Here is a 133525-nt window from a genome sequence, read left to right on the forward strand (position 1 = left end):
TAAGATAACACCATTTGATTTTATAGTCGTAATAGGGTTGGGACAATAGTGAAATGAAAATGTAAATTACAAGTTAATGTAAAAAATATCAATCTAATAATGGCACCTTATAAAATAAGCTTAAAATATTACTTAAAAATTAGTTTTAATTGATTTATCTTGGTATTGAAAAAAACTCAGACGGATGGGCAATGGTTTTATGGTTGGTGAAATTCTTTATAAATTTGGATCAGTCGGATTAAAGTCAGAAAGCGACTACAAAACGACTCCGACGGTAAACCAACTCCCCGACTCCTACCCAACTCGAAAACGGATGCCTTGTGCTACTAGGGTAGTTATACCTTAACAAGCTGCCCCAGCAGAAAGGACACTCGTGCGGGATATGTAAGATAATAAAAAAGTGAAACAATAGGGGCTAAAAAAGCGAGCATTAGATAAAAATTCCTTTACTAGACGCCATACCTCCAGTTGTTAGAGACAGGCTGGGAAATAGCACACTTCCTCTGGTCCAAAACCAGTTTATTAATTCCTTGGACTAGTTTTTTAATTCAAGAAGTGGGGGTTACTGGTCCTCGGGACCAGTTTATTAATTGCAAATCTGTTGGAGAGCAAAGTCTGGGACCAGTCCGGAGACCAGTAAATTATTTCAGACACTAAGGGGTCACTGGTCCAAAGGACAAGTTTAAAAAATATCCTTATTTCCCAGCCTGGTTAGAGAGTCCTGTTAAATATAAACAGTAGAACTCGCAGCAGACAACTCCTTCTAAAGACTTAAGCTATCCACAATCCACCTGCACCATGCCTAAAGCGAAATTTCTTTACTAGACGCCATACCTCCAGTTGTGAGCAGGCTGGGAAATAGCACACTTCCTCTGGTCCAAAACCAGTTTATTAATTGCTTGGACTAGTTTTTTAATTCAAAAAGTTAGGGTTACTGGTCCTCGGGACCAGTTTATTAATTGCAAATCTATAGGAGAACAAAGGCTGGGACCAGTCCGGAGACCAGTTAATTATTTCGGGAACTAGAGGGGTCACTGGTCCCAAGGACTAGTTTAAAAAATATCCTTATTTCCCAGCCTGGTTGTGAGAGAGTCTTTTAAATATAAACAGCAGAACTCGCAGCAGACAACTCCTTCTAAAGACTTAAGCTATCCACCTGCACCATGCCTAAAGCACCGCGCGCCACCTCCTTAAACTTAGGCACCATCTCGGGCTTAGGAGGAGGCAGTGTCTATTTATCCTTTTTTGTGGATTCAACTAGAGTTCGTTCTGGTGGAGTCACCAAATAAGTGTTTCCTTTAAAAAATATCCAAATCGGAGTGACGGGGATGAAAAGCCCCGAACACATGGTATTCCTGTCGCCATGCATTGCCAAAGCTATGCTAGAGAGACCTTGAAAAACCGGGACCAATACTCGTGCGAGGGGGGGATTCTCCCCCGCACGAGTAAAAAGATTCCGTACACCTGAGCACCAACACATGTCATATACTTATCAAGTTCAATTACCAGTCATCTGTAATCTAGCTTAATTACCAGTCGTCGGTATTCTAGCTTTATTACCAGTCGTCGGTAATCTAGCTTTATTACCAGTCGTCGGTAATCTAGCTTTATTACCAGTCGTCGGTATTCTAGCTTTATTACCAGTCGTCGGTAATCTAGCTTTATTACCAGTCGTCGGTAATCTAGCTTAATTACCAGTCGTCGGTAATCTAGCATAATTACCAGTCGTCGGTAATCTAGCTTAATTACCAGTCGTCGGTAATCTAGCTTAATTACCAGTCGTCGGTAATCTAGCTTAATTACCAGTCGTCGGTAATCTAGCTTAATTACCAGTCGTCGGTAATCTAGCTTAATTACCAGTCGTCGGTAATCTAGCTTAATTACCAGTCGTCGGTAATCTAGCTTAATTACCAGTCGTCGGTAATCTAGCTTAATTACCAGTCGTCGGTAATCTAGCTTAATTACCAGTCGTCGGTAATCTAGCTTAATTACCAGTCGTCGGTAATCTAGCTTAATTACCAGTCGTCGGTAATCTAGCTTAATTACCAGTCGTCGGTAATCTAGCTTAATTACCTGCCATCGGTAATCTAGCTTAATTACCAGTTGTCGGTAATCTAGCTTAATTACCTGCCATCGGTAATATAGCTTAATTACCTGCCATCGGTAATCTAGCTTAATTACTTGTCATCGGTAATCTAGCTTAATTACTTTTCATCGGTAATCTAGCTTAATTACCTGCCATCGGTATTCTAGCTTAATTACCTGCCATCGGTATTCTAGCTTAATTACCTGTCATCGGTTATCTGGCTTAATTACTTTTCATCGGTAATCTAGCTTAATTACCTGCCATCGGTAATCTAGCTTAATTACCTGCCATCGGTAATCTAGCTTAATTACCTGTCATCGGTATTCTAGCTTAATTACCTGCCATCGGTAATCTAGCTTAATTACCTGCCATCGGTATTCTAGCTTAATTACCTGCCATCGGTAATCTAGCTTAATTACCTGCCATTGGTAATCTAGCTTAATTACCAGTCGTCGGTAATCTAGCTTTATTACCAGTCGTCGGTAATCTAGCTTAATTACCAGTCGTCGGTAATCTAGCTTAATTACCCGTCGTTGGTAATCTAGCTTAATTACCAGTCGTCGGTAATCTAGCTTAATTACCAGTCGTCGGTAATCTAGCTTAATTACCAGTCGTCGGTAATCTAGCTTAATTACCAGTCGTCGGTAATCTAGCTTAATTACCAGTCGTCGGTAATCTAGCTTAATTACCAGTCGTCGGTAATCTAGCTTAATTACCAGTCGTCGCTGATCTAGCTTAATTACCAGTCGTCGGTAATCTAGCTTAATTACCAGTCGTCGGTAATCTAGCTTAATTACCAGTCGTCGGTAATCTAGCTTAATTACCAGTCGTCGCTGATCTAGCTTAATTACCAGTCGTTGGTAATCTAGCTTAATTACCAGTCGTCGGTAATCTAGCTTAATTACCAGTCGTCGGTAATCTAGCTTAATTACCAGTCGTCGGTAATCTAGCTTAATTACCAGTCGTCGCTGATCTAGCTTAATTACCAGTCGTTGGTAATCTAGCTTAATTACCAGTCGTCGGTAATCTAGCTTAATTACCAGTCGTCGGTAATCTAGCTTAATTACCAGTCGTCAGTAATCTAGCTTAATTTCCTGTCGTAGGTAATCTAGCTTAATTTCCAGTCGTCGGTAATCTAGCTTAATTTCCAGTCGTCGGTAATCTAGCTTAATTTCCAGTCGTCGGTAATCTAGCTTAATTTTCAGTCGTCGTTAATCTAACTTAATTTCCAGTCGTAGGTAATCTAGCTTAATTACCAGTCGTAGGTTATCTTGTTAACTTAAAATACATGTGTGGGGTCTTTTTCCAACTTAACTTGTTAGCTAACACAAGCTTAGGTTCTCTTGTTTTTTTACCACTACGAAAATTGGACCAAATAGCCTTAACCGTGCTAACATCATAAACTGACTATTATCCATGCTTAAATAACGCAGATTGGGGTAATTTTGAAAATTTAAAATTAAACATACTTAAACTTAAAATTAATCAATGAAAGCTGGAAAGCACAAATACTAAATATGAGGCTTTCGTTTAAAACCGTTTTCAAATCAAACAAACGTATAGTTATATCATGACGGCTACCACAAGATGGTTATCTGTTAAATATTTTCCCATGTTATTTCTATGGGAAAATTTCGAGGTTTTCGTCAAAATCTATGATTATTTTTATGGAAATGAAAACCACCCTTAGCAACTTTATTTTTTATAAAATAAACTATTAAATGGATCTCTTTGAAATTTTAACCACATATTCAGGGCCCGAATTGTAGTTCTGTGGAAATTTTTCAAAGCAGTTAATACGATACAAAAAAAGTTATAACCAATCAAAAAACCATCCTTATACATTAAAGTCGGTATGAAGTCTTATCTAAGAGAGCTACCGCTCTCATAGAATACTGTCCTTTATGAGGTTATTGTTATTATGGTGAAAACTTGGTTTAGCTGCTGTCTCATAGGTTGAGCCTTTCAGGCGCTCGTCTGTTTCGGAGTGGGCGGCGGCGAATTGATGTCGCGGATGTGGTGGTGGTCCTTGGGACCAGTAACCCTCGCATTAATTATTATTTTACCGGTCCCACTATAAATTAAATTTCTAAAATGGTGAGAATAAAAAGCACGTAAAGACACAAAAGTAAAAAAGCTGAAAATTCTAATTGAATTTGAATTTTTTACTGTAGGAAAAAGTAGCATATAACAATTCATAACAGTTAACTTTTATTTCTTATCACAATTTTTCAACTATTTGCCACTAAATATCAATCAACATGTCTAATGATAATTTAAGTTCTTAATCCTTTTCTGAACTATCCTTATTCCTTATTGCATTTTACATAAATTCGGTGGCAATATATTCTCGCGCTATCAGTAAGCCAGATCAAAATCTTGTAATGTGACCATACACTACTGAGCAATACAACTACTGACAACTAGTACTGGCTATGGTCTAGACTGTCGACTACAAGAGACTCATTCTAGAGTATACGCGCCGAGGATCGAGGCGCAAACTAACACGCAGCACCTCTAGCGGGCGAAATTGAAAACTCTTGGCGGGAAATTCGCGAATGGTAGATTGGCAGTTCAAAAATGGGGAGCACTACAATTATAAAATATGCCGGATTTATAGCTTTAGAAGGCTTACAAAATTATTTTAGGGATTCAACTCTTCGAAAAGCCGAAAATCTAATAAAAAGTGAACATATTTTTAACGTAAGAGAAACTTTTAAACCAAATGAAGTTAATACCGAAGTCTCTGGACACTGTATAAGGGAAACTTCTGTAACTAAAAAGGTTTATGATATTACCATCAATGTAAGTGTTCAAATTAAATATTTAATGTTTATATAGTAAGTTAATTAAATTAACTTGCAGGTGCTTCCAGACAGACACATTTTTGAGGCTAAATGTACCTGTAAGAGTGGGCTCTCTGGGAAATGTAAGCATATAGCCGCTACCGCCCTTTATTTGGAAAAAGAGAGAGACGACGCCAAAACAAACCAACCCCAAGCCTTTCTAAGACCATCAGCGCATCAAGATAAATTATATGCTAAAGGTGAAACAATTAGAAATATTTTTCCTTTCCTCCATCTCAAGAGAGAGAACCATTAGAAGAGACCAAACGTGAACTAAACAACATATGGGAAAATATTAATTGTCCACTGACAACAATTTTAAAGTATGAAGTAAGAGATGAAGAAGAAATAACGTGCAAAGATGTTTTAGAAGGGTTGGTGTCAAGCGTTGTTAGAAGCGAAGAAGAGCGTTTCATAAAATCTATGTGTCAAGAACTTGAGCGAGAGTTGAAAAGAAAATCCGTTTATCATAAGTATAAAAGTTTTCTAAATGGAAATAAAATTCGTATAATAAGAGAATTTGATTATAACACATTGGAAGAGAAAGAGGCTACTTTCTGGAAAGAAAATATTGAGAACACCTCCACTGATATTGAACAAGTATGTTTCATAACAAGACTACAGGCAAACGATAAAACCGGAACCTGGATCAAAGTTAGAAAACTTAGAATTTCAGCGACTAAAGCTCATCGAATAACGACTAGGTGTGCAGATTTTGAAAAAAACTAGCCAGTCCTTTTCTGAAAGCTAAAAATATTCAAACGGCCGGAATGATGTATGGAATCCAAATGGAAAGTAGAGCACGTAATGACTACAACGAAAAGTTTTTCCCACATTCCATTGTAGTAGTTCCTGGTGTTTTTATAATTCCATCGCAAAATTGGTTATGTTGCAGCCCCGATAGCGTTGTTCTTGGAAACCCAAACATACTTTTAGAAATAAATTGTCCAAGTAGTTTACAAGACAATTTTAAATACAGATTAAAGTTCTACTGTGTCTTACGTTGTAGTTGATGCGCATTCTTTACCAACTTTGAAAACTAGCCACGAATATTATACTCAAATCCAAGTAGCTAGGTACGTCTCTGGTTTGAGCATATGCCATTTCTTCATTTACACCCCATTACAAAGTTTGAGGATAGTTGTCGATAGGAACGATATTTTTCTTACTGAAGTCTTTCCAAAACTCGAGATGTTTTACTTTAACTACTTTATAAAAAAAACTAGTCAAGAATTTCTAAGTGCAATTTAAAAATACAGTAAAATGGTGATTAACCTTTGAGCGTACCTGAGACAAAAATTTAAATTTTTTCAAACCTAATTATTTATATAAAAGCAATTTAAACTGTAAAACGCGAGGGTTCATAAACCTTAAACACTATTTAAATTGAACAAAATATTATTTATCTTGGAACAAAACGAAGAACTTTATAAATCTTCATCCGTTGAATAATTCGTTCAACATGAATCCGCACTGAATCGATGTTGAATGTATCTTGGACTTCAGAAGCAATAAATTTAATCTTCTTGCCTTTGGAAAGGGGGACATAACTAAGGTGCAACCACTTTCTGATATGTGGGTTGCAATAGGGGGATACGGGTTCCCTAGAACTTTGGGTAGACTAGCAGAAAAATTATCGAAATCTTTCCTAAACTTTACGAAAGACAAGTATTTAGCGCGACCAAATCCCAATTTTCACATCGGACCGATCAGCGTAATCGGTGATATTCGCATTGGAAGATGTGCATTCACTGTTAAAAGATATGGAAGATTATTAGGTATAGTGGACAGTGGTGCTCTTTAAAGCCTTATCCCCCACTGATTTATATTTATCTCGGCGCAAAGCTACCTCAGCACATGCTTAAAACATCCTGAAAGTTTGGTTTTGTAGGAACTAACAGAATTGATGTAGCAGAAGGATAAAGAATTGTAGCGATTTTACTTAGGGTGGTGGAGTAAGCAAGTAGGGCTAGCATACTTCTAAACCAAGAATCGAATTAGCTACAAAGATCCTTCGGGTTCAGCTACCCTCGGTTTATCTAACGGGGTAGATCATTAATTTAAATGTACTTTAAGTCAGTTGTCTAGGGGTTTTAGTGAAGTAATAATGAAAAGGCGATATTGAGAGTTACCGATGTTAATGTTTAACATTTTAATCTTTAGTAATGATTAATTATTATCATACCTTTGACTATTTAAAAATCTGGTCATGGCCTTAACTTAACTAAGCACTTAATTCTAATAAATTACTAAATTAAAGAACGGAACAAATAAAATGGATATGATATAAAAATAACGCTAAAGCGCGCGGTAACGTTACGGTTTCCCGTACAAAACTTTATAGCTGTTATTCATCTGCATACGCGCTTTTTTATCGCTACCACGCTGTAATATGTATACATTAAGGCTACATTTTCTGCAGCTCGAAAAACACGAAAATTTCACAGCAATTCCAGAACTGCAAATTGTCTGCCGTTTCTTCATTTTCTGTTTATTAACTGTTAATTGTCTGTACTGGCAGAAATATGCAGCGCGATTCTGCAAACGCGATGCAAAAGTAGAAATAACAGCTGCTAGTTGAAAACTGTAATTTGACCACAGTTATAGACATGTTACAGGTCTGCAAAAGTGATGAAAAAGTAAAAATACCAGCTGCTAGTTTAAAACTGCAATTTGACCACATTTATAGACATGTTACAGGCCTGCAAATGTGATGGAAAAGTAGAAATCCAGCTGCCAATTTAAAACTGTAATTTGACCATATTTATAGACAGGTAACAGGTCTGCAAAAAGGATGGAAAAGTAGAAATCCAGCTGCCAATTTAAATCTGTAATTTGACCATATTTATAGACATGTTACAGGTCTGCAAAACTTATGGAAAAGTAGAAATACCAGATGCTAGTTTAAAACTGTAATTTGACTACATTTATAGACATGTTACAAGTCTGAAAAAGTGATGCAAAAGTAAAATTCCAGCTGCCAATTTAAAACTGTAATTTAACCATATTTATAGACATGTTACAAGTCTGAAAAAGTGATGGAATTGTAGAAATCCAGCTGCCAATTTAAAACTGTAATTTGACCATTTTTATAGACATGTTACAGGTCTGCAAAAGTGATGGAAAAGTTGAAATCTAGCTTAAAATTTAAAACTGTAGCTATTCCACATTATAGACATATAGCAGGTATTCAATTCAAGTAAAATGTCCTACTTTTGAATACCTGCAATATGGCTCTAAATGTGGTCAAATTGCAGTTTTAAATTAGCACCTGGATTTCTACTTTTCTATCGCTTTTGCAGACCTTTAACATGTCTATAAAAATGGTCAAATTACAGTTCTAAATTAGCAGTTGCATTTCTACTTTTCTATCACGTTTGCAGACCTGTAGCATGTCTATGAAAATGGTCAAATTACAGTTCTAAATTAGCAGCTGGATTTCTACATTTCTATCACTTTTGCAGACCTGTAACTTGTCTATAAAAACAGACAAATTACAGTTTTAAACTAGCAGCTGGTATTTCTACTTTTGCATAGCGTTTGCAGAATTGCGCTATATATTTCTGCCAGGCTAGACAGTTAACAGTTAACAAACAGAAAATGTGAAAACGGCAGTCAATTTGCAGTTCTAGAAATGCTGTGAATTTTTCCCGTTTTTTGAGCTGCAGAAAATGTAGCCTTAATGTATACATATTACAGCGTGGTAGCGATAAAAAAGCGTGTATGCAGATGAACTACAGCTTAATATTTTTCTAAGGGTATCCTCTAATTCAACTGCTTTGGAAATGTTCTAGAGATTAAACATGAGTACAAGTTGGGAATCCAAAATAAACCTCTCCAAGTCGAGACGCAATTTAGAGACTATTTTTAAATATTTTAATTAATATAATTGATATTTATTAATTTAATCGTCATTAATTTACCTTAATTCTAGTTAAATCGTTTTAAGAAACTATATTCCTAAAATCATTTTAAACATAGCTATTGTTGATGTTTGAACTCAAGCGTAAGCCTCTTTAGGAATTTTTGGAAAGTTGGTATATAAGGCGACTGATTAACAATAATAAATTAGAAAGCACGCAATTGTGTGAATCTTTGGTGGAAGCCTTGCCATTTAGAAGCTATCGTTTCTCGTAGCCTTAGGCGATCGTCGCATACACCTCAACCCTAACGACGATAGTGGAGTAGAAGCCAATGTATCTCTCTACGAACACGCTCCGATTTGTCAACTGCGAACGCGGTGACAGGCACACAAAAAGACACGTACAGTGTTATACCTCTCCGTAACGACATCGTCACTCGGAGAGGTAAAAATTTATTACTTTTACAAATTGAAAATCCAAACTTTCAGCACTACAAAGTATCTGAAACGCGCCTGCAATGACCCTGCAAAGTATCTGAAACGCGCCTGCCATGGTCCTGCAAAGTATCTGATACGAGCCTCCAATTATCCTAAAAATATCTGAAAAGCACCTCCAATTATCCTACAAAGTATCTGAAACGCGCCTGTAATTATCCTACAAACTTGGCAATTTCCGACTGTAACATGCATACAAAATATCTGGAAGGTACCTGTAATGAGCCTACAAACATCCTGATTTCTTACGGGAGTTACTATTTCCCCTCTGTTTTCTAGCTGTAAGGTAGCTCTTTTATGACTCTTAGAGTAGCTAAATTTTGTATACTGCTGTACTGAGTTTTCCAACGGAAGATATTTTTTCTGCAAAACTTCTAAAATGTTCTGCATTGCTCTCTGGAATGCATCTTAATTTTGTCTGAAGTTGAACCTTTTTCAGGTTTATTCCAGTATTATTCCAGAATATTCCAGTTTAATTGCAATATATTGCAGATTCGAAAAAAATCTACTTAACGGCAAAATGCAGCCGTAAATTTTTGTACGGGTTGGCGTCAGGGTCGGCGGCGTGCGGCATCTTGGTCCGAAACGAATGGACGAGCGGAACGTGGTGAACGTGGCGGCGGTAACGCGTATTGTTTATCGCGTTTAGTAATAAACGATTCGCGGCGAGCCGAATTGTCTTTTACGAAAGTGGCCCTCGGCCATTAATTCGCGGCGTCTTTGCGCGTAAGTTGTCCTTTTTGGCGGGCGATATAGTCCAGCGTCCAGTATTTAAAACGGTAGAGTCCGGCGAAACGTATTAAAGATCGGCGGCATAGCGTGGCGCGGTTCACGTCTTGAGGCCTCGTGGCTTGGTCAGGAACGATGGTCGGGCATAGCCTCCGGAGAGGGTCGGACAATTCTTAATGAGGAATGATCTCTTCTATTGATGGACCCGAGTTTTTTTATGGAAGTTCTCGTGAATGACCTCTCTAACGGGTCAGCCAATCATGGTGACGCTTTCTGTGGTATTCGGGACCCACGTCAGATTGACGTCACTGCCTTGGTGCCCACGTTCCCTTGGTGACCCACACCTTTGGTAATTTTCGGTCTTCGACCTCTTTTTGAATCTCGCGAACACTTCGCGCTTGTTATAAGCTTATTTACATGATATACAATTATACTACAAAAGCTATTGGCAACTCTCAACGATGTAAATAAAAATAGTTTGGGCTTATAAGGAACGCTGAAAGGACCAGTAGATAAAAACGGGAGGGCGTAACTGAGGCTTTAGAATTTGAGTAGCGTCACGAATCTCTTGGCCTAAAGAATACGCTAGCTAAAGGGTTAAAGACTCTTTCCAATGCAAACAACGACCAGCATTAAGATTGTATTGGAAAGGTCATAGGGAAATTTTTTATTGCTTTAAAGGATATTCCTATAATTAAAGGGATCTTATTGATTTCGGGAAATTAAATTTATATTGTTGTTACTGAATGTTACGTTTCCTCGAGAAAAATAGACTAATTGTAGACAACAACGCCTGGTGGGGTGCTCCAATAAAAGTGTAGCTGTAACTATAGAAACATCAGTACAAGGGGCTCTCTGGAAGTTTTTACACTACCTAAAACCCCTGTGTTGAAGTAATAGGTTCATTTTTATTATGTACAGTGGTTACCAGACTCATGTTACACCTGGTAGGTCTTCATCCATTTGCAGATTTTCTAGTTCTGTCGCGTCTTGGCAAATAACTCGCGCACCAGATTGGGGCCACGAACTTTTTGTTCGTGTCATGACCACATCCCGCACATCGTCTTCTGTAAGTTACGGAAAATCGTCGAGCTGCATATCGTTCAGTTTCTTCCTTTTGGTAGGTTTTCTCGAAAGTCCGTCTCGTTCCACTCTCTCCTTTAGTTCATTTATTTGTCCTTTTTACGCTTTCATTCTTTGGACGGTGGTTTCCCAATTTCCTTTGTGTAGCAAATCATAATGGAAGGCGTTTAGTAGTGCCGCCGCTATTCTAAGAAAACCCTTGAGGCACAACAACAGACCTGATGGTGTGCGGTGTTGCAATAGAGCAAAGACAGTTTGAAAGTGACTATTGCGCACCTCATCCGACCATCGTAGGTACGTTACCATTCTGGAACGGTTAACCTCAGAGGGTTCGACTTGTTTGCTTCCTTTGGTAGGAACGACGGCATTTGGATTTCCAAAGCTAAGTCTTCAAGTACACCATAAGAATCCCGAAATCCGCGTTCATCCAGCAAAACATCGTTTATTTTCAACAATTTCTTCAGGTCCTGTTTCGTTTTTATGGCATGGTTTATTACTCTGCGACACCTTGTTGTATCTAGCCTTCCACCCGGGTGGGGGACTACCGGGTGGTGACCGTTTACTTGCTCCCTTACTCGTGGGATTCTTATGGATAACACATCAAAAAACAACTCTAAAACTACAACACCTACGGTGCAGGGGTCTGCTCAGGGCAGAACCCACACTAATACCACTACGCTAGGACCTGTATCCAGCGATACTCGTGCCGATTTATCGGTGCGTGTGACTGGTAAGGCTTCGAAACGTTTTTATGGCATGGTTTATTACTCTGCGACACCCCGTTGTATCAAGTCTTCCACCCGGGTGGGGGACTACCGGGTGGTGACCGTTTACTTGCCCCCTTACTCGTGGGATTCTTATGGATAACACATCAAAAAACAACTCTAAAACTACAACACCTACGGTGCAGGGGTCTGCTCAGGGCAGAACCCACACTAATACCACTACGCTAGGGCCTGTATCCAGCGATACTCGTGCCGATTTATCGGTGCGTGCGACTGGTAAGGCTTCGAAACGTACCGTGCGACGTCGCCGTAAACGACAGATTGCTCGGGAAAAGGCCAAATCAGGGTCTGAAACGGTCTCCACCCCCGCTGGGGGTGCGGTGGCACGTGGCACCCAATTGAAGAGGCCTAGAAAGGAGGACTCGACTCCCTCTCCCAGCACCTTTCAGGCGGCGGCAAAAAAGGCTAAGTCCTATAGTGACGCCGCCAGCGCAGAAAAGATGGCCATTGTTAAAAAAGGCTATCCGAAGGCGGTCAAAACGGAGGAAGACGCTGGCCCAATCCAGAAGGCGATTCTAGGGGCGCTGGATGGGATACCTTCGGGGAGCCGTCTACCGCGCCTTGCGAATTTTAGCCTGACGGCCGGGGCCCTGGTTTACTCCTGTGAGGATACGTTCACTGGTCAATGGCTGAAGGGGAACTTAGCCTACTCGGTGGTGGGGTATGCGGCGCTCTCAGTAATGAGAGCTAGTGAACTCCCCAAGCCGTTTAAGGTAATGTTTTGCACTAAGGTACAGATCACCAAAGAGCCGGTGATGCTGTTCCGGCGCGTTAAAGGCCCTTAACGATGGCTTTGCCACTGAACGTTGGAAATGTATCCGGACGTACGTGGACAGGGACGTACGGTACTGGGTACTGTCCATTGATGGTTCCTCATTGGACGCTATTAAGAATGTTGGCTTCGTGGGCTTCACTGGAGTGGACAAGGGTTCCTTCAAACTCCTTCAGCACCCGGAAACCACTAAAACCACTGCAGCCGAGTCTGCGGCAGGCGGTGGGACTAGCGAGATGGGGGATCTCGCTGTGGAGCTCGCTGGTATCGGTCTATTCACAGAGGGAGAGGGGGGCTCATTCGGAAGTCTGTTCTTCCATGGATGAGTCCACCCTACTGGAAGAATCGGATGGGACCCTTCGGGGTCCAGCCGATGATTGTTCTAGTGGTCTTGAAGAAAGGGAGGATCTTGGGACTGGGAGCTTGCCTGTCGGATGGGGGGAGGTGCCACTAGCCCTCTCGGGGGACCATGGGGACGCTACGTGCGATTCAAATTAATCTGCACCATAGTAAGGCGGCCTCTGCGGTACTCTGCAGGAGGTTTGCTATAGAGGGTCTTGATTTGGCCCTCATACAAGAACCGTGGATTTGCCATGGCAAAATCCTCGGTCTTGATGCGGCGGGATCACTCATTTATGACCATACTGCTGCTAGACCTAGGGCGTGTATTCTGGTTCGGAGGGATCTTTGCTGTATCTCTCTACCGCTGTACACGCCCAAGGACACGGCGGCGTGAAGCTAATCCTGACAACGGGGCAGGTCAAGTTGACTCTCACGGCTGCCTCTGCATACTTTTCCCACGAAGCGAACTCTCTCCCGACAATTGAGGTGATCAATTTGGTCAATCAGTGTGAGAAGGGAGGGGACAAACTAATCATTGGCTGCAACGCCAATGCTCATCACATCACGTGGGACAGTTCTGACTGCAACAGGAGAGGTGATGATTTACTAGAATATTTTGTGGGTTGTAAACTCTATATTGTTAATCAAAACAAAGAACCTACTTTTGTTACTTCTAATAGAAGGGAGGTCATTGACCTCACGCTAGCCACGGAAAACCTCGTGTCTTCCGTGTCTAACTGGCATGTGTCTAATGAGCCGTCTCTGTCGGATCATAGGCACATCTGCTTTACTGTCGCGACTACCTCTGTCCCGGCGGGGACGGAGATACGCAATCCAAAACGGACCAATAGGGCCGGCTATAGGGAAGACCTAATCCTACGCTACGGAGGGGGTCACACTCCTAAACTTACTTCACCTAAGGATCTTGATAGGGCTGCTGGTGATTTGCAGTGCTCCATCATGGAGTCTTTCCACCGAAACTGTCCACTTAAGACCGTAAACCGCTCGAGGCTTGTCCCTTGGTGGAACGCGGATCTCAGCCGGCTTCGGAAATACACGCGCAGGCTCTTTAACAAAGCCAAGTGCACGGGTGACTGGACTGGATACAGGCAGTCCCTTAACACCTACAACAGGGTCATTAGAGTTGCTAAGAAGGACTCCTGGCGGAACTTCTGTGAGCAAGTCTCCAATGTCCCTGCTACGGCTAGGGTCATGAAGATTCTAGCGCACAACAGCACACATCGACTTAATACTATTAAGCTGCAGGAGGGTGTGTACACTAAGTCTGGGGCTGAGACTCTCAAGCACATGCTGGAGGTCCATTTTCCTGACTCTATTTTAATCAATCCTACAACCCTGACTCTCTCTACCCTGTCCTGCACAGGGCTAAGAGGAAAGACTGGCTTGTAGCCAGACAGGTTGTCACGATTCCCAAGCTTCGGTGGGCTGTCAACTGTTTTGAGCCCTACAAGTCTTTGTGACCCGATGGGGTCTTCCCTCTGCTTTTGCAGGAGGGCTTAGACCACATCGCCTCTCCGCTATGCAAGATCTATAGACTTTGCATTGTTCTCGGTCACATACCTCGTGACTGGAAACGCTCTAGGGTCATCTTTATTCCCAAGCCCGGGAAGGCTTCCTATCTCGAGGCGAAAGCATTTAGACCCATATGCCTGACCTCCTTCTTCCTCAAAATTCTCTAGAAGTTGGTGGACAGGTACATCAGAGACGAGGTACTTTCGGTAACTCCTCTCTCTTCTTCACAATTTGCCTACCAAAAAGGCAAATCCACTGAGACGGCCCTTCACGGCCTTACGAATTGCCTGGATAGGGCATTCGATTTTCAGGAAATTTCACTGGCTGTCTTCCTCGATATCGAGGGGGCCTTTGACAAGGTCTCTAGCTCGGTTATTACTGAAGCTGTTGAGAGATTTGGCATCAGCGCCACTCTTGGCCGCTGGATCAAGTCCATGCTTACCGACCGCGAGGTGTCGGCGTCCCTCCTTGGGGACTCTCTAGGGGTGACAACCAGCAGGGGCTGCCCTCAGGGTGGAGTGCTCTCCCCCCTGTTGTGGTGCCTGGTGGTGGACGAACTCCTGGGGAGGCTCGGGGGTGCTGGGGGCTGTTGCTGCTTCGGGTATGCGGACGATGTAGCGATAGTCTTTACCGGGAAGTTCCCGGATACTGTCACCGCGCTTATGAGATCTGCTCTCTTGTGATGTTATGTTTATCTATTAAAAAAACATTAATGTAGACCAAAGTAGACTACTGATAAGATAAGCAACATGTATATAAACTGTAACTGATAATGTTTGCCAGGCACTACTGGACTGACGATTGTATAACGCGGGTCTCTAAACTTAGACCTTTTAACCATGTAAATAATAAACTTCAGTTTTATACACCGACCTAGTCGTAATCATTGTAGTGTAGTACACAACAAATTGGCGACGGAGGCGAGATCCCATCGATAGTTCTACGTCATCAATTCATAAGAAGATATCTTGCTGTCACGAAGACTGCCCGTAGCATCATGTCATTTGCCGCACAATTCAGTCCCTTCGACGAGCAAACGGATTCGTGGACACTGTATTCGGAGAGGCTAGAGCAGTACTTCATCGCAAACGATATCAATGATGAGGCAAAGAAGAGAGCGACCTTGCTGACAGTCATTGGCTCAGCTACGTACGCAACACTCAGGAACATCGTGGGACCAGCTAAACCCACCGACAAAGATTACGGTGAATTGGTTAAAGCATTGATGGACTACTTCAACCCGGTTCCATCAGAGATAGTCGAACGGTTTAAATTCAATTCACGGGATCGTAGGCCAGGAGAGACAATAGCGAAGTACGTTTCCGAACTTCGTCGCATGAGCGAATTTTGTAATTACGGGACCACTCTGGACAACATGCTAAGAGATAGGCTCGTATGCGGGTGCAAGGGAGACTCGCTACAGAAAAGGCTATTGTCAGAAGAAAAATTAACTCTCGTCAAGGCCATGTCAATTGCCCAAGCCATGGAACAAGCAGTCCAGAACGTCAGTACAATGAGGAATCAACAAAACGGAGACTCCATAGAGATAGTGCATGCCATATCCGTACTGTCAAAGAAGAGACGTCCAACCAGAAAAGGGAAACAAGTCTCAGCCTCTAAGCAAGCCACTGAAGAAGCTCGAAATAAATGCTACCGATGTGGAGCACAAGAACATTTAGCAGCCAAATGTCCTTACGTAAACTCGACCTGTCACGCATGCGGAAAGAAAGGTCACATTTCCAGAGCCTGTTACAAGAAACAGCAAAAAGGGAACGATGCGATGAAGTACATAGAAGCTGAGGAAACGAAATCTCAAGAATCTAAAGAGTACGAAGTGTTCTTTATTCCAAACACTACAACGCAACTGGCGAGGCAAACCGAGGACGTGTTCTACATTCCCGCTCAGCGAAAGAACGAAAGATCGTCGGATCCATACAGAGTTGACTGCGCAATCAACGGAAAGCAGGTCACAATGGAGGTCGACACGGGCTCCGCGTTCTCGCTGATTTCAAGCCATGCAGCCGAAGGGGTAATTGAAACGAAACACATAACCGCCTCGGACGTTCGACTGACATCATTCTCGGGCCATAACATAGAGGTCGTTGGCGCCAGCGAAGTCAAGGTCACATATCGCTCGCACGAGGACGTACTCCCGATAGTAATATACAAGGGAAGTGGACCAACATTATGCGGAAGGTCGTGGATGTCATCTTCTCTCCCGATTATCCAAAAAGGAGTATTACCTCAGGCGAATGCAGTTCTACGAATCTCGGATCCGGTGAAGACCCTACAAGTGATCCTAGATGAACACGAAGAAGTTTTCAACATGAAGAAAAATGGATGTTTGAGAGGCGTCAAAGTTCTACTACATAGAAAGTCTACTGTGGAGCCGAAGTTCTATAAAGCGCGGTCCGTACCTTATGCCTACAAGGAAAAAGTCGACAAGGAATTGCGGCGGTTGGAAGAAACGGGAATCATATCTCCAGTACCCTTCGCCCAGTCTGCGGCACCCATAGTTCCGGTTCTGAAGCCAAACGGCAACGTTAGGATCTGTGGAGACTTCAAGGTCACGGCAAATCGGCAAATAGAAACTGAGAAATACCCTCTACCTAAAGCAGAGGACATCTTCGCCAAATTATCCGGCTGCAAAATATTTACCAGACTCGACATGAGAGACGCGTATAGTCAACTGGAACTAGAAGAATCATCCAAGGACTTGGTCGTTATCAACACGCAAAAAGGATTATTCCAATATAATTTCTTACCATATGGAATTTCATCGGCGTCTGCAATTTTCCAAAAACATATGGAAACCTTATTGCGGAATGAAGACTGCGTCACACCTTTTCAAGACGATATTCTGTTGGGAGGAATCGATGAAGCCGATCATCTGAGAAAATTAGACTCCCTACTCCGTGTCATGAAAGACGCCGGCTTGAAATTAAAGGTCCGTCCACACTACGGCTTTTTTTCGCGTCGCAAGCTACGTAACGCTCGCGCGCGCGGTACGTCGCTTCGTTTGGATCGTTTACACAACAAAAATTCGCGCCAAAGCTAAGCTCGCAAGGCCTTGCGTACCTCGCGAAAATCTTTGGCGTGTCAAAGATTTTCGCAAAGATTGCAGCCTCGCAGCCAATCAGAGGTCTCCTGGTTGGCGCAGACGCAGTGTATTCGAGATATTTTCACGAAAACAAATATTTCTCCGGTTAATAGGCCTAGTTTTTCTCGTAAATGACTGGAAATCAACAACTATTTTCGTTTTTATTTCTTTATCACCGGAAAATAAAATGCACGAGAAGAAGAGAGAAAGAGCTGGTAATTAACATCATTTAATTCCAAAACTTTAGTTATATAAAGAGCTTTATAATGATTCCCTATATGCTCAATATTGTTGACTAACCCCTTCTCAGTTTTATTATTTATTAATGTCTGAAATAAGCCCGGTTATAATATTCACCCATTGAAGCTCTCGGATATGCTGCGAAGTTTATCTAAACGAGGGCTTATTACCTTAGCGAATTTCTATAGTGTAAACGATCCGAGCGAAGCGACGTACCGCGCGCGCGAGCGTTACGTAGCTTGCGACGCGAAAAAAAGCCATAGTGTGGACTAACCTTAAGGCGTGAGAAGTGCCAGTTCGCGAAAGCCTCCATAGACTTCTTGGGACATCATTTGGACGGCCAAGGACTTCATCCATTACCGACCAAAACTGCAGCAATATCCGATGCTCCTGAACCTCAAAACGTCGAGGAACTACGCTCATTCCTGGGACTTCTAAATTATTATTCCAAATTCATACCTAATTACGCCACGAAGTTATCACCTTTATATCAACTACTTGAAAAATCTACAAAATGGAGATGGGACGATCTGGAGCGCATCACGTTCAAGAAAGCCAAGGAGTTCCTTCTTAATTCAAACTTTTTGGTACACTTTGATCCCACCAAAGAGATAAGGCTCGCGTGTGACGCGTCTCCCGTCGGCATCGGAGTTGTCCTTTCACATGTTATCGAAGGAGAAGAGCGCCCCATATCGTTTGCGTCAAGAACTATTTCAACGGCAGAGTAGAACTACTCTCAACTAGAGAAGGAAGCTTTGTCCCTAGTCTATGGCGTAACAAAATTCAGAGACTACTTGTTGGGTCGCCACTTCAAACTGATAACCGATCATCAGCCGCTGGTTAGCCTCCTGTCCGAGAGCAAGCCCATACCGCAGATGTCCGCTGCACGTATCCAAAGATGGTCATTAGTTCTATCCGCATACGACTATACGATCGAATACAAGAAAGGACAACAGCACTCAAACGCCGACGCGCTGAGTCGTTTGCCGCTTCCAGTAGATCTCGACGAAACACCCTTGCCAACTGAATACGTACTATTGATCCAGAAGTTAGATAAAAGTCCAATAACCGTCGTGGACATAAGACGCGCAACGGAGAACGACAAACCGCTTTCAAGAATTAAATCGAACGTAATCAACGGCTGGAATCAAGAAGATCGAGACTCAACCGAGGCAAAACCATATTACGCTCGTCGACAAGAATTATCAACGATGCATGATGTTCTCATGATCGGACAACGGGTCATCATTCCAAAGGAAATGAGATTGAGGATATTGGAGCTACTCCATGAAACGCATCAGGGAATCGTGCGAATGAAATCGTTGGCTCGTTCCATGTATTGGTGGCCGAAGATCGATGACGACATCACGGACTATACCAAACAGTGTGAAACCTGTCAAGCCTTAGCACCAGAACCTTCGAAAACCTTCGTACCATGGCCCAATGCTAAAACACCTTGGAGCAGGGTGCATTGCGACTTTGCCGGTCCAATAGAAAACAAGTTTCTATTAATAACCGTAGACGCATTTACAAAATGGATTGAGGTCGACGTTGTCGCCACTACATCGACTGATTGCGTAATTCGATCCCTGCGCACAAAGATGGCTCGATTTGGAATCATACGCACACTTGTCACTGATAATGCAACGTGTTTCTCAAGTCACCAATTCAAGGAGTTCACTAAAATGAATGGAATCAAACACGTCACCATAGCGCCATATCATCCACAATCTAACGGCCAAGCTGAAAGGACCGTCCGGACCGTAAAAGGCTCTCTTAAGAAACTATCAGGAGGACATGACCAAACCATCGACATTCTCAACGCTGGTTTTAAGACGTTCAACTTGGGATCGCTCGAACAGAGGATAGCTAGAATCTTGATGCGTCATAGAAGAACCCCACTAGCGTGTGGAAAATCTCCGGCGGAACTCATGTTGGGAAGAAACATAGTCACCTGCATGGACCTGAGTCATCCAAGAAATGAGCCAGACGATAATCAGAACGAAACCGATTTAAAGGCCAAGTTCCACCTTAACGAAGAAGTCTTCGTCAGAAATTATTCCAGAGGAGCTAGATGGATTCATGGTCGCATCAACAAGAAAATAGGCAATACTATGTACGAGGTTATCAGCGACGACAAAGTGATGAGAAGACATCAGAACCAAATAAGGAAAAGACAAGCCCCATCCGAAGACACGTACCGCGGAAATGAATCCGGAGATCAATCAAAGTCCTGGTACCCATCACTTCCTCCGAACATATCCGACAATGGAGATCTGTGGTTTCCAACACCCTTTCCAACGTCTACCGAAATCGCTCACGATATAGAAGCAACTGTGGAAGATGCACAAACCAACGCAACTTCCGGCCAAGCAATCATAACCAACGCAGCAGACGACACAACCTGCCAAGTCCGTCCTCGCCGTTCGCAAAGACCCCGCAAACCAGTAAATCGGCTCGGATTGTAAAAAAAAAAAAAAAAAAAAAAAAAAAAAAAGGAAGAATGTGATGTTATGTTTATCTATTAAAAAAACATTAATGTAGACCAAAGTAGACTACTGATAAGATAAGCAACATGTATATAAACTGTAACTGATAATGTTTGCCAGGCACTACTGGACTGACGATTGTATAACGCGGGTCTCTAAACTTAAACCTAAAATAATAAACTTCAGTTTTATACACCGACCTAGTCGTAATCATTGTAGTGTAGTACACAACATCTCTCTAGCGTGGAGCAATGGTGTCAGGCGGTTAACCTCACCGTTAATCCTGATAAAACTGTCCTTGTTCCTTTTACGAGGAAGAATACTAAGGATCTGTTCAATGATATCTCTTTCTTTGGCCGGGTCCTGACAAAGTCCTCCGAGGTGAAATACCTGGGGGTGACTTTTGATTGTAGACTCACATGGAAGCCGCATCTTGATCGGTGTATTAAGAAGGCCAAGATGCTCTTCTGGAGGACCAGGAGCTCTGTCGGCCAGACTTGGGGCCTCAACCCCAAGGCTGTACACTGGCTCTATACTGGGATCATCAGACCCATACTATCTTACGGGGCACTTGTCTGGTAAACAAGGGTCCGGCTTAAGACGGTGCAGGCTGCCCTGCGCAAGCTTCAAAGGCTTGCCTGCATTGGTGTTACGGGGGCCATGAGATTGACCCCAACTGCTTCCCTGGAGGTGCTCCTTGACATGCTTCCTCTTCATCTCTTCATTGAGGAGGAGGCTGTCATAGGAGCCTACAGGCTCAACATTAGTGGCTGCTGGGTTCCAAGACTTTGGGATTACAGCCATACGAAGCTCTTTCGGGAGTACGCCGCACTTGAGCCGTCGCTTACGATGTGCTCTGACAAAACCGTTACCAGTTTTGATTTCACTAAGCCATTCAGCATCCACTTCCCCAGTCGGGCAGAGTGGACTAACCTGCTGCCTCTTGGCACTGGGGGTGAAACCATTTGGTTCACCGATGGCTCCAAGACTGATTCCGGCGCTGGCGCCGGCTATTACTGTCAAACCACAAGGGTCGGCTTTTCTGCTTGCCTGGGCACCTTCGCTAGTGTGTTCCAGGCTGAAATTGCCGCGATCTGTTATTGCGCAGATTACTGTATTAACAAAGGGTATACCGGACGGACTGTGAGAATTTATTCTGACAGTCAGGCTGCCCTGAACGCTCTGAACCAGTGTCAGATTACTTCTCAACTGGTGCGTAGCTGCCTCGACCTGCTAGCGCGACTGGCATCCTGCAACAGGGTTCTGCTGTACTGGGTGCCAGGGCATAGCGGATATTATGGCAATGAGCAAGCCGATAGATTTGCGAAAAGGGGTGCGGAGGCCAAGCTCTTGGGGCCGGAGCCGGCCGTCCCCATCCCCTACAGGCACGTCAAACGGTGTCTGCATGACAGGTTGACTGTCATACAAAACCAGCTCTGGCACAGCATGGAGGGCCAGAGACAGACAAAGCTGTTTGTCGATGGTCCCTGCAGGTCTCGTGCTAGGGACCTAATTTCGCTTGGCAGATGGGATATTAGGCTGGCCACCGGTCTTTTGACCGGGCATTTTCGGCTTAATAGGCACCTCCATCTGATGGGTTTCGCCGACGACCCTCTCTGTAGGTCGTGTCAGGAGAAGGAAGAAACATCCGCTCACGTACTTTGCGAGTGCGACTACTTCGCCTGGCTTAGATTAGAATATTTTGATTCACACACCCTGGAACCCTCGAGGGTCTCCTCTCTCACGGTGGAGCGAATTCTTCGCTACGCTGCAGCTACAGGCCTATTCAAGGCCTGATTACGGGGATGCACAATATGCCTTTGGCATCGGTGCTAGGGCGCGTACCCTCCTCAACAACAATAATAATACATACATGGCCCGATGGTCTAGGGGTATGATACTCGCTTTAAGTGCGAGTGGTCCCGGGTTCAAATCTCGGACGGACCCGATTTTTGCAGAAGGAATTTAGTGACTATTTAATTGCAACTATTGACAGGGTAGTCCTATGAGTTGAGCATGATTCAGTTAAATACATGGTCCGTTGGTCTAGGGGTATGATACTCGCTTCGGGTGTGAGTGGTCACGGGTTCAATTCCCGGACGGACCCGAGTTTTTGCAGAAGTAATAAACTATTTAAACACAAATAGTTAAATTGTACCCTACGAGTTGATCATGTTATGGTTTCATACTTGGTCCGTTGGTCTAGGGGTATGATACTCGCTTCGGGTGCGAGTGGTCCCGGGTTCAAATCCCGGACTAAGCCGAGTTTTGCAGAAGTAATTTAGCGACTATTTAAATACAACTAGTTAAATTTATAGGCCTAAGAGTTAAGCATGTTTCAGTGTCATACATACCCGTTGGTCTAGGGGTATGATAGTCGCTTTGGGTACGAGTGGTCCCGGGTTCAAATCCCGGACGGACCCGAGTTTTGCAGAAGTAATTTAGTGACTATTTAAATGCAACTAGTTAAATTGTACCCTACGAGTTGAGCATGTTTCAGTTACATACATGGCCCGATGGTCTAGGGGTATGATACTCGCTTTGGGTGCGAGTGGTCCCGGGTTCAAATCCCGGACGGACCCGAGTTTTGCAGAAGTAATTTAGTGACTATTTAAATGCAACTAGTTAAATTGTACCCTACGAGTTGAGCATGTTTCAGTTACATACATGGCCCGATGGTCTAGGGGTATGATACTCGCTTTGGGTGCGAGTGGTCCCGGGTTCAAATCCTGGACGGACCCGAGTTTTGCAGAAGTAATTTAGCGACTATTTAAATACAACTAGTTAAATTACTGGCCTATGAGTTAAGGATGTTTCAGTGTCATACAGTCCCGTTGGTCTAGGGGTATGATACTCGCTTTGGGTGCGAGTAGTCCTGGGTTCATATCCCGGACGGACCCGGGTTTTGCAGAAGTAATTTAGTGACTATTTAATCGCAACTATTGACAGGGTAGTCCTATGAGTTAAGCATGTTTCAGTTACATACATGGTCCGTAGGTCTAGGGGTATGATACTCGCTTCGGGTGTGAGTGGTCCCGGGTTCAAATCACGGACAGCCCCGAGTTTTTGCAGAAGTAATTTAGAGACTATTTAAATGCAACTATTGACAGGGTAGTCCTATGAGTCGAGCATGTTTCAGCTACATACATGATCCGTTGGTCGAGGGGTATGATACTCGCTTTAAGTGAGAGTGGTCCCGGGTTCAAATCCCGGACGGACCCGATTTTTGCAGAAGGAATTCAGTGACTATTTAATCGCAACTATTAACAGGGTAGTCCTATGAGTTGAGCATGATTCCGTTACATACATGGTCCGTTGGTCTAGGGGTATGATACTCGCTTCGGGTTTGAGTGGTCCCGGGTTCAAATCCCGGACGGACCCGAGTTTTTGCAGAAGTAATTGACTATTTAAACACAAATAGTTAAATTGTACCCTACGAGTTGAGCACGTTATGGTTTCATACTTGGTCCGTGGTCTAGGGGTATGATACTCCCTTCGGGTGTGAGTGGTCCCGGGTTCAAATCCCGGACGGACCCTAGTCTTTGTAGAAGGAATTTAGTGACTATTTAATCGTAACTATTGACAGGGTAGTCCTACGAGTTGAGCATGTTTCAGTTTCATACATGGTCCGTTGGTCCAGGGGTATGATACTCGCTTTGGGTGCGAGTGGTCCCGGGTTCAAATCCCGGACGGACCCGAGTTTTTGCAGAAGTAATTGACTATTTAAACACAAATAGTTAAATTGTACCCTACGAGTTGAGCACGTTATGGTTTCATACTTAGTCCGTGGTCTAGGGGTATGATACTCCCTTCGGGTGTGAGTGGTCCCGGGTTCAAATCCCGGACGGACCCTAGTCTTTGTAGAAGGAATTTAGTGACTATTTAATCGCAACTATTGACAGGGTAGTCCTACGAGTTGAGCATGTTTCAGTTTCATACATGGTCCGTTGGTCCAGGGGTATGATACTCGCTTTGGGTGCGAGTGGTCCCGGGTTCAAATCCCGGACGGACCCGAGTTTTGCAGAAGTAATTTAGCGACTATTTAAATACAACTAGTTAAATTATAGGCCTATGAGTTAAGCATGTTTCAGTGTCATACAGTCCAGTTGGTCTAGGGGTATGATAGTCGCTTTGGGTGCGAGTGGTCCCGGGTTCAAATCCCGGACGGACCCGAGATTTGCAGAAGTAATTTAGCGACTATTTAAAAACAACTAGTTAAATTATAGGCCTATGAGTTAAGCATGTTTCAGTGTCATACAGTCCCGTTGGTCTAGGGGTATGATACTCGCTTTGGGTGCGAGTAGTCCTGGGTTCATATCCCGGACGGACCCGAGTTTTGCAGAAGTAATTTAGTGACTATTTAATCGCAACTATTGACAGGGTAGTCCTATGAGTTAAGCATGTTTCAGTTACATACATGGTCCGTTGGTCTAGGGGTATGATACTCGCTTCGGGTGTGAGCGGTCCCGGGTTCAAATCCCGGACAGCCCCGAGTTTTTGCAGAAGTAATTTAGAGACTATTTAAATGCAACTATTGACAGGGTAGTCCTATGAGTCGAGCATGTTTCAGCTACATTCATGATCCGTTGGTCGAGGGGTATGATACTCGCTTTAAGTGAGAGTGGTCCCGGGTTCAAATCCCGGACGGACCCGATTTTTGCAGAAGGAATTCAGTGACTATTTAATCGCAACTATTAACAGGGTAGTCCTACGAGTTGAGCATGATTCCGTTACATACATGGCCCGATAGTCTAGGGGTATGATACTCGCTTTAAGTGCGAGTGGTCCCGGGTTCAAATCCCGGACGGACCCGATTTTTGCAGAAGGAATTTAGTGACTATTTAATTGTAACTATTGACAGGGTAGTCCTATGAGTTGAGCATGATTCAGTTACATACATGGTCCGTTGGTCTAGGGGTAAGATACTCGCTTTGGGTGCGAGTGGTCCCGGGTTCAAATCCCGGACGGACCCTAGTCTTTGTAGAAGGAATTTAGTGACTATTTAATCGCAACTATTGACAGGGTAGTCCTACGAGTTGAGCATGTTTCAGTTACATACATGGCCCGATAGTCTAGGGGTATGATACTCGCTTTAAGTGCGAGTGGTCCCGGGTTCAAATCCCGGACGGGCCCTATTTTTGCAGAAGGAATTTAGTGACTATTTAATTGTAACTATTGACAGGGTAGTCCTATGAGTTGAGCATGATTCAGTTACATACATGGTCCGTTGGTCTAGGGGTATGATACTCGCTTTGGGTGCGAGTGGTCCCGGGTTCAAATCCCGGACGGACCCGATTTTTGCAGAAGGAATTTAGTGACTATTTAATTGCAACTATTGACAGGGTAGTCCTAAGAGTTGAGCATGATTCATTTACATACATGGTCCGTTGGTCTAGGGGTATGATACTCGCTTCGGGTGTGAGTGGTCACGGGTTCAATTCCCGGACGGACCCGAGTTTTTGCAGAAGGAATTCAGTGACTATTTAATCGCAACTATTGACAGGGTAGTCCTACGAGTTGAGCATATGTCAGTTTCATACATGGTCCGTTGGTCTAGGGGTATGATACTCGCTTTGGGTGCGAGTGGTCCCGGGTTCAAATCCCGGACGGACCCGAGTTTTTGCAGTAGTAATTGACCATTTAAACAGAAATAGTAAAATTGTAGGCCTATGAGTTTAGCATGTTTCAGTGTCATACAGTCCCGTTGGTCTAGGGGTATGATACTCGCTTTGGGTGCGAGTGGTCCTGGGTTCATTTCCCGGACGGACCCGAGTTTTTCAGAAGTAATTTAGTTACTATTTAAATGCAACTAGTTAAATTGTACCCTACGAGTTGAGCATGTTATAGTTTCATACTTGGTCCGTTGGTCTAGGGGTATGATACTCGCTTCGGGTGTGAGTGGTCCCCGGTTCAAATCCCGGACGGACCCTAGTCTTTGTAGAAGGAATTTAGTGACTATTTAATCGCAACTATTGACAGGGTAGTCCTACGAGTTGAGCATATGTCAGTTTCATACATGGTCCGTTGGTCTAGGGGTATGATACTCGCTTTGGGTGCGAGTAGTCCTGGGTTCATATCCCGGACGGACCCGAGTTTTTGCAGAAGTAATTTAGTGACTATTTAATCGCAACTATTGACAGGGTAGTCCTATGAGTTGAGCATGTTTCAGTTACATACATGATCCGTTGGTCTAGGGGTATGATACTCGCTTCGGGTGTGAGTGGTCAACGGGTTCAAATCCCGGACGGACCCGAGTTTTTGCAGAAGTAATTTAGAGACTATTTAAATGCACCTATTGACAGGGTAGTCCTATGAGTCGAGCATGTTTCAGCTACATGCATGATCCGTTGGTCGAGGGGTATGATACTCGCTTTGGGTGCGAGTGGTCCCGGTTTCAAATCCCGAACGGACCCGATTTTTGCAGAAGGAATTTAGTGACTATTTAATTGCAACTATTGACAGGGTAGTCCTATGAGTTGAGCATGATTCAGTTACATACATGGTCCGTTGGTCTAGGGGTATGATACTCGCTTTGGGTGCGAGTGGTCCCGGGTTCAAATCCCGGACGGACCCGAGTTTTACAGAAGTAATTTAGTGACTATTTAAATGCAACTAGTTAAATTGTACCCTACGAGTTGAGCATGTTTCAGTTACATACATGGCCCGATGGTCAAGGGGTATGATACTCGCTTTGGGTGGGAGTGGTCCCGGGTTCAAATCCCGGACGGACCCGAGTTTTGCAGAAGTAATTTAGCGACTATTTAAATACAACTTGTTAAATTATAGGCCTATGAGTTAAGCATGTTTCAGTGTCATACAGTCCCGTTGGTCTAGGGGTATGATACTCGCTTTGGGTGCGAGTGGTCCTGGGTTCATATCCCGGACGGACCCGAGTTTTGCAGAAGTAATTTAGTGACTATTTAAATGCAACTAGTTAAATTGTACCCTACGAGTTGAGCATGTTATAGTTTAATACTTGGTCCGTTGGTCTAGGGGTATGATACTCACTTCGGGTGTGAGTGGTCCCGGGTTCAAATCCCGGACAGCCCCGAGTTTTTGCAGAAGTAATTTAGAGACTATTTAATTGCAACTATTGACAAGGTAGTCCTATGAGTTGAGCATGATTCAGTTACATACATGGTTCGTTGGTCTAGGGGTATGATACTCGCTTCGGGTGTGAGTGGTGCCGGGTTCAAATCCCGGACGGACCCTAGTCTTTGTAGAAGGAATTTAGTGACTATTTAATCGCAACTATTGACAGGGTAGTCCTACGAGTTGAGCATGTTTCAGTTACATACATGGTCCGTTGGTCTAGGGGTATGATACTCGCTTTGGGTGCGAGTGGTCCCGGGTTCAAATCCCGGACGGACCCGATTTTTGCAGAAGGAATTTAGTGGCTATTAAATCGCAACTATTGACAGGGTAGTCCTATGATTAAAGCATGTTTCAGTTACATACATGGTCCGTTGGTCTAGGGGTATGATACTCGCTTCGGGTGTGAGTGGTCACGGGTTAAAATCCCGGACGGACCCGAGTTTTTGCAGTAGTAATTGACCATTTAAACAGAAATAGTAAAATTGTAGGCCTATGAGTTTAGCATGTTTCAGTGTGATACAGTCCCGTTGGTCTAGGGGTATGATAGTCGCTTTGGGTGCGAGTGGTCCCTGGTTCAAATCCCGGACGGACCCGAGTTTTTCAGAAGTAATTTAGTTACTATTTAAATGCATCTAGTTAAATTGTACCCTACGAGTTGAGCATGTTATAGTTTCATACTTGGTCCGTTGGTCTAGGGGTATGATACTCGCTTCGGGTGTGAGTGGTCCCGGGTTCAAATCCCAAACGGACCCTAGTCTTTGTAGAAGGAATTTAGTGACTATTTAATCGCAACTATTGACAGGGTAGTCCTACGAGTTGAGCATATGTCAGTTTCATACATGGTCCGTTGGTCTAGGGGTATGATACTCGCTTTGGGTGCGAGTAGTCCTGGGTTCATATCCCGGACGGACCCGAGTTTTTGCAGAAGTAATTTAGTGACTATTTAATCGCAACTATTGACAGGGTAGTCCTATGAGTTGAGCATGTTTCAGTTACATACATGGTCCGTTGGTCTAGGGGTATGATACTCGCTTCGGGTGTGAGTGGTCCCGGGTTCAAATCCCGAACGGACCCGAGTTTTTGCAGAAGTAATTTAGAGACTATTTAAATGCACCTATTGACAGGGTAGTCCTATGAGTCGAGCATGTTTCAGCTACATACATGATCCGTTGGTCGAGGGGTATGATACTCGCTTTGGGTGCGAGTGGTCCTGGTTTCAAATCCCGGACGGACCCGATTTTTGCAGAAGGAATTTAGTGACTATTTAATTGCAACTATTGACAGGGTAGTCCTATGAGTTGAGCATGATTCAGTTACATACATGGTCCGTTGGTCTAGGGGTATGATACTCGCTTTGGGTGCGAGTGGTCCCGGGTTCAAATCCCGGACGGACCCGAGTTTTGCAGAAGTAATTTAGCGACTATTTAAATACAACTAGTTAAATTATAGGCCTATGAGTTAAGCATGTTTCAGTGTCATACAGTCCCGTTGGTCTAGGGGTATGATACTCGCTTTGGGTGCGAGTGGTCCTGGGTTCATATCCCGGACGGACCCGAGTTTTGCAGAAGTAATTTAGTGACTATTTAAATGCAACTAGTTAAATTGTACCCTACGAGTTGAGCATGTTATAGTTTAATACTTGGTCCGTTGGTCTAGGGGTATGATACTCACTTCGGGTGTGAGTGGTCCCGGGTTCAAATCCCGGACAGCCCCGAGTTTTTGCAGAAGTAATTTAGAGACTATTTAATTGCAACTATTGACAAGGTAGTCCTATGAGTTGAGCATGATTCAGTTACATACATGGTCCGTTGGTCTAGGGGTATGATACTCGCTTCGGGTGTGAGTGGTGCCGGGTTCAAATCCCGGACGGACCCTAGTCTTTGTAGAAGGAATTTAGTGACTATTTAATCGCAACTATTGACAGGGTAGTCCTACGAGTTGAGCATGTTTCAGTTACATACATGGTCCGTTGGTCTAGGGGTATGATACTCGCTTTGGGTGCCAGTGGTCCCGGGTTCAAATCCCGGACGGACCCGATTTTGGCAGAAGGAATTTAGTGACTACTTAAACACAAATAGTTAAATTGTACCCTACGAGTTGAGCACGTTATGGTTTCATACTTGGTCCGTTGGTCTAGGGGTATGACCCTCGCTTCGGGTGTGAGTGGTCCCGGGTTCAAATCCCGGACGGACCCTGGTCTTTGTAGAAGGAATTTAGTGACTATTTAATCGCAACTATTGACAGGGTAGTCCTATGAGTCGAGCATGTTTCAGCTACATACATGATCCGTTGGTCGAGGGGTATGATACTCGCTTTGGGTGCGAGTGGTCCCGGTTTCAAATCCCGGACGGACCCGATTTTTGCAGAAGGAATTTAGTGACTATTTAATTGCAACTATTGACAGGGTAGTCCTATGAGTTGAGCATGATTCAGTTACATACATGGTCCGGTGGTCTAGGGGTATGATACTCGCTTTGGGTGCGAGTGGTCCCGGGTTCAAATCCCGGACGGACCCGAGTTTTGCAGAAGTAATTTAGAGACTATTTAAATGCACCTATTGACAGGGTAGTCCTATGAGTCGAGCATGTTTCAGCTACATACATGATCCGTTGGTCGAGGGGTATGATACTCGCTTTGGGTGCGAGTGGTCCTGGTTTCAAATCCCGGACGGACCCGATTTTTGCAGAAGGAATTTAGTGACTATTTAATTGCAACTATTGACAGGGTAGTCCTATGAGTTGAGCATGATTCAGTTACATACATGGTCCGTTGGTCTAGAGGTATGATACTCGCTTTGGGTGCGAGTGGTCCCGGGTTCAAATCCCGGACGGACCCGAGTTTTGCAGAAGTAATTTAGCGACTATTTAAATACAACTAGTTAAATTATAGGCCTTTGAGTTAAGCATGTTTCAGTGTCATACAGTCCCGTTGGTCTAGGGGTATGATACTCGCTTTGGGTGCGAGTGGTCCTGGGTTCATATCCCGGACGGACCCGAGTTTTGCAGAAGTAATTTAGTGACTATTTAAATGCAACTAGTTAAATTGTACCCTACGAGTTGAGCATGTTATAGTTTAATACTTGGTCCGTTGGTCTAGGGGTATGATACTCACTTCGGGTGTGAGTGGTCCCGGGTTCAAATCCCGGACGGACCCTAGTCTTTGTAGAAGGAATTTAGTGACTATTTAATCGCAACTATTGACAGGGTAGTCCTACGAGTTGAGCATGTTTCAGTTACATACATGGTCCGTTGGTCTAGGGGTATGATACTCGCTTTGGGTGCGAGTGGTCCCGGGTTCAAATCCCGGACGGACCCGATTTTTGCAGAAGGAATTTAGTGACTATTAAATCGCAACTATTGACAGGGTAGTCCTATGATTAAAGCATGTTTCAGTTACATACATGGTCCGTTGGTCTAGGGGTATGATACTCGCTTCGGGTGTGAGTGGTCACGGGTTAAAATCCCGGACGGACCCGAGTTTTTGCAGTAGTAATTGACCATTTAAACAGAAATAGTAAAATTGTAGGCCTATGAGTTTAGCATGTTTCAGTGTCATACAGTCCCGTTGGTCTAGGGGTATGATACTCGCTTTGGGTGCGAGTGGTCCTGGGTTCATTTCCCGGACGGACCCGAGTTTTTCAGAAGTAATTTAGTTACTATTTAAATGCAACTAGTTAAATTGTACCCTACGAGTTGAGCATGTTATAGTCTCATACTTGGTCCGTTGGTCTAGGGGTATGATACTCGCTTCGGGTGTGAGTGGTCCCGGGTTCAAATCCCGGACGGACCCTAGTCTTTGTAGAAGGAATTTAGTGACTATTTAATCGCAACTATTGACAGGGTAGTCCTATGAGTTGAGCATGTTTCAGTTACATACATGGTCCGTTGGTCTAGGGGTATGATACTCGCTTCGGGTGTGAATGGTCCCGGGTTCAAATCCCGGACGGACCCGAGTTTTTGCAGAAGTAATTTAGAGACTATTTAAATGCACCTATTGACAGGGTAGTCCTATGAGTCGAGCATGTTTCAGCTACATACATGATCCGTTGGTCGAGGGGTATGATACTCGCTTTGGGTGCGAGTGGTCCCGGTTTCAAATCCCGGACGGACCCGATTTTTGCAGAAGGAATTTAGTGACTATTTAATTGCAACTATTGACAGGGTAGTCCTATGAGTTGAGCATGATTCAGTTACATACATGGTCCGTTGGTCTAGGGGTATGATACTCGCTTTGGGTGCGAGCGGTCCCGGGTTCAAATCCCGGACGGACCCGAGTTTTGCAGAAGTAATTTAGCGACTATTTAAATACAACTAGTTAAATTATAGGCCTATGAGTTAAGCATGTTTCAGTGTCATACAGTCCCGTTGGTCTAGGGGTATGATACTCGCTTTGGGTGCGAGTGGTCCAGGGTTCATATCCCGGACGGACGCGAGTTTTGCAGAAGTAATTTAGTGACTATTTAAATGCAACTAGTTAAATTGTACCCTACGAGTTGAGCATGTTATAGTTTAATACTTGGTCCGTTGGTCTAGGGGTATGATACTCACTTCGGGTGTGAGTGGTCCCGGGTTCAAATCCCGGACAGCCCCGAGTTTTTGCAGAAGTAATTCAGAGACTATTTAATTGCAACTATTGACAAGGTAGTCCTATGAGTTGAGCATGATTCAGTTACATACATGGTCCGTTGTTCTAGGGGTATGATACTCGCTTCGGGTGTGAGTGGTGCCGGGTTCAAATCCCGGACGGACCCTAGTCTTTGTAGAAGGAATTTAGTGACTATTTAATCGCAACTATTGACAGGGTAGTCCTACGAGTTGAGCATGTTTCAGTTACATACATGGTCCGTTGGTCTAGGGGTATGATACTCGCTTTGAATGCGAGTGGTCCCGGGTTCAAATCCCGGACGGACCCGATTTTTGCAGAAGGAATTTAGTGACTACTTAAACACAAATAGTTAAATTGTACCCTGCGAGTTAAGCACGTTATGGTTTCATACTTGGTCCGTTGGTCTAGGGGTATGACCCTCGCTTCGGGTGTGAGTGGTCCCGGGGTCAAATCCCAGACGGACCCTAGTCTTTGTAGAAGGAATTTAGTGACTATTTAATCGCAACTATTGACAGGGTATTCCTACGAGTTGAGCATGTTTCAGTTTCATACATGGTCCGTTGGTCTAGGGGTATGATACTCGCTTTGGGAGCGAGTTTTCCCGGGATCAAATCCCGGACGGACCCGAGTTTTGCAGAAGTAATTTAGCGACTATTTAAATACAACTAGTTAAATTATAGGCCTATGAGTTAAGCATGTTTCAGTGTCATACAGTCCCGTTGGTCTAGGGGTATGATAGTCGCTTTGGGTACAAGTGGTCCCGGGTTCAAATCCCGGACGGACCCGAGTTTTGCAGAAGTAATTTAGTGACAATTTAAATGCAACTAGTTAAATTGTACCCTACGAGTTGAGCATGTTTCAGTTACATACATGGCCCGATGGTCTAGGGGTATGATACTCGCTTTGGGTGCGAGTGGTCCCGGGTTCAAATGCCGGACGGACCCTAGTCTTTGTAGAAGGAATTTAGTGACTATTTAATCGCAACTATTGACAGGGTAGTCCTACGAGTTGAGCATGTTTCAGTTTCATACATGGTCCGTTGGTCTAGGGGTATGATACTCGCTTTGGGTGCGAGTGGTCCCGGGATCAAATCCCGGACGGACCCGAGTTTTGCAGAAGTAATTTAGCGACTATTTAAATACAACTAGTTAATTTATAGGCCTATGAGTTAAGCATGCTTCAGTGTCATACAGTCCCGTTGGTCTAGGGGTATGATAGTCGCTTTGGGTGCGAGCGGTCCCGGGTTCAAATCCCGGACGGACCCGAGTTTTGCAGAAGTAATTTAGCGACTATTTAAATACAACTAGTTAAATTATAGGCCTATGAGTTAAGCATGTTTCAGTGTCATACAGTCCCGTTGGTCTAGGGGTATGATACTCGCTTTGGGTGCGAGTGGTCCAGGGTTCATATCCCGGACGGACGCGAGTTTTGCAGAAGTAATTTAGTGACTATTTAAATGCAACTAGTTAAATTGTACCCTACGAGTTGAGCATGTTATAGTTTAATACTTGGTCCGTTGGTCTAGGGGTATGATACTCACTTCGGGTGTGAGTGGTCCCGGGTTCAAATCCCGGACAGCCCCGAGTTTTTGCAGAAGTAATTCAGAGACTATTTAATTGCAACTATTGACAAGGTAGTCCTATGAGTTGAGCATGATTCAGTTACATACATGGTCCGTTGTTCTAGGGGTATGATACTCGCTTCGGGTGTGAGTGGTGCCGGGTTCAAATCCCGGACGGACCCTAGTCTTTGTAGAAGGAATTTAGTGACTATTTAATCGCAACTATTGACAGGGTAGTCCTACGAGTTGAGCATGTTTCAGTTACATACATGGTCCGTTGGTCTAGGGGTATGATACTCGCTTTGAATGCGAGTGGTCCCGGGTTCAAATCCCGGACGGACCCGATTTTTGCAGAAGGAATTTAGTGACTACTTAAACACAAATAGTTAAATTGTACCCTGCGAGTTGAGCACGTTATGGTTTCATACTTGGTCCGTTGGTCTAGGGGTATGACCCTCGCTTCGGGTGTGAGTGGTCCCGGGTTCAAATCCCAGACGGACCCTAGTCTTTGTAGAAGGAATTTAGTGACTATTTAATCGCAACTATTGACAGGGTATTCCTACGAGTTGAGCATGTTTCAGTTTCATACATGGTCCGTTGGTCTAGGGGTATGATACTCGCTTTGGGAGCGAGTTTTCCCGGGATCAAATCCCGGACGGACCCGAGTTTTGCAGAAGTAATTTAGCGACTATTTAAATACAACTAGTTAAATTATAGGCCTATGAGTTAAGCATGTTTCAGTGTCATACAGTCCCGTTGGTCTAGGGGTATGATAGTCGCTTTGGGTACAAGTGGTCCCGGGTTCAAATCCCGGACGGACCCGAGTTTTGCAGAAGTAATTTAGTGACAATTTAAATGCAACTAGTTAAATTGTACCCTACGAGTTGAGCATGTTTCAGTTACATACATGGCCCGATGGTCTAGGGGTATGATACTCGCTTTGGGTGCGAGTGGTCCCGGGTTCAAATGCCGGACGGACCCTAGTCTTTGTAGAAGGAATTTAGTGACTATTTAATCGCAACTATTGACAGGGTAGTCCTACGAGTTGAGCATGTTTCAGTTTCATACATGGTCCGTTGGTCTAGGGGTATGATACTCGCTTTGGGTGCGAGTGGTCCCGGGATCAAATCCCGGACGGACCCGAGTTTTGCAGAAGTAATTTAGCGACTATTTAAATACAACTAGTTAATTTATAGGCCTATGAGTTAAGCATGCTTCAGTGTCATACAGTCCCGTTGGTCTAGGGGTATGATAGTCGCTTTGGGTGCGAGCGGTCCCGGGTTCAAATCCCGGACGGACCCGAGTTTTGCAGAAGTAATTTAGCGACTATTTAAATACAACTAGTTAAATTATAGGCCTATGAGTTAAGCATGTTTCAGTGTCATACAGTCCCGTTGGTCTAGGGGTATGATACTCGCTTTGGGTGCGAGTGGTCCAGGGTTCATATCCCGGACGGACGCGAGTTTTGCAGAAGTAATTTAGTGACTATTTAAATGCAACTAGTTAAATTGTACCCTACGAGTTGAGCATGTTATAGTTTAATACTTGGTCCGTTGGTCTAGGGGTATGATACTCACTTCGGGTGTGAGTGGTCCCGGGTTCAAATCCCGGACAGCCCCGAGTTTTTGCAGAAGTAATTCAGAGACTATTTAATTGCAACTATTGACAAGGTAGTCCTATGAGTTGAGCATGATTCAGTTACATACATGGTCCGTTGTTCTAGGGGTATGATACTCGCTTCGGGTGTGAGTGGTGCCGGGTTCAAATCCCGGACGGACCCTAGTCTTTGTAGAAGGAATTTAGTGACTATTTAATCGCAACTATTGACAGGGTAGTCCTACGAGTTGAGCATGTTTCAGTTACATACATGGTCCGTTGGTCTAGGGGTATGATACTCGCTTTGAATGCGAGTGGTCCCGGGTTCAAATCCCGGACGGACCCGATTTTTGCAGAAGGAATTTAGTGACTACTTAAACACAAATAGTTAAATTGTACCCTGCGAGTTGAGCACGTTATGGTTTCATACTTGGTCCGTTGGTCTAGGGGTATGACCCTCGCTTCGGGTGTGAGTGGTCCCGGGTTCAAATCCCAGACGGACCCTAGTCTTTGTAGAAGGAATTTAGTGACTATTTAATCGCAACTATTGACAGGGTATTCCTACGAGTTGAGCATGTTTCAGTTTCATACATGGTCCGTTGGTCTAGGGGTATGATACTCGCTTTGGGAGCGAGTTTTCCCGGGATCAAATCCCGGACGGACCCGAGTTTTGCAGAAGTAATTTAGCGACTATTTAAATACAACTAGTTAAATTATAGGCCTATGATTTAAGCATGTTTCAGTGTCATACAGTCCCGTTGGTCTAGGGGTATGATAGTCGCTTTGGGTACAAGTGGTCCCGGGTTCAAATCCCGGACGGACCCGAGTTTTGCAGAAGTAATTTAGTGACAATTTAAATGCAACTAGTTAAATTGTACCCTACGAGTTGAGCATGTTTCAGTTACATACATGGCCCGATGGTCTAGGGGTATGATACTCGCTTTGGGTGCGAGTGGTCCCGGGTTCAAATGCCGGACGGACCCTAGTCTTTGTAGAAGGAATTTAGTGACTATTTAATCGCAACTATTGACAGGGTAGTCCTACGAGTTGAGCATGTTTCAGTTTCATACATGGTCCGTTGGTCTAGGGGTATGATACTCGCTTTGGGTGCGAGTGGTCCCGGGATCAAATCCCGGACGGACCCGAGTTTTGCAGAAGTAATTTAGCGACTATTTAAATACAACTAGTTAATTTATAGGCCTATGAGTTAAGCATGCTTCAGTGTCATACAGTCCCGTTGGTCTAGGGGTATGATAGTCGCTTTGGGTGCGAGTGGTCCCTGGTTCAAATCCCGGACGGACCCGAGTTTTGCAGAAGTAATGTAGTGACTATTTAAATGCAACTAGTTAAATTGTACCCTACGAGTTGAGCATGTGTCAGTTACATACATGGCCCGATGGTCTAGGGGTATGATACTCGCTTTGGGTGCGAGTGGCCCCGGGTTCAAATCCCGGACGGACCCGAGTTTTGCAGAAGTAATTTAGTGACTATTTAAAAGCAACTAGTTAAATTGTACCCTACGAGTTGAGCATGTTTCAGTTACATACATGGCCCGATGGTCTAGGGGTATGATACTCGCTTTGGGTGCGAGTGGTCCCGGGTTCAAATCCCGGACGGACCCGAGTTTTGCAGAAGTAATTTAGCGACTATTTAAATGCAACTAGTTAAATTATAGGCCTATGAGTTAAGCATGTTTCAGTGTCATACAGTCCCGTTTGTCTAGGGGTATGATACTCGCTTTGGGTGCGAGTAGTCCTGGGTTCATATCCCGGACGGACCCTAGTCTTTGTAGAAGGAATTTAGTGACTATTTAATCGCAACTATTGACAGGGTAGTCCTACGAGTTGAGCATGTTTCAGTTACATACATGGTCCGTTGGTCTAGGGGTATGATACTCGCTTTGGGTGCGAGTGGTCCCGGGTTCAAATCCCGGACGGACCCGATTTTTGCAGAAGGAATTTAGTGACTACTTAAACACAAATAGTTAAATTGTACCCTACGAGTTGAGCACGTTATGGTTTCATACTTGGTCCGTTGGTCTAGGGGTATGACCCTCGCTTCGGGTGTGAGTGGTCCCGGGTTTAAATCCCGGACGGACCCTAGTCTTTGTAGAAGGAATTTAGTGACTATTTAATCGCAACTATTGACAGGGTATTCCTACGAGTTCAGCATGTTTCAGTTTCATACATGGTCCGTTGGTCTAGGGGTATGATACTCGCTTTGGGAGCGAGTGGTCCCGGGATCAAATCCCGGACGGACCCGAGTTTTGCAGAAGTAATTTAGCGACTATTTAAATACAACTAGTTAAATTATAGGCCTATGAGTTAAGCATGTTTCAGTGTCATACAGTCCCGTTGGTCTAGGGGTATGATAGTCGCTTTGGGTACAAGTGGTCCCGGGTTCAAATCCCGGACGGACCCGAGTTTTGCAGAAGTAATTTAGTGACAATTTAAATGCAACTAGTTAAATTGTACCCTACGAGTTGAGCATGTTTCAGTTACATACATGGCCCGATGGTCTAGGGGTATGATACTCGCTTTGGGTGCGAGTGGTCCCGGGTTCAAATGCCGGACGGACCCTAGTCTTTGTAGAAGGAATTTAGTGACTATTTAATCGCAACTATTGACAGGGTAGTCCTACGAGTTGAGCATGTTTCAGTTTCATACATGGTCCGTTGGTCTAGGGGTATGATACTCGCTTTGGGTGCGAGTGGTCCCGGGATCAAATCCCGGACGGACCCGAGTTTTGCATAAGTAATTTAGTGACCATTTAAATGCAACTAGTTAAATTGTACCCTACGAGTTGAGCATGTTTCAGTTACATACATGGCCCGATGGTCTAGGGGTATGATACTCGCTTTGGTTGCGAGTGGTCCCGGGTTCAAATCCCGGACGGACCCGAGTTTTGCAGAAGAAATTTAGCGACTATTTAAATACAACTAGTTAAATTATAGGCCTATGAGTTAAGCATGTTTCAGTGTCATACAGTCCCGTTGGTCTAGGGGTATGATACTCGCTTTGGGTGCGAGTGGTCCCGGGTTCATATCCCGGACGGACCCGAGTTTTGCAGAAGTAATTTAGTGACTATTTACTCGCAACTATTGACAGGGTAGTCCTATGAGTCGAGCATGTTTCAGCTACATAGATGATCCGTTGGTCGAGGGGTATGAGACTCGCTTTAAGTGAGAGTGGTCCCGGGTTCAAATCCCGGACGGACCCGATTTTTGCAGAAGGAATTCAGTGACTATTTAATTGCAACTATTAACAGGGTAGTCCTATGAGTTGAGCATGATTCCGTTACATACATGGTCCGTTGGTCTAGGGGTATGATACTCGCTTCGGGTGTGAGTGGTCCCGGGTTCAAATCCCGGACGGACCCGAGTTTTGCAGAAGTAATTTAGTGACTATTTAAATGCAACTAGTTAAATTGTAACCTACGAGTTGAGCATGTTTCAGTTTCATACATGGTCCGTTGGTCTAGGGGTATGATACTCGCTTCGGGTGTGAGTGGTCCCGGGTTCAAATCCCGGACGGACCCTAGTCTTTGTAGAAGTAAATTAGTGACTATTTAATCGCAACTATTGACATGGTAGTCTTTGAGTCGAGCATGTTTCAGTTACATACATGGCCCGATGGTCTAGGGGTATGATACTCGCTTTGGGTGCTAGTTGTCCCGGGTTCAAATCCCGGACGGACCCGAGTTTTGCAGAAGTAATTTAGTGACTATTTAAGTGCAACTAGTTAAATTGTACCCTACGAGTTGAGCATGTTTCAGTTTTTTTTTTTTTTTTGTTGATGAGGAGGGTACGCGCCCTAGCACCGATGCCAAAGGCATATTGTGCATCCTCGTAATCAGGCCTTAAATAGGCCTGTAGCTGCAGCGTAGCGAAGAATTCGCTCCACCGTGAGAGAGGAGACCCTCGAGGGTTCCAGGGTGTGTGAATCAAAATATTCTAATCTAAGCGAGGCGAAGTAGTCGCACTCGCAAAGTACGTGGGCGGATGTTTCTTCCATCTCCTGACACGACCTACAGAGAGGGTCGTCGGCAAAACCCATCAGATGGAGGTGCCTATTAAGCCGGCAATGCCCGGTCAAAAGACCGGTGGCCAGCCTAATATCCCATCTGCCGAGCGAAATTAGGTCCCTAGCACGAGACCTGCAGGGACCATCGACAAACAACTTTGTCTGTCTCTGGCCCTCCATGCTGTGCCAGAGCTGATTTTGTATGACAGTCAACCTGTCATGCAGACACCGTTTGACGTGCCTGTAGGGGATGGGGACGGCCGGCTCCGGCCCCAAGAGCTTGGCCTCCGCACCCCTTTTCGCAAATCTATCGGCTTGCTCATTGCCATAATATCCGCTATGCCCTGGCACCCAGTACAGCAGAACCCTGTTGCAGGATGCCAGACGCGCTAGCAGGTCGAGGCAGCTACGCACCAGTTGAGAAGAAATCTGACACTGGTTCAGAGCGTTCAGGGCAGCCTGACTGTCAGAATAAATTCTCACAGTCCGTCCGGTATACCCTTTGTTAATACAGTAATCTGCGCAATAACAGATCGCGGCAATTTCAGCCTGGAACACACTAGCGAAGGTGCCCAGGCAAGCAGAAAAGCCGACCCTTGTGGTTTGACAGTAATAGCCGGCGCCAGCGCCGGAATCAGTCTTGGAGCCATCGGTGAACCAAATGGTTTCACCCCCAGTGCCAAGAGGCAGCAGGTTAGTCCACTCTGCCCGACTGGGGAAGTGGATACTGAATGGCTTAGTGAAATCAAAACTGGTAACGGTTTTGTCAGAGCACATCGTAAGCGACGGCTCAAGTGCGGCGTACTCCCGAAAGAGCTTCGTATGGCTGTAATCCCAAAGTCTTGGAACCCAACAGCCACTAATGTTGAGCCTGTAGGCTCCCATGACAGCCTCCTCCTCAATGAAGAGATGAAGAGGAAGCATGTCAAGGAGCACCTCCAGGGAAGCAGTTGGGGTCGATCTCATGGCCCCCGTAACACCAATGCAGGCAAGCCTTTGAAGCTTGCGCAGGGCAGCCTGCACCGTCTTAAGCCGGACCCTTGTCCACCAGACAAGTGCCCCGTAAGATAGTATGGGTCTGATGATCCCAGTATAGAGCCAGTGTACAGCCTTGGGGTTGAGGCCCCAAGTCTGGCCGACAGAGCTCCTGGTCCTCCAGAAGAGCATCTTGGCCTTCTTAATACACCGATCAAGATGCGGCTTCCATGTGAGTCTACAATCAAAAGTCACCCCCAGGTATTTCACCTCGGAGGACTTTGTCAGGACCTGGCCAAAGAAAGAGATATCATTGAACAGATCCTTAGTATTCTTCCTCGTAAAAGGAACAAGGACAGTTTTATCAGGATTAACGGTGAGGTTAACCGCCTGACATCATTGCTCCACGCTAGAGAGAGCAGATCTCATAAGCGCGGTAACAGTATCCGGGAACTTCCCCGTAAAGACTATCGCTACATCGTCCGCATACCCGAAGCAGCAACAGCCCCCAGCACCCCCGAGCCTCCCCAGGAGCTCGTCCACCACCAGGCACCACAACAGGGGGGAGAGCACTCCACCCTGAGGGCAGCCCCTGCTGGTAGTCACCCCTAGAGAGTCCCCAAGGAGGGACGCCGACACCTCGCGGTCGGTAAGCATGGACTTAATCCAGCGGCCAAGAGTGGCGCTGATGCCAAATCTCTCAACAGCTTCAGTAATAACCAAGCTAGAGACCTTGTCAAAGGCCCCCTCGATATCGAGGAAGACAGCCAGTGAAATTTCCTGAAACTCGAATGCCCTATCCAGGCAATTCGTAAGGCCGTGAAGGGCCGTCTCAGTGGATTTGCCTTTTTGGTAGGCAAATTGTGAAGAAGAGAGAGGAGTTACCGAAAGTACCTCGTCTCTGATGTACCTGTCCACCAACTTCTCCAGAATTTTGAGGAAGAAGGAGGTCAGGCATATGGGTCTAAATGCTTTCGCCTCGAGATAGGAAGCCTTCCCGGGCTTGGGAATAAAGATGACCCTAGAGCGTTTCCAGTCACGAGGTATGTGACCGAGAGCAATGCAAAGTCTATAGATCTTGCATAGCGGAGAGGCGATGTGGTCTAAGCCCTCCTGCAAAAGCAGAGGGAAGACCCCATCGGGTCCCGGAGACTTGTAGGGCTCAAAACAGTTGACAGCCCACCGAAGCTTGGGAATCGTGACAACCTGTCTGGCTACAAGCCAGTCTTCCCTCTTAGCCCTGTGCAGGACAGGGTAGAGAGAGTCAGGGTTTGTTGGATTAATAAAAGTAGAATCAGGAAAATGGACCTCCAGCATATGCTTGAGAGTCTCAGCCCCAGATTTAGTGTACACACCCTCCCGTAGCTTAATAGCATTAAGTCGATGTGTGCTGTCGTGCGCTAGAATCTTCATGACCCTAGCCGTGGCAGGGACATTGGAGATTTGCTCACAGAAGGTCCGCCAGGAGTCCTTCTTAGCAGCTCTAATGGCCCTGTTGTAGGCGTTAAGAGACTGCCTGTATCCAGCCCAGTCACCCGTGCGCTTGGCTTTGTTAAAGAGCCTGCGCGTGTATTTACGAAGCCGGCTGAGATCCGCGTTCCACCAAGGGACAAGCCTCGAGCGGTTGACGGTCTTAAGTGGGCAGTTCCGGTGGAACGACTCCATGATGGAGCACTGTAAATCACCAGCAGCCCGATCAAGATCCTTAGGTGAAGTAAGTTTAAGAGTGTGACCCCCTCCGTAGCGTAGGATTAGGTCTTCCCTATAGCCGGCCCAATTAGTCCGTTTTGGGTTGCGTATCTCCGTCCCCGCCGGGACAGAAGTAATCGCGACAGTAAAGCAGATGTGCCTATGATCCGACAGAGACGGTTCATTTGACACATGCCAGTTAGACACGGAAGACACGAGGTTTTCTGTGGCTAGCGTGAGGTCAATGACCTCCCTTCTATTAGAAGTAACAAAAGTAGGTTCATTGTTTTGATTAAGAATATAGAGTTTACAACCAACTAAATATTCTAGTAAATCATCACCCCTCTTGTTGCAGTCAGAGCTGCCCCACGTGATGTGATGAGCATTGGCATCGCAGCCAATGATTAGTTTGTCCCCTCTCTTTTCACATTGATTGACCAAATTGATCACCTCAATTGTCGGGAGAGAGTCCGCGTCGTGGGCAAAGTATGCGGAGGCAGCCGTGATAGTCAACTTGGCATGCCCAGTGGCCAGGACTAGATTCACGGCCGCCGTGTCCTGGGACGTGTACAGCGGTAGAGAGATACAACAAAGATCCCTCCGAACCAAAATACACGCCCTAGGTCTAGCAGCAGTTTGGTCATAGAATAGTGACCCCGCCGCGTCAAGACCGAGGATTTTGCCATGGCAAATCCACGGTTCTTGTATGAGGGCCAGATCAAGACCCTCTATAGCAAACCTCCTGCAGAGTACCGCAGAGGCCGCCTTACTATGGTGCAAGTTGATTTGAATTGCACGTAGCGTCCCCATGGTCCCTAAGAGAGGGGTTCAGAAGGGACCTAGCTACACCTCATCGGTCCCGAGAGGGCTAATGGCACCTCCCCCCCCCCCGACAGGCGAGCTCCCAGTCCCAAGATCCTCCCCCTCACCAGGACCACTAGAACGCTCATCGGCTGAACCCCGAAGGGTCCCATCCGATTCTTCCAGTAGGGTGGACTCATCCATGGAAGAACAGACTTCCGAATGAGCCACCCCCCCCTCCCCCTCTGTGCCTAGAGCGACACCAGAGAGCTCCTCCGCGAGATCCCCCATCTCGCTAGTCCCACCCCCCGCCGCAGACTCGGCTACAGTGGTTTTAGTGGTTTCCGTGTTCTGAAGGAGTTTGAAGGAACCCTTGTCCACTCCAGTATAGCCCACGAAACCAGCATTCTTAATGGCTTCCAATGAGGAGCCATCAATTAGCAGTACCCAGTACCGTACGGCCCTGTCCACGTACGTCCGGATACATTTCCAGCGTTCAGTGGCAAAACCTGCATTAAGGACCTTTAGGCGCCGAAACAGCACCGCCGGCTCCTTGGTGATCTGGTCCTTGGTGCGGAACATTACCTTAAACGGCTTAGGGAGTTCGCTAGCTCTCATTACTGAGAGCACCGCATCCCCCACCACCGAGTAGGCTAAGTTGTCCTTCAACCATTGCCCAGTGAACGAATCCTCACAGGAATATACTAGGGCCCCGGTCGTCAGGCTAAAGTTCGCAAGGCGCGGTAGAGGGCTCCCCGAAGGTATCCCATCCAGCGCCCTTAGAATCGCCTTCTGAATTGGGCCCACGTCTTCCTCCGTGATGACCGCCGTCGGATAGCCTTTTTTGACAATGGCCATCTTTTCTGAGCTGGCGGCGTCACTATAGGACTTAGCCTTTTTCGACGCCGCCTGCGAGGTACTTGGTGAGGGAGTCGAATCCTCCGCTCTGGGCCTCTTCATTGGGTTGTCACGAGCCATCGCACCCCCAGCGGCGGTGGAGACCGTTTCAGACCCCGATTTGACCTTTTGCCGAGCAATCCGTCGTTTGAGACGACGACGCAAGGTACTTTTCGAGGGCTTGCCAGACACACGCACCGATAAATCGTCACGAGTATCGCTGGATACAAGCCCTTGTGAAGTGGTATCAGTGTGGGTTCTGCCTTGAGCAGACCCCTGCACCGTAGGTTTGGTAGTGTTAGAGTTGTTTTGATTTAATTTATCCATGGGAATCCCACGAGTAAGGGGGCAAGTAAAAGGTCACCACCCGGTAGTCCCCCACCCGGGTGGAAGGCTAGATACAACGGGGTGTCGCCCGGTGCCCCGAGGGGATCGTTAGCGATACCGAAGTTTTACTTCCCCAGTACCATGCAGCCCTCGGCACGATGCCTCAACACCTTGGCTTGGGAAGGGCGCGTATCCGCTTAGCCCACACAACGTAGTGGTTAACCAGCTCTCACCACCGAGGAGGTGTGATACTCCGCATCGATGAGGACCCAAGCTAGCGTGTGTGAAGTTAAAAACGCGAGCGGGAAGCCAAAGCAAGGGGGGGAAAAAGATACACCCCATCTAGCTTGCGTCCCCAACTTCGAGAGCCATGTTTCAGTTACATACATGGCGCGATGGTCAAGGGGTATGATACTCGCTTTGGGTGGGAGTGGTCCCGGGTTCAAATCCCGGACGGACCAGAGTTTTGCAGAAGTAATTTAGCGACTATTTAAATACAACTAGTTAAATTATAGGCCTATGAGTTAAGGATGTTTCAGTGTCATACAGTCCCGTTGGTCTAGGGGTATGATACTCGCTTTGGGTGCGAGTAGTCCTGGGTTCATATCCCGGACGGACTCGAGTTTTGCAGAAGTAATTTAGTGACTATTTAATCGCAACTATTGACAGGGTAGTCCTATGAGTTGAGCATGTTTCAGTTACATACATGGTCCGTTGGTCTAGGGGTATGATACTCGCTTCGGGTGTGAGTGGTCCCGGGTTCAAATCCCGGACGGACCCGAGTTTTTGCAGAAGTAATTTAGAGACTATTTAATCGCAACTATTGACAGGGTAGTCCTATGAGTTGAGCATGTTTCAGTTACATACATGGTCCGTTGGTCTAGGGGTATGATATTCGCTTCGGGTGTGAGTGGTCCCGGGTTCAAATCCCGGACGGACCCGAGTTTTTGCAGAAGTAATTTAGCGACTATTTAAATACAACTAGTTAAATTATAGGCCTATGAGTTAAGCATGTTTCAGTGTCATACAGTCCCGTTGGTCGAGGGGTATGATACTCGCTTTGGGTGCGAGTGGTCCCGGTTTCAAATCCTGGACGGACCCGATTTTTGCAGAAGGAATTTAGTGACTATTTAATTGCAATTATTGACAGGGTAGTCCTATGAGTTGAGCATGATTCAGTTACATACATGGTCCGTTGGTCTAGGGGTATGATTCTCGCTTCGGGTGTGAGTGGTCCCGGGTTCAAATCCCGGACGGACCCTAGTCTTTGTAGAAGGAATTTAGTGACTAATTAATCGCAAGTACTGACAGGGTAGTCCTACGAGTTGAGCATGTTTCAGTTTCATACATGGTCCGTTGGTCTAGGGGTATGATACTCGCTTTGGGTGCGAGTGGCCCCGGGTTCAAATCCCGGACGGACCCGAGTTTTGCAGAAGTAATTTAGTGACTATTTAAAAGCAACTAGTTAAATTGTACCCTACGAGTTGAGCATGTTTCAGTTACATACATGGCCCGATGGTCTAGGGGTATGATACTCGCTTTGGGTGCGAGTGGTCCCGGGTTCAAATCCCGGACGGACGCGAGTTTTGCAGAAGTAATTTAGCGACTATTTAAATGCAACTAGTTAAATTATAGGCCTATGAGTTAAGCATGTTTCAGTGTCATACAGTCCCGTTTGTCTAGGGGTATGATACTCGCTTTGGGTGCGAGTAGTCCTGGGTTCATATCCCGGACGGACCCTAGTCTTTGTAGAAGGAATTTAGTGACTATTTAATCGCAACTATTGACAGGGTAGTCCTACGAGTTGAGCATGTTTCCGTTACATACATGGTCCGTTGGTCTAGGGGTATGATAATCGCTTTGGGTGCGAGTGGTCCCGGGTTCAAATCCCGGACGGACCCGATTTTTGCAGAAGGAATTAAGTGACTACTTAAACACAAATAGTTAAATTGTACCCTACGAGTTGAGCACGTTATGGTTTCATACTTGGTCCGTTGGTCTAGGGGTATGACCCTCGCTTCGGGTGTGAGTGGTCCCGGGTTCAAATCCCGGACGGACCCTAGTCTTTGTAGAAGGAATTTAGTGACTATTTAATCGCAACTATTGACAGGGTATTCCTACGAGTTGAGCATGTTTCAGTTTCATACATGGTCCGTTGGTCTAGGGGTATGATACTCGCTTTGGGAGCGAGTGGTCCCGGGTTCAAATCCCGGACGGACCCGAGATTTGCAGAAGAAATTTAGCGACTATTTAAATACAACTAGTTAAATTATAGGCCTATGAGTTAAGCATGTTTCAGTGTCATACAGTCCCGTTGGTCTAGGGGTATGATACTCGCTTTGGGTGCGAGTGGTCCCGGGTTCATATCCCGGACGGACCCGAGTTTTGCAGAAGTAATTTAGTGACTATTTACTCGCAACTATTGACAGGGTAGTCCTATGAGTCGAGCATGTTTCAGCTACATAGATGATCCGTTGGTCGAGGGGTATGAGACTCGCTTTAAGTGAGAGTGGTCCCGGGTTCAAATCCCGGACGGACCCGATTTTTGCAGAAGGAATTCAGTGACTATTTAATTGCAACTATTAACAGGGTAGTCCTATGAGTTGAGCATGATTCCGTTACATACATGGTCCGTTGGTCTAGGGGTATGATACTCGCTTCGGGTGTGAGTGGTCCCGGGTTCAAATCCCGGACGGACCCGAGTTTTGCAGAAGTAATTTAGTGACTATTTAAATGCAACTAGTTAAATTGTAACCTACGAGTTGAGCATGTTTCAGTTTCATACATGTTCCGTTGGTCTAGGGGTATGATACTCGCTTCGGGTGTGAGTGGTCCCGGGTTCAAATCCCGGACGGACCCTAGTCTTTGTAGAAGTAAATTAGTGACTATTTAATCGCAACTATTGACATGGTAGTCTTTGAGTCGAGCATGTTTCAGTTACATACATGGCCCGATGGTCTAGGGGTATGATACTCGCTTTGGGTGCTAGTTGTCCCGGGTTCAAATCCCGGACGGACCCGAGTTTTGCAGAAGTAATTTAGTGACTATTTAAGTGCAACTATTTAAATTGTACCCTACGAGTTGAGCATGTTTCAGTTACATACATGGCGCGATGGTCAAGGGGTATGATACTCGCTTTGGGTGGGAGTGGTCCCGGGTTCAAATCCCGGACGGACCAGAGTTTTGCAGAAGTAATTTAGCGACTATTTAAATACAACTAGTTAAATTATAGGCCTATGAGTTAAGCATGTTTCAGTGTCATACAGTCCCGTTGGTCTAGGGGTATGATACTCGCTTTGGGTGCGAGTAGTCCTGGGTTCATATCCCGGACGGACTCGAGTTTTGCAGAAGTAATTTAGTGACTATTTAATCGCAACTATTGACAGGGTAGTCCTATGAGTTGAGCATGTTTCAGTTACATACATGGTCCGTTGGTCTAGGGGTATGATACTCGCTTCGGGTGTGAGTGGTCCCGGGTTCAAATCCTGGACGGACCCGATTTTTGCAGAAGGAATTTAGTGACTATTTAATTGCAATTATTGACAGGGTAGTCCTATGAGTTGAGCATGATTCAGTTACATACATGGTTCGTTGGTCTAGGGGTATGATACTCGCTTTGGGTGCGAGTGGTCCCGGGTCCAAATCCCGGACGGACCCGATTTTTGCAGAAGAAATTTAGTGACTATTTAAATGCAACTACTGAAATGGTAGTCTTTGAGTCGAGCATGTTTCAGTTACATACATGGCCCGATGGTCTAGGGGTATGATACTCGCTTTGGGTGCGAGTGGTCCTGGGTTCAAATCCCGGACGGACCCGAGTTTTACAGAAGTAATTTAGTGACTATTTAAATGCAACTACTGAAATGGTAGTCTTTGAGTCGAGCATGTTTCAGTTACATACATGGCCCGATGGTCAAGGGGTATGATACTCGCTTTGGGTGGGAGTGGTCCCGGGTTCAAATCCCGGACAGCCCCGAGTTTTGGCAGAAGTAATTTAGAGACTATTTAAATGCAACTATTGACAGGGTAGTCCTATGAGTCGAGCATGATTCAGTTTCATACATGGTCCGTGGTCTAGGGGTATGATAATCGCTTTAAGTGCGAGTGGTCCCGGGTTCAAATCCCGGACGGACCCGATTTTTGCAGAAGGAATTTAGTGACTATTTAAATACAACTAGTTAAATTATAGGCCTATGAGTTAAGCATGTTTCAGTGTCATACAGTCCCTTTGGTCTAAGGGTATGATACTCGCTTTGGGTGCGAGTGGTCCCGGGTTCAAATCCCGGACGAACCCGAGTTTTACAGAAGTAATTTAGTGACTATTTAAATGCAACTAGTTAAATTGTACCCTACGAGTTGAGCATGTTATAGTTTCATACTTGGTCCGTTGGTCTAGGGGTATGATACTCGCTTCGGGTGTAAGTGGTCCCGGGTTCAAATCCCGGACAGCCCCGAGTTTTTGCAGAAGTAAATTAGAGACTATTTAAATGCAACTATTGACAGGGTAGTCCTATGAGTTGAGCATGTTTCAGTTACATACATGGTGCGTTGTTCTAGGGGTATGATACTCGCTTCGGGTGTGAGTGGTCCCGGGTTCAAATCCCGGACAGCCCCGAGTTTTTGCAGAAGTAATTTAGAGACTATTTAAATGCAACTATTGACAGGGTAGTCCTATGAGTTGAGCATGATTCAGTTACATACATGGTCCGTTGGTCTAGGGGTATGATAATCGCTTTAAGTGCGAGTGGTCCCGGGTTCAAATCCCGGACGGACCCGATTTTTGCAGAAGGAATTTAGTGACTATTTAATTGCAACTATTGACAGGGTAGTCCTATGAGTTGAGCATGATTCAGTTACATACATGGTCCGTTGGTCTAGGGGTATGATACTCGCTTTGGGAGCGAGTGGTCCCGGGATCAAATCCCGGACGGACCCGAGTTTTGCAGAAGTAATTTAGCGACTATTTAAATACAACTAGTTAAATTATAGGCCTATGAGTTAAGCATGTTTCAGTGTCATACAGTCCCGTTGGTCTAGGGGTATGATAGTCGCTTTGGGTACAAGTGGTCCCGGGTTCAAATCCCGGACGGACCCGAGTTTTGCAGAAGTAATTTAGTGACAATTTAAATGCAACTAGTTAAATTGTACCCTACGAGTTGAGCATGTTTCAGTTACATACATGGCCCGATGGTCTAGGGGTATGATACTCGCTTTGGGAGCCAGTGGTCCCGGGTTCAAATGCCGGACGGACCCTAGTCTTTGTAGAAGGAATTTAGTGACTATTTAATCGCAACTATTGACAGGGTAGTCCTACGAGTTGAGCATGTTTCAGTTACATACATGGCCCGATGGTCTAGGGGTATGATACTCGCTTTGGGTGCGAGTGGTCCTGGGTTCAAATCCCGGACGGACCCGAGTTTTACAGAAGTAATTTAGTGACTATTTAAATGCAACTACTGAAATGGTAGTCTTTGAGTCGAGCATGTTTCAGTTACATACATGGCCCGATGGTCAAGGGGTATGATACTCGCTTTGGGTGGGAGTGGTCCCGGGTTCAAATCCCGGACAGCTCCGAGTTTTGGCAGAAGTAATTTAGAGACTATTTAAATGCAACTATTGACAGGGTAGTCCTATGAGTCGAGCATGATTCAGTTTCATACATGGTCCGTTGGTCTAGGGGTATGATAATCGCTTTAAGTGCGAGTGGTCCCGGGTTCAAATCCCGGACGGACCCGATTTTTGCAGAAGGAATTTAGTGACTATTTAAATACAACTAGTTAAATTATAGGCTTATGAGTTAAGCATGTTTCAGTGTCATACAGTCCCTTTGGTCTAAGGGTATGATACTCGCTTTGGGTGCGAGTGGTCCCGGGTTCAAATCCCGGACGAACCCGAGTTTTACAGAAGTAATTTAGTGACTATTTAAATGCAACTAGTTAAATTGTACCCTACGAGTTGAGCATGTTATAGTTTCATACTTGGTCCGTTGGTCTAGGGGTATGATACTCGCTTCGGGTGTAAGTGGTCCCGGGTTCAAATCCCGGACAGCCCCGAGTTTTTGCAGAAGTAAATTAGAGACTATTTAAATGCAACTATTGACAGGGTAGTCCTATGAGTTGAGCATGTTTCAGTTACATACATGGTGCGTTGGTCTAGGGGTATGATACTCGCTTCGGGTGTGAGTGGTCCCGGGTTCAAATCCCGGACAGCCCCGAGTTTTTGCAGAAGTAATTTAGAGACTATTTAAATGCAACTATTGACAGGGTAGTCCTATGAGTTGAGCATGATTCAGTTACATACATGTTCTGTTGGTCTAGGGGTATGATAATCGCTTTAAGTGCGAGTGGTCCCGGGTTCAAATCCCGGACGGACCCGATTTTTGCAGAAGGAATTTAGTGACTATTTAATTGCAACTATTGACAGGGTAGTCCTATGAGTTGAGCATGATTCAGTTACATACATGGTCCGTTGGTCTAGGGGTATGATACTCGCTTTGGGAGCGAGTGGTCCCGGGATCAAATCCCGGACGGACCCGAGTTTTGCAGAAGTAATTTAGCGACTATTTAAATACAACTAGTTAAATTATAGGCCTATGAGTTAAGCATGTTTCAGTGTCATACAGTCCCGTTGGTCTAGGGGTATGATAGTCGCTTTGGGTACAAGTGGTCCCGGGTTCAAATCCCGGACGGACCCGAGTTTTGCAGAAGTAATTTAGTGACAATTTAAATGCAACTAGTTAAATTGTACCCTACGAGTTGAGCATGTTTCAGTTACATACATGGCCCGATGGTCTAGGGGTATGATACTCGCTTTGGGTGCCAGTGGTCCCGGGTTCAAATGCCGGACGGACCCTAGTCTTTGTAGAAGGAATTTAGTGACTATTTAATCGCAACTATTGACAGGGTAGTCCTACGAGTTGAGCATGTTTCAGTTTCATACATGGTCCGTTGGTCTAGGGGTATGATACTCGCTTTGGGTGCGAGTGGTCCCGGGATCAAATCCCGGACGGACCCGAGTTTTGCAGAAGTAATTTAGCGACTATTTAAATACAACTAGTTAAATTATAGGCCTATGAGTTAAGCATGCTTCAGTGTCATACAGTCCCGTTGGTCTAGGGGTATGATAGTCGCTTTGGGTGCGAGTGGTCCCTGGTTCAAATCTCGGACGGACCCGAGTTTTGCAGAAGTAATGTAGTGACTATTTAAATGCAACTAGTTAAATTGTACCCTACGAGTTGAGCATGTTTCAGTTACATACATGGCCCGATGGTCTAGGGGTATGATACTCGCTTTGGGTGCGAGTGGCCCCGGGTTCAAATCCCGGACGGACCCGAGTTTTGCAGAAGTAATTTAGTGACTATTTAAAAGCAACTAGTTAAATTGTACCCTACGAGTTGAGCATGTTTCAGTTACATACATGGCCCGATGGTCTAGGGGTATGATACTCGCTTTGGGTGCGAGTGGTCCCGGGTTCAAATCCCGGACGGACCCGAGTTTTGCAGAAGTAATTTAGCGACTATTTAAATGCAACTAGTTAAATTATAGGCCTATGAGTTAAGCATGTTTCAGTGTCATACAGTCCCGTTTGTCTAGGGGTATGATACTCGCTTTGGGTGCGAGTAGTCCTGGGTTCATATCCCGGACGGACCCTAGTCTTTGTAGAAGGAATTTAGTGACTATTTAATCGCAACTATTGACAGGGTAGTCCTACGAGTTGAGCATGTTTCAGTTACATACATGGTCCGTTGGTCTAGGGGTATGATACTCGCTTTGGGTGCGAGTGGTCCCGGGTTCAAATCCCGGACGGACCCGATTTTTGCAGAAGGAATTTAGTGACTACTTAAACACAAATAGTTAAATTGTACCCTACGAGTTGAGCACGTTATGGTTTCATACTTGGTCCGTTGGTCTAGGGGTATGACCCTCGCTTCGGGTGTGAGTGGTCCCGGGTTCAAATCCCGGACGGACCCTAGTCTTTGTAGAAGGAATTTAGTGACTATTTAATCGCAACTATTGACAGGGTATTCCTACGAGTTGAGCATGTTTCAGTTTCATACATGGTCCGTTGGTCTAGGGGTATGATACTCGCTTTGGGAGCGAGTGGTCCCGGGATCAAATCCCGGACGGACCCGAGTTTTGCAGAAGTAATTTAGCGACTATTTAAATGCAACTAGTTAAATTGTACCCTACGAGTTGAGCATGTTTCAGTTACATACATGGCCCGATGGTCTAGGGGTATGATACTCGCTTTGGGTGCGAGTGGTCCCGGGTTCAAATGCCGGACGGACCCTAGTCTTTGTAGAAGGAATTTTGTGACTATTTAATCGCAACTATTGACTGGGTAGTCCTACGAGTTGAGCATGTTTCAGTTTCATACATGGTCCGTTGGTCTAGGGGTATGATACTCGCTTTGGGAGCGAGTGGTCCCGGGATCAAATCCCGGACGGACCCGAGTTTTGCAGAAGTAATTTAGCGACTATTTAAATACAACTAGTTAAATTATAGGCCTATGAGTTAGGCATGTTTCAGTGTCATACAGTCCCGTTGGTCTAGGGGTATGATAGTCGCTTTGGGTGCGAGTGGTCCCTGGTTCAAATCCCGGACGGACCCGAGTTTTGCAGAAGTAATTTAGCGACTATTTAAATACAACTAGTTAAATTATAGGCCTATGAGTTAAGCATGTTTCAGTGTCATACAGTCCCGTTGGTCTAGGGGTATGATAGTCGCTTTGGGTGCGAGTGGTCCCTGGTTCAAATCCCGGACGGACCCGAGTTTTGCAGAAGTAATTTAGTGACAATTTAAATGCAACTAGTTAAATTGTACCCTACGGAGTTGAGCATGTTTCAGTTACATACATGGCCCGATGGTCTAGGGGTATGATACTCGCTTTGGGTGCCAGTGGTCCCGGGTTCAAATGCCGGACGGACCCTAGTCTTTGTAGAAGGAATTTAGTGACTATTTAATCGCAACTATTGACAGGGTAGTCCTACGAGTTGAGCATGTTTCAGTTACATACATGGCCCGATGGTCTAGGGGTATGATACTCGCTTTGGGTGCGAGTGGTCCTGGGTTCAAATCCCGGACGGACCCGAGTTTTACAGAAGTAATTTAGTGACTATTTAAATGCAACTACTGAAATGGTAGTCTTTGAGTCGAGCATGATTCAGTTTCATACATGGTCCGTTGGTCTAGGGGTATGATAATCGCTTTAAGTGCGAGTGGTCCCGGGTTCAAATCCCGGACGGACCCGATTTTTGCAGAAGGAATTTAGTGACTATTTAAATACAACTAGTTAAATTATAGGCCTATGAGTTAAGCATGTTTCAGTGTCATACAGTCCCTTTGGTCTAAGGGTATGATACTCGCTTTGGGTGCGAGTGGTCCCGGGTTCAAATCCCGGACAGCCCCGAGTTTTACAGAAGTAATTTAGTGACTATTTAAATGCAACTAGTTAAATTGTACCCTACGAGTTGAGCATGTTATAGTTTCATACTTGGTCCGTTGGTCTAGGGGTATGATACTCGCTTCGGGTGTAAGTGGTCCCGGGTTCAAATCCCGGACAGCCCCGAGTTTTTGCAGAAGTAAATTAGAGACTATTTAAATGCAACTATTGACAGGGTAGTCCTATGAGTTGAGCATGTTTCAGTTACATACATGGTGCGTTGGTCTAGGGGTATGATACTCGCTTCGGGTGTGAGTGGTCCCGGGTTCAAATCCCGGACAGCCCCGAGTTTTTGCAGAAGTAATTTAGAGACTATTTAAATGCAACTATTGACAGGGTAGTCCTATGAGTTGAGCATGATTCAGTTACATACATGGTCCGTTGGTCTAGGGGTATGATAATCGCTTTAAGTGCGAGTGGTCCCGGGTTCAAATCCCGGACGGAACCGATTTTTGCAGAAGGAATTTAGTGACTATTTAATTGCAACTATTGACAGGGTAGTCCTATGAGTTGAGCATGATTCAGTTACATACATGGTCCGTTGGTCTAGGGGTATGATACTCGCTTTGGGAGCGAGTGGTCCCGGGATCAAATCCCGGACGGACCCGAGTTTTGCAGAAGTAATTTAGCGACTATTTAAATACAACTAGTTAAATTATAGGCCTATGAGTTAAGCATGTTTCAGTGTCATACAGTCCCGTTGGTCTAGGGGTATGATAGTCGCTTTGGGTACAAGTGGTCCAGGGTTCAAATCCCGGACGGACCCGAGTTTTGCAGAAGTAATTTAGTGACAATTTAAATGCAACTAGTTAAATTGTACCCTACGAGTTGAGCATGTTTCAGTTACATACATGGCCCGATGGTCTAGGGGTATGATACTCGCTTTGGGTGCCAGTGGTCCCGGGTTCAAATGCCGGACGGACCCTAGTCTTTGTAGAAGGAATTTAGTGACTATTTAATCGCAACTATTGACAGGGTAGTCCTACGAGTTGAGCATGTTTCAGTTACATACATGGCCCGATGGTCTAGGGGTATGATACTCGCTTTGGGTGCGAGTGGTCCTGGGTTCAAATCCCGGACGGACCCGAGTTTTACAGAAGTAATTTAGTGACTATTTAAATGCAACTACTGAAATGGTAGTCTTTGAGTCGAGCATGTTTCAGTTACATACATGGCCCGATGGTCAAGGGGTATGATACTCGCTTTGGGTGGGAGTGGTCCCGGGTTCAAATCCCGGACAGCTCCGAGTTTTGGCAGAAGTAATTTAGAGACTATTTAAATGCAACTATTGACAGGGTAGTCCTATGAGTCGAGCATGATTCAGTTTCATACATGGTCCGTTGGTCTAGGGGTATGATAATCGCTTTAAGTGCGAGTGGTCCCGGGTTCAAATCCCGGACGGACCCGATTTTTGCAGAAGGAATTTAGTGACTATTTAAATACAACTAGTTAAGTTATAGGCCTATGAGTTAAGCATGTTTCAGTGTCATACAGTCCCTTTGGTCTAAGGGTATGATACTCGCTTTGGGTGCGAGTGGTCCCGGGTTCAAATCCCGGACGAACCCGAGTTTTACAGAAGTAATTTAGTGACTATTTAAATGCAACTAGTTAAATTGTACCCTACGAGTTGAGCATGTTATAGTTTCATACTTGGTCCGTTGGTCTAGGGGTATGATACTCGCTTCGGGTGTAAGTGGTCCCGGGTTCAAATGCCGGACGGACCCTAGTCTTTGTAGAAGGAATTTAGTGACTATTTAATCGCAACTATTGACAGGGTAGTCCTACGAGTTGAGCATGTTTCAGTTACATACATGGCCCGATGGTCTAGGGGTATGATACTCGCTTTGGGTGCGAGTGGTCCTGGGTTCAAATCCCGGACGGACCCGAGTTTTGCAGAAGTAATTTAGTGACTATTTAAATGCAACTACTGAAATGGTAGTCTTTGAGTCGAGCATGTTTCAGTTACATACATGGCCCGATGGTCAAGGGGTATGATACTCGCTTTGGGTGGGAGTGGTCCCGGGTTGAAATCCCGGACAGCTCCGAGTTTTGGCAGAAGTAATTTAGAGACTATTTAAATGCAACTATTGACAGGGTAGTCCTATGAGTCGAGCATGATTCAGTTTCATACATGGTCCGTTGGTCTAGGGGTATGATAATCGCTTTAAGTGCGAGTGGTCCCGGGTTCAAATCCCGGACGGACCCGATTTTTGCAGAAGGAATTTAGTGACTATTTAAATACAACTAGTTAAATTATAGGCCTATGAGTTAAGCATGTTTCAGTGTCATACAGTCCCTTTGGTCTAAGGGTATGATACTCGCTTTGGGTGCGAGTGGTCCCGGGTTCAAATCCCGGACGAACCCGAGTTTTACAGAAGTAATTTAGTGACTATTTAAATGCAACTAGTTAAATTGTACCCTACGAGTTGAGCATGTTATAGTTTCATACTTGGTCCGTTGGTCTAGGGGTATGATACTCGCTTCGGGTGTAAGTGGTCCCGGGTTCAAATCCCGGACAGCCCCGAGTTTTTGCAGAAGTAAATTAGAGACTATTTAAATGCAACTATTGACAGGGTAGTCCTATGAGTTGAGCATGTTTCAGTTACATACATGGTGCGTTGGTCTAGGGGTATGATACTCGCTTCGGGTGTGAGTGGTCCCGGGTTCAAATCCCGGACAGCCCCGAGTTTTTGCAGAAGTAATTTAGAGACTATTTAAATGCAACTATTGACAGGGTAGTCCTATGAGTTGAGCATGATTCAGTTACATACATGGTCCGTTGGTCTAGGGGTATGATACTCGCTTTGGGAGCGAGTGGTCCCGGGATCAAATCCCGGACGGACCCGAGTTTTGCAGAAGTAATTTAGCGACTATTTAAATACAACTAGTTAAATTATAGGCCTATGAGTTAAGCATGTTTCAGTGTCATACAGTCCCGTTGGTCTAGGGGTATGATAGTCGCTTTGGGTACAAGTGGTCCCGGGTTCAAATCCCGGACGGACCCGAGTTTTGCAGAAGTAATTTAGTGACAATTTAAATGCAACTAGTTAAATTGTACCCTACGAGTTGAGCATGTTTCAGTTACATACATGGCCCGATGGTCTAGGGGTATGATACTCGCTTTGGGTGCCAGTGGTCCCGGGTTCAAATGCCGGACGGACCCTAGTCTTTGTAGAAGGAATTTAGTGACTATTTAATCGCAACTATTGACAGGGTAGTCCTACGAGTTGAGCATGTTTCAGTTACATACATGGCCCGATGGTCTAGGGGTATGATACTCGCTTTGGGTGCGAGTGGTCCTGGGTTCAAATCCCGGACGGACCCGAGTTTTACAGAAGTAATTTAGTGACTATTTAAATGCAACTACTGAAATGGTAGTCTTTGAGTCGAGCATGTTTCAGTTACATACATGGCCCGATGGTCAAGGGGTATGATACTCGCTTTGGGTGGGAGTGGTCCCGGGTTCAAATCCCGGACAGCTCCGAGTTTTGGCAGAAGTAATTTAGAGACTATTTAAATGCAACTATTGACAGGGTAGTCCTATGAGTCGAGCATGATTCAGTTTCATACATGGTCCGTTGGTCTAGGGGTATGATAATCGCTTTAAGTGCGAGTGGTCCCGGGTTCAAATCCCGGACGGACCCGATTTTTGCAGAAGGAATTTAGTGACTATTTAAATACAACTAGTTAAATTATAGGCTTATGAGTTAAGCATGTTTCAGTGTCATACAGTCCCTTTGGTCTAAGGGTATGATACTCGCTTTGGGTGCGAGTGGTCCCGGGTTCAAATCCCGGACGAACCCGAGTTTTACAGAAGTAATTTAGTGACTATTTAAATGCAACTAGTTAAATTGTACCCTACGAGTTGAGCATGTTATAGTTTCATACTTGGTCCGTTGGTCTAGGGGTATGATACTCGCTTCGGGTGTAAGTGGTCCCGGGTTCAAATCCCGGACAGCCCCGAGTTTTTGCAGAAGTAAATTAGAGACTATTTAAATGCAACTATTGACAGGGTAGTCCTATGAGTTGAGCATGTTTCAGTTACATACATGGTGCGTTGGTCTAGGGGTATGATACTCGCTTCGGGTGTGAGTGGTCCCGGGTTCAAATCCCGGACAGCCCCGAGTTTTTGCAGAAGTAATTTAGAGACTATTTAAATGCAACTATTGACAGGGTAGTCCTATGAGTTGAGCATGATTCAGTTACATACATGGTCCGTTGGTCTAGGGGTATGATAATCGCTTTAAGTGCGAGTGGTCCCGGGTTCAAATCCCGGACGGACCCGATTTTTGCAGAAGGAATTTAGTGACTATTTAATTGCAACTATTGACAGGGTAGTCCTATGAGTTGAGCATGATTCAGTTACATACATGGTCCGTTGGTCTAGGGGTATGATACTCGCTTTGAGAGCGAGTGGTCCCGGGATCAAATCCCGGACGGACCCGAGTTTTGCAGAAGTAATTTAGCGACTATTTAAATACAACTAGTTAAATTATAGGCCTATGAGTTAAGCATGTTTCAGTGTCATACAGTCCCGTTGGTCTAGGGGTATGATAGTCGCTTTGGGTACAAGTGGTCCCGGGTTCAAATCCCGGACGGACCCGAGTTTTGCAGAAGTAATTTAGTGACAATTTAAATGCAACTAGTTAAATTGTACCCTACGAGTTGAGCATGTTTCAGTTACATACATGGCCCGATGGTCTAGGGGTATGATACTCGCTTTGGGTGCCAGTGGTCCCGGGTTCAAATGCCGGACGGACCCTAGTCTTTGTAGAAGGAATTTAGTGACTATTTAATCGCAACTATTGACAGGGTAGTCCTACGAGTTGAGCATGTTTCAGTTACATACATGGCCCGATGGTCTAGGGGTATGATACTCGCTTTGGGTGCGAGTGGTCCTGGGTTCAAATCCCGGACGGACCCGAGTTTTACAGAAGTAATTTAGTGACTATTTAAATGCAACTACTGAAATGGTAGTCTTTGAGTCGAGCATGTTTCAGTTACATACATGGCCCGATGGTCAAGGGGTATGATACTCGCTTTGGGTGGGAGTGGTCCCGGGTTCAAATCCCGGACAGCTCCGAGTTTTGGCAGAAGTAATTTAGAGACTATTTAAATGCAACTATTGACAGGGTAGTCCTATGAGTCGAGCATGATTCAGTTTCATACATGGTCCGTTGGTCTAGGGGTATGATAATCGCTTTAAGTGCGAGTGGTCCCGGGTTCAAATCCCGGACGGACCCGATTTTTGCAGAAGGAATTTAGTGACTATTTAAATACAACTAGTTAAATTATAGGCCTATGAGTTAAGCATGTTTCAGTGTCATACAGTCCCTTTGGTCTAAGGGTATGATACTCGCTTTGGGTGCGAGTGGTCCCGGGTTCAAATCCCGGACGAACCCGAGTTTTACAGAAGTAATTTAGTGACTATTTAAATGCAACTAGTTAAATTGTACCCTACGAGTTGAGCATGTTATAGTTTCATACTTGGTCCGTTGGTCTAGGGGTATGATACTCGCTTCGGGTGTAAGTGGTCCCGGGTTCAAATGCCGGACGGACCCTAGTCTTTGTAGAAGGAATTTAGTGACTATTTAATCGCAACTATTGACAGGGTAGTCCTACGAGTTGAGCATGTTTCAGTTACATACATGGCCCGATGGTCTATGGGTATGATACTCGCTTTGGGTGCGAGTGGTCCTGGGTTCAAATCCCGGACGGACCCGAGTTTTGCAGAAGTAATTTAGTGACTATTTAAATGCAACTACTGAAATGGTAGTCTTTGAGTCGAGCATGTTTCAGTTACATACATGGCCCGATGGTCAAGGGGTATGATACTCGCTTTGGGTGGGAGTGGTCCCGGGTTCAAATCCCGGACAGCTCCGAGTTTTGGCAGAAGTAATTTAGAGACTATTTAAATGCAACTATTGACAGGGTAGTCCTATGAGTCGAGCATGATTCAGTTTCATACATGGTCCGTTGGTCTAGGGGTATGATAATCGCTTTAAGTGCGAGTGGTCCCGGGTTCAAATCCCGGACGGACCCGATTTTTGCAGAAGGAATTTAGTGACTATTTAAATACAACTAGTTAAATTATAGGCCTATGAGTTAAGCATGTTTCAGTGTCATACAGTCCCTTTGGTCTAAGGGTATGATACTCGCTTTGGGTGCGAGTGGTCCCGGGTTCAAATCCCGGACGAACCCGAGTTTTACAGAAGTAATTTAGTGACTATTTAAATGCAACTAGTTAAATTGTACCCTACGAGTTGAGCATGTTATAGTTTCATACTTGGTCCGTTGGTCTAGGGGTATGATACTCGCTTCGGGTGTAAGTGGTCCCGGGTTCAAATCCCGGACAGCCCCGAGTTTTTGCAGAAGTAAATTAGAGACTATTTAAATGCAACTATTGACAGGGTAGTCCTATGAGTTGAGCATGTTTCAGTTACATACATGGTGCGTTGGTCTAGGGGTATGATACTCGCTTCGGGTGTGAGTGGTCCCGGGTTCAAATCCCGGACAGCCCCGAGTTTTTGCAGAAGTAATTTAGAGACTATTTAAATGCAACTATTGACAGGGTAGTCCTATGAGTTGAGCATGATTCAGTTACATACATGGTCCGTTGGTCTAGGGGTATGATAATCGCTTTAAGTGCGAGTGGTCCCGGGTTCAAATCCCGGACGGACCCGATTTTTGCAGAAGGAATTTAGTGACTATTTAATTGCAACTATTGACAGGGTAGTCCTATGAGTTGAGCATGATTCAGTTACATACATGGTCCGTTGGTCTAGGGGTATGATACTCGCTTTGGGAGCGAGTGGTCCCGGGATCAAATCCCGGACGGACCCGAGTTTTGCAGAAGTAATTTAGCGACTATTTAAATACAACTAGTTAAATTATAGGCCTATGAGTTAAGCATGTTTCAGTGTCATACAGTCCCGTTGGTCTAGGGGTATGATAGTCGCTTTGGGTACAAGTGGTCCCGGGTTCAAATCCCGGACGGACCCGAGTTTTGCAGAAGTAATTTAGTGACAATTTAAATGCAACTAGTTAAATTGTACCCTACGAGTTGAGCATGTTTCAGTTACATACATGGCCCGATGGTCTAGGGGTATGATACTCGCTTTGGGTGCCAGTGGTCCCGGGTTCAAATGCCGGACGGACCCTAGTCTTTGTAGAAGGAATTTAGTGACTATTTAATCGCAACTATTGACAGGGTAGTCCTACGAGTTGAGCATGTTTCAGTTACATACATGGCCCGATGGTCTAGGGGTATGATACTCGCTTTGGGTGCGAGTGGTCCTGGGTTCAAATCCCGGACGGACCCGAGTTTTACAGAAGTAATTTAGTGACTATTTAAATGCAACTACTGAAATGGTAGTCTTTGAGTCGAGCATGTTTCAGTTACATACATGGCCCGATGGTCAAGGGGTATGATACTCGCTTTGGGTGGGAGTGGTCCCGGGTTCAAATCCCGGACAGCTCCGAGTTTTGGCAGAAGTAATTTAGAGACTATTTAAATGCAACTATTGACAGGGTAGTCCTATGAGTCGAGCATGATTCAGTTTCATACATGGTCCGTTGGTCTAGGGGTATGATAATCGCTTTAAGTGCGAGTGGTCCCGGGTTCAAATCCCGGACGGACCCGATTTTTGCAGAAGGAATTTAGTGACTATTTAAATACAACTAGTTAAATTATAGGCTTATGAGTTAAGCATGTTTCAGTGTCATACAGTCCCTTTGGTCTAAGGGTATGATACTCGCTTTGGGTGCGAGTGGTCCCGGGTTCAAATCCCGGACGAACCCGAGTTTTACAGAAGTAATTTAGTGACTATTTAAATGCAACTAGTTAAATTGTACCCTACGAGTTGAGCATGTTATAGTTTCATACTTGGTCCGTTGGTCTAGGGGTATGATACTCGCTTCGGGTGTAAGTGGTCCCGGGTTCAAATGCCGGACGGACCCTAGTCTTTGTAGAAGGAATTTAGTGACTATTTAATCGCAACTATTGACAGGGTAGTCCTACGAGTTGAGCATGTTTCAGTTACATACATGGCCCGATGGTCTAGGGGTATGATACTCGCTTTGGGTGCGAGTGGTCCTGGGTTCAAATCCCGGACGGACCCGAGTTTTGCAGAAGTAATTTAGTGACTATTTAAATGCAACTACTGAAATGGTAGTCTTTGAGTCGAGCATGTTTCAGTTACATACATGGCCCGATGGTCAAGGGGTATGATACTCGCTTTGGGTGGGAGTGGTCCCGGGTTCAAATCCCGGACAGCTCCGAGTTTTGGCAGAAGTAATTTAGAGACTATTTAAATGCAACTATTGACAGGGTAGTCCTATGAGTCGAGCATGATTCAGTTTCATACATGGTCCGTTGGTCTAGGGGTATGATAATCGCTTTAAGTGCGAGTGGTCCCGGGTTCAAATCCCGGACGGACCCGATTTTTGCAGAAGGAATTTAGTGACTATTTAAATACAACTAGTTAAATTATAGGCCTATGAGTTAAGCATGTTTCAGTGTCATACAGTCCCTTTGGTCTAAGGGTATGATACTCGCTTTGGGTGCGAGTGGTCCCGGGTTCAAATCCCGGACGAACCCGAGTTTTACAGAAGTAATTTAGTGACTATTTAAATGCAACTAGTTAAATTGTACCCTACGAGTTGAGCATGTTATAGTTTCATACTTGGTCCGTTGGTCTAGGGGTATGATACTCGCTTCGGGTGTAAGTGGTCCCGGGTTCAAATCCCGGACAGCCCCGAGTTTTTGCAGAAGTAAATTAGAGACTATTTAAATGCAACTATTGACAGGGTAGTCCTATGAGTTGAGCATGTTTCAGTTACATACATGGTGCGTTGGTCTAGGGGTATGATACTCGCTTCGGGTGTGAGTGGTCCCGGGTTCAAATCCCGGACAGCCCCGAGTTTTTGCAGAAGTAATTTAGAGACTATTTAAATGCAACTATTGACAGGGTAGTCCTATGAGTTGAGCATGATTCAGTTACATACATGGTCCGTTGGTCTAGGGGTATGATAATCGCTTTAAGTGCGAGTGGTCCCGGGTTCAAATCCCGGACGGACCCGATTTTTGCAGAAGGAATTTAGTGACTATTTAATTGCAACTATTGACAGGGTAGTCCTATGAGTTGAGCATGATTCAGTTACATACATGGTCCGTTGGTCTAGGGGTATGATACTCGCTTTGGGAGCGAGTGGTCCCGGGATCAAATCCCGGACGGACCCGAGTTTTGCAGAAGTAATTTAGCGACTATTTAAATACAACTAGTTAAATTATAGAACTATGAGTTAAGCATGTTTCAGTGTCATACAGTCCCGTTGGTCTAGGGGTATGATAGTCGCTTTGGGTACAAGTGGTCCCGGGTTCAAATCCCGGACGGACCCGAGTTTTGCAGAAGTAATTTAGTGACAATTTAAATGCAACTAGTTAAATTCTACCCTACGAGTTGAGCATGTTTCAGTTACATACATGGCCCGATGGTCTAGGGGTATGATACTCGCTTTGGGTGCCAGTGGTCCCGGGTTCAAATGCCGGACGGACCCTAGTCTTTGTAGAAGGAATTTAGTGACTATTTAATCGCAACTACTGACAGGGTAGTCCTACGAGTTGAGCATGTTTCAGTTACATACATGGCCCGATGGTCTAGGGGTATGATACTCGCTCTGGGTGCGAGTGGTCCTGGGTTCAAATCCCGGACGGACCCGAGTTTTACAGAAGTAATTTAGTGACTATTTAAATGCAACTACTGAAATGGTAGTCTTTGAGTCGAGCATGTTTCAGTTACATACATGGCCCGATGGTCAAGGGGTATGATACTCGCTTTGGGTGGGAGTGGTCCCGGGTTCAAATCCCGGACAGCTCCGAGTTTTGGCAGAAGTAATTTAGAGACTATTTAAATGCAACTATTGACAGGGTAGTCCTATGAGTCGAGCATGATTCAGTTTTATACATGGTCCGTTGGTCTAGGGGTATGATAATCGCTTTAAGTGCGAGTGGTCCCGGGTTCAAATCCCGGACGGACCCGATTTTTGCAGAAGGAATTTAGTGACTATTTAAATACAACTAGTTAAATTATAGGCCTATGAGTTAAGCATGTTTCAGTGTCATACAGTCCCTTTGGTCTAAGGGTATGATACTCGCTTTGGGTGCGAGTGGTCCCGGGTTCAAATCCCGGACGAACCCGAGTTTTACAGAAGTAATTTAGTGACTATTTAAATGCAACTAGTTAAATTGTACCCTACGAGTTGAGAATGTTATAGTTTGATACTTGGTCCGTTGGTCTAGGGGTATGATACTCGCTTCGGGTGTAAGTGGTCCCGGGTTCAAATCCCGGACAGCCCCGAGTTTTTGCAGAAGTAAATTAGAGACTATTTAAATGCAACTATTGACAGGGTAGTCCTATGAGTTGAGCATGTTTCAGTTACATACATGGTGCGATGGTCTAGGGGTATGATACTCGCTTCGGGTGTGAGTGGTCCCGGGTTCAAATCCCGGACAGCCCCGAGTTTTTGCAGAAGTAATTTAGAGACTATTTAAATGCAACTATTGACAGGGTAGTCCTATGAGTTGAGCATGATTCAGTTACATACATGGTCCGTTGGTCTAGGGGTATGATAATCGCTTTAAGTGCGAGTGGTCCCGGGTTCAAATCCCGGACGGACCCGATTTTTGCAGAAGGAATTTAGTGACTATTTAATTGCAACTATTGACAGGGTAGTCCTATGAGTTGAGCATGATTCAGTTACATACATGGTCCGTTGGTCTAGGGGTATGATACTCGCTTTGGGAGCGAGTGGTCCCGGGATCAAATCCTGGACGGACCCGAGTTTTGCAGAAGTAATTTAGCGACTATTTAAATACAACTAGTTAAATTATAGGCCTATGAGTTAAGCATGTTTCAGTGTCATACAGTCCCGTTGGTCTAGGGGTATGATAGTCGCTTTGGGTACAAGTGGTCCCGGGTTCAAATCCCGGACGGACCCGAGTTTTGCAGAAGTAATTTAGTGACAATTTAAATGCAACTAGTTAAATTGTACCCTACGAGTTGAGCATGTTTCAGTTACATACATGGCCCGATGGTCTAGGGGTATGATACTCGCTTTGGGTGCCAGTGGTCCCGGGTTCAAATGCCGGACGGACCCTAGTCTTTGTAGAAGGAATTTAGTGACTATTTAATTGCAACTATTGACAGGGTAGTCCTACGAGTTGAGCATGTTTCAGTTTCATACATGGTCCGTTGGTCTAGGGGTATGATACTCGCTTTGGGTGCGAGTGGTCCCGGGATCAAATCCCGGACGGACCCGAGTTTTGCAGAAGTAATTTAGCGACTATTTAAATACAACTAGTTAAATTATAGGCCTATGAGTTAAGCATGCTTCAGTGTCATACAGTCCCGTTGGTCTAGGGGTATGATAGTCGCTTTGGGTGCGAGTGGTCCCTGGTTCAAATCCCGGACGGACCCGAGTTTTGCAGAAGTAATTTAGTGACTATTTAAAAGCAACTAGTTAAATTGTACCCTACGAGTTGAGCATGTTTCAGTTTCATACATGGCCCGATGGTCTAGGGGTATGATACTCGCTTTGGGTGCGAGTGGCCCCGGGTTCAAATCCCGGACGGACCCGAGTTTTGCAGAAGTAATTTAGTGACTATTTAAAAGCAACTAGTTAAATTGTACCCTACGAGTTGAGCATGTTTCAGTTTCATACATGGCCCGATGGTCTAGGGGTATGATACTCGCTTTGGGTGCGAGTGGTCCCGGGTTCAAATCCCGGACGGACCCGAGTTTTGCAGAAGTAATTAAGCGACTATTTAAATGCAACTAGTTAAATTATAGGCCTATGAGTTAAGCATGTTTCAGTGTCATACAGTCCCGTTTGTCTAGGGGTATGATACTCGCTTTGGGTGCGAGTAGTCCTGGGTTCATATCCCGGACGGACCCTAGTCTTTGTAGAAGGAATTTAGTGACTATTTAATCGCAACTATTGACAGGGTAGTCCTACGAGTTGAGCATGTTTCAGTTACATACATGGGCCGTTGGTCTAGGGGTATGATACTCGCTTTGGGTGCGAGTGGTCCCGGGTTCAAATCCCGGACGGACCCGATTTTTGCAGAAGGAATTTAGTGACTACTTAAACACAAATAGTTAAATTGTACCCTACGAGTTGAGCACGTTATGGTTTCATACCTGGTCCGTTGGTCTAGGGGTATGACCCTCGCTTCGGGTGTGAGTGGTCCCGGGTTCAAATCCCGGACGGACCCTAGTCTTTGTAGAAGGAATTTAGTGACTATTTAATCGCAACTATTGACAGGGTATTCCTACGAGTTGAGCATGTTTCAGTTTCATACATGGTCCGTTGGTCTAGGGGTATGATACTCGCTTTGGGAGCGAGTGGTCCCGGGATCAAATCCCGGACGGACCCGAGTTTTGCAGAAGTAATTTAGCGACTATTTAAATGCAACTAGTTAAATTGTACCCTACGAGTTGAGCATGTTTCAGTTACATACATGGCCCGATGGTCTAGGGGTATGATACTCGCTTTGGGTGCGAGTGGTCCCGGGTTCAAATGCCGGACGGACCCTAGTCTTTGTAGAAGGAATTTTGTGACTATTTAATCGCAACCATTGACTGGGTAGTCCTACGAGTTGAGCATGTTTCAGTTTCATACATGGTCCGTTGGTCTAGGGGTATGATACTCGCTTTGGGAGCGAGTGGTCCCGGGATCAAATCCCGGACGGACCCGAGTTTTGCAGAAGTAATTTAGCGACTATTTAAATACAACTAGTTAAATTATAGGCCTATGAGTTAAGCATGTTTCAGTGTCATACAGTCCCGTTGGTCTAGGGGTATGATAGTCGCTTTGGGTGCGAGTGGTCCCTGGTTCAAATCCCGGACGGACCCGAGTTTTGCAGAAGTAATTTAGCGACTATTTAAATACAACTAGTTAAATTATAGGCCTATGAGTTAAGCATGTTTCAGTGTCATACAGTCCCGTTGGTCTAGGGGTATGATATTCGCTTTGTGTGTGAGTGGTCCCGGGTTCAAATCCCGGACGGACCCGAGTTTTGCAGAAGAAATTTAGCGACTATTTGAATACAACTAGTTAAATTATAGGCCTATGAGTTAAGCATGTTTCAGTGTCATACAGTCCCGTTGGTCTAGGGGTATGATACTCGCTTTGGGTGCGAGTGGTCCCGGGTTCATATCCCGGACGGACCCGAGTTTTGCAGAAGTAATTTAGTGACTATTTACTCGCAACTATTGACAGGGTAGTCCTATGAGTCGAGCATGTTTCAGCTACATAGATGATCCATTATCGAGGGGTATGAGACTCGCTTTAAGTGAGAGTGGTCCCGGGTTCAAATCCCGGACGGACCCGATTTTTGCAGAAGGAATTCAGTGACTATTTAATTGCAACTATTAACAGGGTAGTCCTATGAGTTGAGCATGATTCAGTTACATACATGGTCCGTTGGTCTAGGGGTATGATACTCGCTTTGGGAGCGAGTGGTCCCGGGATCAAATCCTGGACGGACCCGAGTTTTGCAGAAGTAATTTAGCGACTATTTAAATACAACTAGTTAAATTATAGGCCTATGAGTTAAGCATGTTTCAGTGTCATACAGTCCCGTTGGTCTAGGGGTATGATAGTCGCTTTGGGTACAAGTGGTCCCGGGTTCAAATCCCGGACGGACCCGAGTTTTGCAGAAGTAATTTAGTGACAATTTAAATGCAACTAGTTAAATTGTACCCTACGAGTTGAGCATGTTTCAGTTACATACATGGCCCGATGGTCTAGGGGTATGATACTCGCTTTGGGTGCCAGTGGTCCCGGGTTCAAATGCCGGACGGACCCTAGTCTTTGTAGAAGGAATTTAGTGACTATTTAATTGCAACTATTGACAGGGTACTCCTACGAGTTGAGCATGTTTCAGTTTCATACATGGTCCGTTGGTCTAGGGGTATGATACTCGCTTTGGGTGCGAGTGGTCCCGGGATCAAATCCCGGACGGACCCGAGTTTTGCAGAAGTAATTTAGCGACTATTTAAATACAACTAGTTAAATTATAGGCCTATGAGTTAAGCATGCTTCAGTGTCATACAGTCCCGTTGGTCTAGGGGTATGATAGTCGCTTTGGGTGCGAGTGGTCCCTGGTTCAAATCCCGGACGGACCCGAGTTTTGCAGAAGTAATTTAGTGACTATTTAAAAGCAACTAGTTAAATTGTACCCTACGAGTTGAGCATGTTTCAGTTTCATACATGGCCCGATGGTCTAGGGGTATGATACTCGCTTTGGGTGCGAGTGGCCCCGGGTTCAAATCCCGGACGGACCCGAGTTTTGCAGAAGTAATTTAGTGACTATTTAAAAGCAACTAGTTAAATTGTACCCTACGAGTTGAGCATGTTTCAGTTTCATACATGGCCCGATGGTCTAGGGGTATGATACTCGCTTTGGGTGCGAGTGGTCCCGGGTTCAAATCCCGGACGGACCCGAGTTTTGCAGAAGTAATTAAGCGACTATTTAAATGCAACTAGTTAAATTATAGGCCTATGAGTTAAGCATGTTTCAGTGTCATACAGTCCCGTTTGTCTAGGGGTATGATACTCGCTTTGGGTGCGAGTAGTCCTGGGTTCATATCCCGGACGGACCCTAGTCTTTGTAGAAGGAATTTAGTGACTATTTAATCGCAACTATTGACAGGGTAGTCCTACGAGTTGAGCATGTTTCAGTTACATACATGGGCCGTTGGTCTAGGGGTATGATACTCGCTTTGGGTGCGAGTGGTCCCGGGTTCAAATCCCGGACGGACCCGATTTTTGCAGAAGGAATTTAGTGACTACTTAAACACAAATAGTTAAATTGTACCCTACGAGTTGAGCACGTTATGGTTTCATACCTGGTCCGTTGGTCTAGGGGTATGACCCTCGCTTCGGGTGTGAGTGGTCCCGGGTTCAAATCCCGGACGGACCCTAGTCTTTGTAGAAGGAATTTAGTGACTATTTAATCGCAACTATTGACAGGGTATTCCTACGAGTTGAGCATGTTTCAGTTTCATACATGGTCCGTTGGTCTAGGGGTATGATACTCGCTTTGGGAGCGAGTGGTCCCGGGATCAAATCCCGGACGGACCCGAGTTTTGCAGAAGTAATTTAGCGACTATTTAAATGCAACTAGTTAAATTGTACCCTACGAGTTGAGCATGTTTCAGTTACATACATGGCCCGATGGTCTAGGGGTATGATACTCGCTTTGGGTGCGAGTGGTCCCGGGTTCAAATGCCGGACGGACCCTAGTCTTTGTAGAAGGAATTTTGTGACTATTTAATCGCAACCATTGACTGGGTAGTCCTACGAGTTGAGCATGTTTCAGTTTCATACATGGTCCGTTGGTCTAGGGGTATGATACTCGCTTTGGGAGCGAGTGGTCCCGGGATCAAATCCCGGACGGACCCGAGTTTTGCAGAAGTAATTTAGCGACTATTTAAATACAACTAGTTAAATTATAGGCCTATGAGTTAAGCATGTTTCAGTGTCATACAGTCCCGTTGGTCTAGGGGTATGATAGTCGCTTTGGGTGCGAGTGGTCCCTGGTTCAAATCCCGGACGGACCCGAGTTTTGCAGAAGTAATTTAGCGACTATTTAAATACAACTAGTTAAATTATAGGCCTATGAGTTAAGCATGTTTCAGTGTCATACAGTCCCGTTGGTCTAGGGGTATGATATTCGCTTTGTGTGTGAGTGGTCCCGGGTTCAAATCCCGGACGGACCCGAGTTTTGCAGAAGAAATTTAGCGACTATTTGAATACAACTAGTTAAATTATAGGCCTATGAGTTAAGCATGTTTCAGTGTCATACAGTCCCGTTGGTCTAGGGGTATGATACTCGCTTTGGGTGCGAGTGGTCCCGGGTTCATATCCCGGACGGACCCGAGTTTTGCAGAAGTAATTTAGTGACTATTTACTCGCAACTATTGACAGGGTAGTCCTATGAGTCGAGCATGTTTCAGCTACATAGATGATCCATTATCGAGGGGTATGAGACTCGCTTTAAGTGAGAGTGGTCCCGGGTTCAAATCCCGGACGGACCCGATTTTTGCAGAAGGAATTCAGTGACTATTTAATTGCAACTATTAACAGGGTAGTCCTATGAGTTGAGCATGATTCCGTTACATACATGGTCCGTTGGTCTAGGGGTATGATACTCGCTTCGGGTGTGAGTGGTCCCGGGTTCAAATCCCGGACGGACCCAAGTTTTGCAGAAGTAATTTAGTGACTATTTAAATGCAACTAGTTAAATTGTAACCTACGAGTTGAGCATGTTTCAGTTTCATACATGGTCCGTTGGTCTAGTGGTATGATACTCGCTTCGGGTGTGAGTGGTCCCGGGTTCAAATCTAGGACGGACCCTAGTCTTTGTAGAAGTAAATTAGTGACTATTTAATCGCAACTATTGACATGGTAGTCTTTGAGTCGAGCATGTTTCAGTTACATACATGGCCCGATGGTCTAGGGGTATGATACTCGCTTTGGGTGCTAGTTGTCCCGGGTTCAAATCCCGGACGGACCCGAGTTTTGCAGAAGTAATTTAGTGACTATTTAAGTGCAACTAGTTAAATTGTACCCTACGAGTTGAGCATGTTTCAGTTACATACATGGCGCGATGGTCAGGGGGTATGATACTCGCTTTGGGTGGGAGTGGTCCCGGGTTCAAATCCCGGACGGACCAGAGTTTTGCAGAAGTAATTTAGCGACTATTTAAATACAACTAGTTAAATTATAGGCCTATGAGTTAAGCATGTTTCAGTGTCATACACTCCCGTTGGTCTAGGGGTATGATACTCGCTTTGGGTGCGAGTGGTCCCGGTTTCAAATCCTGGACGGACCCGATTTTTGCAGAAGGAATTTAGTGACTATTTAATTGCAATTATTGACAGGGTAGTCCTATGAGTTGAGCATGATTCAGTTACATACATGGTCCGTTGGTCTAGGGGTATGATTCTCGCTTCGGGTGTGAGTGGTCCCGGGTTCAAATCCCGGACGGACCCTAGTCTTTGTAGAAGGAATTTAGTGACTAATTAATCGCAAGTATTGACAGGGTAGTCCTACGAGTTGAGCATGTTTCAGTTTCATACATGGTCCGTTGGTCTAGGTGTATGATACTCGCTTTGGGTGCGAGTGGTCCCGGGTCCAAATCCCGGACGGACCCGATTTTTGCAGAAGAAATTTAGTGACTATTTAAATGCAACTACTGAAATGGTAGTCTTTGAGTCGAGCATGTTTCAGTTACATACATGGCCCGATGGTCTAGGGGTATGATACTCGCTTTGGGTGCGAGTGGTCCTGGGTTCAAATCCCGGACGGACCCGAGTTTTACAGAAGTAATTTAGTGACTATTTAAATGCAACTACTGAAATGGTAGTCTTTGAGTCGAGCATGTTTCAGTTACATACATGGCCCGATGGTCAAGGGGTATGATACTCGCTTTGGGTGGGAGTGGTCCCGGGTTCAAATCCCGGACAGCCCCGAGTTTTTGCAGAAGTAATTTAGAGACTATTTAAATGCAACTATTGACAGGGTAGTCCTATGAGTCGAGCATGATTCAGCTTCATACATGGTCCGTTGGTCTAGGGGTATGATAATCGCTTTAAGTGCGAGTGGTCCCGGGTTCAAATCCCGGACGGACCCGATTTTTGCAGAAGGAATTTAGTGACTATTTAATTGCAACTATTGACAGGGTAGTCCTATGAGTTGAGCATGATTCAGTTACATACATGGTCCGTTGGTCTAGGGGTATGATAATCGCTTCGGGTGTGAGTGGTCACGGGTTCAAATCCCGGACGGACCCGAGTTTTTGCAGAAGTAATTGACTTTTTAAACACAAATAGTAAAATTGTAGGCCTATGAGTTTAGCATGTATCAGTGTCATACAGTCCCGTTGGTCTAGGGGTATGATACTCGCTTTGGGTGCGAGTGGTCCTGGGTTCATATCCCGGACGGACCCGAGTTTTGCAGAAGTAATTTAGTGACTATTTAAATGCAACTATTGACAGGGTAGTCCTATGAGTTGAGCATGATTCAGTTACATACATGGTCCGTTGGTCTAGGGGTATGATACTCGCTTTGTGTGTGAGTGGTCCCGGGTTCAAATCCCGGACGGACCCGATTTTTGCAGAAGAAATTTAGTGACTATTTAAATGCAACTAGTTAAATTGTACCCTACGAGTTGAGCATGTTTCAGTTACATACATGGCGCGATGGTCAAGGGGTATGATACTCGCTTTGGGTGGGAGTGGTCCCGGGTTCAAATCCCGGACGGACCAGAGTTTTGCAGAAGTAATTTAGCGACTATTTAAATACAACTAGTTAAATTATAGGCCTATGAGTTAAGCATGTTTCAGTATCATAGAGTCCCGTTGGTCTAGGGGTATGATACTCTCTTTGGGTGCGAGTAGTCCTGGGTTCATATCCCGGACGGACTCGAGTTTTGCAGAAGTAATTTAGTGACTATTTAATCGCAACTATTGACAGGGTAGTCCTATGAGTTGAGCATGTTTCAGTTACATACATGGTCCGTTGGTCTAGGGGTATGATATTCGCTTCGGGTGTGAGTGGTCCCGGGTTCAAATCCCGGACGGACCCGAGTTTTTGCAGAAGTAATTTAGCGACTATTTAAATACAACTAGTTAAATTATAGGCCTATGAGTTAAGCATGTTTCAGTGTCATACAGTCCCGTTGGTCGAGGGGTATGATACTCGCTTTGGGTGCGAGTGGTCCCGGTTTCAAATCCTGGACGGACCCGAGTTTTGCAGAAGGAATTTAGTGACTATTTAATTGCAATTATTGACAGGGTAGTCCTATGAGTTGAGCATGATTCAGTTACATACATGGTCCGTTGGTCTAGGGGTATGATTCTCGCTTCGGGTGTGAGTGGTCCCGGGTTCAAATCCCGGACGGACCCTAGTCTTTGTAGAAGGAATTTAGTGACTAATTAATCGCAAGTATTGACAGGGTAGTCCTACGAGTTGAGCATGTTTCAGTTTCATACATGGTCCGTTGGTCTAGGGGTATGATACTCGCTTTGGGTGCGAGTGGTCCTGGGTTCAAATCCCGGACGGACCCGATTTTTGCAGAAGAAATTTAGTGACTATTTAAATGCAACTACTGAAATGGTAGTCTTTGAGTCGAGCATGTTTCAGTTACATACATGGCCCGATGGTCTAGGGGTATGATACTCGCTTTGGGTGCGAGTGGTCCTGGGTTCAAATCCCGGACGGACCCGAGTTTTACAGAAGTAATTTAGTGACTATTTAAATGCAACTACTGAAATGGTAGTCTTTGAGTCGAGCATGTTTCAGTTACATACATGGCCCGATGGTCTAGGGGTATGATACTCGCTTTGGGTGCGAGTGGTCCCGGGTTCAAATCCCGGACAGCCCCGAGTTTTTGCAGAAGTAATTTAGAGACTATTTAAATGCAACTATTGACAGGGTAGTCCTATGAGTTGAGCATGATTCAGTTACATACATGGTCCGTTGGTCTAGGGGTATGATAATCGCTTTAAGTGCGAGTGGTCCCGGGTTCAAATCCCGGACGGACCCGATTTTTACAGAAGGAATTTAGTGACTATTTAATTGCAACTATTGACAGGGTAGTCCTATGAGTTGAGCATGATTCAGTTACATACATGGTCCGTTGGTCTAGGGGTATGATAATCGCTTCGGGTGTGAGTGGTCACGGGTTCAAATCCCGGACGGACCCGAGTTTTTGCAGAAGTAATTGACTTTTTAAACACAAATAGTAAAATTGTAGGCCTATGAGTTTAGCATGTATCAGTGTCATACAGTCCCGTTGGTCTAGGGGTATGATACTCGCTTTGGGTGCGAGTGGTCCTGGGTTCATATCCCGGACGGACCCGAGTTTTGCAGAAGTAATTTAGTGACTATTTAAATGCAACTATTGACAGGGTAGTCCTATGAGTTGAGCATGATTCAGTTACATACATGGTCCGTTGGTCTAGGGTTATGATACTCGCTTTGTGTGTGAGTGGTCCCGGGTTCAAATCCCGGACGGACCCGATTTTTGCAGAAGAAATTTAGTGACTATTTAAATGCAACTAGTTAAATTGTACCCTACGAGTTGAGCATGTTTCTGTTACATACATGGCACGATGGTCAAGGGGTATGATACTCGCTTTGGGTGGGAGTGGTCCCGGGTTCAAATCCCGGACGGACCAGAGTTTTGCAGAAGTAATTTAGCGACTATTTAAATACAACTAGTTAAATTATAGGCCTATGAGTTAAGCATGTTTCAGTGTCATACAGTCCCGTTGGTCTAGGGGTATGATACTCGCTTTGGGTGCGAGTAGTCCTGGGTTCATATCCCGGACGGACTCGAGTTTTGCAGAAGTAATTTAGTGACTATTTAAATGCAACTACTGAAATGGTAGTCTTTGAGTCGAGCATGTTTCAGTTACATACATGGCCCGATGGTCTAGGGGTATGATACTCGCTTTGGGTGCGAGTGGTCCCGGGTTCAAATCCCGGACAGCCCCGAGTTTTTGCAGAAGTAATTTAGAGACTATTTAAATGCAACTATTGACAGGGTAGTCCTATGAGTTGAGCATGATTCAGTTACATACATGGTCCGTTGGTCTAGGGGTATGATAATCGCTTTAAGTGCGAGTGGTCCCGGGTTCAAATCCCGGACGGACCCGATTTTTGCAGAAGGAATTTAGTGACTATTTAATTGCAACTATTGACAGGGTAGTCCTATGAGTTGAGCATGATTCAGTTACATACATGGTCCGTTGGTCTAGGGGTATGATAATCGCTTCGGGTGTGAGTGGTCACGGGTTCAAATCCCGGACGGACCCGAGTTTTTGCAGAAGTAATTGACTTTTTAAACACAAATAGTAAAATTGTAGGCCTATGAGTTTAGCATGTATCAGTGTCATACAGTCCCGTTGGTCTAGGGGTATGATACTCGCTTTGGGTGCGAGTGGTCCTGGGTTCAAATCCCGGACGGATCCGAGTTTTTGCAGAAGTAATTGACTTTTTAAACACAAATAGTAAAATTGTAGGCCTATGAGTTTAGCATGTATCAGTGTCATACAGTCCCGTTGGTCTAGGGGTATGATACTCGCTTTGGGTGCGAGTGGTCCTGGGTTCATATCCCGGACGGACCCGAGTTTTGCAGAAGTAATTTAGTGACTATTTAAATGCAACTATTGACAGGGTAGTCCTATGAGTTGAGCATGATTCAGTTACATACATGGTCCGTTGGTCTAGGGTTATGATACTCGCTTTGTGTGTGAGTGGTCCTGGGTTCATATCCCGGACGGACCCGAGTTTTGCAGAAGTAATTTAGTGACTATTTAAATGCAACTATTGACAGGGTAGTCCTATGAGTTGAGCATGATTCAGTTACATACATGGTCCGTTGGTCTAGGGTTATGATACTCGCTTTGTGTGTGAGTGGTCCCGGGTTCAAATCCCGGACGGACCCGATTTTTGCAGAAGAAATTTAGTGACTATTTAAATGCAACTAGTTAAATTGTACCCTACGAGTTGAGCATGTTTCTGTTACATACATGGCACGATGGTCAAGGGGTATGATACTCGCTTTGGGTGGGAGTGGTCCCGGGTTCAAATCCCGGACGGACCAGAGTTTTGCAGAAGTAATTTAGCGACTATTTAAATACAACTAGTTAAATTATAGGCCTATGAGTTAAGCATGTTTCAGTGTCATACAGTCCCGTTGGTCTAGGGGTATGATACTCGCTTTGGGTGCGAGTAGTCCTGGGTTCATATCCCGGACGGACTCGAGTTTTGCAGAAGTAATTTAGTGACTATTTAAATGCAACTACTGAAATGGTAGTCTTTGAGTCGAGCATGTTTCAGTTACATACATGGCCCGATGGTCTAGGGGTATGATACTCGCTTTGGGTGCGAGTGGTCCCGGGTTCAAATCCCGGACAGCCCCGAGTTTTTGCAGAAGTAATTTAGAGACTATTTAAATGCAACTATTGACAGGGTAGTCCTATGAGTTGAGCATGATTCAGTTACATACATGGTCCGTTGGTCTAGGGGTATGATAATCGCTTTAAGTGCGAGTGGTCCCGGGTTCAAATCCCGGACGGACCCGATTTTTGCAGAAGGAATTTAGTGACTATTTAATTGCAACTATTGACAGGGTAGTCCTATGAGTTGAGCATGATTCAGTTACATACATGGTCCGTTGGTCTAGGGGTATGATAATCGCTTCGGGTGTGAGTGGTCACGGGTTCAAATCCCGGACGGACCCGAGTTTTTGCAGAAGTAATTGACTTTTTAAACACAAATAGTAAAATTGTAGGCCTATGAGTTTAGCATGTATCAGTGTCATACAGTCCCGTTGGTCTAGGGGTATGATACTCGCTTTGGGTGCGAGTGGTCCTGGGTTCAAATCCCGGACGGATCCGAGTTTTTGCAGAAGTAATTGACTTTTTAAACACAAATAGTAAAATTGTAGGCCTATGAGTTTAGCATGTATCAGTGTCATACAGTCCCGTTGGTCTAGGGGTATGATACTCGCTTTGGGTGCGAGTGGTCCTGGGTTCATATCCCGGACGGATCCGAGTTTTGGAGAAGTAATTTAGTGACTATTTAAATGCAACTATTGACAGGGTAGTCCTAGGAGTTGAGCATGATTCAGTTACATACATGGTCCGTTGGTCTAGGGTTATGATACTCGCTTTGTGTGTGAGTGGTCCCGGGTTCAAATCCCGGACGGACCCGATTTTTGCAGAAGAAATTTAGTGACTATTTAAATGCAACTAGTTAAATTGTACCCTACGAGTTGAGCATGTTTCTGTTACATACATGGCGCGATGGTCAAGGGGTATGATACTCGCTTTGGGTGGGAGTGGTCCCGGGTTCAAATCCCGGACGGACCAAAGTTTTGCAGAAGTAATTTAGCGACTATTTAAATACAACTAGTTAAATTATAGGCCTATGAGTTAAGCATGTTTCAGTGTCATACAGTCCCGTTGGTCTAGGGGTATGATACTCGCTTTGGGTGCGAGTAGTCCTGGGTTCATATCCCGGACGGACTCGAGTTTTGCAGAAGTAATTTAGTGACTATTTAATCGCAACTATTGACAGGGTAGTCCTATGAGTTGAGCATGTTTCAGTTACATACATGGTCCGTTGGTCTAGGGGTATGATACACGCTTCGGGTGTGAGTGGTCCCGGGTTCAAATCCCGGACGGACGCGAGTTTTTGCAGAAGTAATTTAGAGACTATTTAATCGCAACTATTGACAGGGTAGTCCTATGAGTTGAGCATGTTTCAGTTACATACATGGTCCGTTGCTCTAGGGGTATGATACTCGCTTTGGGTGCTAGTTATCCCGGGTTCAAATGCCGGACGGACCCGAGTTTTGCAGAAGTAATTTAGTGACTATTTAAATGCAACTAGTTAAATTGTACCCTACGAGTTGAGCATGTTTCAGTTACATACATGGCGCGATGGTCAAGGGGTATGATACTCGCTTCGGGTGTGAGTGGTCCCGGGTTCAAATCCCGGACGGACCCGATTTTTGCAGAAGGAATTTAGTGACTACTTAAACACAAATAGTTAAATTGTACCCTACGAGTTGAGCACGTTATGGTTTCATACATGGTCCGTTGGTCTAGGGTTATGATACTCGCTTCGGGTGTGAGTGGTCCCGGGTTCAAATCCCGGACGGACCCTAGTCTTTGTAGAAGGAATTTAGTGACTATTTAATCGCAACTATTGACAGGGTATTCCTACGAGTTGAGCATGTTTCAGTTACATACATGGCGCGATGGTCAAGCGGTATGATACTCGCTTTGGGTGGGAGTGGTCCCGGGTTCAAATCCCGGACGAACCAGAGTTTTGCAGAAGTAATTTAGCGACTATTTAAATACAACTAGTTAAATTATAGGCCTATGAGTTAAGCATGTTCCAGTGTCATACAGTCCCGTTGGTCAAGGGGTATGATACTCGCATTGGGTGCGAGTAGTCCTGGGTTCATATCCCGGACGGACTCGAGTTTTGCAGAAGTAATTTAGTGACTATTTAATCGCAACTATTGACAGGGTAGTCCTATGAGTTGAGCATGTTTCAGTTACATACATGGTCCGTTGGTCTAGGAGTATGATACTCGCTTCGGGTGTGAGTGGTCCCGGGTTCAAATCCCGGACGGACCCGAGTTTTTGCAGAAGTAATTTAGAGACTATTTAATCGCAACTATTGACAGGGTAGTCCTATGAGTTGAGCATGTTTCAGTTACATACATGGTCCGTTGGTCTAGGGGTATGATATTCGCTTCGGGTGTGAGTGGTCCCGGGTTCAAATCCCGGACGGACCCGAGTTTTTGCAGAAGTAATTTAGCGACTATTTAAATACAACTAGTTAAATTATAGGCCTATGAGTTAAGCATGTTTCAGTGTCATACAGTCCCGTTGGTCGAGGGGTATGATACTCGCTTTGGGTGCGAGTGGTCCCGGTTTCAAATCCTGGACGGACCCGATTTTTGCAGAAGGAATTTAGTGACTATTTAATTGCAATTATTGACAGGGTAGTCCTATGAGTTGAGCATGATTCAGTTACATACATGGTCCGTTGGTGTAGGGGTATGATTCTCGCTTCGGGTGTGAGTGGTCCCGGGTTCAAATCCCGGACGGACCCTAGTCTTTGTAGAAGGAATTTAGTGACTAATTAATCGCAATTATTGACAGGGTAGTCCTACGAGTTGAGCATGTTTCAGTTTCATACATGGTCCGTTGGTCTAGGTGTATGATACTCGCTTTGGGTGCGAGTGGTCCCGTGTCCAAATCCCGGACGGACCCGATTTCTGCAGAAGAAATTTAGTGACTATTTAAATGCAACTACTGAAATGGTAGTCTTTGAGTCGAGCATGTTTCAGTTACATACATGGCCCGATGGTCTAGGGGTATGATACTCGCTTTGGGTGCGAGTGGTCCTGGGTTCAAATCCCGGACGGACCCGAGTTTTACAGAAGTAATTTAGTGACTATTTAAATGCAACTACTGAAATGGTAGTCTTTGAGTCGAGCATGTTTCAGTTACATACATGGCCCGATGGTCAAGAGGTATGATACTCGCTTTGGGTGGGAGTGGTCCCGGGTTCAAATCCCGGACAGCCCCGAGTTTTTGCAGAAGTAATTTAGAGACTATTTAAATGCAACTATTGACAGGGTAGTCCTATGAGTCGAGCATGATTCAGTTTCATACATGGTCCGTTGGTCTAGGGGTATGATAATCGCTTTAAGTGCGAGTGGTCCCGGGTTCAAATCCCGGACGGACCCGATTTTTGCAGAAGGAATTTAGTGACTATTTAAATACAACTAGTTAAATTATAGGCCTATGAGTTAAGCATGTTTCAGTGTCATACAGTCCCTTTGGTCTAAGGGTATGATACTCGCTTTGGGTGCGAGTGGTCCCGGGTTCAATTCCCGGACGAACCCGAGTTTTACAGAAGTAATTTAGTGACTATTTAAATGCAACTAGTTAAATTGTACCCTACGAGTTGAGCATGTTATAGTTTCATACTTGGTCCGTTGGTCTAGGGGTATGATACTCGCTTCGGGTGTGAGTGGTCCCGGGTTCAAATCCCGGACAGCCCCGAGTTTTTGCAGAAGTAAATTAGAGACTATTTAAATGCAACTATTGACAGGGTAGTCCTATGAGTTGAGCATGTTTCAGTTACATACATGGTGCGTTGGTCTAGGGGTATGATACTCGCTTCGGGTGTGAGTGGTCCCGGGTTCAAATCCCGGACTGCCCCGAGTTTTTGCAGAAGTAATTTAGAGACTATTTAAATGCAACTATTGACAGGGTAGTCCTATGAGTTGAGCATGATTCAGTTACATACATGGTCCGTTGGTCTAGGGGTATGATAATCGGTTTAAGTGCGAGTGGTCCCGGGTTCAAATCCCGGACGGACCCGATTTTTGCAGAAGGAATTTAGTGACTATTTAATTGCAACTATTGACAGGGTAGTCCTATGAGTTGAGCATGATTCAGTTACATACATGGTCCGTTGGTCTAGGGGTATGATAATCGCTTCGGGTGTGAGTGGTCACGGGTTCAAATCCCGGACGGACCCGAGTTTTTGCAGAAGTAATTGACTTTTTAAACACAAATAGTAAAATTGTAGGCCTATGAGTTTAGCATGTATCAGTGTCATACAGTCCCGTTGGTCTAGGGGTATGATACTCGCTTTGGGTGCGAGTGGTCCTGGGTTCAAATCCCGGACGGACCCGATTTTTGCAGAAGAAATTTAGTGACTATTTAAATGCAACTATTGACATGGTAGTCTTTGAGTCGAGCATGTTTCAGTTACATACATTGCCCGATGGTCTAGGGGTATGATACTCGCTTTGGGTGCTAGTGGTCCCGGGTTCAAATCCCTGACGGACCCGAGTTTTGCAGAAGAAATTTAGTGACTATTTAAATGCAACTAGTTAAATTGTACCCTACGAGTTGAGCATGTTTCGGTTACATACATGGCCCGATGGTCAAGGGGTATGATACTCGCTTTGGGTGGGAGTGGTCCCGGGTTCAAATCCCGGACGGACCCGAGTTTTACAGAAGTACTTTAGTGACTATTTAAATTCAACTAGTTAAATTATACCCTACGAGTTGAGCATGTTTCAGTTACATACATGGCCCGATGGTCAAGGGGCATGATACTCGCTTTGGGTGGGAGTGGTCCCGGGTTCAAATCCCGGACGGACCCGAGTTTTGCAGAAGTAATTTAGCGACTATTTAAATACAACTAGTTAAATTATAGGCCTATGAGTTAAGCATGTTTCAGTATCATACAGTCCCGTTGGTCTAGGGGTATGATACTCGCTTTGTGTGCGAGTAGTCCTGGGTTCATATCCCGGACGGACCCGAGTTTTGCAGAAGTAATTTAGTGACTATTTAATCGCAACTATTGACAGGGTAGTCCTATGAGTTGAGCATGTTTCAGTCACATACATGGTCCGTTGGTCTAGGGGTATGATACTCGCTTCGGGTGTGAGTGGTCCCGGGTTCAAATCCCGGACAGCCCCGAGATTTTGCAGAAGTAATTTAGAGACTATTTAAATGCAACTATTGACAGGGTAGTCCTATGAGTCGAGCATGTTTCAGCTACATACATGATCCGTTGGTCTAGGGGTATGATACTCGCTTTAAGTGCGAGTGGTCCCGGGTTCAAATCCCGGACGGACCCGATTTTTGCAGAAGGAATTTTGTGACTATTTAATTGCAACTATTGACAGGGTAGTCCTATGAGTTGAGCATGATTCAGTTACATACATGGTCCGTTGGTCTAGGGGTATGATAATCGCTTCGGGTGTGAGTGGTCCCGGGTTCAAATCCCGGACGGACCCGATTTTTGCAGAAGGAATTTAGTGACTATTTAATTGCAACTATTGACAGGGTAGTCCTATGAGTTGAGCATGATTCAGTTACATACATGGTCCGTTGGTCAAGGGGTATGATAATCGCTTCGGGTGTGAGTGGTCACGGGTTCAAATCCCGGACGGACCCGAGTTTTTGCAGAAGTAATTGACTATTTAAACACAAATAGTAGAATTGTAGGCCTATGAGTTTAGCATGTTTCAGTGTCATACAGTCCCGTTGGTCAAGGGGTATGATACTCGCTTTGGGTGCGAGTGGTCCTGGGTTCATATCCCGGACGGACCCGAGTTTTGCAGAAGTAATTTAGTGATTATTTAAATGCAACTAGTTAAATTGTACCCTACACAGTGAGAAATAATGGTCTGTGAATAAACCCCAAAGGGTTTGGTCAAAGTTGTCCGAAAACCAGTCCATCAGTGGTTTAGTTTCAGTGCCTGAAGGGTTTAAGGACTATTTTATTAAACCCCTTGACGGTTTAAATTTAGAACACTCCTGGTTTGTTTATTTACCATTACAGGCTAGATATTCGACCCATTTCGGGTCTTTTGTTGATCCCTTAGTTGGTTTAAATTCAGAACGTGTATGGAAGGTGTTTAAACCATGGCGGGATTAATATTAATCCCTTTGTAATCTAGTCTTAAACCCTTTATGGTAATATTTCAGAACTTTGGCGGTACGTTTTCAAACCAAAGCGGGTTTAGAACTTTACCGTTTTCAATCTAGTCTTAAACCCTTTATGGTTATAGTTCAGAACTTTGTGGGTACGTTTTCAAACCAAAGCGGGTTTAGAACTTTACCTTTTCCAACCTAGTGTTAAACCCTTTATGGTTTAAAGTCAGAGCATAACGGGTACGTTTTCAGAACAAAGCAGGTGTAGAACCTTGCCTTTTTCAATCTACTCTTAAACCCTTTATGGTTATAGTACAGAACTTTGTCGGTACGTTTTCAAACCAAAGAGGGTTTAGAACTTTACCGTTTTGTATCTAGTGGTAAACCCTTCATCGTTATAGTTTAGAACTTTGTCGGTAGGCTCTTAAACCAAAGCAGGTTTAGAACCTTAGCACAGCAGGTTTAATATTTTTCCCATTCCCATCTAGTCCAAAACCCATTATGGTATTGATACAGAACCTAGCCCGTACATTTTTAAACCAATGCGGGTTTAATATCGAACCCATTGCATTATTTTCACACACCCTTTAATAATTTTAATTGCCCGGGGAAATAAAAATAATAAACATTATAATTATTTTCCCTCTTAAAACTTTTCACATTATCCTGATAACTAGCTCCGAAATGTAGATATTCAATTAAGTTTAGAAAAATTAAAGAAATTTAGTTTCAATAGGAAATTTATTTTGTTTTCTACCATTCATATTTACTGAAATTTACAGTTACAGTTTAAGTATTCACTTTCCTGGCTAGAAAAAACAAGGTGAAGATGTGAATTTTGATTTGTTTTTGCACTGCGAATCATTTTAGTGAAATTTTTTTGGAAGTTCATTTTTTGAGAGTTGTTATGAGTCTTTTAACTGGCGCAGCACATTTCGTGAAGTTTAATTCCAAAAAGCACGATTCAATAAAACTATAAGTTTTAAATAATTCATCTGGGTATTGAATGTTGAAAATCCAATAGCTTGCGATGAGTATCATCATTGCAGTCGGAAAGTCGGAAGCCTCAGCCACTTTGGTACGATCAATGTACAGTTCGTAGTCTGTATTTATTAGAATCTTGCTTCCCGAAAAAACAAGGACTGGCACTTTCGGGTATCGGGAAGAGTCGCCATTGGGGAAAAAAACTTTTCATGGTTTTCCTTAAATCTGGTGGGAATTAGCAAAATTGAAAGTGACCTCTTGAGACCTATAAGAATAAGAAAGGAAAGGAAAATTATTATTGTTATAGTAGAATTTCCGTACTATTGAATCAAATTACTTTGCATGGATTCAGGGTCCTCTTCCTTTTTTATCTGGTCTAGAATTTCCGCTTTCAAATTAACCACTTCTTTTTTTGCCAAAACCCAAATTTTTTCAGAGTATTTTTTTAACATTTCATCCAGTTTTTTCTCAATGTTTATCTTTGTTATTCTCTCAAATTCCAAGGATATCTTTATTTAAAAATTAAATGATAAACTGCATTGACTTGATCAATCCATAGAGAATAGAAAGAAGAGGAGTTGAAGGCTTGGGATTTTCCCTCAATCGGAAATAGGAGTGAAAATTCCAAGTGAAAACTTTACCATCTACTCCTCTGTCTATTCTTTATTTACAGATCATATTCAAAGTTCATACTTGTCGAGCATTGGAAAGCGCTGGGTACTCTTTCAACACCTTATCCACAGAAGTACCCTCTGCTTTTAGAACTTCTCTTCTATCAGACATAGTTTTATCCATTTTTGTATCAATCTTCTCCCAGTCTATTTCTTTTTTTAATTCATTGATCATTATTGATTTATGAGCGGCGATGTTATCATTATCATCTTCAAAAGATTCCACATCAGCAAGCTTCAAATAAAGAGAATTGATATATTAACTGTTACATGAAACTACCTAATACAAAAAATTTTCCGAATTTGAACTCATACTGCTAGCCTGAATCTATATTGTATAGATTCAGGCTGCTAGACTATCATGGATAAATCGAATATGAATGTATAATCACCTGAACTCTTTGTACGTTTACTATGACGTTGATATCTGAACCAGGACAAGATGTCTGTACTTTTTTGTAGGACTCCTTTCCATATTTTTTTTTGTTATCCGCTACAATGGTTATATTTGTCAAATTTTGTCTAAAATTTTTGAATTTGGATCGCAGCATTTGGTACCACATTTCCTGTAATATTATTTTACAAACATGATTAACCTGCTAAAACTTCATTAAATAAATGGTAATTGAAATTCACAATAAGAAATTTCAGTACTTGTACAAGTTATTTGGAGTACACTGCGATATCACAAATTTTAATCTATTAAAATCAATAAAGATACATACATGCCCTTCTCCTGGTTGTGTTCTTAAGTGTGGGTATTTCATGATTAATTTTTCTGCAACAATTTTGTGATATGGATACCTGAAGGGTATTTGTAAATATACAAGTTCATCAAGTAAAATTTCTATATCTTCAAAACGTTATACTTACAAACCATATCTCTTGATTAAATCACTGAATAAAATGCTTAAAAGCTCTTTGTTCATTGTGATTTTAACCTGAGGGGAAAGACCCTGGTATTTGTCAGCACTAACAAACATTTCTGCCAAATCCGGAAGGGAGTATGTCAAAGCAAATGTCGTTCTTGAACAGCTGCCAATATCTTCTCTAAGATTTTTAGCAACCCTATAGTATTTTCAATTTAGTAAGATAATTCTATAAAAAAGATAATCTTGTTCCTTTGCAGTTTGCAATAATAATAACATTTTTAAATGTAAAAAGTCAATTATTTACAGTAAAACCATAAGTTGAAAAAGTTTACTCAAACTCTTAGGATTATTCATAGATTAATGATAAATTAAAATTGAGTATATTGATGTAATTCATTGCATTAAAACTGCACTAACCAGGTAATCAATTGAGGTTCATTTTCATTTTCGCCTGCGTTCGACGTCGATGTGGCATCTATCTGGTCATTTCTTGACCTTTTTTCTGTTGAATATTCTGGGTCCTCATTTAATCGTTTTTTCTATATTTAAACATATTTTAATTAGAAAAGCTATAATTTTGACTTAAAATAATTATCACCATTTTATATTCAGGGTTAGTTTCCCTTTAATATTTCAAATATTTACTTTTAAAACCACTTTGACTTTAGTTTTGCTTTTAAAAATGCTAGTTTGACCCAGGTCCACATATTCCTCAAAATCTTCATCATAGACCTAATAATGACCAATTTTAGCGGTTTTTAAATTTTATTGTCTCTAAGAGTATCAGCTTCCTTTAATATTAAAATAATCGAAGACATGCGGGCAACTCTACTCTTGATAAAACTTGATATGATACTACTATAATAGGGATTGGTTATGCATATAGGAAGGTTGCACGTGATATGATAACTTCCTCTATCACATACATTTTGCCTTCCAACTCTATATGGGATAAAACAGACAGGTGCTCCTACAACTTCCCTATAGATACCTGTTGAGAAGGGATGGCTCGCTGAAGAGAGCGAGAAAGAGAGAGAGAAAGGGAGCGAGAAAGAGAGAGAGAGAGTTATATACAAAAGTCTATTTAATAATTAACGTCGTGGAGTCTTGTTCGTGAAAATTAAACGTAAAGAAAAGGCTTATATTAGTTTCTATACATCGTGTAAACTTCATATAGGATAACAATTTTGTTGGTTGAACATATCTGAAAACCATATCTGGTTTGACCTAGTTTAATATTCAGGAAGCCCTAATACTTAAAGAATATCTAAAAAGGATATTACCTGATAAACTTTATCCGGACCCACGAAGTCCTGTAGGTTTTCATCACATTTTAAATGTTCCAAAAACGCTGAATATGTGTTATCTTTGATCCGAATTTTCTTTTTTTGTTCTCCAAAACACAACAACAACAAAGTTCCATTTTCATCCTTGTTAATAATTATAAGACTATGTCCGCAGATTTAATTTCAAATATTCGAAATAGTTTTTGTCCGCTCCTCTAAATCCACTCTTTCCGAGATTTTCTCGAATACTGGTTACTGGTATCTATGCTAGTACCATAGAGTGACCTTACCCGTTCTTTTCTTGATGCTGGTACAGTCGCACCGCAGCTAAAAACTTTCCATTTCCTATGGGACAGCCTACGTAAAATGGAAAGTTTTTGGTTTGGGGGGGGAATATTGTCCCCGTCCCATCGTCGCCGACCCTTTTTTTCCCAGAACACAAACAATGGGCCGTGGAATTTACCTTGAGAAGTGAAGCTTATCTTTTGGCTATAAGAAAAATGCGGTACATGGGCCTAACCATTTAATCGTGACCTTGTGTAGAACAGACTTTACTGTCAATTAACAAATGCACGGTTAAATCTTGGAGTCTAAAACTCTGGTCCAGTGGTACGTGTATATAGTTAAAATTTTCTCCTTTCCTCCACTCTTCGAGGAAATATGGCGTCACCCGGTTTATTTAGCTGTGTTAGATGTACCTTTTTTGCTAAAACATTTGGGATACTTTTAACTCATATGCTAAATAAGCATTCTCACGATCGTAACTTTAGTATTGTTTGTGGACTAGACAATTGCGGAAGGTCTTTCACTAATATCAAAACTTATCATCGACACGTGAAACATAAGCATAAATTTACCAGGGAAACGCTTGATCCCCCAAGTTACCCTCATCAAGACGAAAATGCAGATATTTTTGAAAACGAAAATGGACAAGAAATAAACCAAAATGAGCAAGAAAATAATCAAGAGGAACAACAAAGTGAAGGGAGGAATGAAAAAGAGTTAAGACCTCCCGAAATTCGGGAAACGATATTAACAAGACGGCCCAAGGGCTCGTAATAGTAGCCATATCGTACGAGTGAATAGCCCCTCTATACCCTACCCTAATGAGTGGATAACCCCTCTATACCTTACCCTAATGAGTGAATAGCGCTATCTTTTACAATGCTTAAATGATTTACCGTGCATAAAATCAGAGTGAATAGCCCCTCGATTCCCCACTCTAAACAGTGATTAAATTATAACCGTATAAATTTACTTATGCTGTAATTCTAATATTCCGGCGAATCGAAGAACAGATAGTTTTTAGTGATAATCCCCTCGATGAGTTTACAACATAGACTTATGCCGATGCACACTTATCGCATCTTATAAATTTCTAACAAGGACTTATGCCCAGAAACTTTTGAAAGAGAAAGTTTAGTTATAGTGATTACGCATTTTAGTGATTATCCCCTCGAATTACCTTTAGCAATGCTAAAATGATCAAACGCATAACGCTCATTTAACACTATGCTAGCTCTATCTAAACCCACATTTGAATTAACCGCCTAAACGTTCCAGTCAAACATAACATAGATGACGATAGCTACCGAACGAGAACGAAACACATGAGGAGCGCGGTAGAAAAATCGTTATCTATTTAATTAGCACATACATAAAAAGAAAATAAATATAAAAACCCCAAACATACAAATTCATAAGTATCCGACCCCACAGATAAAAATTCAAAAGTTTCCGACCCCACAGATTAAGAGGTACCCCACCCCATATCACCCCGACATTTTAGAGATAAAATTAAATAATAAAAAACTCGGAGTTTCTATCAAGTCTCTATGGTTTAGTGGTTAGAACGTTTGTCTACTACGCCAGCGACTCGGGTTCGATTCCCGGGTCTGACCTGAAAAAATTTTAATTATAATTAAATCTCTAACCGAGCCCAGTAACCCCTATGGGTGGGTTGTGGTAATATAAAGTTCCTTTTAAGCTAAAATCTGACGATAACGAAGCGACAACCCCGGCCACTACTACTACTACTACTACTACTACTACGACGGCTCGGGTCAAACTAAGAGCCTATCGTATACTACGATATGGCTAAAAATTATACTTAAATATCGAGAAGCTCATAATCTTCCACGAACCGTAGTACAATCACTCGCTAATGATCTACTAATATTTTGCGAGCAAATTTTATCATCAAATATGGATAATATACAAACCGTATTGCGCTCAAAAAATATTATCATTGAAAAAGGCGCATTACTTTCGAAAAACATAGAAGTTGGGGAGGCGTTTGAAACCCTCAACTCAAACTATAAAATTAATGCTGTCTGCAAATCGGACTGTGGGTTAATAGAGCCTATGCTATTCACCTTCACCGAAACAATGGACAAGGAAGAGAAGTGTCATTTTCATTATGTACCTATTGTGAAAGTGATTCAAAAACTCTATTCTTCAGATCTTCAGATTGGAAAAAACGTTGATCTTTCAAAAATACCAAATCAATGTGTCGGACATTATCTTCAAGGTGAAATTTCCAGAAACATTATAGAGAAGAATTCTAGTTTCTCGTTAAATACGCTTCAATTACAAATATACCTTGATGATTTTGAAATAGTGAATCCTTTAGGCTCTAAACGTGGCAAACACAAAAAACTAGGATGTTACTTTTCTATTCTGAACCTTGAGCCAAAATTCAGATCAAAATTGAGCGATATAAATTTGGTTTTTTTGGCGAAGTCAGTTGACGTTGACAACTATGGCTTTCATGAAGTTCTTGAGCCTCTAATTTATGATTTAAATCTTATTCAAAGAAAAGGAATATATATCGAAAATCAGGGGGTACATTTAATGGCTACTGTTGCAATATTTTCAGGTGATAATTTGGGTATCCACAAACTTGCCGGATTTAACGCGTCTTTAAGTTCAGGAAGAGTGTGTAGATTTTGCATGGTAACTAGGGAAAAAGTTTCAACAAATATCAAAGAGAACCAGTTACAATTACGAACATTGGATAGACACGTGTATCACTTACAAAGTATCGCGAGAGATCCCGATGAAAAATCATTGTACGGACTCCGAAGCCCAAGTCCGCTTATGAATATTAGGGGGTTTGACCTTACGCAACAATTGCCCCCTGATCCGATGCACGATTTAAAAGAAGGCATTATGCCAAGAATATTAAAGCACATACTAAATTATATGGTTAGTAATTCAAATTTAACCCTTGACAAATTAAACCAAATTATCAAAACATTCCCTTTTGGTAAAACAGAGTCAAGTCGTCCGGAAACGCAAATTAGAGCAGCAATTTTGGGAAATGGGAATTTAAAGGGTTCCGCGAGTGAAATTTTTTGTTTGTTTCGTCTCCCAAAGATTTGCATTGGGGTGTTTATCTTAAACTAAGGGAAATTATAGACTACATCTATGCGACACATTTACACGTAAATTTTTTCTCAAAACTACAAAACTTAATAGAAATTTTTTTAAAATTGGTATCTACTGTAATTGGTTGCGAAATTATGACGCCAAAATTTCATTATCTAATTCATTACCCTAAAGCGTTTCAAAAATATGGGCCACTCAAAACCATTTCTTGTATGCGTTTCGAAAGCAAACACGGTTACTTCAAAAAAATAGCTAGGGCGTCAAATAATTGCATAAATATCACAAAAACGTTGTCTTCACGACACCAATATTTGCAGTGTTATAACACGTTGGACGAACAACCTTATGGTATACAAAGCACGACAGCTGGGAAATTTATTTCAAAAGATGAACTGCCCGCCCAATTAAAACTAATTCTTAGCGATGCCTTCCCTGAAAAAATTTATTCGCTGTCCAACGCAACTTTTGATCAAGTCTATTATTCAACGGATTGTTTTATGGTTTATGAAATGGAAAAAAATGAGATTAAATCCTTTTATAGGATTAGGTTTGTTTTCTATTTAAATATGTCGTAATAATGGCTGGTACTATATACGAAGTTGAAGGTTTTCACGAATGTTTGCACGCGTACGCGGTCAAAGAACTCCCTGAAAAATGGGAAATCCTAAACGCAGGTGATGAAAAACAATACGAATTGTTAGACTTGTATAAAATTGAGCAGACTCATTACATAGCATTAAGGTCAAAATCTGTAAGTTACTAAAATTAATTCATAACATTTTCAAATTCGCATTTACATCGAATAAATCGAAGGCTAAAACGGATGCCTGTTGTTTAATTTATGTGTATGTACTTTTTCACGAATTATTGCAGCTATCCTATATACAGTCAAGATCAATTTGTAATTTCAGCGGGTAAAAGTTACTTTCATCTCATCTCTATGCCTCGGTTTCATAGAGGTATAAAGGGAGCACAGTTTAGAACATGCTGAAACATCAAACTGATTCCAAATAAATCGGTAGAACATTTTCTTAGGGGAAGACGCGTTCTCCCTCCTTTTCCCTTTATAGTCCTGGTCGAAACTGCCAAAATCCGCGCTGACCTTGAACGCGCCGCCATATTTTAGGAGGAGAAGTGTTGCCAAGCGCCATACCCTGATTTCAAAATCCTAACTCTCCTGTGGCTGGGCCTAACTGTAGCTGTTCAAGCGCGTTTGGAAACCCACCTTAAGATTGTAGCAGACGAAAAATTCCTCTCTCCAAATTATGGTGGACGATCACCTTTCCCGCGAAAATCCCCGCAAGGTCTCCCGACGGCTTGGGCCTGTGAATCGACCAGGACTATTGAGTAAACCTAGTACGTCCACTTTATAGCCCGTTAGGCCTAAAGTAAAACGTTTTTGACTTCGTAAACATATGCCTTTGTTGTATATTGAACACTTGCACAGCGAGAGTTTCCCCCTTCAAATGAGTGGTAGTATAGATCTCTGTGTCATCCGCCTACTGGGAGCTTACAGTGTCCTCTCTTACAAAAGCGCGACCAAAGGGGGATACGTAGTCTACTCCCCTCTCTACCGCCACTAGTCTATAGAAATCGGAAATAACTATATTTTTGGTTAAAATTTAGAATGGTAGTTTAAAACATAAATTTTGGAAATGGACATATTTTCGATTCACATTTATCGTATTAATGAAGTTTGGTATTGGTCCCATGCCATCGGTTCCAGGCAATCTAGTCTTCAACTCTTTTTATTTTGAATCAATCATAATCGGTAAGTTTTTAAAAGAAACAGGTTTAATATTGAGCCAATGCAATCTATAGTCTAAAACCTTTTATGGTTGAAATTAAAAATGTGTATGGTACGTTTTTAAACGAAACCGGGATTATTATTAACCCCTTTACATTTTAGTCTTAAACCATTTATCGTTTTGATTCCGAACCGAATCGGCAAGTTTTTAAACCAAAGCAGGTTTAAAAATCTACCTCTTTCTTTCTAGTCTGAAACCGTTTTTAGTTTTAATTCAGAACCTAACTGGCATGTTTTTAAACCAAAGCAGGTTTAAAAATCTACCTCTTTCATTCTAGTCTGAAACCGTTTTTGGTTTTAATTCAGAACCTAACTGACATGTTTTTAAACCAAAGCAGGTTTAAAAATTTACCTATTTCATTCTAGTCTGAAACCGTTTTTGGTTTTAATTCAAAACCTATTTCGGAAGTTTTTAAACCAAAGCGGGTATAATATTGGTTGTGTTCTGATGTAGTTTTAAACCAATAAAGGTTTTAATTCAGTACTTAATCGGCAAGTTTCTCAACAAAAGTAAGTTTAATATTGGAATGGGATAAAAATTTAGTCTTGCCAAAGAAAAACTAACTGGAAGGACAAGGTTGCAGCAACAAAAACGATCATAGATTCGATTCAAAAACCCAGACTAAGAAAATAATAATCATGAAAATCATTTTCTTAAATTTTCATCTAAAATGAAAAATTCCCGTTAACGGTATAACTTTATACCTTATTCATACCATTTATGGTCTAGATATATTTTCAAACCATAAATGGCATAATGATAATAAAACTAAACCACTATGGGTCCGCTGAAAAAGTGAAAATTCATTTTAAACCATTTACGCGCTATAATCAATCCCTTTAAGGTATCTCAATAATTTTTAGACCATAATTAAACCATTTGAAAACCATTATTTTTTACTGTGTACGAGTTGAGCATGTTTCAGTTACATACATGGCCCGATGGTCTAGGGGTATGATACTCGCTATGGGTGCGAGGGGTCCCGGGTTCAAATCCCGGACGGACCCGAGTTTTGCAGAAGTAATTTAGCGACTATTTAAATACAACTAGTTTAATTATAGGCCTATGAGTTTAGCATGTTTCAGTGTCATACAGTCCCGTTGGTCTAGGGGTATGATACTCGCTTCGGGTGTGAGTGGTCCCGGGTTCAAATCCCGGACAGCCCCGAGTTTTTGCAGAAGTAATTTAGAGACTATTTAAATGCAACTATTGACAGGGTAGTCCTATGAGTCGAGCATGTTTCAGCTACATACATGGCCCGATGGTCTAGGGGAATGATACTCGCTTTGGGTGCGAGTGGTCCCGGGTTCAAATCCCGGACGGACGCGAGATTTGCAGAAGTAATTTAGAGACTATTTAAATGCAACTATTGACAGGGTAGTCCTATGAGTCGAGCATGATTCAGTTACATACATGATCCCTTGGTCTAGGGGTATGATACTCGCTTCGGGTGTGAGTGGTCACGGGTTCAAATCCCGGACGGACCCGAGTTTTTGCAGAAGTAATTTAGAGACTATTTAAATGCAACTATTGACAGGGTAGTCCTATGAGTCGAGCATGATTCAGTTACATACATGATCCGTTGGTCTAGGGGTATGATACTCGCTTCGGGTGTGAGTGGTCACGGGTTCAAATCCCGGACGGACCCGAGTTTTTGCAGAAGTAATTTAGAGACTATTTAAATGCAACTATTGACAGGGTAGTCCTATGAGTCGAGCATGATTCAGTTACATACATGATCCGTTGGTCTAGGGGTATGATACTCGCTTCGGGTGTGAGTGGTCACGGGTTCAAATCCCGGACGGACCCGAGTTTTTGCAGAAGTAATTGACTATTTAAACACAAATAGTAAAATTATAGGCCTATGAGTTTAGCATGTTTCAGTATCATACAGTCCCGTTGGTCTAGGGGTATGATACTCGCATTGGGTGCGAGTAGTCCTGGGTTCATATCCCGGACGGACCCGAGTTTTGCAGAAGTAATTTAGTGACTATTTAATCGCAACTATTGACAGGGTAGTCCTATGAGTTGAGCATGTTTCAGTTACATACATGGTCCGTTGGTCTAGGGGTAAGATACTCGCTTCGGGTGTGAGTGGTCTCGGGTTAAAATCCCGGACAGCCTCGAGTTTTTGCAGAAGTAATTTAGAGACTATTTAAATGCAACTATTGACAGGGTAGTCCTATGAGTTGAGCATGTTTCAGTTACATACATGGTCCGTTGGTCTAGGGGTATGATACTCGCTTCGGGTGTGAATGGTCCCGGGTTCAAATCCCGGACGGACTTGAGTTTTGCAGAAGTAGTTTAGAGACTATTTAAATGCAACTATTGACAGGGTAGTCCTATGAGTCGAGCATGTTTCAGCTACATACATAATCCGTTGGTCGAGGGGTATGATACTCGCTTTAAGTGCGAGTGGTCCCGGATTCAAATCCCGGACGGACCCTATTTTTGCAGAAGGAATTTAGTGACTATTTAATTGCAACTATTGACAGGGTAGTCCTATGAGTTGAGCATGATTCAGTTACATACATGGTCCGTTGGTCTAGGGGTATGATACTCGCTTCGGTTGTGAGTGGTCACGGGTTTAAATCCCGGACGGACCCGAGTTTTTGCAGAAGTAATTGACTATTTAAACACAAATAGTTAAATTGTACCCTACGAGTTGAGCATGTTATGGTTTCATACTTGGTCCGTTGGTCTAGGGGTATGATACTCGCTTTGGGTGCGAGTGGTCCCGGGTTCAAATCCCGGACGGACCCGATTTTTGCAGAAGAAATTTAATGACTATTTAAATCCAACTATTGAAATGGTAGTCTTTGAGTCGAGCATGTTTCAGTTACATACATGGCCCGATGGTCTAGGGGTATGATACTCGATTTGGGTGCGAGTGGTCCCGGGTTCAAATCCCGGACGGACCCGAGTTTTGCAGAAGTAATTTAGCGACTATTTAAATACAACTAGTTAAATTATAGGCCTATGAGTTAAGCATGTTTCAGTGTCATACAGTCCCGTTGGTCTAGGAGTATGATACTCGCTTTGGGTGCGAGTAGTCCTGGGTTCATATCCCGGACGGACCCGAGTTTTCAGAAGTAATTTAGTGACTATTTAATCGCAACTATTGACAGGGTAGTCCTATGAGTTGAGCATGTTTCAGTTACATACATGGTCCGTTGCTTTAGGGGTATAATACTCGCTTCGGGTGTGAGTGGTCCCGGGTTCACATCCCGGACAGCCTCGAGTTTTTGCAGATGTAATTTAGAGACTATTTAAATGCAACTATTGACAGGGTAGTCCTATGAGTTGAGCATGTTTCAGTTACATACATGGTCCGTTTGTCTAGGGGTATGATACTCGTTTCGGGTGTGAGTGGTCCCGGGTTCAAATCCCGGACAGCCCCGAGTTTTTGCAGAAGTAATTTAGAGACTATTTAAATGCAACTATTTACAGGGTAGTCCTATGAGTCGAGCATGTTTCAGCTACATACATGGCCCGATGGTCTAGGGGAATGATACTCGCTTTGGGTGTGAGTGGTCCCGGGTTCAAATCCCGGACGGACCCGAGTTTTGCAGAAGTAATTTAGAGACTATTTAAATGCAACTATTGACAGGGTAGTCCTATGAGTCGAGCATGTTTCAGCTACATACATAATCCGTTGGTCGAGGGGTATGATACTCGCTTTAAGTGCGAGTGGTCCCGGATTCAAATCCCGGACGGACCCTATTTTTGCAGAAGGAATTTAGTGACTATTTAATTGCAACTATTGACAGGGTAGTCCTATGAGTTGAGCATGATTCAGTTACATACATGGTCCGTTGGTCTAGGGGTATGATACTCGCTTCGGTTGTGAGTGGTCACGGGTTTAAATCCCGGACGGACCCGAGTTTTTGCAGAAGTAATTGACTATTTAAACACAAATAGTTAAATTGTACCCTACGAGTTGAGCATGTTATGGTTTTATACTTGGTCCGTTGGTCTAGGGGTATGATACTCGCTTTGGGTGCGAGTGGTCCCGGGTTCAAATCCCGGACGGACCCGATTTTTGCAGAAGAAATTTAATGACTATTTAAATCCAACTATTGAAATGGTAGTCTTTGAGTCGAGCATGTTTCAGTTACATACATGGCCCGATGGTCTAGGGGTATGATACTCGCTTTGGGTGCGAGTGGTCCCGGGTTCAAATCCCGGACGGACCCGAGTTTTGCAGAAGTAATTTAGCGACTATTTAAATACAACTAGTTAAATTATAGGCCTATGAGTTCAGCATGTTTCAGTGTCATACAGTCCCGTTGGTCTAGGAGTGTGATACTCGCTTTGGGTGCGAGTAGTCCTGGGTTCATATCCCGGACGGACCCGAGTTTTCAGAAGTAATTTAGTGACTATTTAATCGCAACTATTGACAGGGTAGTCCTATGAGTTGAGCATGTTTCAGTTACATACATGGTCCGTTGCTTTAGGGGTATGATACTCGCTTCGGGTGTGAGTGGTCCCGGGTTCACATCCCGGACAGCCTCGAGTTTTTGCAGATGTAATTTAGAGACTATTTAAATGCAACTATTGACAGGGTAGTCCTATGAGTTGAGCATGTTTCAGTTACATACATGGTCCGTTTGTCTAGGGGTATGATACTCGTTTCGGGTGTGAGTGGTCCCGGGTTCAAATCCCGCACAGCCCCGAGTTTTTGCAGAAGTAATTTAGAGACTATTTAAATGCAACTATTTACAGGGTAGTCCTATGAGTCGAGCATGTTTCAGCTACATACATGATCCGTTGGTCGAGGGGTGTGATACTCGCTTTAAGTGCGAGTGGTCACGGGTTCAAATCCCGGACGGACCCTAGTCTTTGCAGAAGGAATTTAGTGACTATTTAATTGCAACTATTGACAGGGTAGTCCTATGAATCGAGCATGTTTCAGCTACATACATAATCCGTTGGTCGAGGGGTATGATACTCGCTTTAAGTGCGAGTGGTCCCGGATTCAAATCCCGGACGGACCCTATTTTTGCAGAAGGAATTTAGTGACTATTTAATTGCAACTATTGACAGGGTAGTCCTATGAGTTGAGCATGATTCAGTTACATACATGGTCCGTTGGTCTAGGGGTATGATTCTCGCTTCGGTTGTGAGTGGTCACGGGTTCAAATCCCGGACGGACCCGAGTTTTTGCAGAAGTAATTGACTATTTAAACACAAATAGTTAAATTGTACCCTATGAGTTGAGCATGTTTCAGTTACATACATGGTCCGTTGGTTTAGGGGTATGATACTCGCTTCGGGTGTGAGTGGTCCCGGGTTCAAATCCCGGACAGCCTCGAGTTTTTGCAGAAGTAATTTAGAGACTATTTAAATGCAACTATTGACAGGGTAGTCCTATGAGTTGAGCATGTTTCAGTTACATACATGGTCCGTTTGTCTAGGGGTATGATACTCGTTTCGGGTGTGAGTGGTCCCGGGTTCAAATCCCGGACAGCCCCGAGTTTTTGCAGAAGTAATTTAGAGACTATTTAAATGCAACTATTTACAGGGTAGTCCTATGAGTCGAGCATGTTTCAGCTACATACATGATCCGTTGGTCGAGGGGTATGATACTCGCTTTAAGTGCGAGTGGTCCCGGGGTCAAATCCCGGACGGACCCTAGTCTTTGCAGAAGGAATTTAGTGACTATTTAATTGCAACTATTGACAGGGTAGTCCTATGAGTTGAGCATGATTCAGCTACATACATGATGCGTTGGTCGAGGGGTATGATACTCGCTTTAAGTGCGAGTGGTCCCGGGTTCAAATCCCGGACGGACCCGATTTTTGCAGAAGGAATTTAGTGACTATTTAATTGCAACTATTGACAGGGTAGTCCTATGAGTTGAGCATGATTCAGTTACATACATGGTCCGCTGGTCTAGGGGTATGATACTCGCTTTGGGTGCGAGTGGTCCCGGGTTCAAATCCCGGACGAACCCGATTTTTGCAGAAGGAATTTAGTGACTATTTAATTGCAACTATTGACAGGGTAGTCCTATGAGTTGAGCATGATTCAGTTACATACATGGTCCGTTGGTCTAGGGGTATGATACTCGCTTCGGTTGTGAGTGGTCACGGGTTCAAATCCCGGACGGACCCGAGTTTTTGCAGAAGTAATTGACTATTTAAACACAAATAGTTAAATTGTACCCTACGAGTTGAGCATGTTATGGTTTCATACTTGGTCCGTTGGTCTAGGGGTATGATACTCGCTTCGGGTGTGAGTAGTCCCGGGTTCAAATCCCGGACGGACCCTAGTCTTTGTAGAAGGAATTTAGTGACTATTAAATCGCAACTATTGACAGGGTAGCCCTACGAGTTGAGCATGTTTCAGTTACATACATGGTCCGTTGGTCTAGGGGTATGATACTCGCTTTGGGTGCGAGTAGTCCTGGGTTCATATCCCGGACGGACCCGAGTTTTGCAGAAGTAATTTAGTGACTATTTAATCGCAACTATTGACAGGGTAGTCCTATGAGTTGAGCATGTTTCAGTTACATACATAGTCTGTTGGTCTAGGGGTATGATACTCGCTTCGGGTGTGAGTGGTCCCGGGTTCAAATCCCGGACAGCCTCGAGTTTTTGCAGAAGTAATTTAGAGAATATTTAAATGCAACTATTGACAGGGTAGTCCTATGAGTCGATCATGTTTCAGCTACATACATGATCCGTTTGTCGAGGGGTATGATACTCGCTTTAAGTGCGAGTGGTCCCGGGTTCAAATCCCGGACGGACCCGATTTTTGAAGAAGAAATTTAGTGACTATTTAATTGCAACTATTGACAGGGTAGTCCTATGAGTTGAGCATGATTCAGTTACATATATGGTCCGTTGGTCTAGGGGTATGATACTCGCTTCGGTTGTGAGTGGTCACGGGTTCAAATCCCGGACGGACCCGAGTTTTTGCAGAAGTAATTAACTATTTAAACACAAATAGTTAAATTGTACCCTACGAGTTGATCATGTTATGGTTTCATACTTGGTCCGTTGGTCTAGGGGTATGATACTCGCTTCGGGTGTGAGTAGTCCCGGGTTCAAATCCCGGACGGACCCTAGTCTTTGTAGAAGGAATTTAGTGACTATTAAATCGCAACTATTGACAGGGTAGCCCTACGAGTTGAGCATGTTTCAGTTACATACATGGTCCGTTGGTCTAGGGGTATGATACTCGCTTTGGGTGCGAGTAGTCCTGGGTTCATATCCCGGACGGACCCGAGTTTTGCAGAAGTAATTTAGTGACTATTTAAATGCAACTATTGACAGGGTAGTCCTATGAGTCGATCATGTTTCAGCTACATACATGATCCGTTTGTCGAGGGGTATGATACTCGCTTTAAGTGCGAGTGGTCCCGGGTTCAAATCCCGGACGGACCCGATTTTTGAAGAAGAAATTTAGTGACTATTTAATTGCAACTATTGACAGGGTAGTCCTATGAGTTGAGCATGATTCAGTTACATATATGGTCCGTTGGTCTAGGGGTATGATACTCGCTTCGGTTGTGAGTGGTCACGGGTTCAAATCCCGGACGGACCCGAGTTTTTGCAGAAGTAATTAACTATTTAAACACAAATAGTTAAATTGTACCCTACGAGTTGATCATGTTATGGTTTCATACTTGGTCCGTTGGTCTAGGGGTATGATACTCGCTTCGGGTGTGAGTAGTCCCGGGTTCAAATCCCGGACGGACCCTAGTCTTTGTAGAAGGAATTTAGTGACTATTAAATCGCAACTATTGACAGGGTAGCCCTACGAGTTGAGCATGTTTCAGTTACATACATGGTCCGTTGGTCTAGGGGTATGATACTCGCTTTGGGTGCGAGTAGTCCTGGGTTCATATCCCGGACGGACCCGAGTTTTGCAGAAGTAATTTAGTGACTATTTAATCGCAACTATTGACAGGGTAGTCCTATGAGTTGAGCATGTTTCAGTTACATACATAGTCTGTTGGTCTAGGGGTATGATACTCGCTTCGGGTGTGAGTGGTCCCGGGTTCAAATCCCGGACAGCCTCGAGTTTTTGCAGAAGTAATTTAGAGAATATTTAAATGCAACTATTGACAGGGTAGTCCTATGAGTCGATCATGTTTCAGCTACATACATGATCCGTTTGTCGAGGGGTATGATACTCGCTTTAAGTGCGAGTGGTCCCGGGTTCAAATCCCGGACGGACCCGATTTTTGAAGAAGAAATTTAGTGACTATTTAACTGCAACTATTGACAGGGTAGTCCTATGAGTTGAGCATGATTCAGTTACATATATGGTCCGTTGGTCTAGGGGTATGATACTCGCTTCGGTTGTGAGTGGTCACGGGTTCAAATCCCGGACGGACCCGAGTTTTTGCAGAAGTAATTAACTATTTAAACACAAATAGTTAAATTGTACCCTACGAGTTGATCATGTTATGGTTTCATACTTGGTCCGTTGGTCTAGGGGTATGATACTCGCTTCGGGTGTGAGTGGTCCCGGGTTCAAATCCCGGACGGACCCGAGTTTTGCAGAAGTAATTTAGCGACTATTTAATCGCAACTATTGACAGGGTAGTCCTATGAGTCAAGCATGTTTCAGTTACATACATGGTCCGTTGGTCTAGGGGTATGATACTCGCTTCGGTTGTGAGTGGTCACGGGTTCAAATCCCGGACGGACCCGAGTTTTTGCAGAAGTAATTAACTATTTAAACACAAATAGTTAAATTGTACCCTACGAGTTGATCATGTTATGGTTTCATACTTGGTCCGTTGGTCTAGGGGTATGATACTCGCTTCGGGTGTGAGTGGTCCCGGGTTCAAATCCCGGACGGGCCCGAGTTTTGCAGAAGTAATTTAGCGACTATTTAATCGCAACTATTGACAGGGTAGTCCTATGAGTCGAGCATGTTTCAGCTACATACATGATCCGTTGGTCGAGGGGTATGATACTCGCTTTAAGTGCGAGTGGTCCCGGGTTCAAATCCCGGACGGACCCGATTTTTGCAGAAGGAATTTAGTGACTATTTAATTGCAACTATTGACAGGGTAGTCCTATGAGTTGAGCATGATTCAGTTACATACATGGTCCGTTGGTCTAGGGGTATGATACTCGCTTCGGGTGTGAGTGGTCCCGGGTTCACATCCCGGACAGCCTCGAGTTTTTGCAGAAGTAATTTAGAGACTATTTAAATGCAACTATTGACAGGGTAGTCCTATGAGTTGAGCATGTTTCAGTTACATACATATAGGCCTAGTTTTGGCAAGGTAATGTAAAATATGGTCATTATGGTTCTTGGCTTCTCGCACGAAAAATACCAAGTTGGCACATTAGGGCTGATTACATTGAGTAATAAACCTCTTGCTTCATCATACAGCTACTATTTGGAAATTAATATCAAAAGGAAGATTGTTACCTGCATAGACAAATGCATAACAGCATTTTCCGGCATCATTAAAGTAATGTTTTTCTGCTGACAAATATAATCAATTGTGTTTATGTATTTTTCATTTGATAGGAGAAAATGTGATTTCAAAGCACCCGAAAAGCATTTGGTCAACACAGTGCACCCAAGTAGCCATCCGCACAGCAAGAGCTTCGGTGATATCAAATTCTCGAAACTATTCTCTAAGAAATCCGATAAATATTGTAAAATATATTGATTGAAGTTGGTCTTTAAAGCCGCAATCCATCCTGAAAATGATTGTATTTAATATAAACTGATTTCATTTGTAACCATCTCTGACGTTCAATTGTTTCGATTTAGTAATTCTTTTGTACCTTTGTCATTTCTGTAACTTCCCTCTAATGAATTCGATCGCAAAAATTTAATCAAGAATGATATCAGAGACAGAAGGGTCAGAGCTATGGCGATGAGACAACACGAGGACGTATCCAAACCATTGATAGATAAACGGGTGTCGTCTTCATTTTCTGGGTTGACGCATGCTGCAATGCGGTTATCACCCATCATAATCGTTGGAGAAACGTGATAAAGAAAAACATCATCAGGTTGTAATGAACAACTTTCTAAAAACATGTCAATAACCTGAAAAAAAAACCGACGTGAACTATTTAGACATTTGCATTCATTGAGATTTAACTGCATGTAGAAAATGTTTTTGGGGATTGAAAGACGCACATCTCTGAAAAAGGTGAATTGATTGGTTGTTAAAGTGATGTAAAACTTAATCCTGTCTTAGATTAACCATGATTAATTTCAAGGTTTTAAGTCTTTTCACTTCATGTGTGGATGAATGTTTTAGCACTCTGTTTTGAACTGAATAATAATAATTGTTTAGTGTTTCTGAAAGAGTACATATTAAACCAACTGACTGGCGAACAGGGGACATAAGTCTTGTTTAAAAATAAAGCAAGTGTGGTAAATAAATTAGATTCGAGAACTGTATCGATGCTTTCTTAGTTAATTAGAATTTTAAATATTTTGTGTTATGTCCGAATTTTTTAATTTTCTCGAGACTAAAAGGCCATTAACACTGCCATGTTTATAATAAACATTTATCATTCTCAGCATGCTGGGAGGAGTATTTGATGTTGGGTAAGAAAGGTGACGGGTCCGTTGTGTTCTTAATTTACAGTTAAATGCAATATAGTGCTTATATAATGTCAGTAGTAGGGACTACCCAAATACGCATGGATCCAAGATGGCCGCCACCCCAAGATGGCCGCCCTCTCCCCATCCACCAGACTCAAACCAAACTTTTCAGACAAGTCTGGACTAGCCCGAGCTGCTAGTTTCATCCCCCATGACATCATCTTCTTAACTTAAACTAAAACTAAAACTATAGTCAACCTTGACGTCATCCCTGGCTTGCTAACATTGGGTGTTACCCTTTTTTCTCTGTAAGCCTAAAGTTAATAAAAACACAGATTTTAAGACATCAAATATTTACTTTTTATAAGATGTACAGATATGGGTGATAAATAAATACAGAATATATATTACAAAATAATCAACAACCAACAAGGATAAACAAACATGTTTTAAAGAGTTCATTTTTCACGTTGACCCTGTATCGTTATTTGACTCGGAAGTGCAATCGGCGGAGGGACGTTTGGGCTTATTTTCTAATTGTTTTCTGCTTCGCCGTTCAATTTCGTAAAGAGTTAACAAAACGTTGACTATTAACCCGTAAACAAAAAAGAAAATGAGGCACAACATATTGCGAGGGCTATGATAACAAATGATATTTAAATTGCTAGTACGTGCTATATGTAACAAACTAGAGAGGTAAGAGGCAGTTTTAATTGGATCCTATTTGTCACATTAGGCGGAGCGTAAGTAAAGAGATAATATCATTGGATAGGTTAATTAAGGTGGAGTTAGAAAATAAGCCTATAATTATAAGTCTGACAAGAATAACAAATATAGAAATAAAGATTTTTTAATAACAAACAATATAATATATACAATAACAAATATTTATATGAAAAACCCACCACCATTTAAAAAGATTAAACACCGGTCGACCCAAACCCCCCACTGCCGCGTGCCGTCGGGGTCAAAGTCTAGAAACAACATAAAAATGTGTTACGTGCTGAAACCTAAATTAAAAACTTGAAAATATTTACCGCCGTTTCCACCGGTCTTAGCAATATAACCGGGGTCACTATCAATTGGGCAAGCCTATTGCCCCGCCGAATATTGTAGGCGGTGTCCCCGACGTTGGCTATGACGACTTTTATGGGTCCCCGATAGTCGGCGTCTATTATTGTTAAGAATTATTATACTTTTAAGCACTATAAAATAACTAATAAACATACCTATCGTCCCCTCGGCGACAAACAGCCCTTGGGCTGTTAAGCTGCTACGGCCAACAAGGCGGCCGTAGCTGTTCTCGGGCAGCATCACGCCTAACCCAGTCGACACGATTTTGATACCGTGAGGGTCGATTACGGTATCCACTGGACAATATAAGTCCAGTCCGGCCGACTGGGGGGTGGCACGACGGGGAGTAAGCGCTGCCGGATGGATTTTAATCACGGGCAGGCAGGGCAAACGAGGAGCGGTAGAGAAAGACATCTTAAAGTTTTTGGGACTGGTGTTTCAGAAACAGAAGTTAAACAACTGATAACTTTCATTTTGAAACACGGGGCTTATATACAAAATTAGCGAGGTCAAATCTAATAGTGTCTAGCCAATACTTTCAAGATTTTTAAAATTTAATAAATAGCCAAAAAGTTAATTAGATATATAGGTATAAAATTACAAAATCTCTCCGAGGTCTAAGTTTTTTTTTCGTATGCAAAAAAGTTGTCTAGGTGTGTTTTAAATAATTCAAACGAGATCGTGTTATATAAAAAACCCTTTAGCGAAGGTTAAAAAGAAGTTACTTTGATAAATGCCTAAGGGGACAAATATTATTCGTATGCAAAAGCTTGTTTAGGCGTGTTTCGAATAATTTGAATAATTCTCACGAGATCGCTTTATATAAGAAAAACAATTTATTAGTGAAGGTTAAAACTAATTACTTTGGGAGGGACGGAAATTGTTTTTTTGACATGATTTAAATCTAAATAAATGTATATTAATATTAAACTATAGAGGTATTTTTTATATAGATAGATATCCTAATGTCTTCTATAATCTTTAGTACCAACTCCACAATAAAAAAATGTTTTTAGGTCAAATTAAAAATAGCGTATCAGACATAATTATATTTTTTAAATTCTTAATAAAAAAAACCATGTCTAAGCCTGTATTCTAAAAAAAATGGCCCTGAGATTTTGGGTATAAAAGCTTGTGCATGGGTATTGGATTCTCACAATCGATCCAGCCATGAACAAGTACCAAGAGTCTCAATCTATGTTTGAATCTCCACCTTCTTCTCCTAATAATCGACAAGGATCCAGCAACGGTCAACGAACGCTGAGTCAATTTGTAAAACCCGACCCCGTTGAGATCCTCCTCGATTCTGACGACGAGGAGTTTGTCCAGGACGTGTTGCAGAAACACGTTGTCGGCGTCAACGGGGTTGAGGGGTCCTATCGCTTGAGAAGCGACGGGCAATATTTCGAAACTAAAATCCCCCCGCGAAAAGGGGATTTCTACATAGATATCAGTATATATAAATTTAAAGACATAAAAGACGCCCAGGCGGACAAACTGTGGGAGTGTAGACATAAGCGGCTAAAAAGAGTCGTTGACGCTAAAAACAAAGACGCCGTCAAACTTCTAAACGCTTTCCATCGCTTGGTGGACGACGTGAAGAACGACGCAGAAGCCGCTCAGCAGCCGCCAAGCAAAGTAAGTATCTTATTAATAATAAATTTACAAACCAAAATTTTGTTCCAATTTTTTTTATTTCTGATAGAAATTCAAAAAATGAGTTCAAGCAGCGGCAGCAGCGGGAGTGACTCGGAGGGTAGTGAGGGAGAAGAACACGCACAGGTAAACCGGTACTACACAATTGAGCGGCAGATTGACAAAACGAGTCGCAAGTGGCATTGTAAACAAATCGATTTGCGTATAGCTTTTAAAAATCTGGAAGACATTCCAACGCGAGATTTTTTTCGAATTTTTCGAAAAATTCTCGACGAAGTTATACGTAAATTAGTAACCGAGAATCCCGGGTATAATCGGGTTCGATTTGTTTTAAGCTCCCCCGGATTGACGACCCCCGTTAATATTAAATTTATAAAAATTGACAAATTCACCAGTAAGCGAATTATGCGCACCATCTATAGAGTAACGCAATCTAGTCGGGACTTTGTCTTTAATGGGGAAGATTTTCAGTTTGATATAATTTTTCTAAACCTCGATGCAAATATAGGAGTTTATTATAAGTCCATAAAAAATAGAACTTTGGTTAATTTGGATTATTTCGTTAAACAAAATAACCAATTTATTTTTATGGAGAATAATGATAACCTTTGTTTTGCTCGGAGTTTAGTTTTGGGTAAAGAGCTGGCCGATCGCAATTTTTATCGTCAAAAAAAGCAAGGTCAGCCATTTAACCGGAACAATTTTGACAAACTGAGACGCAATAGCGACCTTCAAGGTAATATTGCGAAAATCTTGCACAGGAAAGCCGGCGTCCCCGAGGGTTTTGTTACTCTAGAAGATATTCAAAAATTTCAAAATTATTTAGCTCCCCATTATCGAATCGTAATCGTTGATGCTGCGAATAATTTTACCATATTTTTCAAAGGCCCCCAAGCTCCTAAATTTATTTATTTATTAAAAATTGGCGACCATATCCACCCCGCAAAAACTTGGCACGGTATGATGGGCGGTTGTACCTCTTGCGATTTATGCTTGAAATCGTTTTACAAACGTGAATTGTTAAAAGAGCATAAATGCCCCGAGGATACAAAACCCTATATATGTTTTCGGTGTCAAGGAGAAGCTTTTCATTTAACCAACGAGGATGTTTTAAAACGTTGCGATGAATGCCACCGCTACTTTTTCCCGGGCCCCTGCTACGAAACTCATTTACTTAATGGCACCTGCGCGAGCCAAAAACGATGTTTAGAATGTGGGCGACTTATGCGTGACGATCACGACTGCAATCCCGAATGCTCTCAGTGTAAAATAGTCCATCCGCCAGGTGAACATTTTGTTATGCCTTTGGAAACCAAAATGAAAGCCTCACGGTTTATTTATTACGACATTGAGACTATTCTTAGAAATAATATCCACGTCCCCATTTTATTAGTTTGCGATGTAGAGACTGAAGCTGGCTTTGAAACAAAAATTTTTTACGGCGCCAATTGCGTCGAGCAATTTTTAAATTATTTATTTAGCGTCGAGCAGGTAGTTTTGACTGGACAGAAGCGTAAAACGTACCAACCGCGCTTTACTAACACTCAAGTCGTAGCTCATTACGCGAAAGCTTTTGATAACTTCTTAATTCTTAACGCTTTAGTCCATAGACACGTCACCCCTGCCGTTATTTTTGACGGCAGTAAAATTCTCATGATTCATCTCGAGGGACCGCAAATTAGATTCCTCGATAGCTTTAATTACATTAGTCAACCTCTGCGTAATTTCACCAGCATGTTTAGCCTCGGCGATGTGGCGAAAGGATTCTTTCCATTTGATTTTCATACCGAAGAAAATCTTAATTACATTGGCGTCATCCCTGAAGCTTCGTACTTTAACGTAGCTCAAATGAAAGCCAATGATTATCGAGATTTTCAAACTTGGTACGCGTCAATGGAAGGATCTATTTACAACATCAAAGAGGAGCTTATTAAATATTGCATTCAAGACGTCAAAGTCCTAAGACAAGGCGTCGAAGCTTTTAGAAAAATTTACGTAGATCTAACCAAATTAGACCCTTTCTGCTTAAAAAATATTACTTTGGCGGGTGCTCTAACCACTATTTATCTTAACAATTACTATAAACCTTACAGCATGGGTATTGTTCCTTCTAACGGCTATAACGCAAAATTTAATCACAGTCAAATTAGCTTAAAATATCTCGCTTGGGTGGAGAAAACTGAAAATATAAAATTGCGCACTGCTTTAAGCTACGGGGGCGAGTACCGCGTGGGTCGCTATTTAGTCGACGGCTATAGCGAAACTCCTCCCAAAATCTACGATTTCCACGGTTGCTACTTTCACGGTTGTCCATGCCAAAAACTTAATGCCTACAATACCCAACTCAAAGCCAGCAACAGATTTCTGTACGAGCGGACCCTAGATAGAGAGCTGTTTATTAAAGAGAAGATGGTCGGGTATGAATATACCTCGATCTTTGAGTGTCAATTTGCTAAGCTTTTAAAAGAAAACGCCGAAGCAAAGGCTTTCTGCAAAAGTTTAACTTTTCGACCTCAAATATCAGCCCGTAGCGCTCTCTATGGGGGACGAACGGAAAATTTTGTTCTTAACTGCCACGTGCAAGGTGAGGAGAAAATTTTCTACAAGGATATTATTTCTTTGTACCCGAAAGTTTGTCGCGATTGTCCGTACCCTAGCGGCCACCCCATAATCTATAGCAGAGATTTTGACAAATCGCCAGGCTGGTATTTTGGCGTTATGAGTTGTCGTCTGCTTCCCCCTCGAGATCTCCACATCCCCTTAATTCCCTTCCGCAGCGGTGGTAAATTAGCCTACGCCCTCTGTCGCACGTGTCTAGAATTGCGAGCGGAAATCTGCGATCACACTGTCAACGAAAGGGCTTTCGAATCAGTCTGGCCAACGGTTGAAGTCTATGCCGCTATGGAGCATGGTTATAAACTCCTCGATATATTCGAGGTGTACCATTATCCAAAAACGGAATATTTCTTTGCCCAGTACATGACTGATTTTATCGCCCTAAAAGTGAAGAATTCCGGATTTCCCGCTCACGCTCAAACGCCTCTGCAAAAAGAGGCGTATATCGCTGATATAAACAAGAATGAAAAGCTTTCTCTGACCGTGGCGGATATTCAATCAAATCCTTCACTGCGTAATATCGCTAAAATTAATTTAAATTCTCTTTGGGGTCGCATGGCGTTAAATACGGGAAAGATTCGCAGCATCTTTATCAACAATTATTACGAATTGATACGATACGCGAGCGATTACACTCTGGAATTAGTCGACTTACGGCCAGTTACGGAGTCGATCGCTCTTTTATCGTACAAAGCCAAAAGCGATTACGTTTCGGACTACAAACTGGGGTCGGCCATTGTGGGGAGCTTTGTTTCTTGCTACGGGCGACTTGAATTGAACAAGATGCTGCTTCAATTAGACCGCGCAGCCTTGTATTGTGACACCGACTCGATAATCTACCGCCATCTACCGGGAAAGTTTGACATTCCAACTGGCAATCATATTGGTTGCTGGGCGGATGAACTCGGCGGTGATTATATAACTTCCTTTTGTAGTACCGGTGCCAAAAGTTACTCGTTTCGCACTAGCAAAGGAAAAGAAGTCAAGAAAATTAAAGGGTTGACGTTAAATCGAGAAAATCTTGAAAAACTTGACTTTGAAACCTTTGAAAGTGTAGCGATGAATCCGGAAAAGGAAGTTACAGTCAATGTCCCTTTTAATTTTAAACGGGATAAATACAAGCTGCAGCTAGAGGCCGTTAAAATTACCAAAGGATTTCGCCAGACCTCGAATAAGAGATTGTTGAACGCCGATTTGACAACCAGTCGACCCTACGGTTTCAAAGAGGCAACACCCGCTTCAACATCTCTCTCGCATGAATTACGAGGCTAGGCGAAGACATACTTTTGAGGGCTTGTGGGAATCTTGCGTTCCTATCGAAGCCCTGGCCAAAGACGGTTTCTATCTTGCAGATGTAGAAACACAGACGACGCGCTGCGCCTTTTGCGGCATCGCCTTGTACCAGTGGCGTTGCACGGACCATCCATCGAGGGAACATCGGAAACACAGCCCATCGTGTCCGATGGTTTCCAAAAAACCGTGCAACAACAAACCACTGCGTCAGGGGTTTCCCGAATTCCCGACCAGCGAGGGCGAGGATGTTTGCGAGCCTCTAATCCAAACATGCCCAGCCATCAACAAAGAGCGGTCGGGAAACGAAAAAGTGCGCGTGCGCATAAATCCGTCGTGTTTTCTTCTGTAGTGCGTGTGTACCAACTACCCTCCGAGTCTCGCGTCAACTTTAACCTCCTCAACGTTCAACGCTTCCGCCAGCGTTGTCTGGAATTAGAAGAGAAACTTTTTAAAAAAACAATTACTTCATAGGGGAATTTTTTTTGGGTAAAAGGGTTTCGTTTATATTGTTTATTATTTTTTAATTTGTGTTTATTAAGGGTCTTTGGGTTTTGGGTTAATTGTATTTTTGATTATATATCTATATATAAACTGTCAATTAAAATAAAAATGTTTATTAATCAAGATGAATCCAACCGAGTCAGTCTCGCATTCTTTAAAGTTCCAAACACCCGCCCAGTTTCTAATCGTGGGGCCAACGCAAGCGGGGAAAAGTTTTCTTTTAAGTAACTTATTGCAAAATCATCAGCTTATGTTTGACCCACCACATAAAAAGGTTATTTATTGCTACGCCGCCTGGCAGCCAAACTATGAAAAATTGAAACAATTGATTCCGGGAATTCAATTTATTCAAGGCTTGCCAACGGCGGATCCGGACTTTTGGGAAATGAATCGCGACTCCTACTTGATACTAGACGACTTAGCTAGCCAATTATTTAAACAAGCTCATATTGCCGATTTAGTGTGCGTGACGTCGCATCATTTAGGGTATACGGTTATTATTATTACTCAACAACTGTTTCCAAAGGGTAGCCAATCGCGGATAATTTCTCAAAACTCTTCCTATTTTATAATAATGAAAAATCCTCGAGATGTCGCCTCTATTAGATATTTGGCGCAACAAATAAGTCCAGATAACCCGAAGCGTATTACGGAGGCGTACAGACTAGCCACTAGAGAACCCTATAGCTATTTGTTAATTGATTTAAAACAAGAAACTCCGGAAAATTTACGATTAAGGTCGCGAGTTCTACCTCACGAATCACCTATGTATGTCTATGTCGATTAAATTTAATTGTCATTTGAATAATGGCCCCACGCGTTAAACGTCGATCAGCAAAACGCTCCCGACTCGTCGTAGCGCGTCCCTCAGCCAAGTTTGCCAAATTTGTCCCTTATTTACAGAGCTTGCGTCAAACTAGCTGTAAACAACGGCGAACCCTCTTAAACAATAGTAGTGCGCCTCAATTAAAGAGCATTCAGACAATTTGTAAGAATTTAAAGGGAGGGGGTATTTTTTTGAGTAAAGACCGCAAGAAAAAGCTAGCAAAGTACAAGAAAATTATTAGACAACTCGGATCAAGTACCTTGTCGCAGAAAAGCAAAAAAAAGCTGTTGTTGCAGCAATCAGGTGGTTTTCTTACGACGTTGCTTGCCGCAATCTTGCCTTCGATTGTCCAAGCCATAGCTGCTAAACTATGAAACAAATGGTTCTTGTGCCCGCTAGCGCAGTAACTTCAACAGCTGCCCAAGAGCACTCGGCTTTGGACCGAGAGATTGAGGATATTTTAAAATCGCCATTGAATGCCTACGATAAATTATATAAATATTTAGACGCTTTTAAGAAATATTTAAGTATTGAGAAACAAATTCCTTTACCTAAATTTGAGGTCGTAACACAGGCAATGTCTAATGTCCCCACGCCGCCATTACCGGTCACCCCTAAAATGCCCCCGCGAAAAAAACAATTGTCATGGCCGAGCTATGCCACGTCATCACCGACAACAAGCGCTTCGGGCAGTTCTTTTACTACGCCTAAACGAACCGAGCCTCGGCAAAAGGTTTTAAAAAGCGAAACGACTGCGGGGACACCAACACCAGAAGATTTTTACCAACAATTTGGGCCGACTTATGTTGGAGATATGGTGAAACGGCAAGCCGAAGTTCTTGCAAATCATTTGCAAAACACATTTTTCACGCCAAAAAGAGAGCTAGAAGAAGGAGCTGTCGGTTATGCAAATCGTGACGACGATTTACAAGAGGAAATTGTCGATGAACAAGAGAATTTAGCGGAGGAAAACGGGGACAATTTAACGGACTTGGAAAACCTGTTTGAGACGGCCTCCGCTAAACAGAAAAACAAGAAAAAAAAGAAAAAACCTCGGAAAAAGAAAGACGAACTCCAAAACTTAGGACCGCTGGTTCCATCTAACGAGAGGAGAAAGAGGCATAATAAATGGCGCGATATTGATTAATAAAAAAATGTAATATTTAGACAAATAAAAAATTGTTTTATTGCGAACAATATCTGTGTACATGTTTTTTTAAATGTAAAGATAAATATAATAAAGCGACATAGTCGTTAAGTTTAAGATTCTGGTCATAGATGGCGTCTAATATCGTCTTTCTAGCTACGCCCTTACAGCGGAGTGATAGGTACAGACAACAATGGACGCCACACAGTTGAAAGAATGGATGTTGAATTTGTTGTTTATTGTAAACAACTCGTTTCCCGTATCGTTTTAAATTAACTTTATAGTATCGCGGCGAATTTCCGTAAGTGCAAAACATTTCCACCGTGTCATTGTTAGAAAAGCACGCTATCCAATGTTCTCCAGCCTCTCCAGCTGCTTCATTATTGAATATAAAGCAAAATTTGGACCTTTTTGGCCGTTCTGGGAGTCTGTTTACTGGGAAGCATCCTAAATAGTAGGGTCGCGTTCTTTTGTCGCAAGTTAAAAGAGCGTTTATTTGCGAAGTGTTCATAATTTAGTCTCAGGTAACGAGACTTTTTGTAATTCGGCGCCGTAGAAAACACCCAGAATTTGCTCCCCCTTTAAATCTGCTACGCGATAGACGGGTGGTGACCTGGGTATGACGTCAACAACGCGAAATATTTCGTCAGTAAACGTGCCTCCCGAGCTGGTTTTTCTAAATACTCTACTAGCTATAGAGAGACGCACGTAGTCGCCAACTTTAAGCCTCGGTGCGTATCGAGTAATGCCGTTTGATTTCCCGTACAGTTTATTCCAAATGATTGATTCGTTATCTATATTAACATGAACCGGTGCAATTCCAGTAGTTGAATGAACCCGTTCATTATAAGCTTTAGTAATTAAAGGTAAATATTTAACGTAATTTTTATTCCCTGTGGCCGTAATAACCCGGGCAATTTGTTCCTTAATTGTCCTAATAAAGCGTTCCGCGAGACTGGCCTTATGCTGACTCCGGGCAAAATGTATTTGCACATTGTTTTGTTTCAAGAAGGAGGCAAAGTTGCGCGAACTAAATTCCCCACCGTAGTCCGTGTATATTTTTAAAGGGATCCTCTCTCGAAATATTTTTTTAAAAGCCTCGATAACCTCGCCAGATGTTTTGTTTCTAAGAGGTACTGTCCATCCGTAGCGGCTTAAGACGTCAATGACGCACAAAACATAGCGAACATTTTTATTAAAACGTTTTAATTTCGGTAGATCCAACAAATCAGCTTGAAAAACGTCATCGATAGTTGAGGCGTACACTTGGTTAGTTTTGAATCGGAAACGTCGAAATCGATGTTTCGTGTAGGCAGGTTGTTTCTCGAGAAAGGCGATTAATTTTGCTTTTGGCACGTCCGGTAAGGCCTTTTGTAATCTGGCTAGCGACCCATAGGCGGCCGGATTAGCCATGTCGTAATAAATTTTTCTAATTTTAGCATCCATGTCTTGACAAGTATAAATAACGACTAAATGGTTTCCCAATAAACAACTTTATTTAATACACGCAAAGGTATTTTATAAAAACAATATCAGTTAAACAAATACGCTATATCAATACATTTATCTTAATAGCCATAAATCAAGGCATTCTTTAAATCGGCAAAACTGTTGACAAAATAAGCGTAAATATCCTCTTGGTCCTCGATCCATCCGTGTTCGGTCTCAAATTGATGCAAAATTTTCTCACGATCCAGTTGAGGCAGCGCTTCGTGCAAATTACGCTCGACTCGATCGCTGAAATTTGTGTCAAATTCCGAGCAGCTTTGAGAGTGGCATATTTGTTTTCGGCACTCGACGTTGGCGCAAGTGGAAGTGACGTCAAACAAGGTGGTAGTGAGCTCGTTTAAAATTAATTCGCGCATGCGACAGACAGCTATCCCTTTAGCCTTGAGATCCTCGTCAATCAACGGCTTTAAGTCGATCAACGTCTGCCATCCTGTTTTGTTCAGGCTAAATCCTTCGCTGGTGCTAAAGTTGAGGAAATAACGACTGCCACTGCCTCGTTCATAGTATCGAAGATCGATTAGACGTTCATCTTTCGAGTTGACGAAGCATTCCAGCTTGATGCGCTCTTTGACGGGCAACCAAATATGATAGCGAGGTATTTTTCCGTCAAAAAAGGACGTGAGTTCATTTTGAAACCGAAACAAAGCGTACCAGGCGTTAGGTTTTAATATAGTTTTTGTACGCGTATCCGATCTTTGAATTAATATTTTAGGTTCAATAGATTCAATGACGCAAATATCGAGCTTTGGCGTGACGGTGTGTACTTGGTGCATCTTGGCTCGCGACTGATATTGTATTTATAAAGTTTTAGTCTTTTATACGTTGGGGTGATTATAAATAATTTCTCTGTTTTTAGATATTATTAATTGGTTGTTTGGAAATTCGGCCATGACAATGCACGTGACGTTTTCGGTTAGCGGAGAGCTAAATCTTAACGATAATCGCAAGTTACCAGTCTGGGGCATGGAATTTAGACCTAACGAAGCGAGATGCTCTCTACTCAGATCAAAAACAACGGCAAAAAAGCCCTTCTTATATAAATCGTAAGAAATAATATTTCCTCGGTCAAGACCTAATATCTCGAGACCCTCGAATAAAGAATTGTAACATCTAACGTACTGGTCGTCGTCAAAATTGGGCGTAAAGGGGATATCGGGATAATTTTGCGAATTTAAAGAGAATTGCATGAAATCGAGTTTGAAGTGTTGGAGATCCAGGGGGTTGGAAGTTGCTTCCCCTACAAATTTTTTATTAGTAACGAAAGCCACGACAGTTCGCGAGGGTAATTGCCCCGTAAACAAGCTGTCCCTAATAAAATCTTGCGTTCCGGTGGTTATTAAGAAATTTTTCATAACAATAGAGTTTACTTCGTAGCGAGCGTTTATTCCCGAGTTTAACATCTGGGCGTGAGCTAGTTGCAGTTCGGGATTAACCTCAATTTCGCGCGTAAACAAGGTGCATTCCGTTAAATCAATCTTATACTTTTTGCCCTGCTCATTGTGAATAATAGCGAAATCCGTGGAGCTTCGATGAAGTCTAATTCGCACCTCGATATTATCTAGTAAGAATTTGGGCGTTTTGAACATATCCAAAAATAATTCGCCAATTACATCGCACGTCTTTGATTGGGCCACGCGTTTAGCGCGACGACCAATACCATTATCTTCTTTGTTAATATTGGCGTTATCTAAAGCCGTCGCCGGTTCGATAATGGTATCCAAATAATATAACATAGAAGTTAACCAGGAATTGGCCGCCGTTTGTCCATAATTTAAAAGTATTTTAAAATAGGCCATATATGGGTACATATTATTAGGTTGCTGGACAGCGACGCCATTAAGAAATAATTCTACTTGACAAAATAGCGAGGCAATTATTAAATTTGTCACCGAGACTTTCTTTTCCGCATCTGGAACGACCGTGCCGTCCTCGTGCAAAACGCGAAATTTTACTCTCAAAAGAGTTTTAGTCAAATCATGATAATTGTTAGAGGGAGGAATGATAAATTCTACATATTTAGCATTAGTTAGGGGAGCAATGGGATAATGAGCAGTCGTTTTAGTCCCCACAATATTATTATTCACCACTGGCTTTTCAAATACTTCAAAGTCGGAAAGAACACTTTCGTAAGTCGACATGATTAGTCTAGAAAATCGCGTTTAGTGCGTTGCTTAACACGTTTGCTCCGGCTTGTTTTAGCAGTCCTCTTTCGTTTTCGGCCCGTCCCGCTTTGAGTGTTGACGAACCGGTCCACGCCTTTATGTAGTAGGGAATTTATTGATTGTTTGACATTTCGTTTAATCGATTCTCGAGGTGATATTCCGGGGTTTTGGGCATCGCTAATTACTCTACTCGTTAACCCAACAGCTTCGGACGCTAAAGTACTAATGGCCGGCCTAATAAAGGGCGTAATTTTGCGCAATAAAGAATTAAAGATGCCGCCAACACTAAAACGACCACCCGATTGGAAAACGTTTGCGTGTAAAGCCGGAAGGGACGATCCTCTTTGGAAATACAGCGTATATCTATTGGGTACCATCGCTCAAGGTCTATTGACGTCGACGCCTAAAAAACAGTTTAATATATACTTTGCCCAAATTAAACGGAATATTTTCCCCGTAATCGGATTTCAATTCAATTTCAATTTCTTGTATATCGCTAGTTGAAATTGGATAAAAGTCGATATTATTAAATATTTCCTGGTTCTCTTCGTCTAGCAGCGAAAAAGCCGGCATTTTTATGAAACGTAGCAGAGGAGCTTGACCACCACCCACTACTTGTTGACGGATAATATTGGTATAAACAAACATGGCATCGACGCCTCTCATGATATCCGCGGGGTAATCCGAAGTCTCGTTATTAAGATACCGATCTAATTGATTGGCACTAAAGCCTAGCAGTCTCCCCAGCCCCCTCCCGGGTGTTGTTTTGGGAAACAAAATTGAGACCGTATCGTTCAGTTTTGAAACCGTCACGGTTCCGTCTACATTCTGCGTGAATTTTAGACTTTTTCTATGCATCGGCGACATGGCTTCGCTCATAGCACTTAAAACATCGCTAATATGATAATAAACCCCGGGAGGTATCTCGCACGCGAAATTATCAACTCGTCTGGCTTGAGACCCGGGTAAATACGGTTGGTCAGCATAGTCGGGATCTTCTGGAAATCTATCCACATCGTATTCGCTAGTCCAAAAATTATTATTATCTGTCAATGTCATTGATCTTAATCGGGGATTTACCAAAGCTACTCCCGAGTGACTGTGTTTAAAAAATTCCCCCTCTTCGGGAATGTTAAATAACTTGGCCATTGGTCCAGCTACCGACACGCGAACACCTGGCTCTATTTCGAGACGAACATAGTATCTATTTTCCGTTTCCGTTTTGAGAATGTACATTTTAAAATACTGGCGAGGCATATATTCTTGAACACCCAATAACTGATTTATAATTTTTAAGTGTAAAGAGAAGGGAATTACGGCCCCGGTCGCCGTCAAATCGCAGGTATATTCGCCCGCGGGTATTTTAATTTTTGTAAAATTAGTCCTAGTAAATACATACATTAGCGAGTCATGAACGCGATAATTGATAAATGTGTCATTAGTTGTTTTGAAATGCGTAAAATTACGCTCTAAAGGTTTAGTGGATAAAAACGTCCCACCAACGTATTCAGCTTCTAAATTTAATATATCACGCAATTCTTTTGGCAAGAGCATTTCAATTTTTGCCGGACAATGGACTCTAAAATAATGCTCCGCTCCTTGCTTAATAACGCTAAATTCAGCATTGTGCAATCTTAAAGGGTCAAAATTGCGCGCCGTTATTTGGAGGTTTTCGGCAATATCTTCGTAAATCTTATAATCATCTGTCGATCTAAACTCGCCTGACACTTTAAAAAAGAAATAAAGCCAGGGTTCTTCCCAAGGGGTATAGCGCTTTATGGTTCTATTAACTCGATATTCTAGATATGCATTGTTTTCGTTTATGGTATATTCTTGTACCGTCATCCTCAAAGGACCAGATTGATTGCGTCCTGTGTAGTATTTATTTGGGTCAAGATCGAGCAATTTAGCTAGTTGGGGAGAAAATTTAATTTCCACCCATTCCGGTGTTTTAAAATTATACATGATAGCATCACCCCGATTATCTATAATGTGATATGTTACTTCAATTTTTTTAAATACTAATTTTTCTAAAGTACGCGTTACGGCTCGATAAAGCCCTTCGGCGTTTTTCTCTGGCGTTTTACTGGCTCTAAAAGTTTGCGGTAAGAACAATATCTTATAGTTATCATAATCTTCGGGGTTAATTTGCTTAGGCTTTTCAGAAATAGTTGGCTCGGGTTTTTTCTTTGGCGGATCAACCGGCTGCGGAAACAAGGGTTTTTCATCAATCGCTGGTGGGGAGGGGGTCGGTAATACGGGTAGCTCTGGAGATGAGGGGGGTGTGGGCGAAGGTGTGGGTGTTAATGGTTCAAAGGGGGCGAGGGGTCTTGAGCGTGGGGGCGGTGGTGGAGTGGAGGGTTTTGGGGGTGGTGGCGGAGAAGAGGCTTTCGGGGCTGGTGGTGCTGGTGCCGGTGGAGGAGAGGGAGGTTTTGGGGGTGGTGGCGGAGAAGAGGTTTTCGGGGGCTGTGGTAGGGTTTGTTTCGGGGCTGGTGGTGCTGGTGCCGGTGGAGGAGAGGGAGGTTTTGGGGGTGGTGGCGGAGAAGAGGTTTTCGGGGGCGGTGGTAGGGTTTGTTTCGGGGCTGGTGGTGCTGGTGCCGGTGGAGGAGAGGGAGGTTTTGGGGGTGGTGGCGGAGAAGAGGTTTTCGGGGGCGGTGGTAGGGTTTGTTTCGGGGCTGGTGGTGCTGGTGCCGGTGGAGGAGAGGGAGGTTTTGGGGGTGGTGGCGGAGAAGAGGTTTTCGGGGGCGGTGGTAGGGTTTGTTTCGGGGCTGGTGGTGCTGGTGCCGGTGGAGGAGAGGGAGGTTTCGGGGGTGGTGGAGGAGAGGAGCGTCTCGGGGGTGGTGGAGGAGGGGTTATTTTGGGTGGTGGTGAAGGTTTTCGTTTTGGAGGAGGGGTTATTTTGGGTGGTGGTGAAGGTTTTCGTTTTGGAAGAGGGGTTATTTCGGGTGGCTGTGGTTGTACAGGTACTACGGGCTTAGCTGCAGTAATAGGAATTGGAAGAAAGGGAGTAGTTCGCGGTAAAATAGGCATAGATGGGGCTACAGGCTTATATTCCGGTTGAGGTTTTTTTCTTATCGACGGAACTTCGTGGCTTGTTTTACGTTTAATGGCGGCTTTGGGAATGTACTTGTAATCAAATTTTTTTTTAAAACTATCTCCAACATTATCAATTTCGATTTCCACGTAATTATTAGTGTAATTTAAACTTATATTTTTAGCATGCTTTGATACAGGATATTTTGATATATATGGAACATCCTCGTAATTATTCTCTTTAAATTCAAATAGCGTGGTCAAGGGGGAATCAGCTGGTATTTTGAACCGTATGTTTTCCTCTCCTAAAACTTGCAGGTAAACGGGAAAGTTTGTATCTAACTGTTTTCCCAGGGCCCCGTCTTTATATTTATTCACTAATTTAAAAGATAATTTGCCTTTTAAATACGGATGACTGTTTACATCATCATTTAACAGCTCGACAAAATTTTGGGGCAGTTCGTACTCTTTGGTCTTGGTATAACGATTGACAGGTATCTCTATTTTTTGATATTCAACAGGCTCTCGAACAGCTGCATAGTTGCCATGGTTTGGGTCACTTACAACCTGAATTTCAAACTTGTTAAACTCTTCGCTTATATTCACCCAATGATTTGGAAATATGATTTCTGCCAGCCCAACTTCATAATCGCTACTCAAGTTAAGAGGTTGATGCAAATAATTTTTAAAACTTGATTGGGTATTGTTTGGGTATATATCTAAACACGTATTAGACGCTAAAGTTAAAAAGAAGTCGTCATTCATGACTAACGCCTGTTTATCAACTAACCCCAACTTCTTAAACAAACCTTATTTTATACATAAAAAGATCGGCCATAGCTCGGTAGACTGGCCGGGATTTGAACTCGCCACCTTTTTGGGTATTACATTAGTAGACCCTGCCTTTAACCACTGAGCTATGGACGATCTTAAAATACACGCCATTTATCTTCATCAAAAAACTTTACAAATTCTTAAACTTTTAAAAGTCGTTACCCTTGAAAAATCTACGTAGCTAGGTAATTGACCTTACCCGATTCCGATAAAAAAAAGACAACGCCCTGACTAGTTCGAGCCGGTTTCAACCTGTTTTTTAAGCGGTTATTATATAAGACACGCGGCTTTAATAGTATGTTTCAGGGTGTGGTCGGTAAAAAATAAATTTTTTATCTAGAGAACTTGTTTAATATTAAATCTGCTCTCGGTCATTTAGTATATAAGCTCCGTGTTTCGCGGAGAAAGTTATCAGTTGCTCAGCTATGCTCTTAAAAGTCCAACTAAAGATGTCTTGCTTTAACTCGTGCCGCTTTTGTTGGGTGAGTAAAGACCAAACTCAATTTTCCAACGGAAAAGGGACCAATTTCGATTATGCCAACTGTCTCTTCTCGGGCATTGCCTGAAAAGGGACCAATTTCGATTCATGGGCTAGATTTACGTAGCTTTTTCAGTGCAATCTCGGCTTTGCTACATGTGGCTGCACAAAAAGTTGCGTAAATTTGTCAGAAGTCGCAATTTTTATCGCGACTTCTCCTGACAGAGTGACCAAGCCATCAGTAAGCTATTTTCGTGCATCCTGATGGCTAATGTCGAGGAGGTTCATGAATCGACCTTCATTGCAGTGTGATATGCGTCCATACAACGGACTATTGCAATGAAGGAAAATCGAGTTTAAGTTAAGTCCTGCTACTTCTTCCGCGGCAAGACTTAATTTGACGTGTTTTCCATTGGTCTCTTGAAAGTTGCGTAAAATTTGTGTGAAGTCGGCTCAGCCATAAGAATGCACGAGCAAAGCCTTTTGGTTGTGGTTCGATTTCATTCGCAAGGTCGGGCTGACGCTGCAATGAAGGAGAAGTTCTGGCTCAAACAACCAGACCAGAACAAGAAGACCAAGCCTCGCAGTGGCTCGGATGTAACTTCCTTCGGGAGGTAAAGGGTCAACGAAGAATTTTATCGGTCCGTAGAAGCCCACAAGCCCTACTACCGCATAAGGTTCTGCGTACCCTGCACCAAATGGAGCACGTTCTCTTCAGTGAGGCCTTGACTTCGATGTCCTTCTCAAACTTAACAGCTGTTCGCTCGATCAACGTGGATAGGATTCGGAGCCGAAATGCCCAAGATCATCATGAATCAATGGAGGCATGTACCACCAGAGTGCCTGAAAAAAGCTAGTGGTCGACGCCCCACTAGAGTGAATGCCGCGTTGATGTCGTGAAATTGTTAATAAAACGCGGCGCTAATTACGATTTAAAGAGCGGCTTTCAGTTAAGCTTTCGACTAAAATATCAAGTTTTGAAAATCAAAATGTCACTTTGAGCAAGATACTTTTTACGCCAGAGATAAAAACAATTACCTTCAAAATTTCAACTTAAAGACTGGTTTTCATTAGCGGTAAAAGTAGCGGTAAATATTTCTGGTTTTAATTTAATCTTTGTTTATATTTATATTCTTGTTATTCTCTATTTATATTCTTGTTATTCTCTATTTTATTGTATATATTATTTGGTATTTGTTATTAAAAAAAAACTTTATTTATATATTTGTCTTTGTTTCTCAGACATACTTTAAAGGTTTATGGTGGGAAATTCAAACGAGAATCTTACAAAATAACTAGACTGGTTTATTAAAAGAACTACAGCCTCCGAGGGTTAAGCCGAGCTTGTTTTGGGGGAAAAATGGGTAAAACCCCTCTAAAGAGTCATAGCATGCTGGAAGGTAGGGTTGATCAGGTAGGAATTTAGCTTAATCTTTGTTTGCAAGTTTGGTGGATGAGGAGAGGGCGGCCATCTTGGGGTGGCGGCCATCTTGGATCCATGCGTATTTGGGTAGTCCCTACTACTAATGTCAATGTTTAGTTTTAACAGAGAGTCGCTGTACTCCTTTGTTGAGTTTTTGTCCAATAACATTTTATGTAGTTAAATAAATTTTGTCCGTATGGCTCCCAGTTTTAAAGCAAGTATTTCCATAAAATATGAAACCATGTAATATAGTTGAGAGAGGTTAAGTGTTAAAAGCAGGATCTTGAGTTTAAACTGACGAGCCAAATATTTTATTACTTTTGTTGATTATATCTGTGATTTGGCGGGATTATAGTACTTTACTATCGATCTATGTTCATTATAAAAATTTCAGATACTGAACCTTCAACTGCGTTGCGACGGCAAAGGTGTGATACATAATTCTACTTTGATAATCGTAGACCTTCCAAAGTTTTTTCGTGATCTTCAGAAATGATATAAATTTTAATCTAACGTAAAAGGAAGCGCAAATATTGAATATGTAAATTATTTTTGATTTTATCAATAATAACAAGCATTGCTGTATTAGTTTACTCACGTTAAATTTCGAATATTACACAGGATATAAGCTGAATGAAAAATCATAAATTGATATTTATATGTAATAAGGCCATTTACAATGAGTGGTCCCAAATACTGGAGATTCTGTAAAATGTTTGGTGCTGACATGTGTTTTTAAACTTCAATGCAATTGTAATATTAAAGTTTTTTTTCATCTCGTTTTCAAAATATTCTTACTTACATTTATTGTTCCAAACCTAAATTCTAGCGAATTATTTCCTTCAAGCATCTTGCGTTTATGTAAAAGCTGAACTTCAGAGTGAGACACGCGAAGAAAAGTTTTTGCTAAAATGTATTTTAGACGTAAGCTTATATTTTGTAATTTATTTTGAATATTTTTTCAAGCCTCTGATAAGTTCCGCTGTACACTTGTAAAACATTAACCGAATGTAGAAAGCACTTTCTGATATTTTACAGTTTCAACTCTAACAATCTTTCCGTTTATTTTACTTTGACGATAACCTTTGTTTACTTCGTGTAATGTAAAATGGCTCTGTAATGGTTGTAATTATTTGACTTTTTAAAGTGAGAAAGTGTGTTGTATGAATCCTTATTTACAGAAATTTAATGAGATTCTTCTTGATAGGGGTTTGCTTGGTCCGCTCTGCTTTCTTCCATGAAGTGCTGGCTATGAATATGAACCAGTTTAAAATAATGAAGGGAGATGATTTTGCTTTTTTTGTCTCATTTCACCCTATATCTCCAATTACCATTACTTTTTTTGCCCAAAACGTATTTCAAATAAAAAGCTCTCAGCGAACAAGTAAACGGAATTGTAAGAGTTGCTCTATGTTTTTTTTGTTACAATTAGTTTAAATAAAAATATAAGAAAGATGGAAATGGATTAAAATTTCAAAAAATGCCTAAAAATTATTTTAACTTTTAACAAATAAAACTGTTCTAAATTTGACCCCATGAAGTACATTTATTCTGCGAGTTTCGTACTCGGAAATTAAAATTTTCTCTTTTAAATTAGCAATCTTTTGTGTTAGTACTAGCCGCATTGGTAACAACAGCAATGAAGAATTTAAATGGAACGAGCGAAATAATCTTAAAATGAAGTTGGTTACGTGACAGTAAACTCAAAGTTATGAGGTTTCTTTCTAAAAGGTAATATAGGCAAGGTAAACGTTACTAGTGTTTGCGTCGGCTTCTGGCACGAAAAATACTATATTTACATAGAAAATGCTTCGTTACACTAAAGCCTAAAGACGATATTATAAAGTCACTTTTTTCGCTCAACTTACTAAAATGGGACGGGGACAGCGGAAGGCACTTCTCAATCCCGCATCTATGCTTGCGCCCCTGGTGGATTGTACTTTATAATATCGCTTAATTCCTACTTTTAAAGAATGGACCGAATATTTCTTTCGGGCAGGTAACTTTGTCGAATCTTTGGTCTATGCAATTCACGTTGGTAGAATGATTAAAAGATTTTATTTTTTGGTTTGTTTTTATGAAACAAGTTATCTATGTATACGATTAGACATTTTAGCGATTACTTTATAATAGAGTTTTGTGTTTGTGTGGGGTGCCGGGAGTGTGGCGCACTCCTGTAAGCCAAGCTACTGGGCGGCAAAGTTTGAGGGAATAAGACACATGTCGGCGATCCTACCCTATAGGTGCCGACTGCCCCGTGTCCGCCGGAGGTGACTTGACCCCCACACCCCGCCCGTCACCTCCCAAGTAAACCTCATTTCCTTCCCCTGCTTACACTCCTACTGAAACCTGAATAATCACATCCTTGCCGCGGTCCATAGACCCTATCGCATTGAAACCTCAAAAAAAAAAAGTTTGTGTGGGGTTAACTTAAGTAAGAGGCGACATTGACAAACATAATGGTTGTAATATAAAATCAATTTATTAATGCTCACATTAAACGTTAAACTTTATACATTCTAAATGAACTAATCACAGTCACCGCGTGCGTAGGAATGCTGCTTGTTCAAGCTTCTCTTATCTTTATATATACAAATTTTGGCCTATTCTTTATCTCACGTTGTTACATAAAAAACTATTTAGACTACTTTTTTATGTACACAACAATATCCCCTTTTTTAAGAGACCTAATCTATCGGGTGGTCTAATTCGTCGGCCGGAAGTTCGTCTGACTTGAGCGGAGTGATTTCCTTGAATGTCGTTATCGTTGGTAAGGATAGGTCCGGCAAGTGCTGAGGGTGCTGAGGTCGATGATTTAGATTTGGCTTTGGACGTCGCTTCAACAGGAATTGGAATGACGCTGGAGGTAGAAGGTTCCGGCTGTATGGTTTGATCAGTCGACTCGAGGATGACTTGTTCAGCAGTTTGCCTTTGGGTCGTGCCTCCTGATTCGTTGATTGTAGGTTCCGGAAAATCTAAAGGATAGCTGTATGGTTCTAGCTCGGGATCGGTTTCCGGTTTATCGCTGTTCGATGAACGTCCTCGTAGCTGGTTTGAGTGCTTTCGCAATGTCCCGTTTTCTGAGTTGACCTCGTACATCGTATTGCCCAGTCGTTTAGTAACTAGTGCTGGAAGCCATGTGGTTTTCCTTGATTGATTGTGAACGTTGGCATAGACTGTATCTCCTATATCGAACGATCGATGGTGCGGTTGCTTTTCATGTGACGTCTGAACTTCTTGTGTAGATCAATTTTTCGGATGAAGTAGGTCTAGTCTTGTTGTGATATTCCTCCCGAAAAATAGTTCAGACGGTGACTTTCCAGAATTCAGTGGAGTGCGTCTATAGTTGATTAGGATTCGTGCCAAACGTTGTGCTAGGGTTCCTTTTCTGTAAGTGTCAAAGCCATGATTTAAGACGTTGATTTCTTCGGTAGTTGGTCCGGGGTTCTTTTTCAGTGACGTTTTGATTATTCTGACGCTCCTCTCCGCTTGTCCATTAGAAGCTGGATGATATGGTGCGATCGTAAGATGTTTTATACCATTCTGAGACGTGAATAATTTGAATTGTTCGCTTGTGAAAGACGTGGCGTTGTCGCTGACAAATGTCTTCATTATCCCGTATCTCGTGGTCTCTTAGTGCTGTGATTGAAGATTCAGACGATGTGTTGTCCCTTATGTAGACTTCGATCCATTTGGTGTGTGCGTCGACTATGATGAATAAGTATTTTCCGTCAAGAGGACCGGCATAGTCAATATGAGTTCTTTTCCAAGTTTCATTGGTGATTGGCCAAGGATTTTAGTTTCGTGGTGGCATGGCTGCGTTTTCGTTACACGTTTTGCAATTCCTCGCCATTTCTTCAATTTGCTGGTCAATATTTGGCCACCACACGGTTGTGCGGGCTTTGTTTTTCATACGAACGATGCCGTCATGTGTCGTGTGAAGTTCTTGCAATATTGCAGGCTGCAAACATTTTGGTACAACGGCTCTAGTGCCAGTTATGACTATATCGTGCGCAATGGATGGTTCGTCTCTTTTCTTGAAAAAGGGCGTTAATTCGGGCTCAATTTCTGATTTCGACGGCCATCCATGGAGTAAATATCCCATGACTGTCTGTAGAGTCGGATCTTGAGATGTTGCTTTCATAATCGTGGTAGTGGTAATTGGTTGGTTGTTCAAATCTTCAAGTAGTAGCACATATTGTTGAGGTTGAGATGTAGTGAAATCGTCGGTTATCAATGGTAGATGACTGATGGCGTCGGCGTTCGAGTTCAATATCCCTTTCTTGTATACGATCTTGTAATTGTGTGATGATAGGAGAAGTGCCCATCGTTGGAGTCTGGAGGCGGCCATCGGTGATATAGGTTTTTTCTCTGATAAGATTGATACTAATGGTTGATGATCCGTGAGAAGAGTAAATGTCCGTCCGAGTAGATAATCTCTGAATTTGGACACTCCATAGACTAGTGCGAGAGCTTCTTTTTCTATCTGGGGATATTTCTTTTCCGCCGTGGTGAGAGTCCTTGATGAAAAAGCAATCGGTCTCTCTACACCGTCGATTTTGTGCGATATAACTGCTCCGATTCCGACAGGTGACGCGTCGCTGGCGAGTAGAACGTCCTTTGTTGTGTCGAAATGCGTTAGTACATTGGAGTTTTTAAGAGCGAGCTTGGCTGTTTTCATCACTCTTTCTTGATCGTCTCCCCAAGTCCATGCTGCGGATTTCTTCAGAAGGTGGTATAATGGTGACAGCAGCGTCGAGTTATTCGGTATGAACTTCGAGTAATAATTGAATAATCCCAGGAACGAGCGTAGTTCGTCGGCGTTCTTTGGGGACGGCGCTTCCATTATGGCCTTCAATTTTTCCTTTTGTGGGGGAAGTCCGTGTTGATCGAGTCTGTAGCCCAGAAAGTCCAATTCGGGTACCATGAATAAACACTTGTCCCTGCGTAAGCGTAGGTTAGCGTTTTCTAGTGTTGTTAGTACTTGATCTATTCTTTTTAAGCAGTCTTGGTCGTCTCTTCCACCGATGAGTGTGTCGTCCTGGAACGGGCAAACACCATCAGGCTTGGCATGTAATATTTCCATTTGCTTCTGGAATATAGCGCTGGCTGATGAAACTCCGAAAGGTAGGCGGTTGTAGGCGTATAATCCTTTCGGCGTGTTAACGACCACCAGTTTCTTTGATTCTTCATCCAGGGCTAACTGGTTGTATGCGTCACGCATATCTAGTCTTGCGAAAACTTTGCATCCAGCCATTTTGGCAAAGACATCTTCAGCCTTGGGTAATGGATAAACTTCCATATCGATCATCAGGTTCGCTGTGATCTTGTAGTCGCCGCATATCCGCACTGTTTTATTAGGTTTCAGTACTGGTACTATTGGTGTGGCGAAGTTGGAATGAGGAATGGGTTCAATGATCCCCATTTTCTCCAGTCTATCCAGTTCCTCGTTGACCTTGTCCTTCAGCGCGTATGGTACGCTTCTGGCTTTATAGAACTTGGGTGTGATTCCGGCTTTAGTGTGTAGATGTACCTTGATTTCTTTCAGACAACTCATAGTGTCTGAGAATAACTTCTTGTGTTTGTCCAGGATTGCCGTTACTTCAGGATTATTTCTATTAATATGGTTGACGTGTAGAGCTTGAAATGCAGGGTCTTCAATTCGTAGTGAAGCGTAAATCCATGCTCGACCGCAAATGGTGGGTCTGTTGTCACTGGCAATTAATAGTGATAGCATCGCTGATCGTCCGGAAACGTTTACATGAACTGTGGTTTGTCCAAGGATGGTTACAGGGTCCCCGTTGTAGGCGATAAGCGTTCTTTCCGTGAAAGGTTCTATGTCTTCCGTTGTAGATATGGTTTTGAATTTGTCCATGGGCATAGTGGAATATGCGGATCCGGTATCGTATTCCATATGCGTGGTTTGGCCATTGATTTCGCATGCGATGATCGTTGGTTTCGGAGGTTTTTCCTGTTTCGAGCAGGTTCCATCGGTTTTCAAGTGGAAGACTTCGTATCCATGATGTTCCTGATGGTTTTTGCCGGCGTCTGTCGAAAATTGCATTGGTTCTTCCGAGGTGATCAAATTAGTGTTGTGACGTTGTTGTCTGGAAATGGTTCTCTCGGCGAGGCAAGCTCTGGCGATGTGGCCTTTTTTGCTACACTTTAAGCACGTAGCATTGAGGTATGGACAACTTGACGGTATGTTGTTGGAGTCCTTGCAACGAATACAGCTACGTTGATGTGTAAGATCCGGTTTCCTCGCTGGTGGGTTGAACGTGGGATTTTGAGACTTCGCTTGTGACGATTTAGCGTGAGATCTGCATCTACGCTTGTGTATTGCGTTGACTACTGTTGAGCTGGCGTTGGGGCCTTGCTTCAATTCTCTGGAGTTTCGGGCTGCCGTTTCCATGGAGATTGCCGTGGTCGTTGCTATTTCCAGGGTCATGTCCTTTATAGTAATCAGTCGCTCGTAGATTTGTTGGTTATTGATTCCAAATATCAACCGATCACGTATCATTGTTTCCAGGTCGTTTGTGTGCGAACTGCTCCCGATGTAACCGAAAATATGAGTCTAACGTCACGTCCGCGTGTTTTTTAAAAGTTCGTAGTGTCCGTCGCCAATTTTTGTGTTTGTGTGTGGGGTTAACTTAAGTAAGAGCCGACATTGACAAACATAATGGTTGTAATATAAAATCTATTTATTAATGATCACATTAAACGTTAATTTTTATACATGCTAAATGAACTAATCACAGTCACCGCGCGCGTAGGAATGCTGCTTGTTCAAGCTTCTCTTATCTTTATATATACAAATTTTGGCCTATTCTTTATCTCACGTTGTTACTTAAAAATCTATTTAGACTACTTTTTTATGTACACAACATAGAGCTAATACAAAGAATTGGTGATACTAAAGTGATTTAATTATATAATTCATGGTGTTTCTGAGAAGTCTGTTATAAATTAATTGGTGGGTTCTTAGGGCAAACTGAGTGGAAAGTATAAAAAAAATAGAATATGCGGTCTACAACATTAAAGGGATAGAATCAATGTTTTCCGACTAGTAAAAGATGAGGGAAGTTTTAGGTAAAAAATGTGCCTAAAATTATGTGTGCCAAAAAAAATCGAATTAAAACGTTAAAAATTATGAAAAGTACGTTAGATATTTTGAAATTCAAACTAGGCGCGAAATACCGCCCAACTTGTTTATCACACAGTGACGTTGCTAATGTCTCTTGATTCATTGGTTGTTAGGAAATAGGAGAATGAAGGGAGCTCTAGACCCACTGTATAGTAGCTTTTCACCTTCACTATCACTGGGGAAGCGGCGCATATTTGAGAAGACCTTTGTAAACATAATTCTGATTTTTCATGTTTATTATCCTTTGTTCTCTTAACTCTCGGTTACGTTGTAGAGTAAGGATGATAGAGATTTGTCAAAATTGTTACAGGTAATGTCCAAAACACCACATTTTTGCCCTATTTTGGCAAAGGCTTAGCTTCCATGTATAATAATGGTATGGCTTAATTTTAGCCTAATGGCCCTAATCTAAGCTTTAACATATTTTTAATTGTAATTAAACATAGTAAAACTATTACTTACACCAAAATTACAGTGAAACTATTTACCTTCCTTTATAACTTTGAAAGCATCCGTATCGAAATGAGCTATATTAATTTGGCGAAAATGCAGAATAGTATGAAAACTACTCTTAGGAGTAAATCTACTGTACCTCCGAGCGAGAAGAGGGTCGCGGGAGTACTTTAGTTTTTTCGCTCGTGTTTTTGCAAACGCCTGTAGAGGGGGCAGTGATCGGAGCGGTGCCGAAATCTAATACTTTCAAAAATTAATTAAAAATAGTTAAGTTATTAAAACTATCAATATATATATATTTTTGAAAACGTAATTTTAGGTTCTATCTGATTTAAAAAAATTAAAGCTTTTCTATAGTAGTCAAAAGATTGATTCTATTCCTATAAGTCACGGCATACGTTTATAACCCCCTCGAAGTACACATTGGTGTTGGCGATGAGTTTTTCTATCGCCGCGACTGCAGCACGGTCACGTGGAATTTCATAGTCTTTGTCCGCCGAAATTACATTAAATTATAAAATTATCCACGTGATAAGAAAATGCCTATTTTCATGGGAGCCAGTGGGACAGTAAGCAGGATTGGAGGAAAATGTTTTTTAATTCAATCTCATCGGTTAGAGCTGTAAAGACGTAATCCCCTTTATAAAAGATAAACCACCTCTAATCTCATGATGTCTTGGCTTCAGTAGGGAAAACATTTTCACCCCATTTATTCGAAAAAATGGGACTTCCCGAAGTTTTTCATCACCAACGCCAGGCACAGTATAAAGAATTCTTCTAATTAACACCGATGTGATAAATTCCTGGTTACGGATATATGGGCTCCCAAAACAAGGAAATAGTCCTACGTGTCGAATAATTTGATTCAATTTCCCTCACACTCATTAAATAGTACACTTTGGCCATATAGAGGTTCAATAACTTTCTTGATTGAAAATGTTCGAAGGCTGATATGTGTTACTCCAAATTTGTGATCATTTCCTTGTTTTAGAAGCAAGTGTTTGGGAACCCATATCTCCGTACGTTGATGTTGTAGACCCCATGTTTTTTTCACACTTTTCACTCAGTTTGACTCTAAAAACAAACCCTTTAATTAATGTTGTACTCGGAATCACCCAGTATAATGTAAATTTGTGATAGATTATTTAATGAGCAATGAATTCCTTATTCATTCACTTTTGATTAAATCATTCATCTATCATCGAAATGAACAAACGAATCCTTATCATTTATGAAGCGCCTAGTATTTAAAAGAAATTCTTCAAAATGTATAAAATCTCACAAATGGCGACAGCCGTGGCGAGTGCAATTCCGTAGAAGTATATGGTAAAAATGGGTGCAAGAAACCCAAGAGACAACGGTGCCGCGTCTTGAATTTGATTACCTTCCTTCCAAAATACTGGTCCGTTCCTAAAATCTTCAATATTTCGTCTAGGCATTCTTTAACGAGTCTCCGAAAACATTAGTGTTCTAAATAAAACATTGAAATAACAATATTTTGCCTAATTAATTGTGGAGCAGGGCATTGGAAATCACTTTTTTGTTGAGATACGACCTCAGTGTTAAATATTTTAAGAACACGAACCGGAATAATTATATTTTAAAGTTGTTTTAAACAATTTATTATACCCATTATAAAACTGATTGTAACTTCTTAAATTAATAAAAATTGCCTTTGATAACATAGTCTTGAAAAGTAAAAGATAAGCGGTCAATAATACTTGGCTGAAGTAACGGATATCCAAATTTCTGTTTTTATAAACATTATTGTAAAACACCTACTATTTTTAAAAAAATACTAATCTTCTTTTATTAGTTTCAATTTATTTCGAACTTATGGGCAGAATAGGTATATATCTAAAGTCTATTCTAAAGTCTATATAAAATGTATACTCGAACAACCTTACACGTTACTAGCACAGTTTTTAAAATAATGCTCATATTTCATGTAAAAATTTTGGTGGAAAAAGAAGATACGTATTATTTTAAATAATTAATGATTTATATTGAAAATTTGAATAACAGTTACATCAGCCAAATAATTTTTACCTCCTACCTTTCACTTTTTACGCCTTGTTATTAATATCTGCAACTTTAGGCTTAATTTAAATAAGTTTGTTGAGAAAGTGAAGCGTTATGAGCTTTTGCAAAAATTATATGATATTATCTATTTAACAAAGTTTTTTCAACATTTTTGGAAATTAATCATTTATATTCATGTCTATATATATCGTGTTAACTTATGTAATTAAAGTTAAAACGAACGTTCTCTCATACCAAGATTTAATTTAATGGTTTTAAATAAAAGTGAAAAAAAGGTTACAGTAACGTAGCGGGCCGGTCTCGAACGACTATATCTCGATTACAAAATATTTTCCTTATATATAGCTTAACACAGCGGGTTTAAATAAATCGTTAGTGTATAAAAAAAATAGTTAGTCTTCAGTTTTTTTTATGAACGATAACATTCGGCCATCCTAAGCATTAGGCCCCTGACTAATATTAACAATTATAGATGTCGTTAATACATTAGTTGTTTTTCGTTTGGCTACGCGTTCTGATAGTCGAAAAAGGTGGTGGTGTCCAAGCACTGCCATCGGGAACCTTCGGATCAGTACTAGGTTGAACTGGCTCGTCTGTGAATGCATCGTCGTTGTCGCATTCCTCCTCGGACTTGAATTCGTCCTGAGCATCGAACAGGTTCCATCGCTTTAGTTTGTCCACTGGGGCTGTATTTCGGTAGAATCGTTGGGTGCGTTGTGTTCCCGGGAGATCTTCAATTTGATACCGGTCGTAGCCCATTTTTTTGGAGACTACATACGGACCTTTAAACTTGGCGTTGGTTTTCTGGACAGTCCTGTTGCTGCGGGTTCCCTCTCAACAACGACAAGATCGCCAGGCTCGTACGACGTTGCTTTGGATCGTTTGGCGTTGTTCCGCTGACTCTGTTTCTCTTGATCTGCTCTGATCTTGTCTATAGCCTCTGCCCGTCGCTCCAAGATGTCCTTGTCTAAGGTTATGTTAATTTCACGGTTAAAACAAGATGGCCCAAGGGCTGGGCCTTAATAGTAATTTTACACGGCTTACGTGACCCCCGTATAGTTGATCTCCAATAAATCGTACAACTAAAAACATTTCTGAAACACAATCGTGTATGCCCTTAATTTATAATAACGCCACATTTCAAATAATATTGATGAAACTAAATTGTGCACCCCACTAAAGTATAACGAGACAGTTATCTGCCGCGGTGTGTTTTTAAATTAAGAAATAAAAATTGTAGTATGGGAGAGAAGAAAAAGAAATGTTTTTGGCGTGATGCAAAATTAAGTTTTGACGGTCTTCGTACAAAACGCGTACGGTGGGGTATAAGATTTAGGGAAAGTTGGATATACGTATATGGATGAGGGATATACCCTATGAAATATTACGATAGGTATGCCCCTATAAAATGGATATAATTTCGACTCAATTTCTCTGAATCGTCTCTCTTGGTCGGTATGGAGAAGACGTAAGTTTCAAGGTTATATAAAAGAGAGCTCTAGTTTCGTTACGATGAGAGAACACAAGGTTTGGAATTTCATAAATTGTTAATGCGTGCGTTACACCTATACGTGACAGTTGTCTGCGGTGAAGTGTTTTTGTAATTAAGAGAGGTAAATCGGCTCATTGGAGAGAAGAAATTTTTCGGCGTGATGTAAAATCAAGTTACAGTATGACCGTCTTTGAACAAATCGCGTACGGTGGGGTATAAGAGATCAGCAAAGTTTTTATACGTATATGGTGATAGAACGAACATAGTTCGTGGATGGGGGATATGCCTTGTGTATTATATCGAGGGGTACATACACCCTTTAGAATATAACCTGGATGGATATATTAAGTTATAATTTTCAAGGAAAATATGCAGTATATCTACAAGTTTTATGTTTTTAATAACGAAAAAATAATAATGAGGGTTACTACCCTTTTCATTTCATTCTGATCTTGTATCTGGTTTTGTACACATTCTGGAAAGCGCCAAAAAATGTACGCGATTACCGTATTAAATTTTTCCGTGGTATTCGTTGCCAATGGGCCCTAGAAAATGAAGTTTGTTAGGAATCTCCTGCATAGTTGAAGTGAACTTTATGAGAGCCAAGAACGAATTTGTCGTTAAAGAAGTACGGGAGAAATTCTTGTTTACACTTTTTGGTCACCTTTCCCCCACAACAAGCTAAACGTGAAAGTCAAGGCTTTAATTTCCTCGATCTCCAGACAGAACAAAGCCATAGAGTTAGCTAGATTGGGAGTATAATTTCGTGTCAATTTCTCTGAATCGGCTCTCTTGCTCGGCAAGGTTAGGACGTAAGTTTCATTTTCTCCCAAGCCTCGAGAGGAAGCGAAAATCGTTTAAGGTTATTCTTACTTTTTTAAGGAGTCCATCACCACAAGATATCCAATAAGGCCTACAACTATTTCGCGGACTTTCTTCAACTATGTCTGACATCGATTGTCTAAACGTGTAAGGCTTTTATCCATATAATATGGTTGAAAACATTGTCAAATACTAAATTTTTTATTATAGTCATTAAACGTCATTTAGAGACACTTCCTAGCACCTTTTTGTCATTTGACAACACAACGAACAACTTTTCGTTCCATTAACATAAATTTCGATCACATTATAGCCATTTAACGAAGTTTGAAAAACGTTTTAGTCATTTATCAACACTTTCAACAACATTTTAGTCATTTATCAACACTTTCAACAACGTTATAGTCATTTATCAACACTTTCAACAACTTTTTAGTCATTTATCACCAATTTCAACAACTTTTTAGTCATTTATCAGCACTTTCAACAACATTTTAGTTATTTATCAACACTTTCAACAACGTTATTGTCATTTATCAACACTTTCAACAACTTTTTAGCAATTTTACTACACTTCAAACCTCTTTTCACTCATTTAACATCGTTCTCTTTTATATTATAGTCATTTAACGACCCTTTCAACCACTTTTCTAGACATTCATCAACACTTTCAACACCATTTTATTAACTTAACAACACTTTGAACCATGTTTTACTCATATAACAATTCTTCCTAGTGTTTTTTAGTCATTTATCGCCACTATAGACAGCTTTTCGGTCCGTTAATGTAATTTTCTTTCATTTTATAGTCATTTATCGAAGCTTTGAACCACGTTTTAGTCATTTATCAACACTTTAAACCATTTCTTAGTCATTAATCAACATTTTCAACTACTTTTCAGTAATTTAACTACGCTTTAAGCCGCATTTTAGTCATTCAACATCGTTTTTTTCTATATTATAGTCATTTAACGACAGTTTTATTTTTTTTTCGTCATTTAACGACATTTTTATCGTTATTTTAGTCATTTAACGACATTTCCGTTCTTATTTTAGTCATTTAACGACATTTCCATTCTTATTTTAGTCAATTAACGACATTTCCATTCCTATTTTAGTCATTTAACGACATTTCCATTCAAATTTTAGTCATTCAACGACATTTCCATTCTTATTTTAGTCATTTAACGACACTTTAAACCACCTTTTTTTCATATAACAACACTACAAACCGCTTCGCAGTCACTTCACATCATTTTCTATCATATTTAAGGCATTCAATGATATTTTCATTCACATTTTTGTCATTTAACGAAATTTTCAACAATTGTTTTATAATTTATCAACAATTATCCAATTTTTACTTATTTAACAACACATTTTAATAGTTTTACTTTTTAAAAACACATTTTAATCATTTTGCAACAGTTTCTGAGTCAAGAAAATCTTTTTCTTCTTTACTATACTTCGATTTACCATCCTTGATTTAAAAAAAATCACACCGCCGCAGACACATGTCTCGTACGGGTGAAACGCACGCATAAGCAATTTATGAAATTCCAAAACCTCGAGTTCTCTCATCGTAACGAAAATAGAGTAATCTCTCTCTTTTTTAGCCATATCGTAGTATACGACAGGCTCTTAGTTTGACCCGAGCCGTAGTAGTAGTAGTAGTAGTAGTAGTAGTAGTAGTACTTGTGGCCGGAGTTTTCGCTTTCGTTATCGTCAGATTTTAGCTTAAAAGGAACTTTATATTACCACAACCCACCCATTGGGGCAACTGGGCTCGGTTAGAGATTTAATTTTAATTAAAATTTTTTCAGGTCAGACCCGGGAATCGAACCCGGGACGCTGGCGCAACAGGCAGACATTCTACCAACAGAACCATACAGACTTGATAAAAACTCCGAGTTTTTTATTATTTATTTTTATCTCTAAAATGTCGGGGTCTTGTGGGGTGGGGTACCTCTTAATCTGTGGGGTCGAATACTTTTGAATTTTTATCTGTGGGGTCGGATACTTATGAATTTGTATGTT

The 133525-nt window shown here is 42.8% G+C and overlaps 5 protein-coding genes, 1 long non-coding RNA gene and 86 other non-coding genes across 95 annotated transcripts in view; 89 read left to right on the forward strand and 3 right to left on the reverse strand.

Annotated features, from left to right (window-relative positions):
* LOC149665694 (uncharacterized) overlaps positions 1-330 on the reverse strand; it is a 4913-nt gene extending 4583 nt beyond the window's left edge. The window contains exon 1 of the mRNA XM_089841471.1: positions 1-330. This exon is cut by the window's left edge and continues 494 nt beyond it. The gene's annotated coding sequence lies outside the window, so the exon portion shown is untranslated.
* A 9887-nt stretch (positions 331-10217) lies between these two features.
* Positions 10218-20341, forward strand: LOC149665695 (uncharacterized). Its single transcript, XM_089841472.1, has 8 exons — positions 10218-10351; positions 10940-11087; positions 12108-12290; positions 12522-12599; positions 15426-17480; positions 18000-18085; positions 18154-18597; positions 18661-20341. Exons 1-8 carry the CDS (start codon positions 10218-10220, stop codon positions 20339-20341), a joined length of 4809 nt encoding a protein of 1602 aa, XP_089697598.1.
* A 2056-nt stretch (positions 20342-22397) lies between these two features.
* TRNAP-CGG (transfer RNA proline (anticodon CGG)) lies at positions 22398-22469 on the forward strand. Its single transcript has one exon. It is a non-coding gene; the product is annotated as a tRNA-Pro (tRNA).
* Positions 22470-23671: 1202 nt separating this feature from the next.
* Positions 23672-23743, forward strand: TRNAP-CGG (transfer RNA proline (anticodon CGG)). Its single transcript has one exon. It is a non-coding gene; the product is annotated as a tRNA-Pro (tRNA).
* Positions 23744-23987: 244 nt separating this feature from the next.
* TRNAP-UGG (transfer RNA proline (anticodon UGG)) lies at positions 23988-24059 on the forward strand. The gene has a single exon. It is a non-coding gene; the product is annotated as a tRNA-Pro (tRNA).
* Positions 24060-24303: 244 nt separating this feature from the next.
* TRNAP-UGG (transfer RNA proline (anticodon UGG)) lies at positions 24304-24375 on the forward strand. The gene has a single exon. It is a non-coding gene; the product is annotated as a tRNA-Pro (tRNA).
* An 887-nt stretch (positions 24376-25262) lies between these two features.
* Positions 25263-25334, forward strand: TRNAP-UGG (transfer RNA proline (anticodon UGG)). The gene has a single exon. It is a non-coding gene; the product is annotated as a tRNA-Pro (tRNA).
* Positions 25335-25583: 249 nt separating this feature from the next.
* TRNAP-UGG (transfer RNA proline (anticodon UGG)) lies at positions 25584-25655 on the forward strand. The gene has a single exon. It is a non-coding gene; the product is annotated as a tRNA-Pro (tRNA).
* Positions 25656-25743: 88 nt separating this feature from the next.
* TRNAP-CGG (transfer RNA proline (anticodon CGG)) lies at positions 25744-25815 on the forward strand. The gene has a single exon. It is a non-coding gene; the product is annotated as a tRNA-Pro (tRNA).
* Positions 25816-25904: 89 nt separating this feature from the next.
* On the forward strand, positions 25905-25976 carry TRNAP-UGG (transfer RNA proline (anticodon UGG)). Its single transcript has one exon. It is a non-coding gene; the product is annotated as a tRNA-Pro (tRNA).
* Positions 25977-26863: 887 nt separating this feature from the next.
* TRNAP-UGG (transfer RNA proline (anticodon UGG)) lies at positions 26864-26935 on the forward strand. Its single transcript has one exon. It is a non-coding gene; the product is annotated as a tRNA-Pro (tRNA).
* A 566-nt stretch (positions 26936-27501) lies between these two features.
* TRNAP-CGG (transfer RNA proline (anticodon CGG)) lies at positions 27502-27573 on the forward strand. Its single transcript has one exon. It is a non-coding gene; the product is annotated as a tRNA-Pro (tRNA).
* Positions 27574-27662: 89 nt separating this feature from the next.
* Positions 27663-27734, forward strand: TRNAP-UGG (transfer RNA proline (anticodon UGG)). The gene has a single exon. It is a non-coding gene; the product is annotated as a tRNA-Pro (tRNA).
* Positions 27735-28459: 725 nt separating this feature from the next.
* On the forward strand, positions 28460-28531 carry TRNAP-CGG (transfer RNA proline (anticodon CGG)). The gene has a single exon. It is a non-coding gene; the product is annotated as a tRNA-Pro (tRNA).
* A 249-nt stretch (positions 28532-28780) lies between these two features.
* TRNAP-UGG (transfer RNA proline (anticodon UGG)) lies at positions 28781-28852 on the forward strand. The gene has a single exon. It is a non-coding gene; the product is annotated as a tRNA-Pro (tRNA).
* A 407-nt stretch (positions 28853-29259) lies between these two features.
* TRNAP-CGG (transfer RNA proline (anticodon CGG)) lies at positions 29260-29331 on the forward strand. The gene has a single exon. It is a non-coding gene; the product is annotated as a tRNA-Pro (tRNA).
* A 248-nt stretch (positions 29332-29579) lies between these two features.
* On the forward strand, positions 29580-29651 carry TRNAP-CGG (transfer RNA proline (anticodon CGG)). The gene has a single exon. It is a non-coding gene; the product is annotated as a tRNA-Pro (tRNA).
* Positions 29652-29900: 249 nt separating this feature from the next.
* On the forward strand, positions 29901-29972 carry TRNAP-UGG (transfer RNA proline (anticodon UGG)). Its single transcript has one exon. It is a non-coding gene; the product is annotated as a tRNA-Pro (tRNA).
* A 248-nt stretch (positions 29973-30220) lies between these two features.
* Positions 30221-30292, forward strand: TRNAP-UGG (transfer RNA proline (anticodon UGG)). The gene has a single exon. It is a non-coding gene; the product is annotated as a tRNA-Pro (tRNA).
* Positions 30293-30538: 246 nt separating this feature from the next.
* Positions 30539-30610, forward strand: TRNAP-CGG (transfer RNA proline (anticodon CGG)). Its single transcript has one exon. It is a non-coding gene; the product is annotated as a tRNA-Pro (tRNA).
* Positions 30611-30699: 89 nt separating this feature from the next.
* Positions 30700-30771, forward strand: TRNAP-UGG (transfer RNA proline (anticodon UGG)). The gene has a single exon. It is a non-coding gene; the product is annotated as a tRNA-Pro (tRNA).
* Positions 30772-31174: 403 nt separating this feature from the next.
* TRNAP-CGG (transfer RNA proline (anticodon CGG)) lies at positions 31175-31246 on the forward strand. Its single transcript has one exon. It is a non-coding gene; the product is annotated as a tRNA-Pro (tRNA).
* An 89-nt stretch (positions 31247-31335) lies between these two features.
* TRNAP-CGG (transfer RNA proline (anticodon CGG)) lies at positions 31336-31407 on the forward strand. The gene has a single exon. It is a non-coding gene; the product is annotated as a tRNA-Pro (tRNA).
* Positions 31408-31656: 249 nt separating this feature from the next.
* TRNAP-UGG (transfer RNA proline (anticodon UGG)) lies at positions 31657-31728 on the forward strand. The gene has a single exon. It is a non-coding gene; the product is annotated as a tRNA-Pro (tRNA).
* A 568-nt stretch (positions 31729-32296) lies between these two features.
* TRNAS-UGA (transfer RNA serine (anticodon UGA)) lies at positions 32297-32368 on the forward strand. The gene has a single exon. It is a non-coding gene; the product is annotated as a tRNA-Ser (tRNA).
* A 727-nt stretch (positions 32369-33095) lies between these two features.
* On the forward strand, positions 33096-33167 carry TRNAP-UGG (transfer RNA proline (anticodon UGG)). The gene has a single exon. It is a non-coding gene; the product is annotated as a tRNA-Pro (tRNA).
* A 727-nt stretch (positions 33168-33894) lies between these two features.
* On the forward strand, positions 33895-33966 carry TRNAS-UGA (transfer RNA serine (anticodon UGA)). The gene has a single exon. It is a non-coding gene; the product is annotated as a tRNA-Ser (tRNA).
* Positions 33967-34053: 87 nt separating this feature from the next.
* Positions 34054-34125, forward strand: TRNAP-CGG (transfer RNA proline (anticodon CGG)). Its single transcript has one exon. It is a non-coding gene; the product is annotated as a tRNA-Pro (tRNA).
* Positions 34126-34693: 568 nt separating this feature from the next.
* Positions 34694-34765, forward strand: TRNAP-UGG (transfer RNA proline (anticodon UGG)). The gene has a single exon. It is a non-coding gene; the product is annotated as a tRNA-Pro (tRNA).
* A 727-nt stretch (positions 34766-35492) lies between these two features.
* TRNAS-UGA (transfer RNA serine (anticodon UGA)) lies at positions 35493-35564 on the forward strand. The gene has a single exon. It is a non-coding gene; the product is annotated as a tRNA-Ser (tRNA).
* Positions 35565-35651: 87 nt separating this feature from the next.
* Positions 35652-35723, forward strand: TRNAP-CGG (transfer RNA proline (anticodon CGG)). The gene has a single exon. It is a non-coding gene; the product is annotated as a tRNA-Pro (tRNA).
* A 568-nt stretch (positions 35724-36291) lies between these two features.
* On the forward strand, positions 36292-36363 carry TRNAP-UGG (transfer RNA proline (anticodon UGG)). Its single transcript has one exon. It is a non-coding gene; the product is annotated as a tRNA-Pro (tRNA).
* Positions 36364-37088: 725 nt separating this feature from the next.
* On the forward strand, positions 37089-37160 carry TRNAP-UGG (transfer RNA proline (anticodon UGG)). Its single transcript has one exon. It is a non-coding gene; the product is annotated as a tRNA-Pro (tRNA).
* Positions 37161-37247: 87 nt separating this feature from the next.
* Positions 37248-37319, forward strand: TRNAP-CGG (transfer RNA proline (anticodon CGG)). The gene has a single exon. It is a non-coding gene; the product is annotated as a tRNA-Pro (tRNA).
* An 89-nt stretch (positions 37320-37408) lies between these two features.
* Positions 37409-37480, forward strand: TRNAP-UGG (transfer RNA proline (anticodon UGG)). The gene has a single exon. It is a non-coding gene; the product is annotated as a tRNA-Pro (tRNA).
* Positions 37481-37887: 407 nt separating this feature from the next.
* Positions 37888-37959, forward strand: TRNAP-UGG (transfer RNA proline (anticodon UGG)). The gene has a single exon. It is a non-coding gene; the product is annotated as a tRNA-Pro (tRNA).
* Positions 37960-38525: 566 nt separating this feature from the next.
* Positions 38526-38597, forward strand: TRNAP-CGG (transfer RNA proline (anticodon CGG)). The gene has a single exon. It is a non-coding gene; the product is annotated as a tRNA-Pro (tRNA).
* An 87-nt stretch (positions 38598-38684) lies between these two features.
* Positions 38685-38756, forward strand: TRNAP-CGG (transfer RNA proline (anticodon CGG)). The gene has a single exon. It is a non-coding gene; the product is annotated as a tRNA-Pro (tRNA).
* Positions 38757-39406: 650 nt separating this feature from the next.
* Positions 39407-40586, forward strand: LOC149665732 (uncharacterized). Its single transcript, XM_089841699.1, has 2 exons — positions 39407-39734; positions 39805-40586. Exons 1-2 carry the CDS (start codon positions 39619-39621, stop codon positions 40310-40312), a joined length of 624 nt encoding a protein of 207 aa, XP_089697825.1. The 5' UTR covers positions 39407-39618; the 3' UTR covers positions 40313-40586.
* A 4052-nt stretch (positions 40587-44638) lies between these two features.
* On the forward strand, positions 44639-44710 carry TRNAP-CGG (transfer RNA proline (anticodon CGG)). Its single transcript has one exon. It is a non-coding gene; the product is annotated as a tRNA-Pro (tRNA).
* Positions 44711-44799: 89 nt separating this feature from the next.
* Positions 44800-44871, forward strand: TRNAP-CGG (transfer RNA proline (anticodon CGG)). The gene has a single exon. It is a non-coding gene; the product is annotated as a tRNA-Pro (tRNA).
* A 248-nt stretch (positions 44872-45119) lies between these two features.
* TRNAP-CGG (transfer RNA proline (anticodon CGG)) lies at positions 45120-45191 on the forward strand. Its single transcript has one exon. It is a non-coding gene; the product is annotated as a tRNA-Pro (tRNA).
* An 89-nt stretch (positions 45192-45280) lies between these two features.
* Positions 45281-45352, forward strand: TRNAP-UGG (transfer RNA proline (anticodon UGG)). Its single transcript has one exon. It is a non-coding gene; the product is annotated as a tRNA-Pro (tRNA).
* A 407-nt stretch (positions 45353-45759) lies between these two features.
* On the forward strand, positions 45760-45831 carry TRNAP-UGG (transfer RNA proline (anticodon UGG)). The gene has a single exon. It is a non-coding gene; the product is annotated as a tRNA-Pro (tRNA).
* An 87-nt stretch (positions 45832-45918) lies between these two features.
* Positions 45919-45990, forward strand: TRNAP-CGG (transfer RNA proline (anticodon CGG)). Its single transcript has one exon. It is a non-coding gene; the product is annotated as a tRNA-Pro (tRNA).
* Positions 45991-46079: 89 nt separating this feature from the next.
* On the forward strand, positions 46080-46151 carry TRNAP-UGG (transfer RNA proline (anticodon UGG)). Its single transcript has one exon. It is a non-coding gene; the product is annotated as a tRNA-Pro (tRNA).
* A 407-nt stretch (positions 46152-46558) lies between these two features.
* On the forward strand, positions 46559-46630 carry TRNAP-CGG (transfer RNA proline (anticodon CGG)). Its single transcript has one exon. It is a non-coding gene; the product is annotated as a tRNA-Pro (tRNA).
* Positions 46631-46717: 87 nt separating this feature from the next.
* Positions 46718-46789, forward strand: TRNAP-CGG (transfer RNA proline (anticodon CGG)). The gene has a single exon. It is a non-coding gene; the product is annotated as a tRNA-Pro (tRNA).
* A 566-nt stretch (positions 46790-47355) lies between these two features.
* Positions 47356-47427, forward strand: TRNAP-CGG (transfer RNA proline (anticodon CGG)). Its single transcript has one exon. It is a non-coding gene; the product is annotated as a tRNA-Pro (tRNA).
* A 1366-nt stretch (positions 47428-48793) lies between these two features.
* TRNAP-UGG (transfer RNA proline (anticodon UGG)) lies at positions 48794-48865 on the forward strand. Its single transcript has one exon. It is a non-coding gene; the product is annotated as a tRNA-Pro (tRNA).
* A 1527-nt stretch (positions 48866-50392) lies between these two features.
* On the forward strand, positions 50393-50464 carry TRNAP-UGG (transfer RNA proline (anticodon UGG)). Its single transcript has one exon. It is a non-coding gene; the product is annotated as a tRNA-Pro (tRNA).
* A 407-nt stretch (positions 50465-50871) lies between these two features.
* Positions 50872-50943, forward strand: TRNAP-UGG (transfer RNA proline (anticodon UGG)). The gene has a single exon. It is a non-coding gene; the product is annotated as a tRNA-Pro (tRNA).
* A 725-nt stretch (positions 50944-51668) lies between these two features.
* Positions 51669-51740, forward strand: TRNAP-UGG (transfer RNA proline (anticodon UGG)). The gene has a single exon. It is a non-coding gene; the product is annotated as a tRNA-Pro (tRNA).
* Positions 51741-51827: 87 nt separating this feature from the next.
* Positions 51828-51899, forward strand: TRNAP-CGG (transfer RNA proline (anticodon CGG)). Its single transcript has one exon. It is a non-coding gene; the product is annotated as a tRNA-Pro (tRNA).
* Positions 51900-51988: 89 nt separating this feature from the next.
* TRNAP-UGG (transfer RNA proline (anticodon UGG)) lies at positions 51989-52060 on the forward strand. Its single transcript has one exon. It is a non-coding gene; the product is annotated as a tRNA-Pro (tRNA).
* Positions 52061-52308: 248 nt separating this feature from the next.
* Positions 52309-52380, forward strand: TRNAP-UGG (transfer RNA proline (anticodon UGG)). The gene has a single exon. It is a non-coding gene; the product is annotated as a tRNA-Pro (tRNA).
* A 1526-nt stretch (positions 52381-53906) lies between these two features.
* On the forward strand, positions 53907-53978 carry TRNAP-UGG (transfer RNA proline (anticodon UGG)). Its single transcript has one exon. It is a non-coding gene; the product is annotated as a tRNA-Pro (tRNA).
* Positions 53979-56144: 2166 nt separating this feature from the next.
* On the forward strand, positions 56145-56216 carry TRNAP-UGG (transfer RNA proline (anticodon UGG)). The gene has a single exon. It is a non-coding gene; the product is annotated as a tRNA-Pro (tRNA).
* Positions 56217-57743: 1527 nt separating this feature from the next.
* Positions 57744-57815, forward strand: TRNAS-UGA (transfer RNA serine (anticodon UGA)). Its single transcript has one exon. It is a non-coding gene; the product is annotated as a tRNA-Ser (tRNA).
* Positions 57816-60141: 2326 nt separating this feature from the next.
* On the forward strand, positions 60142-60213 carry TRNAP-UGG (transfer RNA proline (anticodon UGG)). Its single transcript has one exon. It is a non-coding gene; the product is annotated as a tRNA-Pro (tRNA).
* A 2326-nt stretch (positions 60214-62539) lies between these two features.
* On the forward strand, positions 62540-62611 carry TRNAP-UGG (transfer RNA proline (anticodon UGG)). Its single transcript has one exon. It is a non-coding gene; the product is annotated as a tRNA-Pro (tRNA).
* A 2006-nt stretch (positions 62612-64617) lies between these two features.
* Positions 64618-64689, forward strand: TRNAP-UGG (transfer RNA proline (anticodon UGG)). Its single transcript has one exon. It is a non-coding gene; the product is annotated as a tRNA-Pro (tRNA).
* A 725-nt stretch (positions 64690-65414) lies between these two features.
* On the forward strand, positions 65415-65486 carry TRNAP-UGG (transfer RNA proline (anticodon UGG)). The gene has a single exon. It is a non-coding gene; the product is annotated as a tRNA-Pro (tRNA).
* An 87-nt stretch (positions 65487-65573) lies between these two features.
* On the forward strand, positions 65574-65645 carry TRNAP-CGG (transfer RNA proline (anticodon CGG)). The gene has a single exon. It is a non-coding gene; the product is annotated as a tRNA-Pro (tRNA).
* Positions 65646-65734: 89 nt separating this feature from the next.
* TRNAP-UGG (transfer RNA proline (anticodon UGG)) lies at positions 65735-65806 on the forward strand. The gene has a single exon. It is a non-coding gene; the product is annotated as a tRNA-Pro (tRNA).
* Positions 65807-66054: 248 nt separating this feature from the next.
* On the forward strand, positions 66055-66126 carry TRNAP-UGG (transfer RNA proline (anticodon UGG)). Its single transcript has one exon. It is a non-coding gene; the product is annotated as a tRNA-Pro (tRNA).
* A 1203-nt stretch (positions 66127-67329) lies between these two features.
* TRNAP-UGG (transfer RNA proline (anticodon UGG)) lies at positions 67330-67401 on the forward strand. The gene has a single exon. It is a non-coding gene; the product is annotated as a tRNA-Pro (tRNA).
* A 725-nt stretch (positions 67402-68126) lies between these two features.
* On the forward strand, positions 68127-68198 carry TRNAP-UGG (transfer RNA proline (anticodon UGG)). Its single transcript has one exon. It is a non-coding gene; the product is annotated as a tRNA-Pro (tRNA).
* An 87-nt stretch (positions 68199-68285) lies between these two features.
* Positions 68286-68357, forward strand: TRNAP-CGG (transfer RNA proline (anticodon CGG)). Its single transcript has one exon. It is a non-coding gene; the product is annotated as a tRNA-Pro (tRNA).
* Positions 68358-68446: 89 nt separating this feature from the next.
* Positions 68447-68518, forward strand: TRNAP-UGG (transfer RNA proline (anticodon UGG)). The gene has a single exon. It is a non-coding gene; the product is annotated as a tRNA-Pro (tRNA).
* A 248-nt stretch (positions 68519-68766) lies between these two features.
* On the forward strand, positions 68767-68838 carry TRNAP-UGG (transfer RNA proline (anticodon UGG)). The gene has a single exon. It is a non-coding gene; the product is annotated as a tRNA-Pro (tRNA).
* A 724-nt stretch (positions 68839-69562) lies between these two features.
* Positions 69563-69634, forward strand: TRNAP-CGG (transfer RNA proline (anticodon CGG)). Its single transcript has one exon. It is a non-coding gene; the product is annotated as a tRNA-Pro (tRNA).
* Positions 69635-70359: 725 nt separating this feature from the next.
* Positions 70360-70431, forward strand: TRNAP-CGG (transfer RNA proline (anticodon CGG)). Its single transcript has one exon. It is a non-coding gene; the product is annotated as a tRNA-Pro (tRNA).
* A 1044-nt stretch (positions 70432-71475) lies between these two features.
* Positions 71476-71547, forward strand: TRNAT-UGU (transfer RNA threonine (anticodon UGU)). The gene has a single exon. It is a non-coding gene; the product is annotated as a tRNA-Thr (tRNA).
* Positions 71548-71953: 406 nt separating this feature from the next.
* TRNAP-CGG (transfer RNA proline (anticodon CGG)) lies at positions 71954-72025 on the forward strand. The gene has a single exon. It is a non-coding gene; the product is annotated as a tRNA-Pro (tRNA).
* Positions 72026-72273: 248 nt separating this feature from the next.
* TRNAP-CGG (transfer RNA proline (anticodon CGG)) lies at positions 72274-72345 on the forward strand. The gene has a single exon. It is a non-coding gene; the product is annotated as a tRNA-Pro (tRNA).
* Positions 72346-72434: 89 nt separating this feature from the next.
* On the forward strand, positions 72435-72506 carry TRNAP-UGG (transfer RNA proline (anticodon UGG)). The gene has a single exon. It is a non-coding gene; the product is annotated as a tRNA-Pro (tRNA).
* A 4540-nt stretch (positions 72507-77046) lies between these two features.
* TRNAP-CGG (transfer RNA proline (anticodon CGG)) lies at positions 77047-77118 on the forward strand. Its single transcript has one exon. It is a non-coding gene; the product is annotated as a tRNA-Pro (tRNA).
* Positions 77119-77526: 408 nt separating this feature from the next.
* Positions 77527-77598, forward strand: TRNAP-CGG (transfer RNA proline (anticodon CGG)). Its single transcript has one exon. It is a non-coding gene; the product is annotated as a tRNA-Pro (tRNA).
* An 89-nt stretch (positions 77599-77687) lies between these two features.
* On the forward strand, positions 77688-77759 carry TRNAP-CGG (transfer RNA proline (anticodon CGG)). The gene has a single exon. It is a non-coding gene; the product is annotated as a tRNA-Pro (tRNA).
* Positions 77760-80720: 2961 nt separating this feature from the next.
* Positions 80721-80792, forward strand: TRNAP-CGG (transfer RNA proline (anticodon CGG)). Its single transcript has one exon. It is a non-coding gene; the product is annotated as a tRNA-Pro (tRNA).
* A 3678-nt stretch (positions 80793-84470) lies between these two features.
* On the reverse strand, positions 84471-85379 carry LOC149665775 (uncharacterized). The gene is made up of 3 exons (XR_016368262.1): positions 85243-85379; positions 84605-84691; positions 84471-84498 (listed from the first exon to the last, which is right to left on the reverse strand). It is a non-coding gene; the product is annotated as an uncharacterized LOC149665775 (long non-coding RNA).
* Positions 85380-92657: 7278 nt separating this feature from the next.
* TRNAP-CGG (transfer RNA proline (anticodon CGG)) lies at positions 92658-92729 on the forward strand. The gene has a single exon. It is a non-coding gene; the product is annotated as a tRNA-Pro (tRNA).
* A 404-nt stretch (positions 92730-93133) lies between these two features.
* On the forward strand, positions 93134-93205 carry TRNAP-UGG (transfer RNA proline (anticodon UGG)). Its single transcript has one exon. It is a non-coding gene; the product is annotated as a tRNA-Pro (tRNA).
* A 1203-nt stretch (positions 93206-94408) lies between these two features.
* On the forward strand, positions 94409-94480 carry TRNAP-UGG (transfer RNA proline (anticodon UGG)). The gene has a single exon. It is a non-coding gene; the product is annotated as a tRNA-Pro (tRNA).
* Positions 94481-96643: 2163 nt separating this feature from the next.
* Positions 96644-96715, forward strand: TRNAP-CGG (transfer RNA proline (anticodon CGG)). The gene has a single exon. It is a non-coding gene; the product is annotated as a tRNA-Pro (tRNA).
* Positions 96716-97441: 726 nt separating this feature from the next.
* TRNAP-CGG (transfer RNA proline (anticodon CGG)) lies at positions 97442-97513 on the forward strand. Its single transcript has one exon. It is a non-coding gene; the product is annotated as a tRNA-Pro (tRNA).
* Positions 97514-98078: 565 nt separating this feature from the next.
* On the forward strand, positions 98079-98150 carry TRNAP-CGG (transfer RNA proline (anticodon CGG)). Its single transcript has one exon. It is a non-coding gene; the product is annotated as a tRNA-Pro (tRNA).
* Positions 98151-98876: 726 nt separating this feature from the next.
* TRNAP-CGG (transfer RNA proline (anticodon CGG)) lies at positions 98877-98948 on the forward strand. Its single transcript has one exon. It is a non-coding gene; the product is annotated as a tRNA-Pro (tRNA).
* Positions 98949-99192: 244 nt separating this feature from the next.
* TRNAP-CGG (transfer RNA proline (anticodon CGG)) lies at positions 99193-99264 on the forward strand. The gene has a single exon. It is a non-coding gene; the product is annotated as a tRNA-Pro (tRNA).
* A 2054-nt stretch (positions 99265-101318) lies between these two features.
* LOC149665784 (uncharacterized) lies at positions 101319-107766 on the reverse strand. 2 transcript variants are annotated; one of them, XR_016368219.1, is made up of 6 exons: positions 107613-107766; positions 107495-107539; positions 107372-107421; positions 102212-107292; positions 102020-102153; positions 101319-101956 (listed from the first exon to the last, which is right to left on the reverse strand). XR_016368219.1 is itself a non-coding variant. In XM_089841503.1 (3 exons), exons 1-3 carry the CDS (start codon positions 102468-102470, stop codon positions 101903-101905), a joined length of 447 nt encoding a protein of 148 aa, XP_089697629.1. In that variant the 5' UTR covers positions 102471-103204; the 3' UTR covers positions 101319-101902. The 2 variants fall into 2 exon arrangements, 1 of the variants encoding a protein (XP_089697629.1); XM_089841503.1 differs by lacking the exons at positions 107372-107421; positions 107495-107539; positions 107613-107766 and having other exon boundaries at positions 102212-103204.
* On the forward strand, positions 103227-107817 carry LOC149665785 (uncharacterized). 3 transcript variants are annotated; one of them, XR_016368218.1, is made up of 3 exons: positions 103227-103694; positions 103762-103838; positions 107681-107817. XR_016368218.1 is itself a non-coding variant. In XM_089841500.1 (2 exons), exons 1-2 carry the CDS (start codon positions 103227-103229, stop codon positions 107684-107686), a joined length of 618 nt encoding a protein of 205 aa, XP_089697626.1. In that variant the 3' UTR covers positions 107687-107817. The 3 variants fall into 3 exon arrangements, 2 of the variants coding, with proteins under 2 accessions (XP_089697626.1, XP_089697627.1); XM_089841500.1 differs by having other exon boundaries at positions 103227-103838; XM_089841501.1 differs by lacking the exon at positions 107681-107817 and having other exon boundaries at positions 103762-103891.
* Positions 107818-133525: the final 25708 nt, after the last annotated feature.

Source organism: Phalangium opilio, unplaced genomic scaffold (assembly GCF_054372755.1).
Source record: "Phalangium opilio isolate 3A_F unplaced genomic scaffold, DU_Popi_V2 ptg000060l_1, whole genome shotgun sequence".
NCBI lineage: Eukaryota > Metazoa > Arthropoda > Arachnida > Opiliones > Phalangiidae > Phalangium > Phalangium opilio.

Bases quoted from the DNA above. Each gene is read 5' to 3' on its own strand.
- LOC149665695 (XM_089841472.1), top strand. From the start codon at position 10,218: ATGGACCCGAGTTTTTTTATGGAAGTTCTCGTGAATGACCTCTCTAAC. The intron at 10,352-10,939 runs GTGACCCACACC...TATTATGTACAG, and splicing joins TTGGTGCCCACGTTCCCTTG to TGGTTACCAGACTCATGTTA. The intron at 18,086-18,153 runs GTACCGCGCGCG...ACTAACCTTAAG, and splicing joins AACGATCCGAGCGAAGCGAC to GCGTGAGAAGTGCCAGTTCG.
- LOC149665732 (XM_089841699.1), top strand. From the start codon at position 39,619: ATGCCAGACGCGCTAGCAGGTCGAGGCAGCTACGCACCAGTTGAGAAG. The intron at 39,735-39,804 runs GTATACCCTTTG...GGAACACACTAG, and splicing joins AAATTCTCACAGTCCGTCCG to CGAAGGTGCCCAGGCAAGCA.
- LOC149665784 (XM_089841503.1), bottom strand. From the start codon at position 102,470: ATGTCTTTCTCTACCGCTCCTCGTTTGCCCTGCCTGCCCGTGATTAAA. The intron at 102,154-102,211 runs GTATGTTTATTA...TAACAATAATAG, and splicing joins TGTCGCCGAGGGGACGATAG to ACGCCGACTATCGGGGACCC. The intron at 101,957-102,019 runs GTAAATATTTTC...TGTTGTTTCTAG, and splicing joins TAAGACCGGTGGAAACGGCG to ACTTTGACCCCGACGGCACG.
- LOC149665785 (XM_089841500.1), top strand. From the start codon at position 103,227: ATGAACAAGTACCAAGAGTCTCAATCTATGTTTGAATCTCCACCTTCT.